Source organism: Capricornis sumatraensis, chromosome 1 (assembly GCF_032405125.1).
Source record: "Capricornis sumatraensis isolate serow.1 chromosome 1, serow.2, whole genome shotgun sequence".
Lineage (NCBI taxonomy): Eukaryota > Metazoa > Chordata > Mammalia > Artiodactyla > Bovidae > Capricornis > Capricornis sumatraensis.
In genome coordinates, this window is record NC_091069.1 from 185,894,567 (window position 1) to 186,038,745 (window position 144,179).

The 144,179-nt window shown below is 44.4% G+C and overlaps 3 protein-coding genes across 4 annotated transcripts; all 3 read left to right on the forward strand.

Annotated features, from left to right (window-relative positions):
• The first annotated feature begins 38,604 nt into the window (after nucleotides 1-38,604).
• Nucleotides 38,605-54,815, forward strand: BCL6 (BCL6 transcription repressor). Of its 2 annotated transcripts, none has more exons than XM_068965412.1 (10): nucleotides 38,605-38,656; nucleotides 41,192-41,230; nucleotides 42,036-42,206; nucleotides 43,774-43,995; nucleotides 45,596-46,567; nucleotides 47,111-47,295; nucleotides 48,585-48,752; nucleotides 49,831-49,961; nucleotides 50,082-50,219; nucleotides 53,638-54,815. In XM_068965412.1, the coding sequence occupies exons 3-10, from the start codon at nucleotides 42,046-42,048 to the stop codon at nucleotides 53,779-53,781; spliced, it is 2,121 nt and encodes a 706-aa protein (XP_068821513.1). In that variant the 5' UTR covers nucleotides 38,605-38,656; nucleotides 41,192-41,230; nucleotides 42,036-42,045; the 3' UTR covers nucleotides 53,782-54,815. The 2 variants fall into 2 exon arrangements, with proteins under 2 accessions (XP_068821513.1, XP_068821507.1); XM_068965406.1 differs by lacking the exon at nucleotides 38,605-38,656 and adding an exon at nucleotides 39,463-40,061.
• Nucleotides 54,816-72,999: 18,184 nt separating this feature from the next.
• RTP2 (receptor transporter protein 2) lies at nucleotides 73,000-76,623 on the forward strand. The gene is made up of 2 exons (XM_068982468.1): nucleotides 73,000-73,242; nucleotides 76,116-76,623. Exons 1-2 carry the CDS (start codon nucleotides 73,079-73,081, stop codon nucleotides 76,621-76,623), a joined length of 672 nt encoding a protein of 223 aa, XP_068838569.1. The 5' UTR covers nucleotides 73,000-73,078.
• A 22,608-nt stretch (nucleotides 76,624-99,231) lies between these two features.
• On the forward strand, nucleotides 99,232-100,421 carry SST (somatostatin). Its single transcript, XM_068986747.1, has 2 exons — nucleotides 99,232-99,369; nucleotides 100,209-100,421. The coding sequence occupies exons 1-2, from the start codon at nucleotides 99,232-99,234 to the stop codon at nucleotides 100,419-100,421; spliced, it is 351 nt and encodes a 116-aa protein (XP_068842848.1).
• Nucleotides 100,422-144,179: the final 43,758 nt, after the last annotated feature.

The window sequence follows — 144,179 nt, forward strand, 5'->3', positions numbered from 1 at the left end:
ATCCCAGGGACGGGGGAGCCTGATGGGCTGCCGTCTATGGGGTCGCAGAGTCGGACACGACTGAAGCGACTTAGCAGCAGCAGCAGCAGCAACAGAGAAGGTAGTGGCTATGGTAAAAATCCCAGACTTTGGTGCCAAGAGGACTAGGTCCCAAATCTTGACTCTGCCACACTGGCTATGTGGCTTCTGAGCCTCAGTTTATTCAAATGAAAAACAATCATAATAAAATCAACCTCACAAAATTGTTGGGAGGCTTAGAGCTAATAAGTTGTTTAAAGTGCTTGAAACAGAGTGTGTGTGCATGCTCACTCTCTAAGTTTTGTCCAACTCTTTGCAACTCCATGGACTGTAGCCCACCAGGCTTCTCTGACCATGGATTTCCCAGGCAAGAATACTGGCATATGTTGCCATTTCCTCCTCCAGGGCATCTTCCATACCCAGGGATTGAACCCACATCTCCTGCCTTGGCAGGTGAATTCCTTACCACTGAGCCACCTAGGAACATAGTAGATACACAAATAGCTAGCAGGTCTTATGATGAGGAGTATTTTGATATATTTGCATGCAGATACAAGTAGATGGTGTTCACAGTGTGTTTTGTTGTTGTTGTGTACTGATAATTTTCAAATGCATATTAGCCACTTCCTTGAGGTTGGCACAATGGGATCTGAGAGAAGTTGGCTCATTCTTATACTCCATAAAACTTTCTATAGCACCTGACCCAAAGCACACTAGAGACAGCATCACTCTATACGTACTCAGCACATCACCACTGATAATGAAGAGCAGCGCACTCTACTAGGAGTAGGGAGACCAGTGATTTAGTCCTGAGTCCATCTCAAAAAGGCTCTGTGATCTTGGGTCAGATGTCTCCTCTTTCTGGGCCTTTGTTTCTTAGTTTTAAGATAGAGAATTCAGATCAGATTTCTTTTGGGAATTTTCCAGTCCTAAAACTGGATTCAGCACCCAAATCTATAATTTTTCTTACCTAGGTATAGGTCCAAGAGGAAGAAAACCTGTGGAAATGACCAATCTGATGGGAGAGGTTAAATGTCCATTGGTGTCTGAAAAACTATGATATTGACCTGAATTTCATATGTTCTCTTGAAAGTCAAAGGTGATTAGATCAAGTTCTTCTCTGTGACCAATGAAGAGTTTTCACACAAGCTTTATCACAAATACCTAAGGCTGTCATTTGAATGTATATCACTAGCCCTGACACTGTGTACAGCAGCCAATATTTTTCTGTTCACTCTGCTGACTGAAGGCTTACATATGGGTTGGGATGTGGGGTATAGTCTGTGATCTTGGATCCTATTTGCATCCATTATGGTCACCAACTTACACACAGCCCCAAATATCTTTGGTGAGCACTATCTTGCTGTGATAAATCGCTTCCTATAATTGAGTCAATAAATAAGTCAAAGTTTAACACACCTAACTTCTAAATCTGATCAACCATAGAATGGGCCACGCTGGGAGGTAGAAAGTTCCCAGCCTGGAGATATCTAAGAAGAAGCCTGATGGACACTTTGCTAGGGGTATCACATAGAAGATCCAGGTATGGAGTGATCTCTGAAGTCCTTCTGAACTCAATGATTTTATGATTTGGGGGTTCTACCTAATATTATCAGGCTAATCCTGGAATGTGGGTAATGGTTTTATCTTTATATTAAAAAAAGAACAGGGCTGTTTAACCCTACTAAAGAAGAGAGGCCAATGTTTTACACTGGATAACTGAGTCTTTTAACACTAAAGACATCAATATTCCAGGTTTCTGAGCCATGAATTATAAATTTTGATTAAATATGAAAGGCAGCATTGTGCAAAAATAATTCAGTAGAGGAAACTGACATGCCCAAACCTGGACTTGGCGCACAAGAGTGGGCACGATCACCTAGCTGGTATTTGCTGTGATGCTCAACTATTACCTGCCAGCCCACTTCTCCCTGGATCTTCTGAGAATCCCAGGAGCCAGCTTGGTTTGTGCCCAGCTCTATGTCCATGGTTCAAAAAACTGTTCTCCTGTTTAATTAAGTCCTCCTTCCCTTGGCATGCTGCCTGCTCCAACTCAGAAGTTATAAGGTTGCACTTCCTTAAAATGTAGCATTTCCCAACCAAATCTGCATCAATCAACTGATTAGTATAACTACACATGCATTGCTCAAGGCACAACACTGGCTAGTGATCACTGGCTTTGTTTTCTACCAGGCTGTTCTTTCCTTGATCCAGCAGAGAACAGACAACTGGAGAAAAAAGATACACGCGAAGATGTAAAATGCAACTGGAGAAGACTGTGTCGAGTTGTCATAGCCATTGGAGGCAGCGTTTGCAGCATCTATCCTGAACTGGTAAGGTGGTTGAGTCTTGGTTTGCACTGTGGGGTGTGGAGAGTGACTCAGGAGTTAAAGAATGGCTTGGAAAAGGAGTCACTGAAGAGGTTTCCTGCCCTAACTCTCTCCTTGGGCTCTCTACATGGCTTGTGCCCCCCCTTTAAAATTTTCTGATTTGCATGCCTTACCTTGGGTTTGCATTGATTTGCTGGCTGGATGAAGGAGGTGTGCGGTCCAACACTGCCAAGGCTGGCCGCTTGGTCTGTGTGGATCAAGAGGGTTCTGAATCTTTATAGGACTCACCCTGGCCTCAGGCAGGATCCAAGACGAAGGGGAGAGGCCCATCCCTGGAAGGACTGTACCTGACAGGCCAGGTCCATGCTTGTTAACGCAAGGCAGGTGTTAAGGCTTGGCTTGCTCTGTTCTGTCTCGGGAATCACAAATGGGTGGTAACATCACTAGCTGGAGAGCAGGCAGGGCTCATGTTCCTGCTCCTGCCTGCTCCTGCCTGCTCCTGTCTGGAGCTGCTCTAACCTTCTCTGAAAAAAAGAAAAAAACTTTTTGGCTCAAAACTAAAATATAAGTCTCATTAGCTACCCTCCTTCCAAAGAATATAACCCAACCTCCCTGTTTCTCCTCTCTTCTAGTCCTTGTCTTCTGTCTTCTTTTCAGCTGTTTATGTTATATGCATTCGCAGCGGATTTAAACATTTAACATGGTCACCAGGGAAGCCCAAACATAAAGGTCTTGAATCTGTTGGGGAAAAAGGGGAAGTGATACTGGCTATGGGGTGAGGGTGACATCAAAGAGAAGCCGAGCTCTATTCCCTACAGTGTGGTTGGGATCTTTTATTCCAAGAAGAAAATTATACAACAGAGCTTTCTAGGAAAAAAAAAGAAAAAGTTGCTCCTTCTACATCCTTTTCTCAATCCCTTCAGAAACGCGTATATACATTTGATACTGGAGACCCATTTCATTTTGTGCAGAGGACTGAAGCTGTTGAAAACCAGAACTAAAACTATAATTAATGAAACGATAGTCTTCAAATAGTTTTAAACCTACTGTGTTGGTCCTCTGAACCACACACCAGAGTTTGAAGGGAGAAGTATGAATATTACCCCAGGTTTCTGAGAAAAGCAGGGCCCCAAAGTGAAATGACTATCTGGGGTCATACACCTGATGGACAGAAGCATCAAAACAGCATCACTTTGGGACTTCCCTGGTGGTCTAGTGGTCAAGACTGTGTGCTTCTAGTGTAGGGTGTGTGAGTTTGATCTCTGAATGAGGAACTAAGGTCCCACATGCTGCATCACATAGCCAAAAAAAATTACTTTTTTTACTTCAGGCTCAGTATGATTTTTTTACTACATCTCTCTGCCTCTCCCTACCCAATAATCTTTTAAGATTAAGTTTTTAGACTCTAGAGCTGAGTCCATGGAGTTACTTAAAAGGACTCAGAAGAAAAAAAAAAGGAGCTTTCTGAAGGTTATATTGTCATCCATCTTTCTCTGCTCAGTGTCTGGGAATCAAGGGAAGGAATTATTTTTTAAGACTGCTTTGAAAATTTGCTGGCCCACGATTACTTGACTAATGCCAATAACAAAATCCTGTATATCAAAACCATACTCTCTTCGGTTTTTCTCGGCTCATTACTTGTCTTAGCTGAGTGGCCAGCTATGGGCAAGTTTATGGGTAGAGAGGTTTTCTGGGAGCAATGACTGATTATGTGGCTTCTGTTGAGATTCAGGAGCAAATTTAGGCAGGTCCACTTGTGTTATCAGGGAGAGGGGCCTGATACAGAGCACACTTTCAGCTGGTTGGCCCAGGAGCTTTGTCTAGCAGAGGCTAGACTGATCATACCTGGATCACACCTGGATCACTCCTCTCACTGGGAGTTAATTAGAATTAACTCCCAGTTAATTGTTAATCAGAAGCTTTAATGCTTCTGTATCTGCCAGATGTGTGACCCTGGGTAAGGCATTTCACTGGAGCCCAGTGTCTTCTATGGTGGGCAATCTGGGATCTTGAAGAAAACTAACCAATTTAGGGTGGTTAACCATGGGAGAAAGTTTCCAGTTCCTACCAAGTAAGGCGAAGATTAAATGGCTCTTGCTCTCTTCCCTTTCAGTCACTATCAGCATCATTAAATCAATCATGGGTGGGACCTTGGAAAAGTCAAGGTATGGTGGCCAGTGCACTCAACTAGGAGCCTGTTTCTCTCCAGGCTCTGTATGTCTTAGACAAAGTGACCTGCCTTTATGGGTTTCAGTGTCCTCATCTTAAAGATAGGGATTGGACTACATAGCCTTTGACATTTCCAGTCCTGACATTCTTTGGCTCTATCTAGAAAATCAGATTCTGGTCCAGACCTGCTTCACAGAGAATGTTAAAAGATCCTCAAGCTTCTTGTGTTTGGTTTGCCTCTCTCTTCTCAGGGTTGCCAGGGTGACAGTGGACAGAAGAAGCAACATACTTCCCCACAGTAGTCAGAGGTCTTACTGTGATCACCCACCTCCCGACTTCCCTGGTCCTTCCATCTGCCAGTGACCTTGTGGGTGGGTGTGTATGTGGTCAGTCGCTTCAGTCTGGTCCGACTCTTTGCAACCCCAGGGACCATAGCCTAGCAGGCTCCTCTGTCCATGGGATTTGTCCAGAAAGAATACTGGAGGGGGTTGCTATGCCCTCCTCCAGGGGATCTTCCCAACCCAGGGATCAAACATGCATCTCCTCTGTCTCCTGAACCGCAGGTGGATTCTTTACTGCTGAGCCACTGGGGAAGCCTTCCCAGTGACCTTAGGCTTGGGTAAATGAAACACGCAGACATGACAGGCATCCCTTTATGCCGATGGCTCTTTCTTTAGAAAGGAGAAAGGGAGTCACAGGGAGGGTGAAGACAGTCAGTTCCTCAGGGGGACTAGGATCCAGCCCAGACACACTGACATCCCAGCTGAGTGCCTGTTTCGTGGCACTATCATGCTGGGTATTTTTCTTTTTAAAGCTCTCACTTGGACATGATAGTATCTTCTGTTCATGACTTTTAGAATCCTGAGGAAACACTTCTTAACTTAAATCAAGTTCAAGGAGTTATCTGGTCTGCATTTCTATTCTATGTCCATTCCAACTCCTTCTTCTTATCTCTTCTCCATCATTAGCACTATAATCATATGTGATTCCAATAATTTATCTTGTGGTTTTTTAGAGGAAAAAAAATGTTAGGTAAGAAAGAAGTGAACAACAAATAATTAACAATTAAATAATTTCTGATCTGAATACCTGTTCAGTGTACAAAATTAGAAAGCAAGTAAATGAAAGTAAGGTAAGACACTCATTTTCCCATTACTCAGAAATATTCACTATAACATTTCGATGAGTTTCCTTCCAGTGTTTCTTCTATACATACACATGCATACTCTCTATTTTTATCTTTTCATTGGTATTTCAAAGAGGTTTTTAGGACTTATCCTAATATACACCTTTGGTTTTCTATCAGTTGTGCAAGAGCTAATTCCTGTAATTCCATATCACTTTTCTTTCCTAGTTGAATCCAGATCGATACAGAGCATGTTATTGAAACTCCTAAACCCTGTCAGGTTTGGATTTTAGTATTGGCTTCCCCACCTGGACATATTTCAGAAATAAATTTTGAAGCATCAGATGATATGTTTCAAAAGAGCTCCAGGGTTGTTGTTTTTTTTTTCTAAAAGGTCAGCTATTGACTAATACAGTTAACATTTATTGAACATCTGCTATACATATCAGCCACTGTACCAAATGACTTACATATATTCTGTTGCTTAATCTTAACTCCCTGCAGGTAAATATACCATTGTTCCCATTTCACAGATGAGGAAACTGGGGCTTAGGGGAGTTCTATGGCCCAACATTGCATAGCTAACATAAGTAGCAGAGTCATAATTCAAGTCCAGGCAGTTTGGTGGTAGAATTCATACTCTGGACTCAAAGTTAAGTCACTCTCCAACACAGCAAGCTGGAGGGGAGTCACCTATGCATAGGAAGGCAGGGTCTGGGGCAGTCAGCCGTACAGTCGCATTGTCTAACCTTGTGAGACTGACCTGCTGGGAAGGGCAGCAGGTGTGCTGGGTGAGCACAAACACTGAGTCAGATGAACAAGGCCTCCATTCCTGCTCCTCCAGCTCTCCAGGCATGTGACCCCAGACATGTCACTTTCCAGTCTGAGCATCACAGCTCTCACCTGTAAGGGTGGGCAGTAGGATCCGTCTTAGAGGTGGCGGTAAGGATTAAGAATGATAATATGTAAAAGCTCCTGGCATGTTTTCAGGCATATAGTGAATGCTCTTAGAGCTTAGTTGAATCTGATTCTGATCAGAAAGTTTCAGGTTGAGACCTGATTTTTAATCTTGGATCCAACACACTTGGTATGTGATTTTAAACAAGATGCTGGGGACTTTCTAGGCCCAAGGACCTCATCTTTCGAGGAGGTCTTTAGACTAGATGATCTCTATGACCTTGTCTAGGATCCTGGGCCTACAACTGGTCTTAAGAGGAAGGAATGTGGCAGATGGTGTCTCTCCTTCTCAGATCAATATGAAACGAGGCCAGAGTCTAACAGTATGTTTCTCCTTAGCCCCTCTGACCAGTGGATGTTCTTGACTAGATCCAAGCTCTTGGAACTTTCTGAAGTGTCTGATGGAAATCTCAAATATTTCTTAGAAGAAAAGGGTGAAGCCTTTGATTGTCAGAATGCTGTTTCTTCTATTAGCCCTTCTAGGAAAAGAGAGGCCACAGCTTTATAGGTTTCCCAATGATGAAAGAAAAGAACTCTCTGACTCGCTCCAAAGAATACAGTTGGGAAATCATAGAACCAGATGATTTCTTCGGTCCCTTATGCTCTGTCATTTTGTGATTCAGCTATAAGTCAGCCAGCTGAGTTTTAACGGGAGGGCTCTTAGGTGCTGAGCATCATGGAATGTGGAGAAGTGATGTGGCTTTCACTCTAAAGATGCCTGAGTCTGCCTCCACCCAGGAACATAAAGATAGAGTTAAAAAAGGATAGACAAGTTTTGTCAAGATTCCACAGATAGGATATCAAGGTTTTCCCCTATCTCCCTGGCCATTACACATTCATCTTGGCTGGTGAACTTCTTCCAAACCTCTGACTGGAAAATGTCCTAAGGCACCTTTTCTTGTTTGTCCTCAGTTCCCTGAGGATCCTATTCAGTTTCACAGTTTTCATAAAATCTGAACAACAACAACTCCTAAATTTGTATTTTCCACTTTGATTTCGCTCTGGGACTCCAGACTCCAAAATCCAACTGCCTAGTCAGTCATTGACCTTTGCCTGTATATTTCGCTTCCCTGGCTGAATACCTCCAAGTTGGGGTTCCCTGTGTGCCCCTAGCTGTTTCAGATATACTTCACCTTCAGCCCTTCTTTATTTTTTTGGTAAATAACAGTTCCACTTGTAACAGTGGCTCAGGTCAAAATACTTAGAGCTGTGTTTGATTCCTATTTCTTCATGAGCTACAGCCAAACTACTACTGTTGGCTCTGCTTAAAAAAAAAAATAGAATTTGAACACTGCTCACCATTTCCTTCTTGAAGCCACCATCATCTTTCTCCAGAATTATTATAATGCTTCCTAAATAGTGTCTATACTCCCACCTTGCCCATCTCCACAGAGCCTCCAGAGGGATTCTTCAATGGCTTTCCATCTCATCCAGAGTCACAGAAAGTCCTTCCAGTGCCCAATGGGATGTGCGCAAATGTACTTCACTTTCCTCTCTGCCCTCCCCTCCCGCTCTCTGGCCTCTGCTCTGCTCCCATGACACCAGCCTCCATGCTGTTCCCCCAACACCACACACGTTGGCTCAGGGCCAAGGTCTGCGCCCTCTCCCTGCTGCTCTTACCCCATAACCAAATGGTCTGTTCCCTCATCTTTCAGCCTCCAGTCACCTGCTCAGAACATCTACACTAGCAGCCTGTCTCACTCTGCGTCTTTCTTCCTCACACACGCCCTATCCCTCTTCCCTGCTTTTTTCCCTTTTTGACTTTTATTATCATCCAAGCTAGTGTATGTATTCTGGAGAAGGAAATGGCAACCCTCTCCAGTGGTTTTGCCTGGAGAATCCCATGGACTGGGGAGTCTGGTGGGCTGCAAGTCCAAAGGGTCACAAAGAGTCAGACACAACTGAGCGACAAAACACACTACACAATGTACGTGTTTACCTTGAATGTATTATCTGTCTCTCCCTGCTATAAGACAGCAGAGCACAGTGTCCAGCGTTCAGTATACTTTAGATAATAGAGTGGGTGGCTGGCCACAGACTGCGTGGAGAAGCGTGGGTTTAAGTGACGCTCTGAACCACAGGGAGGACCTGAGTGAACGGAGCCTGAGAAAGGAGTGATTGGGAGAGGGGAACACTGGGCAAGGGCCAGATTCGGGCAGCGCCAGCCTAAGGAAACTGTTCTCTGTCAGTCTATTCCTTCCTGGTTTTATTTCTTCCAGAAGATCTATTGTCTATCCTTTAATTTGTTTTAATATTTTAAAAAATGTTTGGCTGCACTGGGTCTTCTCGTGGTACACAGGCTTTCTCTAATTGCCCCAAAGCATGTACAATCTTAGTTTCCCAACCAGGGATCGAACCTGCGTCCCCTGCATTGGAAGGCAGGTTCTTAAACACTGGACCACCAAGGAGGCCCGTATTGTCTGTCTTTTAGTATGCAGCAAAAATCCCATAACGGTTTGGTATAATAGAAAACTCACAGACAGAATTCAGAGTCATAGAAGACCTGTATCTAGAAGTGTGACCCTGGGCCAGCCACTTAACCTCTTTAAGCCTTGGCTTGCTCATCTGTCAAAGAAGTAAAGTATCATACCACTGGCTTGGGTTTTGATATGGTTGCTGTGAAGATGACATGTGGTGACGGATGTGCTTTCCACTCTGTAAGCAGGACGATTGGAGGGGATTAGCAGAATGCATGAGACTGTGCTGAAATAATCACTCAGACTCACATGTAGGTTATCTACCTCAGTGGCTAGGAAGGCAGGCAAGGGCTCCACACTGGTGATGAATTCAGAAGTCCTTCATCAAGGCTTTAAGATATGGGAGGGACACAGAAAAGGGGATTGGAAGATGTACCTTCCTGAAGACAAGGACAGTGCCCAAATGAGGTGCTATTTATCCCCTGGGCTACTGTTAAATGATAATTTCATTTGTTACCCTTGCTCAGGCCAAAAGACTTGGAGCCATGCTTGACCCCTGTTAGCCTTTATATACCAGGTTCTGGAAATTACTTTTCTATTTATCTTTACATACATTTGTGAGCTGGGTACTACTCCTCCTTTCTTTAGAGCTAAGAAAACCGAGACTCAGAGAAGTTAACTTGCCCAGGGTTACACAGGTATTTGGTGTCAGAGCCAGAAGAAACTAGCTTTGTTTAAAGAGCCTATGCTTCAATGGAGTATTACTCAGCCGTTAAAAAGAATACATTTGAATCAGTTCTGATGAGATGGATGAAACTGGAGCCAATTATATAGAGTGAAGTAAGCCAGAAAGAAAAACACCAATACAGTATACTAACACATATATATGGAATTTAGAAAGATGGCAATGACGACCCTGTAAGCAAGACAGCAAAAAAGACACAGATGTGTATAATAGACTTTTGGACTCAGAGGGAGAGGGAGAGGGTGGGATGATTTGGGAGAATGGCATTGTAACATGTACACTATCATGTAAGAATCGAATCGCCAGTCTATGCCCGACGCGGGATACAGCATGCTTGGGGCTGGTGCATGGTGATGACCCAGAGAGATGTTATAGGGAGGGAGGTGGGAGGGGGGTTCATGTTTGGGAACGCATGTACACCCGTGGTGGATTCATGTCAATGTATGGCAAAACCAATTAAAAAATAAATAAATAAATAAATAAATAATAAAAAATAAAAAAATAAAGAGCCTGTGCTTTTTCTACGGGCTGCCTTTTCAAAGACCTGCTGCTGCTGCTGCTGCTGCTAAGTCGCTTCAGTCGTGTCCGTATCTGTGCGACCCCAGAGATGGCAGCCCACCAGGCTCCCCCGTCCCTGGTATTCTTCAGGCAAGAACACTGGAGTGGGTTGCCATTTCCTTCTCCAATGGATGAAAGTGAAAGTGAATTTGCTCAGTCATGTCCGACTCTTACCGACTCCATGGACTGCAGCCTACCAGGCTCCTCCATCCATGGGATTTTCCAGGCAAGAGTACGGGAGTGGGGTGCCATTGCCTTCTCCGTTTCAGAGACCTAGATACAGCTAATTCAGCAACCAGCAGCGCTGCCTTAGTCTCCTGAATTTGGGCAAGTGAATAATATATGAGTTTAACATCGGGGGTCCAGGCAGATAATAGACTAAGCTGTTAAATGTAATTCAGAAAGTGAAAACGAAGGTCCATGAACCACCTGTGAATGTAAACCCTTCTCTAGGCCACTGCTTTGTGCTATGAATGTGATATGTGCGGCAGCAGTACATGGTAACAATTAAGAAGAGACCAGGATTTTGAGCTAATTTTTCAGTAAAGCATAGAGTAATATAGCTCATAGCAATGTCTTCTGGTCTAAGTATCAGAATTTTTTTTTAAGTGATAGTATAAGAAAAGACTTTAGAGATAGTTAACAATCCAGTCTAGATTTAACCCGTGATACTTCAAGCTAGGTAACATAAGGGATTTAATCAATGTCCACTGAATATATGCAGGCATCTCCATGCACATCTATGCCATGTATGTAATAGGTGTGATTTTGATAATTATCTATGTAAATTCATGTGGATGGATAATGGACATACAGATGGATGGATACTGGGGCCATAGGTCAGAGAAATGCAAAAAATAAAAGAAAAAAAATCTGTTTCAGTGTATAGGATGCTGTTAGAATTAATGTCTGCTTTACCAATGTATGCATCCAAAAGTATATTAAGCACCTACTGGGTGCTGGTGGAAGGAAGTGAGAGGCATGTCTCTTTGCTGGCCTCAGGTAACAGAAAGAAACATATGGAGATGATTTTAAAGAGGTTATTTTTACAGATAAGAACTACTTGAATTTGGAGGCTAAGGAGGACCATTCTCTGATTGGTGTGAAGCACCAATAAAGTGTTAGGGGTGAAAGAGGCCTGGGGCAGCCAGTGCACTTAGATATTTTAGACCATAAAACTGAGCTGCATAAAGCAGGGTTACGCAGTGATTCATAGACAGGCTTCTAAAAGATAAGAACAACCCCTTCTCTAGCCACCAGTGCTTTCTGAAGGTGCTATGGAAACCTTGAAAAATCGGTCAATGCAAGGAATCAGAAAACCTAGTGAGATGGTGTAAGGTCAAGACCATGGGCTTTGGTTTGAACTCAACCAGGCTTTGAACCACCCCCTCATCTGCTTACTAGCTCTTTGATCTCAGGGAGGCTATTTCCATTTGGAACCTCTGGGTCTGACTTATAAAATGAAGACCCCTGCCTATGTCTCCTGTCAGTATAAAATTAGATTATGTCCCAGGGGCTCTCTCCTCCCCACACCGCCTCCCCCAGCCTCTAACTCCCTCAGGCAAGTGCCTAACCTTTAGGCAAGGCACTTACTGCCTTCTCCCTCCTCATCTACTGCGTTCAGGTATTGGATCAGATGATTTCTAAGTTTCTCTTAAATGAGACTGAACTGTCTAGTACTTTCTACCAGATGGGATAGCTGGACAGGATATCAAAGAGTCTATTTTCTACACATTTATGTTAATGAGCCATTTACTGTGCTTTACCATATTTAGTCCTCCAAAGAATACCAGTGAAGTAGCAGTTGCTTTCCTCTTTCATAAATCAGCAAACCAAGGCCAGAGGCATCAGGAGAGACATCTTAGACCTCTGGTCTGGCATCCGGCTTGCTGGGAAGACTCTTTTGAAAGGCATGACAACAGCTTAAAAAAAACCAAACCCCTTCATTATATTGTTGGCCTTGAAAATCAAGTGAAAACTTGCAAGTTTCACTCTATCCATTACCCCCTCCATCCCTGCACCCCCTATTCACCCCTGCATTAAAAGCTCTAGCCATTTTATCTCTCCTTTTTTTCTGGTCTTTTCCCAATGTTGCCCTACGAGGTTGAGGTCATGACTCTCTTAGAGCCTTCATCAAATCTGGAAGGCAACAGGACTGAAGACAGTCTTTCCTCTTCGCTACCTGATTCTCCAGCTGAACATGCACAAACAAAGTTGGTGCTCAGGAATCCAGCCCTTGCTGCCTCAGGCCATGGGGCTAGCTGTGAAGTTTTACCAGCTCTTGCTTGATCGGCTTTCTTTGGCATTTGACATACTTGTCACCGGATCCACGGTACAGCCAGTCTTTTTCTCTAGCCACTAATTTATACTTCCCCAGAGGGCCTAGAGCTATGCCCTACACAGAGGGCACTCACTGAGCTGGAATGGTACCACCAGCCAGTGCAGACCCAGAGTATGTCAAGAATTTCAACAGTGGCACCGAATTCCTGGCCAGCCTTGAGGGTTTAGTCAGCCCCATTCCCAACCTTTCCCCTCAGAGATTCACAAGGCCCAGGTGTAACTAATTCTTAATAATACAATTAAAGTTTTGGAAACTGAGCCGGGTTTCATATTTAAATGTTGACTTTCACCACACAGGAAAGGTTGGCCAAATGCAAGGAGTGACTGGGAGATGTTGGCAAAGAGATGAATAGGATTTTTCCATTTTTAGAGACACTGCTTGGGCTCACACATGGGTAATACTCCAGCGTCAGGGGTTCCCAGGGGCCAAAGAGTAGACAAAACATGAACTCAAAACTCGACATGCTTGCAGGGAATCATTAGTAGCCTCAAAAAAACAAACAAGCCAAAAAAGACGTAGAGGCAGAGTTGAAATATTTCCTCTTTGAAAATGCAATAACACCTCCCTCTAAGGGGCATTGTGAAGATGAAATTAGAATATATACAGTAAGAGAACAAACTTATAGTTGCCAGGGGGAATGAATGGGGGGAAGAGACAGTTAAGGAGTTTGGGATCTACATGTGCCTGTGTGCATGCTCAGTCATGTCCAAGTCTTTGCAACCTTAAGGACTATAGCCTGCCAGGGTCCTCTCTCCATGGAATTTTCCAAGCAAGAATACTGGAGTAGGTTGCCATTTCCTCTTCCAAGGGATCGTCCCGACTCAAGAACTGAAGCCATATTTCCCTTGGCAGGTGGGTTCTTTACCACAGAGCCACCTGGGAAATCCCCTGCAATCTACATGTACACACTGCTATATTTTAAATGGATAACCAACAAGTTTCTGCGGTATAGTACAAGGAACTCTGCTCAATGTTATGTGGCAGCCTGGATGGGACAGGAGTTTGGGGAAGAATGGATACATGTATCTGTATGACTGAGCCCCTTTGCTATCCATCTGAAACTATCACAACCTTGTTAATCAGCTATGCATGCGTGCTCAGTTGCTAAGCCATGTCCAACTCTGCGACCCCATGTAATGCAGCCTGCCAGGCTCACCTGAACTTCAATATAAATTAAAAAAAATTTTTTTTGTAAAGAAAAGCCTAGCGTGGGGCCTGCTTAGAGATGGGAACATTGGATATATTTAGTTGCTTACACTACAACATGAGAAAGGGCACTGGTCTGAGGAGACAAGATTGGGTTTTGCCTCTCACTGTATATCTCACTAGCCCAGCTGGTGCCTTCCCGTCCTGACTCCCAATTTCCTCATCTTTCTAACTGGAATAATAATCACGTTATACTTCACAGGGTCACAAGGATAAGCATGTTAAAGACTGACTGAGAAAGTTCTTTGCAAACTAGACAGCTTTCTAGGCAAAAAAACGCATCATTAGGTGATACCTAATCTGTGTGCCTTTGTTTCAGCTCTCCTCTCTGTCTGAAATGCCCCCCTTCCCCACACCCCTTCTTCTGAACCTGGCTGTTGAAGTCCTCTCATTCAGAAGGCAGGAGAGCATGAGGTTTCCATCGCTAGCACTCAAATCCCTATCTCTGCTGTGTGTTAGCTATTTGACCATAGGGAAGTTACTTTCTGGGCTTCAGTTTCCTGTCTCTAAAGTGACGATAATAGCACCACCCAATTATGTAAGATCATTGTGAGGACTGAAGGCTTCCCTGGCAGTCTAGTGTTAAGATTTCACCTTCCAATGCAGGAGGTGTGGGTTTGATCCCTGGTCAAGGAGCTAAGATCTTGTATGACTTGTGGCCAAAAAATCAAAACATAAACAACAGAAGTATTATAACAAATCCAATAAAGACTTTTTTTAAATTGTCTACATTAACAAATCTTAAAAAAAAAAAAAAGATTGCTGTGAGGATTAAATACACTCACAAATGTAAAGTATTTTCACAAGTATGTGCTAAGTCCCACATATGTGTTAACTCTTACTATTTCAGAGATTTGTTATTTTGATATTTATTTCAAGGATATGTTCATTATTTTACATTACTTTATTACTATGTTCAAACTCCATCCCGCCAAGAAACATTCTTAGATCTCTTAACCAAGGACACTGGTTGTAGCTCAGAGATGGCCCTCAACATTGCTAGTGTCCAGTACGTCTCTCTCCTGCACTGGCCTAATAGCCCTGAGTGACAGAGGCTTTTCAACTCTGTACACACGGTTGATGCACACAATATTCATCTAATCGGATGGCAGGTATACAAATGTGTACAGATGAATAAGCCTAAAGATACTGGACAAAAGCTAATCACAACTATGACATGATACCTATATTTAAAGACTGAACATGGTTAGAACCTTTAGTACCATTACCTGACACATAGCATGTGCTCTGTAAATGTATTTCCTTGGAAGAATGGAAAGATAACTAAAGGTGCATTAAATCTGATGGAAGGTTTCAATTTATCAGGTTCTTCTGATTGAAAACACGTTTTAGATGAGTAAGTTACTTATTGCAGGTGTGAGAGTGAGATTAAGATACATAACAAGAAAAGTAAAAGTGGCTCCTGAACTTCAGGGACTCAAATTTGGGAAGAGGGATGGTCCAGTTCCTAAATAATTGCAGGGACCACAGGTGCAAAGCTGAGTAGGACAGAGCTACACAGGAATGTGGCTTTAGCAGCTTGGTACCCACTCTAAGGCATGGACCCTCTCAATAGCAAATTGCCAGATATGTTCCTTTGGGATGACTGTCTTTTTCATAAGTAGGGAGCCAGCAGAGACAGAGATATGACACCAGGAGCCAGACCTATAGAATTATGTCTCACCCAATATCTCAGTCTACATCGTTTTGACGTCAGATGTTGACTGCTGCTGCTGCTGCTGCTAAGTCGCTTCAGTCGTGTCTGACTCTGTGCGACCCCATAGACGGCAGCCCACCAGGCTCCCCCGTCCCTGGGATTCTCCAGGCAAGAACACTGGAGTGGGTTGCCATTTCCTTCTCCAATGCATGAAAGTGAAAAGTGAAAGTGAAGTCGCTCAGTTATGTCTGACTCTTCGAGACCCCATGGACTGCAGCCTACCAGGCTTCTCTGTCCATGGGATTTGCCAGGCAAGAGTACGGGAGAGGGTTGCCATTGCCTTCTCTGCGGATGTTGACAGAACATTGTAAAATGAGATAAGTGCTGCTCCAAAAATGAGACCCAGTCTCTTATTAATTCCATTTCCACTAATGGCTTCACTTTAGTTCCCAATTTCGCTACCAATTTAGAAATGAGTTTGGACTGGAGTATTTCTAAGACATGTTCCACCTTTACTATTTTTTATTCTATTTTTCAACATCTGGTCTGATATGAAAACCAATCTTTTCTCCTAGCTTCAAATTCTAGCTCTATTTTGATAGATCCCAAATTGAGACATCTCTTTTGAGATCAGGTCTTAAATATCCAACTGCTTACTTTGACATCTACTCCAGAGACATCTGAAATATACCACATTTGAAACAGAGTTCTTGATTTGCAGCAATTATCTCCCAGCAAGCTCCCCCTTCACAGTATTTGTAACTCAGTAAATAGAAACATATCCACCCAATTACTTAATCGGAACCTTGGGATTCATTCTTGATACCCTTCTCTGCTTTACCACCCACTCCTACTCTACCCAATCTTTCTTTCAATCCTGTCAAATCTACCCTCCAAGTATGTGTCAAACCTTCTCATACCTCCCCACCTACACTGCCACTTCTACAGTCCCAGCTACCTTCATCTCTCTCTGGGACTCTGACCAAAGCCTCTTCACGAATCTCCTTGTGTTTCTTCCTAATTCACCTTCCACACACGAGCTGGGCTGCTTTTCTTAAAATGAAAGTCATATCATGGCATCACCCTGCCTGAAAATATTAAATAACTTCTCACCACACTTAATCTCTAAATTTCTGACCATCATCTGCCAAGACCTACATAGCGCAGCTCCTGATTCTCCCTCCAAATCCACTGTCTCTGTGCCATACCGGCCGCTTTCAGCTCTCGAATGTGCCATGGTCTCCCTTTAGGACTGTTGATCTCTGTTCCCTCTTCCCAGTATACTTTCCTCCTCATTCTTGACCTGGCTAACCTATCCTCTTTTTTCAGATCTCAGCTTAAAGTTGACCTTATAGAGAGGCCTGTACATTAGGTAAGTTCCCTCCTTCTCCCATGCCAGAGCACCTTACCTATGCCTGTATTTCAGCTATCATAATTTATAATGTATACTCACCTGTGGATTTACTTGTATAATGATTGTCTCCTTGACTAGATAGACTACAAGCTTCTGTTACGGCAGGTCTGCAATTGTTCTTTGTGTGTGCAAAGTGTAGCCTAGTACTTAGCATAGGTGCTCACTTCATCACTTCTGTAGCTGTAAATTGATAAGACCTGAAAATATCAACACATATTTATTCCATGCTGAAAGAAGTCCAACCAAATGAATAATAAAATAAAAGAATACAGTTGAATATTTTCTGTTTCTCCATCTTCTCAGTTTCTAGTTCCTAGAATCTTACAGCACTCCTTCATTTTCTTCTGAGCCTTCCCAGCTTTCAATGTTGAAAAGGGAAGTATCTTTATGTTACTTTGCTTTCTCCCAGGGCCATCCCCCTCCCCGACCCCCCACCAACAACACACACATATTTAGCTTTGTGCAGGAATGCAACGTCACAGGTATGCTTGGGTTAGAGGTGTTGGGAATGGGAAGGGTAGAAAGGGAAAAAAACGAACCATATGGGGGAGGTGGCTGCCCTTGCACATCTTGGACATTGTCCCAGCGCTCCCACGTTGGAGGTTTTTTTTTTTTTTTTAATGCCATATACATCCAGTATTCTCTTCTTCCCACCTCTAGGAATCCAAAAATAAGTTAGCTGTTCATCATGGGTTTGGTGCTGGCAAAACTGGCAAATATGGGCAGACGACGTCTCAGTTCTAGGAACTTTCTCTTGCTACACGTCCTGGCCCTTTTGAAGATTTGTCATTTTATTTCCCCTGAGTCCACCTGGTATTTCGTTCCTTTTAGGTACCTATTGTCGTAGATTATAAGAAGTAGAGTCTAGACTTTTGAGTAGATTTTTTTAAAAAAATTCTAACAAAGGTCTGTTGCTTCATCTTACACATTGCCTTGTTTTGTTACTGGAGTGAAGCCCTTACCTTCTCTCCAGCACCCATGTTCATGTTTTGTTTCCTCCTCCTTATCAAGACCAGCTTGTTCCTAACTCTTTTTTATATTCACTGTCACATCCATGAAATCTGTTCTACATTTGTCGGGGAGGCAGAAGGGATAGAGAGATGCATGGATTCTCTTACAGGACAAAGCTGGTCCAAGGTTCTCTCTGTCATTTGCGTTGGGCCTTTGGTACAAAGTTATCCTACCTTCCTGTTTTAGTAACTCACCCATCAACTCAAGAACTTAACTTGTTGCTCCTAGAAAACAGCCCTGATGGATTTGTGCTTTGTTAATACCTTTTTCCAAGACTAAAGTTAGCTCAAAACAAAAGACTTATTCCATTTGGGTGCAAGGGAGGGGTAGGGAGGGGCCAAGGTAGAAAGAGGAGGAAGAGGAAGAAGGTACCGAAAAGGAGGATCTAATACTGGATTTCAGTTCCCATTACTGGGAAATGGGTCATTTCCAATTCTGCATTTCAAGAACATAAAGACTTTCTGATGATCTTTTTTATTTTCTATGGATGAGTATGAATCCTCTGCAGTAATTTATGTCTTCCTGTACTGAAAGAGTTAAATTATTTCAGGAAGTGAAATAACCATATTTAAGGATGGTTAAAAGTCAAGGCAGGACACTGCAAACACATTGTTCCCCAGATATAATCTGAATCACAAAATCGGTTATGGAATAACCTGATGGCTTCACTTCACTGTGATGATTCACTCGTTAGTTTGTCCATTCACTCAACAGTCAACAACTACTTTGAATTATGCATTATAATTTTCAAAGTACTTTCCCCTCCATGGTACTTGACTCTCACGGGAATCCTGTGATGTTGTCCCTGAACAGAAATTACCATTTTAGAGAACAAGAAACTGAGACTCAAAGAAGTTAGTCAGTTGTGGAACTTTAACTGGAACCCAGATCATCAGATTTCACATCAAATTCTCTTTCAGTTCTACCTACTTGAATTCAATCAACATTTCCTAAGTGAGTACCATGTGTTGGACATAAGTACAATTCAACAAAAGTGAGGTATTCTTGTCTTTGAGGAGCTTCTAGCCTATCAAAGGCAATGATCAAGCCCTGGGTGTGGAGTGGAGGTAAGTGTCTGGGTCCTTGGAGAATGCTAAGAGTCTGGGGTATAAAACTGTTACAGGAGACAAGACCAGGAAGAAGTTTGAGGGCCTAAAGTGCTTGGTTATTGATTTACCATCAGCATCGTCAAGTCTTCTCAATATATATTTCCAAATTATGACCTTTATTAATGTCATTATTAATCTTTTTCTGTCCCATTTTCTTTTGAGCATTCTGCCAGCATTTCAGTGCCAGTGCCACCAAAGGGTGAGCTGCAAGCTTCCGCTTCATGCGCCTTCCAACTAATTGAAGATTGTTGAAATTGTATCAGGAATTCTTAGGCCATTTTTATAACCAACTCGTCCTTGCCTGGCCATAGAAAGGAAATGGTTACGATTCCTGGCACATGGGTCCAACCATCAGGCAGGCTGGGCCTTGGCAACTAGTGTTCTATGCAAAATGGTCTGGGAGCAGGATTGGTACCTAGTTTTATCACTCGTTAGTGTATTACCCAAAGGTCCAGGATGCCCAGAGGGTTGGGGTAAACTTGGATTTAGTTGAGAAGGCATCAGGATCTATTAGGTGTTTAGATCCTGTTAGATATAGTATTGGGTTCTGGATTCCAGGGTGTGGACATTACTTGAGGCTGTGTGCTTTGGAATAGCATGAAGCTGTGTTCGTTGTAGAACCTGTCAGGCATGCAAAGATGTAAAAATCACAGTCCAGGCAAAGCTCTGGCCTGTAGGCTGAGCTGACCAGGTGTTGGGGGTGGTGAAGCTGCATGTGCTTCAGGCTCTTGTGGATTTCTCTGCTTTGGGTATTGGGTGCATTGCATAGTGTATCCACCATTGCTGGATGGTACATTGAGGCAGCTGAGTTATATTCTGTTCTCATCAATATTGAATGAAAAACTCAGAGGCTGAAGCTGCCCAAGGAGGCAGTCAGTGCCTGGCACTGGTTTGGAGTGGGAGGTAGACACAGCATCTGAGAAGAAGCCAGAGAGTTTTATTTGGCTCAGAATCAGGATACTGGGGCCCAGCCTGGCAAGGGGACTATCTTTTGCATGACCTAGGGCAGCTTTTGCACCATTCTTGGCCTTTGCTTTCTCAGTAGACTATGTGTCCCCTAGAGCCAACGTCCCCTGTTGTATTCATATTTATTTTCCCAGTATACAGTGAAAGTAGTGTCTATCCCACAAAAGGCTCCCAATGAACTGTGTGTTGTGTGAATGAGTGAATGAATGACCTTGAGTATGAGGAATTAGATCAGTGGTCTAAGAGAAGAGGGCTTAACAGAACCATGGTTCTTACCTCACCTCTTAGATCCTGCCATCTCCCCTCCATGCCCTTTTCTGAGAACCAGAGATTCAAACGATGGTAACCGCCCACCCCCTAGAAGTTCCTAACAACCCTGTGATTCTCTGAAGGGAAAAAAAAATTGATAGTTTATTTTTAAATTGTTTTCCTTAGAATTCACTAGTCAAACAGGTTATAAGAATTAAAAACAAATCTCCCATAGTCCCAGGAGGATCTCAAAGAAGGTCTCTTTACCAGGAGATCTCCTGGGTGGCCTCATAGAGACAGTAAAGCAACCGGGAAACCCTTTGACATTTGCAAATGCTGTGAAACACCAACAAACCAGATAAGCACACCAAGACCCAGGGGGCGGAGATAGATCAAAGATTTACAGGATCCATTCAACTCTTTATGGTCAATGTGCTCAGAAAAGTTTTGTTGGTGTGGAGACAAGTGTCTCCCAGAGTAAAAGGTCTTCTCCAGGACTGAGTGGGCAGTTCTCACTTTTGCTCTAGGCCTCAAAGATGTGGGAGGCTTCAACTTTAGATCAAACATTCAAAACTGTGAATTACAGGGCTAACTGCTTGCATTTAAAAGACTTCACTCAGGGCTTTTCATGGTCTTGAGTATGTGCTTATGAGATAGCTATCAAACTGATATATAAACATTATACAGTTTGGAAGACAAAAAATAAAGGAGAAAAAAGTATCCGTGATCCTACCTCCTTAAGAGAGAAGCAATGTAAATAGTTTTTTTGTTTTGGGTTTTTTTTTTGGTAATTGTGTACTTTTATTTATATCTAGTTTATTTTTTATGTATAGTATTTTTAAACAGAGTTATAAATACACTGGGCTTTCCGGGTGGTACTAGTGGTAAGGAAACTGCCTGCCAATGTAGAATACATAAGAGACTCAGATTCTACCTCTGGGTCAGAAAGATCCCCTTGGGGAGGGCATGGCAATCCACTCTTGCCTGGAGAATCCCATGGACAGAGGAGCCTGGAGAGCTACAGTCCACAGAGTCACAGAGTCAGACATGACCGAAGTGACTTAGCATGCACCCACACATAAATACACTACATATACATTCTACCTCTTTTCACTTTATCTGTTACCACAAGTATTTTCCAATCCTGTTTTTTAAAAATTAGTTGCATTTATATTTAACCATTCTGTGTTCAATCCCTTTCCTCCAACCCATCATAATGGGACATGTAGATTGTTCGACCATTTTGTTGCTAGATATAATGCTTGGATGCATATAATCATTCAAAGATTTCTTTTCCCCCCATATGTTGAATTGTGCCTTGAAGATAGATTCCTAGAAGTAGAATTACTGGGTCGAAGGGCATGACTACACTTATGATTCTTGAGACATGTGACCAAATAGATTGCTGAGAGTCATGCTACCCAAATTGGACTGTGATAGCATTTAGTCTCACCTCATTTCACCAAGAAGTATTTAAATAAAAGCCTCCATCGTGAGTATAGGTGTTGGTCCAGGGATCTTATAACCACGTGGCAGAGAGGTTGATGCAAGTGGGAAAAGGTGAGAAAACAGAGAAAGAAGGGACACTTAAAATGCAGTGCAGCATCGTAATTGGACACCACTGGTAACTGACAGTGAGAAATAAATGCGGCATTTCTGAAATAATGTATTAATATACTAATGCAATAGTAGTCCTCAGTTTACTAAAGAGAATACTGCAGCAAAAAAACTTTATTCAGGGTAGGTTGGTTGATGGGAATCAACTCTACCACTAATTTGCGGGGTGGTCTTGGCAAACCATTTCTCTCTCTGGATTTTTCTAGTTTAGGTAAGGGGGTCATAGTCAGAATGAAGACAAACGCAAGAGTTATGGGGTCCAGCCAGCATTCTTCTCTAGACCCACAGTTAACCTCGGATGAGATGCACAGATCTTCTGGAGTTGTACAATGAGATACCAGACATTCTGGAAGGTCCTGGAGCTCCCCCAACCTCAGTGGTGAATCCCTAAGTATTGTGTGTCCTGTATGGACTGAAGGCTAGATCTTTCAGGACCTTGTTTCCATGGAGGGTTTTCTGAAAGAACTGTAGACTAAGTGATTAAGGAGGTGGCTTGAGTCACCCACCACCATGACAACACTTGGTCTTTGGTGCTTCTCTGGTGTTCTGACAGCTCTGTGTCCAGATGGTGACATATAGAAATTAGCTAAATTGCTTTCAATTTAGTAAACTGAAGAATACATGCAGGTTCCCTCATTTTCCTGACTCTATTTGGGGGGCATGACTGAGTGAGAAGAAAATCTCCTAGATTTCAAGAGACCTAGCTCATTTTCGGAAGTTTCTCACATTGAAGGAAAAAAAAAAAAAGATATGCCTCCCAAATATTTTTTACCACTCCAGTACTCTTGCTTGGCAAATCCCATGGATGGAGGAGCCTGGTAGGCTGCAGTCCATGGGGTTGCTAAGAGTCGGACACGACTGACGGACTTCACTTTCACTTTTCTCTTTCATACACTGGAGAAGGAAATGGCAACCCACTCCAGTGTTCTTGCCTGGAGAATCCCAGGGACGGGGGAGCCTGGTGGGATGCCATCTCTGGGGTTGCACAGAGTCAGACACGACTGAAGCGACTTAGCAGCAGCAACAGCAACTCATTTTCGGAAGTTTCTCATATTGAAGAAAAAAAAAAGATATGCCTCTAAATATTTTTTAAACAGATATATTGAGAAGATAGAACAACCCTGTAACCATTTTCTCATTATCATTAACATTTTATATTACAATGGAACATTTGTAACAACTAGTGAAACAACACTGATGAAATATTATTAACTAAATTCTGTCAATTATTCAGATTTGTCTGGGTTTATCTTTTTCTATGACCCCACCAAGGACTCTACATTATATTGTCATCTTGTGTGAGGTTGCTCTTGGCTGTAGCAATTTCTCAGACTTCCCGCGATAGTTTTGGGGAATTCTGGTGATGTCTTTTGTAGGATGCCCTTCTGTAGAAATCTGTCTGATACCTTTCTCATAAATAGTCTGGGGTATGGAAGAAAGATCACAGAGTTAAAGAGCCATGTTCGGATTCCTCATATCAAAGGTACACACAGTCAACACGGTTTATAATTGCTGATGTTGCTCTTGATGAAGTGGCTGGAGTAGTGTTTGCTAGATTTCTCCATGCAAAATTATTGCCTCCCCCGTCCCTTCCTAAACTGTACTCTTTGGAAGGAAATCATTACCCATAGCTCACACTTCAGGAGTGAGCAGTTATATATCTATTCCCATCCTTGACAGCAGTGTATCTACACAAATTCTTTGGAATTCTTCTGCAAAAGAAATTTTTCTCTTTTGTTAATTTATTTAGTAATTTAGATCAGTGTAGATTCATGGATATTTCTTTTATACTTTGGGTTGTGATCCAATATTATTCGATTTCTTTTTCTTGCTCCCAATTTTCCAGCTTTGGCCATTGGGAGTTCTTCAGGTGGCTCCAGTCTCTTTGAAATACTCTATGGATGCAGTTTTTGTTTGTTTTTCAGCAATTCCTTATTTACAGTGCTATATAATGTTCCATTCTAATTTCATATATACTTCTTGCCCCAGTCCTAGCCTAGGACCAGCCATTTATCCAAGGCTGGTTCAAGAAATCAAGAAATGGCACCAGGTGGGCTCTTGGCTATTGTAGCATCATTGTTTCTAGGCCAAAAATACATTAAGTTTTACACTTTTAACACCAACGTACACACAGTTACAATGCAATCGCACTACTCATGAGGTAATTATAGGTTTATTAACAGTGATAAGTCACAGTACCATAGGAAACTTGAGGAATCCTATACGGCGTCCCTCACTGGGACCCACAGGCAGAACTTGGGAATGCCAGTCTGCTCCTTTCCATACTGCCATTGTACTGTTAAGACTGATGTAGAACCTCAGTGGCGATCATCTCAGGAGTCCAAAAGTGGGGACTTCTCTGAAAGTCACAGAAAATGTAAGGCTACAGAAAATGGCTCTTTGGCAGGTCTGCCCACCCCATATCCTCTTCTCATGATAACCTATGGAAAAACACAGTGGATTTAGAACCAGGACATCAAAGTTCTGGATCTGACTCAGCCTGATCCAGTGTGTGTGGCAAATACATTCTGTGTGGGCCTCAGTTTCCAATGATACAAAATCAGTCGTGTGGGATCAGACAATTGCTGAGGACAGAGGGCTTCCCTGGTAGCTCAGCTGGTAGAGAATCCATGGGCAATGCAGGAGACCCCGGTTCAATTCCTGCATCGGGAAGATCCACTGGAGAAGGGATAGGCTATGCATTCCAGTATTCTTTGGCTTCCCTGGTGGCTCAGCTGGTGAAGAATCTGCCTGGAATGCAGGAGACCTGGGCTCAATCCCTGGGTTGGGAAGATCCCCTGGAGAAGGGAAAGGCTACCCACTCCAGTACTCTGGCCTGCAGAATTCCACAGACTATATAATCCATAGGGTCACAAAGAGTCTAGACACCACTGAGTGACTCACTTTCACTTCCCAGTGCTAGCCTATTATAACTTTCAATAGTTTTTCATTGAGAGAATGGAACTGGCTCCATCTCTCCTTGTAAACAGGCATCAATATTCCAGAAGGTTTAAATGGAGGGATGGTGGTGGTGGGGAGGTTGCTGTTAATAAATAGGAGTTACTTTTATTTCCTGAAGATTCCAAGGTCCGTTAAAGGCCTTTTGCTTAAGACAATCAGACCTTTCTTTTTAAAGAATGGAGATCATAGAAGTATAGGAAATATTGGCAGAAAGGATCTCTATCATTGCCTTTGTTTTGGTAGAGGAAGGCTTTTTTTTTGTTTTTTGGTAAGGTCAAACTCCTCATCTGTTATTTCCTCTGACTTCAAATAATTATTTTTAATGCAGTGATGGCTGAGCTACCTCTCAGTTTCTTACCAGGAATTTCTATCTAGGTTTTTTTTTTTTTTCTTCTCCTTCTGTATGAATATTATGACATATTTTTTACATCCACATGGGACCCAGTGGCTTAGAGTGTGCATGGTTTACAAGTGTCAACTCCTTCCTGTCACTGACTAGGACCGATTCCAAAAACAAACAGAAGTGGTGGGGCAGGACAGAACTGTGGTGCAGAAAAGACACTTGGGAACTGTCACATCTGATTAGGAATGCAGGAGATCAAAGGTACAAGGTCTTAGAACTGGCACTTCCAGCTCTTAACATTTGAAATCTTCAATTGGCTTTTGGACCTATTCCGCATAATCTCAGACTTTGGTCTACAATTGGTTAAAAATTCATAGGGTGAGGATTCTGGGACTGCCTTCTTTACTTAGAAGTTTACATTTTAACTCTTTCTCCCACCTCAGGGACAGGTATATACTCAGCTTCTTTCCATTCCCCTCTCCATCTTAAAGTTACAGATATATACCTATTTAGACATAAAGATATTAAATTTAGAACTGATAGACATTCTGCAGACACTGGGGTTATACCTCCACACAGTTAAGGAGGCTGAGTCCTGACAAGTGGTTTTGTTCCACATCAGATAAGGAGTTCCTGGCAGAACTGTAATTAGAAACCAAGGTCTTCTGGCAGCAAGTCCAGTTTTGTTTTGTTTCTTCTCCTGCCTCACGCTGTGCCCCCGCAGAGTTACACAGTTTTTTGCGTGTGTCTCTGTATGTACATGTGTTACATAGACGTTGACATGGAGGAAACATGCATCGGGCATCTGTGGTCTGACCTCAGGGAACAGTTTAATGACTCGGATTTCAGGCAGCTCAAAGGGTGCTGCGGGTGGAGGCTGAAATAAACAAGAAAAGCCACTGTGGAGATGTGAATGGAAAAGTACCGAGTACTCCCTCCCTCCCCCTCTGCACATTCTTCTGCTCTCCAGCTCTCCCTGCTATCAAGCCGGCTTCAAATAGGCTTTGGCATGGTCAGGTGTGCAGAGGGCGGTGTGGAGAAGAAAGGAAAAAAAAAACAAAACAGGCAGGCACAACACGCAAATCAAGTTTCTCCACTTCTAGCCTTAGGTAGTAAAGACAGCTAAGTACTGCAGCCGGCAGCCAATGGCAGGGTGGGCCAGCCACCCTGAGTTTACAAACACTCCGGTGCCTTCCTCCCTCCAACCCCCTCCTGGTCCAGCTGTTGCTTTCCCTCATGCTAAGGTTTCAAAGGAAGTGAAAACCCTGTTATTCAAAACAGTGATTGAATGCAATAAACAAATGATTATGCACCCCTAATCACTTCTCTATTTTAAGCTCCCAATATTTATTTCCATTTTAAATTAGTGAGAAAAGTATGGAAAAAGTCAGTGTTTGGGGGGTAAACTCTGGACTAGGCTGAAAAGGTTTCTAAAGGAAAAAAAAAAGTCTCAGAATAATACAGGGTGAAAGCAGGCAGCATATGGATCAAAATTAAACGTTGACACTTCTTTTTCTGAAGGTAGTGACTGGAAATCATCTTTTTTAAAAAAAGTCTCAAAACTTTCTGCTCAATTTTTCTAAATCATACCAAGAAAATGCTTTTTTCTCTCCAAGGAAATATAAGGGGCTTGTTTACAATAGCTCTAAATGAAGGATTTGAAATAAAATGAATGGGTACATAAAATCTCCCATACCTATCAAAAGTAGCTGTTGAGTATCACAGTATAGGTGACAGGCACCACCAAGTCCAAATGACTGTCAAAACTCAATACTCATTGTGACTTGGAGTTGGTTCTGAGAACCAGTTTACAATTCACACAGAGCCCAAAGCAGCCCCGCTTTCCTCAATTCTGTCAGAAAACGAGACTCCCACCTCAAAGCCCAGGTAGTCAGATCTTCCTGATTCTCTAACACAGGACCATAGAACCACAAAGACCTGCTTTCAGTTGTGTCTCGGGGTCCCGCATGCCTCCAGTGATGGCCCTCCTGTCCTCTTGAAAGAAGGAAGCCTCGAGGAGTTGATTGATCTGCAAAGTTCCTTCCAGTCCTAAAATCTATAATTCTCTTATGTGACAGTTTCAAGATCTACCAAGGTGCCAGAAATTCCTGACAGGTGAAACCAACTTCCTCTTGGGAGTCCCCTTAGAAAGAGGACAAGACAGTGTTTACTCCAAGGATAGCTCCTTTACAGCTGTGACTGTATTGGGAAATTTGTGAGGGAACTGGATGCAAAATCTGTTCCTTTCCTTAAACAGATGTAATATTAAGACCAAGCTATTTTATTTTGCAACAAAGCTTATATTTATCCAGAACTTGTGATTAAGAACCTATTACCATGCCCAAACCACCAGGCAAACGGGCTAACTTGATCCTCTACTTTGAGTATTAATAGCCAGAAGCCATTAAATCATAGGACTGGTTTGATACATAACCCACCAAGTTCACAAGAATCACACATAAGACCCCAGACATGAAATCTCTCTTCAGGTCTTCTTATGGATGATTTGAAAGAATTTGAATATATTCAAGTCAATCCTTCCTTTAATCTTATCACTGCTGGGGTGAGGGAGGTTCACAGAGTGATGCCAACTGGTTACTAATGGGGAGAAATCAAGAAATGAGAGTAGGCAGGACATTATGGAAGAAATTCAATGGGTATAAAACATCTGATAAAGTTACTTTCCTAGTAATTGAGAAGAGATTGAGATGTGGGTGCACGATTTTTCCTCACCACTCATTTGGAAAAGAGAAGGGGACCTACAAAAATGTAAATCCTTACCTTTAAAATATTTTCAATAATTTTTTTTTCTTTTAACATCTCCTGGTTAATTTCTTTCAGTTTGGGGGGGGGGGTGGGTAGTATTAGAAATGTGGGACTCTGGCACTTGGCCCCAGAAAGGGTCTGAGGACCCTGGTGATGGGATTAATTAGCTATAAACCAGGCCTAGTAGGGTCTTCCTTTACAGACTTCTCGCAGAGAATTAGAAGGCTGAGGAACTAGAAGGGTGGATTCACTCCCAGCCCCCACTCTGGTTGGTTCTACTGCTAGAGAGCAGATTTCCCTTTGCTCTGCAGCGCCCCCACGGGGCTAAGATTGGAGTGGCAAAGAGAACGCGAGAGGGACAAGCAGTGTGTTTAAAGTGGTGGTGGGGAGGACCCACTGAGGCTGGATGGCAACTTTGACAAGAAAAGGGACCCCACATCACAAAAGTTATCACACTGCAGAATCAGTAGCAGGGGAGAACCACACAATTCACATTCCAAACCACACAGATACACCTGAGAACATACTAATAAAAAATACAAAAATTATCACCCATAGAAATACACAAAGACGATCGCTTCAGCAAAACCGGGTGTCATTTAGAATCCGGTGGGATTCCTTTAAAACTCTTTCGAACTCAGGAGGAAGGGGACAATTTAAAAAACAGTCTGCCTTCTGGCAAAATGAATCTGCACTTAATGATAACGTGTGTCGTCGGGGGTAAAATGTTCATTTCCACAAGGGTGACAGGATTAGGCCTGTGTATATTTTTCAAAAAACCTTCACAAGACAGGCTTTTCTGCAGAAGCTGCAGTAATCCATCTGTCAATAAGTATTAGAATATTCAGATTTCAAAGGGACAGACACACTTTAGGCATTTTTCCTAAGCTCCAGCCCTTGTGGAAAACAATCAACCCCTTTGGATCTCTCCTGGTTCTAAAAACTCCAACACGGCCTTTTCAAAAGGGGGGCTGCACTGACATTTTCAGCAACAGATCTGAACTTCTTACAGACTTCTGGGAAAGAGATCCCCAAATATCCCAGGAAATAGCCAGTAATCTCTCTGCTCACTTCTCCACTATAAACCCAAGTTTGGAGAGGTAGATTATTTGGGGAGATATCTTTATTGGAAATTAACATGTGCAGAAATTTTGTGGAACCTTTAAGAACTCCTCTGTAATTTAATGAGTCCGCCTGAAGGACTTTCATAGCCAAGGCTCAGAACAGCCTGACCTTTGAAAGCTGCTTCTGGTCCAAACATTTTGGGTTAATACTTGAGGAATCTGAAATATTATTTTCCCCTCACACCCTCTTTTAAGAGAGAGACATAAAAGAAACAAGAGTCTCCCTCATTCAGGGATGAGTAGGAGGGGAAAAAAACCCCAACCAACATTTAAATAGGGAAACTGGCAGTTCTGAATAAACAAACCAAGGCCCACAGTGAAATGATTCTGCACTGCATTTGCCTTTAAAAAGAAAGGAAGGAAGAAAGAAAGATTTCCCCCCTCTTCCTCCTCCTCCTAACTCAGCTCTAAAACTAAGAGGACTGTGCTGCGTGAACCGCGTTGTAGTTGTAGCACAGTCTGTTCTAAATCCACGCAGTATCTGTGATACTGGCACCGCAGGCCTTTAGAATTCCCTCCGGCTGGTCTCTTTAAACACAGACAGGAGAGATTTTTAACAACGACCTTGAAACGAGCTGGGAGAGAGCGGGGGGAACCAAGACCTAAAGAAAAAGCAGAACACAAACATGTATTTGGCTCACAGAATTTTGTAGAACACACGCGTACGCGTACACATACACACACGTTTCTTGCAGCAAGAATTTTCCTAAGAGTCAACAATAACAGAGTAAACCCACCACTTGCTGTCCTGGAAAGAAACAAACCAAAACAAATCCTTTGAACATGTCTTTCAAGCGCAGGAGAGCGTCCTCTCAGTAAAAGTCCAAGGGAAAAAGGAAAATTGAACACCCTTCCCCGCCCCCCTGAAAAAAGTGGGGGTCGGAATTGTTACATATGACAAAAAACTCAAGCTTCTTTCAACACTATCAGTATTAAAATAACACGTCTTCCTTAAGTCGTTTGAGACATTTCATAGGGGTAAAACAAAACAAAATCCAACCGATGCGGGATCTTACGATTTACGTAACATCACAAAGTTGCAAAAGGCAAAAATCAGAAGCAAAAATCCGAAAACCATCATAATACAACCACCCCAAATCCCAAACCACCACACCAAGGAAAAAAAAAAAAAATCCCCAACTGTCCCAAATAAAAATAAAGCAAATGAACCCACCGAAAACTGCTTGGCAAATATTTTTCTCGTGGTGCCTAATATTCTAGCTGGAAAGAGCTGTGGTGTTTATTTATTTATTTTTTTCTCTTACTCGCCCCGAAACCTACTATATATAACAGACTTTTCCCAAAGGTTCGAACCTCTCGCTTCCTTTTGTGTTTTGAGCTCTGAGGAGCTGAGTTTATGGGGAAGAGAGGAGAAATGAGCCCCAGACCCCGGGGAAGCAAAGCGCACTCCCCCTCTTATGTCACCGAATAGCAAATTAGTTCTCAGAATTCCAGAGGCCGAGCTTTGCTACAGCGAAGACGCCGACGTCACAGAGGGGCGCCCACGTGACGGTGGCGGAGCAGGCTGTACCACAGACCCGGGGCCGGGGAGGGAGAGCCACCGTCTGGCCCCTCGACCCTCGCGCCGAAACCTCCAAACCCGAGACGTTCAGCCTGTGAGGACCCCGAAATCTGCAGGACAGAGGGAAAATATTTTGGCTTGGAGGGCTTTTTATGGCCCGGAGGAGGCATAAGTCGTGGAGAGCTGACACCGAGTCCTCCCCTGCTACGTAGCAGTGGTAAAGTCCCCAGCTCAAATTCCGAGAATTGAGCTCTGTTGATTCTTAGAACTGGGGTTCTTAGAAGTGGTGATGCAAGAAGTTTCTAGGAAAGGCCGGACACCAGGTGATTATTGCTGTTGCTGCCGCCGCTGCTGCTGCCGCCGCCGCTGTTGCCGCTGGTGCCGCTGCCGCCGCCGCTGCTCATGATCATTATTTTACCTTTTAATTCTTTTTTTCTGCTCTTGCCAAATGCTTTGGCTCCAAGTTTCCTATGTGTATCTATTGATGTAAATGTATATATTTATTTATTGTAGCTGTCAGGTGTTAAAATAAATGCCGAAGATTAGTCCCACGTCTCTCCCACTCTAGGATGTAGATTTTTATATTTTTATTATTTTATTCTTGTTGTCTTTGAGTGAATTGGCCGGTTTGGGGAGGCTTTTGCCACCCTCCCTTGTGTTGTTTTGGTTTTTGAAGAGGAGGTGGAGGAGAGGAAGGAGGGGAATTAGGGGGCGGCCGGAGCAGAAAGGACGAGACAGTGCTTGGGGGGTGATTCGGGCAAGTCTGGGGGCTGTCTGGCCCCAGACGGCGGAGAGGACGCGCGCTCGCGCTCTCGCTCTTTCTGCTGCTGCTTGCGTACGGCTTGTGATCTCGCTGGATTCGTGCGGCTGTGTTTTTTTTTTTCCCTCTTTTCTCGCTTGCAAACTGCCTTCCTTGCTCCCTCGCTCCAGCCTCGCCTTCCTTCCTTCCCTCTCCTTTCCCTCGCCTCTCCTTCCTTCCCCTCTCACGTCCTTCTTGGTCACTCCGGGAGGCGAGGAGGGAGACTGCCCTTTCGCTCGCCCCGCTGGCTCCCTTCCACCGGCCTCGGTCCTCTAGATTCCCCACCTCCGAGCCGAGATTTTGGAGGAGAAATGCAAGCGAACTCCTCGTGGATATTTATTTTTTTCCCCTTCATAAACCCAGATGAAGTGTTCCTTTCTGAGCGTTTTGGTGTCCCCTTCCCCTGCGTTTTGGGGGAGGTTTAGCTTGCCTGGGGGCGGGGATGTTGAATAGTTTGGAAATCATTCTTTCTTGGTTGCAGTCTAGGGAGTCGGGAACCCCCGCGCGCTCCCTCTCCCGGTCCTGGGGAGAGAGGCTTGTGGCGGGATGGGGATTTGGGGGTGGGGGTGGGAAAGGGGTGCGCGTTTGCACCTGCGGTGGTGTTCAGAGTGCGGGGACTCCGGGAACCTTCGCAGAACGGCCCAGCCAAGCGGGAAGGTGGCGGGATTTCTGGCGGTCGTGGTGTTTGTATTTTGGGCGCTGCGTGACTCGGTGTTAGCTCCCAATGGCTGTTTCCCTGCTTTCCTAAATTTTTATTTTTCCCATGGTGCAAGCTTTGTGAAAACAAACAAAACAAAAACTGCGGGTCGGAGAGTAGCGGCGTCAGGCTTCAGATTCCCGAGGTCTTTGCACAGGGCGAGGGAAAAAACAAACAGCCCCAGCCCGCGTTCCTACGTGCAAGACCCGGGAGGAGAGAAGGGCACTTTGTGGCCCTGGCTGGGGGACCTGGCGCCGGAGGAGGGGGCGCGGGCGCGAACCGGAGATCTTTGTGAGTGATTTTGCAGAAATGGATTGCGAGGTTGGTTGGATTTGCAACCTGTAGCTCTCCTCTAGGGAGTAGGAATGGGGGAAGGCGGCGGCGGCGGCGGCGGCCGGGGGCGGGAGCCGGTAGGGAGTGGAAGCCTCGGAAATCGGCTGCGCTGGGGAGCCGCGGGAGCGAGGGGGCCACTCCGCTGCCGGATGTAGTGACCGTGGTAAATGTCTTGAGAACTGTAGATTGCGTTGCCGTTATGATGCCGTATTATTGGAACTCTGGCCAAATATGGAACTCGTGTTGCAATAATTGAGTTTTAAAAGCTATCCCATGGAAAACAAGTACACAATCCTACAAATTAAAAAAAAAAAAAAAGCTTGAAAAGGATCCTGTTTATGTTGTGCCCCTTCTCTAAATGTTTGTCTTGGTGGTGCGGGTCCTGACAGCTGAGCCGAAGGAATGGCCCCAAACTGGGCGCTCAAAGTCAAGAACTGTTACTGGGTCCCTGACCTCTTCTGTGAGCTCGCCATCCCCTCCAGGAAACTGATTTAATCCTTTCGGATTTTTTTGTTCAATCAGTTTATAGTTTCCAGGAGGAAAATCTTGTAATGCCCCCCCCCCCTTAAAGTAAAGTGAGTGTCAGTAGATGCATTTTTTTTTTTACTGTCAAAAAGGAAAAAAAAATGGGGCAGGAGAGAAAGAACCAGGGAAAGGGCTGTTTAGAAATACAGTTTGTGGCTCAGAGCGATGCCACTGGCTTCCTCTACAGAGACTGCCAGTTTCCCTTTTTCTTTGCAAGGTGTGTGTGGTTTTGATAAATAACTTAAGAAAAAAATTAAGAGGGGGGCCGGCAAGATCCGTCAGGAGACAGGTATCTATTTTGCTCGCTATTTACTACCAAGAGCCTTTGGCACTTGAACAGAACCTCGTAAATCTGCAGCCCAAGTTGAAGTTCATCTGGCCCTAGTCCACACGCTATTCCTGGAGGTAGCAAACATGAGCTCAAAGGAACGAGGTGAAATCACATTCTCGCTTTAAAATATATGCTTTTTTTTTTTTTAAAGGAGAAAAGATAATGTGTCTCTGGGGGAGGAGGAAATGGAAAGGGAGTACCAGGAGATGGGCATTCCCTGCCTAAAATGACTATAGTTGAGTGTTCAGGCCAAAATAGAAGGATGGGAAATAGTACCCCCCCTCTCCATTTATAAATAGAAGTTTCCAGTATCCTACTTGGAAGACTTTCCAATACTGCAGGCCCAAACATTGACTGATTTTAAGGGTCTGTTGATAGTGACGATAAGGCTATCTGTTTGTAAAAACCGAGCAACCTGAAGGAGAAAGCAGATAGAAGTGGGAATTCTCCAACTGGTTATTTCTGCTATGCTCAGTTTCTAAGAGTTCTACCCCCTTGCTTTCATGAAAAACAAATATCCCATTTTTATTCTGGGTTTGGGACAGGAATGGGACTCTAAACTCTGTCGTTAGCTGAGCCTTAAAGAGTTCCAGTTATTAGTTGAGTAAATGGTAGCCATGACTAGATGTCAAAATTCTTCCTTCCCTCTCTCCTTTGCTGGGTAGCCACACTCACAACCCACTTTGTTGTGAAAAATTAAGATTCAGAGGAGGTGGCGCGGCAGCGCCACCCCTCGGTGGATGAAACTATCTATTTGCAAAAGTCAAATATTTGAAAAATATTGTGAAATGACCTTACGAGGATTTTTTTTTTCTTTAGGAAGGAGAGATAAAGCTAGCTTTTAAAAATTTGATTTCTCAAAAGGAGGGAGAAAAACGGTTTTCGAGCTAGGATGGTGTCAAAATAGGCGAAGTAGTTCGAGTGTGTGTGTGTGTGTGTGTGTGTGTGTGTGTGTGTGTGAGATGGGGGGAGGGTTGCCTGGTTGGCTTTACGTAGGCGAGTTTTACAGGCGGAAGTAGCACCCCCCTCCCGCCCCTTGGACTTGACTTCTCTGGGCACCCGAATTCTGCTACCTGTCTGATATTGAGATTAGGAATGTTTTGGTGCAAAAAAAAAAAAAAAAAAAAATACTGACTGGAAGTCCTGTAGTTTTTGCTGGCGGTGGAGATGGTGTCTGTGGGGGGTTGGTTGGAGAGGGAGGGTTGTGGATTGCCAGGGGCAATGGCAAGCTGATCTGTAGCCGGTTTGGAGACCTCTGGGAGTTAAAGTAGTGTGGCGCGTGCCAGTTTCCTGCCCTGCGCAACAAGTGGGAAAGCTGCCGCAGTGATAGGAGCGAGAGTGCTGGGTTGTGGGAAAGCGGGCCGGTTTCTCCTCGTCCCGCTGGAAGCCAGAACGGCTCCTCCCTACCCTGCCCTCCTCCCACTCCGAGACCACAGCCCCACCGAAGACCCAACTCGTCCCCACTCCCCCATCCCCGATTTAGCCAAGCGCTATAAGACTGGGTGGGACCCTTCTTCTGCCCTTGGCCTCCAGGGTCCCTTTTCTCCGTGGGAATCAATTTGTATCCGACTTTTTTGGTGGTCGACAGGGTTTGGCAGGAACCTCTGCCAATACTGCCGAGTGCCATCCTGCTTTTTGAAGACAAGTGCATTCTTTCTTTCTGTTCCCAGTACATTTAGGGCTGGAAAAATCTACGTATAATACACGCACGCAGCTTCAGATATTGCGTTGTGGTTGGTAGAGGTGTGAGCATGGGGGAAAACGAATTACCTTCTGTAAATTAAAATGTTTTCCTGCTTTGCCCTATGGTGGCAATCCCCTCCCCCTAATACACCACAACAGCAAAAAGGTGGAGGGCAGTCGAGGGTAGAAGGCTGTGGTCGCGCGGCGGTTTTCGGACGGACTGAGTCCGCCACCTAGTGGTAGGTCTTGGCGGAGTTCCCCGCTTTGGGCATTCGACAGACCGAGTCACCTTCGGGTCCTCAAATATCTCAACCAGGTGCTAGGACTGATGGAGGGCACCCTCCAATGAGGATGACACCCGACCTCCAAAGTTTTGGTAAGGCGGAGGAAAATTAGAAGGCCTGCGGATGCTTACCCGAACCACGTCGCTCAGCCACGGGCAGATATCTGCATCTGGTTAGAGAACCAAAAAGCACCCCCATTTGAAAACACTGCCAGTCGCTGTGGCCTTTCCCGGGGCAAACTCTACAGTGGAGGGATACCACAAGGGCTCTAGGACATACAGCTCTTTACAGTGAGGAAACAGGCTTGATGTGAGGGTTAATGGGGAGTTAGTGACCTAACCGGAACCAGATTAAGCTTCTGAATTCCAGGTCAGTGACTTAAAGTCAAAGGCGAGTTTGTCTCCGCCCCTTCTAGGTAGCTGAGAAAAAGGAGCAGAAGTCAGAGGGAGCCATAATTTTAACCTCTTAGGTAACCATAATGGGAAAGGGTTCCTTGTCCATATTTCTCCGAGCAACTTGTTTACAAAGTATGGCCCAAGATTTTCAGTAACAGACTTTGAAAAGCCCACTGATGCGCTGAGGGGTGGGAGCATCAGAACTTGGGGAGGGGGTTGTGCGTGTGTTGGGGCGTGATTAAAGCCCCGTCCCTAAACTTGCAGAGATTGCACCTCACTGTGTCGGAGGCTCACATTTGGATCCTAAAATAGCTCTGACCACCCCACCCCCCACTTACAAACTTTGTTTAGTGGATTGGTGAGAAATCAGTTGTGTGCGTGGGTCCTATGGACAGGCAGAGTGTAATCCACAACAGCTTCTCAGTAAAGTTTTCTCGCTTGGAGTTAAAAACTTTAAGATGGCAAACGCGCGTCCGCGTGCTGGCGGCCCCTAGCGACCACTGGCACGCACACCCGCGGGAGAAGCCGTTGATTCCACCGCCCTGGTCTGCAGGAATCAAGTTCTGCCTCTCCCACTGCGGGAGCTGTTGCAGGCCGCGTTGCAGAAACGCGCCTCTGTTCGGGTTGGAAACGAATCTGGGGACGTGTTTGAAGAGCGGTCAAGTTTGACTCATCGTTTTCCAAGGACAGTTAGTGCCTTCCATCTTCATTAACGTGAATAAAGACCTTGGCTGACTTCTGTCCAGATCGGATTTTTAAAGGCATTGTTTGCTTGGGGAGATCATGCTTCTGCCCTCCCCCGCCAGCCTTTTTGCAAAGGCCGAGCCCGCTCCAGCCAGGATGGCCAAAATATCTTTGCTCGTGGTCTGTTGGCATTGACTGCCGGCCCTTTCTGGAAGGCAGTCGCGAGCTGGGCGCCTGGGGAGTGTCCCTTCTGCAGCTCCTCTTCAGATCTTGATGATAAAACACATCCCTCTATTTTATTGCATTTCCTAGAAGCTTGCAGGCTTGCAAGAGCGCTGTTGGCAGGAAGTGTGATAGAAATGAAAGTCAGGACATCATGTCCCTGAACACCTCCTCCGTCACCCAAAGCGACTGCAGTAGCCACCACGTTATCAAATTCACTTTCATCTACGGTGTCCAAACCCTCCCGCCCCCAGACAAAAGCGTGAGGGGGTGTTTCTCCCCCAGAACAAAAACAACTCGGCGGTTTGACCCTACCCCCACCCCGGTCCCAACCGCCAGACCCCGGAGACTAGACCCGGGCGGCTCCTTAGCTGAGACACTGCGGAGAAAGGGAGCGCTGCGGCCAGAGCCCTGATGCGGGCTCCACTGCGGCGGCTCCGGCCTTATTAAAATGCCTCGTCCCTGCCTCTAAAGAGTGCTTTGCACTTCCAGATTCTCCTCTGGATTTCTCAACGAGTTATTGGAGTTATTAGATTACCAATAATCCAAAACCCGACCGGGATAGAGAAGGGGGGGAGGGGGAAAGGCTTTCTCCAAATCCGGAGACTCAATCTAAACTAGGTCAATAGGAAGGAGGGGCGGGGCGACAAGGAGGAGTCGGTTTTAAGCCTTGATGGAGGGCTCTCTCTAGTGTCAGGCAGCGGTAAAACAGGATTAGGTTTGAGCTCCCGGAACCACGGGGACTCCTAATTTCCAATAAATGCATTTAATTTTAGCTTCCCTTCCTAGATTCTCACCCCATCCCGTATTAAATTGCAGCCTTCGCTTTCACCTTTATTCTACCCGGCGAAGGGATGAAAAAGTGGGATTTTATGAGGCCAAAGAGGCCCCGTCTTTACTGACCCCGCCCCCGCTGCTGAGGTGCTGCGCGGCGCAGTGTGACGCTACTCGCCAGTTTTAGGACTGCGCTGCGGCCTAAGAGGCTGCATCTTTCGCGTCCCCTACTCCCTACCACCGGGTCCCGCAGGTGCCTCTCGGAGTCCGATGCTGAGACCGATTAGGAGATGGCGCCCGGGGGTTCTAATTCCGAGGAAGGCCCGGGGAGGGCAAGGCAACCTCGGAGTGCGCCCATGAACGCGCTAGAGTTTGAGCCCAAGGCTTGTGCCAATCCCGACCTTTTTAATCTATGGTTTCACAGAAATCGGATTCGGAAATTTCGAAATGTAGCCAGGTTCGGCCTGGCAGCTTCTATTCTGGGCGGAAATTGAGCTGAGCTGGGTTCTCCTTCTTGCCAACGTAGGCGGAAGGGGCTTTTGGTTTAGTTTTCCTTCAGCTCGGCTGGGGCGCGCTGGATGGGACTCCAGCTCTAGGGACTCCATCTTTTTGACTTGGGGGCCCTCGACCGGCCAATCCCTTTCAAACGAGGGGACGGGGGCGGAGGGGCAAGCAAAGAGAAAGAGAGAAAAAGACACCAGGCAAACAAACGCCGTAATGGGGCAACTTGAAATCAAGCCTGGGATAGAACGCGAAATCCTGGCTTTCAGACTCGGCTGTGCTACTAACTTGCCTGACTTTCCCTGTTTAAAAAATTGTTGTGGGGGAAGGGTTGGACTAGGTGAACTCTAAATAGACTCCTGGACCTGGCGCGGACGAGGGATTTAGGGGAAAGTGCGCCGTATTCCCCGCGAGCCTCCCCGGGCGGCCCCCCCTCGCCGGGTGAATCCCCGGCGGCCCGAGCGGCGCAGGCAGCGATCCTGGCTGCCGTCGGGGCCGGCAGCTTCCTGGAAAGTTACTTCTCGTTGGAGTCGGCGATAGGCAGAGAGTGTTCTGTGAAATCCGCTGAGTTGAGATCGACTGTGTTCCGGGAATGAGAGGGCTGTGCCATTCCCCTCACTGCCCCCTGCCTTGACAGCGTAACAGGAAAAAAAAAAAAAAGGCACACATAATGTTAGCTACTGAGGTGCACTACAAGTTTTACTTGAATGTAACCAAATTCACGGCTATCGCCCGGGCTCCGCCGCGCCTGCGGGGGGCTTCGAGGTGGACGCGCTGCGGTGCAAGCAACACGCCCGGGGGTGGGCGGTCCCTAGCAGACAGGTACGGTGTGATGGGGGTGGGCCAATCTGCGGATCTGCGCCGGCTTGCCCGGCTGCAGTGTGCCCTTGTGTGTGAGCAAGAGAAGAGGGCCACCTCTGGAGGTGGGAGGAAAAGGATGGGATCTTTTCATATAGGCTGGCTTAGCCCTTCCCATCTCTTGTCTCTCTTTGCCTTTCTGTTGTCTTCTTTACCTTTGCCTTTTTTTTTTTTTTTAAAGGGGAATTCCCTCGTTTTTCATCAAGCCCTTTAAAGGATCTGCCTTCTCAAGGGCCTCGTTTACACAGGGAAAGCGCCAAAGGAGAGAAAGTGTATGGGGATGGAAAAGACCAGTCTAACTTTCACTTGGTGGTTACTGAGGCTGGGGCTGGGATGGTGTCGGGAAAGGTCTGGACTCTTGCAGATGTCAGTTTCTTCTTGACACCTCTGCTCTCTTGGTTGCTTCTGTGGAAGGAGTCTTGTGCTGACATTGGTGGGATGGCTGAAGCTAGTAGGCAGGGTTTCTAGCAGGCTTTGCTTGGAATTAGTTCTGAGATCCTGGGAAAGACTTATCTCATGCAGCCTCACTCTCCTCCCAGTAAATGGTGGCTATTATAAGGATCAGACACAAAAATGGATGAGAAGCAGCTGAGTGGTCTGTGAAACGCAAACCAAATGCTAGTGGTGCTCCCACACCTGCAGCATCTAGAGGGTGGCATCATTGCCCACACCCACCATGACTGACATACTCACTGGTTTGGGGGGTTCCTAAGATAAAGCTAGCTTGGAAAGGAGTGCACTTAATAAGGGGAGGGGCCTTAGTGTATGTGCATTATTTGGTCAAGCCAGGCGAGAGGTTTACAGTGGAAAGTGCCCAGCCAACAACCTGACTGACAGTGGACCCAGGGGGCTTGTTTAGTTTGTTTGTTTCATTCCACATCAGGAGTGAGTCATTGCCACTTGTCAAGGTGAAATGGCAAATCTCCACTTCCTGTGGTTCCTAGAGTCTGTGTGACTGGAAATCCACAAGCGAGAGGGTGGTTGAAGCTGGTTAAAGGAGAGCCTTAAGTATTCCAGTGTTGTTGAGGGATCTCTTCCATAGGGGAAGAGGAGAAGGTTTATAAACAAACCTCACATGTGTCTGCAGTATTCCTTTTCCAAGGAGACAATCATTGAACTTTGGTTAGGACCCATTCCATGTATCTCTCTTTGCCAATCCAAGTTCGGATGGGGAGAGGAGGAAATAGGTTCTTTTGTCTTTTTCTATCCTCTCTCTTCCCCCGTTTCCTTCCCCGCCTCCACTTACTCACATGCACACATTAACCTTGAAGCCTATGAGATTGAGTGACTGGCACTTGGGACCACAGAGAAATGTCAGAGTGTTTGGTTACAGACTCAAGGAAACCTCTCATTTTAGAGTGCTCATTTGGTAAGACTCAGCAGCCTGGAATGGGGGCAAAGTGTCTGTGTGGGGGAAGGAACTCAGAAATGAGATTCACCCACATCAGGGTGCTGTCTTGCATGTTCTACAGCACGTAGGCTGATTTGGAAAGGGGACAAGAATTTGAGCCAGAAGACCTAGGGCTGGGTCAATCACCATTTATGTGGCCCAGTATGACCTCCTTGGCCTCCGGCCCCTTTACCCAGAAAATAGCTCTGAAAAGCTACATTTTAAAAAAGACGAGTTGGGGGAGGGTTCAGATATTGTTTTGTTTCTGCAGCCCATGTGATCATAAGTGAGTCTTTCACCTAGACTTTAAATGATTTTGTTTTAGAGAAACCAATTTGGAGAGGGTCCGTATTTCTTGAGTGCTCGCTGGCCAGTTCTCAGCTAAACCACACAGTTAAATCTCTCACCAGCAGGGGGAGGCACAAACTTGGAAGTTTGTGGCACTATATCTGATCTTAGACCCAGGAGAGATGGGATTAGAAACTGAAAAAGAACAAGAGTAGATAAACCATCTCAGGTTGGATTCTGCAGATTCCTTATTTAGTCTTAAGTGCTTCAGACAGTCAGGAAATACTGCCTGGCTGTTTGTCCTGGGCAAGCCACTTGAACTCAATTTTGTCCTCTGTGAACAAAGGATAGAGATATTGACCTTGTTGGTCTTGTGGAATCATTCTAAGTTTGAAAGATAGTATTTTAGCAGGTTTTGAAAAGCATCCGGAGTTTTTAGGCCCCTAAGGATCATTTCATTAATATTGAAAGAATCACTTTTCTTATTTTTTTTCTTTCCCATAAACTCAATTACCTTTGGATGGCATACATTTTTTACTTTGAAAAAGGAATTAAATGTGTATATATGTATGTAATTAATGTATGAAATTGTATTCTGAGTACTCAAGGTAAAAACATTATTGTCGCGTAGCTTCGGGTGCCTGTTGTTTCTGTAAGAGCCGAGCTGGATAAAGTGTTTGCTCACTTGTGGTAAAACCGCACCAGCTGGCAGGCTGCAACTATCAGAGTAAAACTAAATATGTGTGTCCTAAAATAAGACTATAGTGGACAATCTTACATTCATTAAATCAATTTCTGCTTGGTTTTTCTCTTCCCTGCAGGTTTTAAGCAAAATTTTAGACTGTGAATCAAGGCACTGGGTAAGTAAATTGAATTATACGATTTACAGTTTTGTGGACAAACTGTTTCTTTTGAATTTGCCAGTGCATGTGTCTATGAACGGAGCCACTTTTCTTTAGATGAGAGAAAGGACAGCTGATTGCCTCTCCATCACACCCACCACCCGCCCCCCATTGCCCCTGCATTTGACTATCTTAACACTGTCATGTGATCTTACTTGTTGCTTCGTTCACAGTAATTTTGCTGCCTACTATGCACCAGCAGTTCTGACAGTTGCATTCTGACAATTCTGAAGGTTAGCAGGGGAGAGACAGATGGTGGCTAGGATGATGAGATGAGATACTGATGAGAATAGCTATGATTTTTGAGAATCTAGTGTGGACCAGGCACATATCTCTAAGTTTTACCACTGCAGAGGAATTAGTACTCCCCATTTGGGGAAACTGAAGCCCAGACATCGTAAAACAACCTGTTTCAAGTTATACAGCCTGTGAAAGGTATGGCCCACGTGCTAACCTTCAAAGCATGCTTTCTCTCCCCTGTCACTCACTCACTGCCTCTCAATGTTGGCGGCGTGTTTGGTATGTGGAAAAAACGTTCGACAAATACTCATTCCCTTCCTCTTTCCCCTATAGGGTTTTCTATTAACAAGTCAGGTAAAGATGATTATCTCCTAGTATAGACGTGAAGAGAAATGCCCAGAGGTGGGCCATGAATTGTTCAAAAGCAAACACAAGGGAGCAGGCTGAGCCACCTGCTCTCACACTCCTGGTAAGAAGGAAACAGGTTCTGGAGGACTAACAGGATTTTGACCTTTTCTTTCAGGTGAAGAAAAATGGCCTCACCGGCTGACAGCTGTATCCAGTTCACCCGCCACGCCAGTGATGTTCTTCTCAACCTTAATCGCCTCCGGAGCCGTGACATCTTGACTGATGTTGTCATAGTGGTGAGCCGGGAGCAGTTTAGAGCCCATAAGACGGTCCTCATGGCCTGCAGGTAAGGGGTCTGGAAGTAGAAGGCAGATGATGGATATAAGGGGAGCAAAGGTGCTGGCTGCCAGGGTGGAGGGTGGGGGCTTCTTGCAGTGTTTGGGGCCACATCTCACTTTTCTCTAGGTCCCCAGCACATGGCCTGGCAGAGTGGGTTCCCAGGCAGCAAATGAATGAATACATTTTTAGAAAAGAAAGCGTTTCCATTCTGTGGGAATAGAGGGAGAAGAAATCAGATGCTGTCTCCAGAAGAGATGTGTTTAGGGCAAACGGAATGACTTTAATTAACCAATGGGAAAAAAATGAAAAGTGAAAGTGAGTTTTTAAATATTTCTAGCAAGTTAACTTTGAGATCTTTCGCTCTTTTTTTCTGTGATTGTATTTATTTATACTATGATTATATTTCCGTGGGTGTTTCAGAGAATATCTAAGTTGGTGAAAGTGAGCTGGCTAATTCTTCATATTTGTCAAGTGTTTCAAATGTTCAGAGCAGTTTTACATTCCATAACTTCCCTGGATTTTCAAAGTGGCCTGTGTTATGGATGGCATGATTAGCTCTATGTTATAGATGATAAGATGAAGATGTTTATAGGTGAGCTGATGAGAGTCAGGAATCTTGATTGCAAGGAGAGGACATACAGAACATCTACAACAAGCGCCTTTAAAAAAAAATAGTGGAAAAGTTTATAGAGAGTTAAAATAATAGATGACGCTAACCAAATGCTTACTGTGTTCAGGCATCAGTTTGTCCCCTTTACATTTTCATTCTTGCCACAACTGTGTAAGGGAGACATTGTCATTCCTGCTTTGCAGATAAGGAAACCAAGGCACAGAGAAGTGAAGTCCCTTACCCAAAGTTTCATAGTTACTTACTAAAGTCTAGTAAGTCTAGCTCATTTCTGGCAACATGCTCAGGAAGAGTAGAATCCAGATGACAGTCCAGAATTCTGGCCTCTCCCTGCATGCTCTTTCCTGAACCTGACATCATGGTACCAGGAGGTATAGCTTGACACTGACTTGGCTCTCCTGGGAGTATTGACCTTTGATGGACTTTTAGAAAATCAGTAAACTATAGATATAGGTATCATTTTATTTGTTTGTCATCAATACCCAATTTGCTTCTAAAAAATGCAATAAGAGTTTTAGAATAAGGATAATGTGGTGGAGCAAGAAAGGAAATGCTTATTGCAAAGAAGTAAACTAAAAATAGTTACTGCAAATGAGTGCTAAATTTAACTCTGGTAATCTGTGCAATGAAGACCAAAAGGAATACAGGTTCTGTGACTTTGAGAAAATTACTTGACCTCTTTGATCTTAGTTCCCCCATTTGAAAACGGAAAGAAGGATAGAATCTATCTTATAAGGTTGTGAGAAACACAGGAGAGTAGACGTAAAGTGCTTAATGACTCTCTGGCATTGAGTAAACTCTCCATAAATGGCAGCTATTGTTAACTTGCATGGAAGGTCCAGAGCTAGGTCCAGGGAAAAGGGGCTTAGTGCCCCCTGCTAACCACAATTGATGACAGTTTCTGTAATTGATGTCTACTATAGTGAGACATTCCTTTGTTTTACAGTGGCCTGTTCTACAGCATCTTCACAGACCAGTTGAAATGCAACCTCAGTGTGATCAATCTGGATCCTGAGATCAACCCGGAGGGGTTCTGCATCCTCCTGGACTTCATGTACACATCTCGGCTCAATCTGCGGGAGGGCAACATCATGGCCGTGATGGCCACAGCTATGTACCTTCAGATGGAGCATGTTGTGGACACTTGCCGGAAGTTCATCAAGGCCAGGTGAGCTGCCACCCGGATGGAGGCCTTGGAGATGGAGGGGATCACAAAAGATCAGTGACCCTTGATAGTGCATGAATGTAGAAAAAATAATCCTCTGTGATACGCCACAGCCTACTTTCCATTGCTTTTGCACACTCCTGCTATTCAGATATGTCATGTGCATCCCCACTTCTTGCTTCCTTCCATTCACTTGATTGACCCTTTCCTCCCACCCATCCTGTTGACCGGGCATGCCCGGATGCCAGCTTCTTCATTGTGCAATAATCACTTTGCTCTTTCCGCAGCTTTTCAGTTGTTTCCCAGAGCCCTTTGTATTCCTGTTAGACTTTGCTTCTCTTTCACTATTTGCACGCGTGTTTTTGTTCTCCTTTAGGCTTCCATTGTAACTATTTACATACTTAGTTCCCCCACCGGATTGTGGGCTGCTATACTCATCTCTTATGTCACTCTGCTCCTAAACGAGAGAATGTTTACTGAATTACATTGGGTTCACTGGGTCTAACCCCTTACCTGGGATCTGGTGAGATAGGACAGTCACTGAAAGATGAGAAACCTGAGAGCCAAAAAAGTGAAGAGCTTTGCTAAGTGTAACAGACACTTAGGCCTTGACTTCTGTAGAATCGTTTGATTCAGCTTCTCTAGGGTGATCGTAGCCCTTCTCCAACAGAAAGGTTTCCAGCCTCTGTTTGAACATCTCCAGGAGCAAGGAACTCATTGTTCCCAGAACCACGCAGTTCTACCGTGGACAGTTTGAAAGTTGAAATCTGGCTCCTTTAACCTTCATTCCTTGGTTCTATCTCTGTTAACTGCAATCAGACAGAGCTGGCCCACTTTTCGCCCACGTAATGTCCCTTCAAGTACAGGCAGCTTGAACTCTTTGTCTCCTGTGGGTGATCATGGTGGCAAGATCATTTATAAGTGCTTTCCCTGGGTCCAGCCTTGTGCTGGGAGCCTTCAGTAACTAGCTCCAGGTCACGGAGCTGCTGAGTGGCACCACGGGGACTAGAAACCAGGTTCTGTTGCTGCAGAGCCAGGGCTTCCCACCCTGGCACCTGCTGCCTCTTCTCCAAAAGGAAACTTCCCTATGACTCCAGGCATCTCACAGGGTGAGTTCCTTCTTCACAAGCACCAGTTTGACAATGACCCTTCAAACATGTGACACCAGCATGCTATACTCATGCTATACTCATGCTAAACTTCATCCCTGATGCTCAGGTTTCACATGTGTAAAACGGAAACAATAATGCCTTCTCAACCTTCCTTGCAGGATTCTGTAGTGATGAAATGAGATAAGGGCTCCAAAAGCTTTCCATTTTATAATAGCAGAATAATTAGAGATTCACATGTATACAAACATATGGGACTTACACAAAATCACACCTGAACAGGCACTGATTCTGTGGCTAATTCACTTAGCTTCTCTGGGCTAGATTGCTAGACTTTTAGCAGAACTGCCTTGTAACTGCAAGTGTTTCCGTAGTCCAGGGCCACTTTGCCTATGTCTAGCTGACCCCCACGCCTGTGTGGGTTTCATAGGCCAGTGTCACTTGGAAGGTTCTGATTAGGAGGCCGGGGTCTTCTCTCTGTTTCCCTCCTGCAGTGAAGCAGAGATGGTTCCTGCCATCAAGCCTCCCCGTGAAGACTTCCTCAACAGCCGCATGCTGATGCCCCAGGACATCATGGCCTATCGGGGCCGGGAGGTGGTGGAGAACAGCCTGCCACTGAGGAATGCCCCTGGATGTGAGAGCAGAGCCTTTGCCCCCAGCTTGTACAATGGCCTGTCCACACCACCAGCCTCATACCCTGTGTATGGCCACCTTCCAGTCAGCAGCTTCCTTTTCTCTGATGAGGAGCTCCGGGATGCCCGAATGCCTATAGCCAACCCCTTCCCCAAGGATCGGGCCCTCCCCTGCGACAGTGCCAGGCCAGTGCCCAGTGAGTACAGTCGGCCAGCCATGGAGATCTCCCCCGGAGTGTGCCACAGCACCATCTACTCGCCCAAGGAGGCGGCTCCTGAGGAGGCGCGGAGTGACATGCACTACAGTGTGGCCGAGGGCCCCAAGCCTGCTGCACCCTCAGCCCGGAGTGCCCCGTACTTCCCCTGTGACAAGGCCGGCAAGGAGGAAGAGCGGCCCTCCTCGGAAGATGAGATTGCCCTGCATTTCGAACCCCCCAATGCACCCCTGAACAGGAAGGGTCTGGTTAGCCCACAAAGTCCCCAGAAGTCTGACTGCCAGCCCAACTCACCCACGGAGTCCTGTAGCAGCAAGAACGCCTGCATCCTCCAGACCTCTGGGTCCCCGCCGGCCAAGAGCCCCACTGACCCCAAAGCCTGCAACTGGAAGAAGTACAAGTTCATCGTGCTCAACAGTCTCAACCAGAACGCCAAACCGGAGGGGCCTGAGCAGGCAGAGCTGGGCCGCCTTTCCCCTCGAGCCTATGCTGCCCCGCCAGCCTGCCAGCCACCCATGGAGCCCGATACCCTTGATCTCCAGTCCCCAATTAAGCTCAGCACCAGTGCAGAAGACTCCACCATCCCACAGGCCAGCCGGCTCAACAACATCGTCAACAGGTGATTTCAGAGGCAGTCGGGACTTGGGGCCAGGGCTTACCTGAGCAGGGTTCTGGACTCACTTCTGATGGATGCAGAGGTTGTGTTCTCTTGTCTGACATGCTGAATGTACTGGAAGTGTGGGCTAAAGCCTATTGACTGAATTAGCCTAAGTAAGGAAGGTCCTTAAGCTTCAGTATATTTTCATAGTGAGAGAGAGAATTTCCCCTCCATGGTAGATGAGCAAGAATCCCAAGCTCTTGAGGTCTTGGTCTCAGTATGGCACGGGGCATCCTCCTGCTGTCTTGGACGGAGGATGGCCATGGACAGCAGCACCGAGGGGAGGGAACTGAGCCTGGGAGTGAGGTTTGGGCTCCATGTGACCCCCATCCGTGATCTTGGTATGTCCGCTGTTTGAAGGGAGGCTTGGGGATGAGTAACTCTGTGGTTCCTGATCTCAAGTGGCCTCTGGGCTGCCCTGAGCACAGGGAAGAGGGATGCATGGAGGCCAAGTGGAGACTCTGCCCTGCTCCATCTGCTGAGGCCCTTTCCTCCTGCCCACAGGTCCCTGACTGGCTCCCCCCGAAGCAGCAGCGAGAGCCACTCGCCGCTATACCTGCACCCCCCCAAGTGCACGTCCTGCGGCTCGCAGTCCCCGCAGCACGCAGAGATGTGCCTGCATGCCGCTGGCCCCACGTTCCCCGAGGAGCTGGGAGAGACCCAGTCTGAGTACTCAGATTCCAGCTGCGGTGAGTCCCTTCCCTGCCCTGGCCTCTGCTCCAGAGGTTTGTGTGTCTATTCACTGATTGGAAGGAGCCCCTCATTGGAAGTCCATTGGCATTTAACTCACCAGCCCAGATTCCCACTCTTGGAGACCTTATGTAGGGAATGAGACTGACCAAAGCAAGGGATGAAGAATCTGAGTTATTCTTGGGGAATAGAGAAGGATCACACAGCTCTCTCAGCTTCCTTCCAGCAAAACTAGCAATGGGGCTGGCTACCACTAGCTTCCAGAGCCTTCTCAGGCCTTCTGGACCCAAACTGATTGTATGCATACTAGTTCACCTTGCTAGACTGTACATTCTAGAAGGAGAAGCATCTGCCTTATTCATGCTTGTGTTTTCCACAGGGCCTACTGAGTCTAGCACGGAGTAGGCACTCAGTTAATATTAGCTGAATTTGATTCACCGAACAGATTGTTAATTGACATTTTTGGATAGTTTGTGATTGACACCCCCAGTTTTCCCCTCTTCCCCCAGCTCTGGCTCCAGTAGGGTAGCCCAGCAATACTTCTTTTAGGGGTAAAGTCACCATGATATGTCATTTCCAAATTGTTAAGACAAAAGAAAAAGATGAGTTCCTTACACTGAGAGGCTTGGCACAGGGCCATGGGCCAATAGTTGGGAGAGCAGGGAGGGACTGTCCCATCCTGGCTCCCTGGCTGTTCGCTCTACACTCCAGTTCTTTTTCTCTGGGCCTCTGTTTCTACTCCCACCATCATCTTTTGTCTCCCTATCTCAGAAGTGCTTGGGAGACATAAAGTCTAGATGGGCACAAGGGTGACCACAGTCATTGTTAATTCCTCCTTCGATGACCTCAAAGTATTTTTGACTCTGAGATTCGTATCTTACATTCCTGTGATGCTTGATGTTATACAACATGCTTCTGTGAGGTAGGCAGGACAGGGGTTTATTATCCTGATTTTGAAGATAGAGACACAGACAGAGGCTGTCTTACCTGAGGGCTTCTGTGCATGAATGTAAGCTGGTACAGGCCATGTGGGTACCTTGGGTGTGAGTTTCCCTTTTCTACCTTAATATTTGAATCTGTCTCCTTTCTCGGTTCCATGACTGAGACCCTAAACACTAAGAAAGAGGGAAATCTCACAGGCCCTTTGCTCTGGGCTCCCATGAACAATGGGCAGACGGGGCACTGGGGGCTCAGTTTGGCCCTGGGGGTGGCTCCAGAGGAGAGGCCGTGGAGCCCCACCTCCCTTTCTTGACGTGCTGACCCTGGTGTTCCCCTCACCCTCCGACAGAGAATGGGGCCTTCTTCTGCAATGAGTGTGACTGCCGCTTTTCTGAGGAGGCTTCCCTCAAGAGGCACACGCTGCAGACCCACAGTGATAAACCCTACAAGTGTGACCGCTGCCAGGCCTCCTTCCGCTACAAAGGCAACCTCGCCAGCCACAAGACCGTCCACACGGGTATGGCTCTGTAACCCATCCCCAAGCTCGCCAGGGTTCCCCGGGGCAGAACAGGGCAAGGATTCTAGGGAAAGCAGCGTGGGGCTTTGGGGCCTGGTAGGGTGAGGTAGGAAGCAGGGATTGTCCTGGCCTGAGTCTAGGCCTGGCCTGTCACGTCTCGGCTTAGTGACCCAGCCATTCTGTGTTCCCTTTGTCTTTCCTTTGAGATGCTCTGTGTTGCTTCACCTTCACTGGGGTCAGAAGTGTTCGTCTTACTATACAGGGGATGAACCTTGGCTGAGAGAGGCAGAGACAGGTTTGTTTTTATAAACCAGAAAAACACTAAAGCCTCTCCAGTCTCTCCAAGGGCTTGTTCCTTATCAGCTCACATTCCTTCACCAGGTAGCATCTCGTAACCTGATTGTTGTCCAAAGTTGCCTCTCTCCTGGAATTTTAAATGGGCCCATTATCCCAGAAACTTTCCATGAAGGAAGACGTGGCCCTTCTATTGGTTTCCTCTGTCTGAGCATCTACTCCAACTCAGGCCCCAGCTCTCTTGCAAATAGAATCCAGCTGTAGTTGCCGCAAGCAGAAAGGAAAAGCATGTTTTTTCTCAAAGACAGAAACTAGAGCAGCCTGAGTGTTACCTCTCTGAGGAATGGGTTGACTGAATCCGCCTTACCCAAGGGAAGAGCTAGCAGAGCCTTCCTGGGTCATCTCAACTCATCCCTCGGGCGCCAGAGAGGGAAACTGAGGCCCAGAGAAGGCAAGTAACATATCCACATCCTGAAGTTAGATCATCCTGATGATAAAGCTGGTTCCTGGGACCTCAGTTCCTCCCTGACCCATGCCTGACATTATCTCTCCTCCTCCATGTCACCACCTGCTTCTTGACCCCGGTCATGGGTGAGGTGTGCTGATGTGTGTGTGAGAGAGGGGTAGCAGGTAGGGGTGGCAGGTCCCTGACACCTCTCTCTGACCCCTTCCAAGGGAAGGAAAGCCGAAGTGGCACAAGGAAGGGCCAATTGCTTTGCAATCCAGGGCTCAGGGACTGTGGGAACTTTCTCTGATTATGGCTTTCCTATTCTCTCTGCAACAGGTGAGAAACCCTATCGTTGTAATATTTGCGGGGCCCAGTTCAACCGACCGGCCAACCTGAAAACCCACACCCGAATTCACTCTGGAGAGAAGCCCTACAAATGCGAAACGTGCGGAGCCAGATTTGTCCAGGTGAGCAGGGGGCATGGGCCAAGGACCCCCAACCCAGTGTGCTGATAAGAGGCTTCAGGGGGTCTGCAGCCCACCTCAACCAAGCCTCTCAGTTTGTTTGCTCTTCGTTCTTCCATGCAGGTGGCCCACCTCCGTGCCCATGTGCTCATCCACACTGGTGAGAAGCCCTATCCCTGTGAAATCTGTGGCACCCGATTCCGGCACCTTCAGACTCTGAAGAGCCACCTGCGAATCCACACAGGAGAGAAACCTTACCATGTACGTGAGCCTCTTGTGGCCACTGGCTGGCCTGGGAGGGGCGGGGAGGTGGAGGGCTGGGGCCACAGGACTGTTCGCTTCAATCTCAGGCATGCAGTGGGATGACCACTGAACTCTCATGGTCCTAAAACCAGATTTCAGTCTGATTTTCAAAGACAACCAGCTTGAGGTTGGCCTGAGTCTTAGTTTGTGATTGTTGTTGTGCAGTTGCTGAGTCATGTCCAGCTCTTTGTGACCCCATAGACTGAAGCATGCCAGGCTTCCCTGTTCTTCACTATATCCCAGAGTTAGCTCAAATTCACGTTCATTGAGTCAGTGACGCTATCTAACCTTAGCATCCTCTGACGCCCCCTTCTTTTGCTTTCAGTCTTTCCCAGCATCAGGGTCTTTTGCAGTGAGTAAGCTCTCCACACCAAACGGCCAAAGTATCGGAGCTTCAGCTTCAGCATCAGTCTTAGCTTGCTCATCTTTAAAGTTGAGGGTATTGGGCTAGGTAATCCAGGCCTTAAGAAAGAGGTCTGGACTATGGTTACATAGACATCAGAGTCATTCATTCCTTCTACAAACACTTACTGAGTGCTTCCAGCTGTCCCTAAACTGGGCTAGATGTCTACTTCAGACGAGCTAAAGTGTTTGAAAAGAAGCAGTCACAGACTAGGAGGGGAACCAGAGAAAGGTGGTGATAAAAGGGGGAAAAAACTAGAGAAAAGACAGCTGCAAATGACCAGAAGCAAGAGGCCATGATCGGGCCACTGGAATCAGTGTTCTAGAGTGGAGTCTTGACTAACTATGGCTTATGGGTTAATTTTTGAAATCCCACGAGCTAATAATGGTTTTTATACTTTTACATGGCTAAAAATATCAATAATATTTTATGACATGCAAATTATATAAAATTTAAATTTCAGCGTCCATAAAGAAGGTTTTGTTGGCACACAGCTAGGCTCACTTGTTGACGTATGTCTCTGGCTGTGTTCAGGCTACAGTGCAGAGCTGAGTAGTTATGTCAGAGCATGTCAGGCCCACCAAGTGTGAAATATTTACTGTCTGGCTCTTTACAGAAACAGCTTGCTGATCTCTGCTGTAAAGTGGAAAGATACTGGCCAGGGAGCTGAGATATCTGCATTCTTATTTGGACTTTGGCAATGACCCTTTTTAAAGCTGTGGGCAAACCCTGACCCTCTCACTGGGCCGTAGTCTTTCTCTATGAAATGGTGAGAATGAGGTAGATGAGCAGGTTTCCAACTGCTGTTTCAGTCACTGAGGTTCTGAAACCCTGCAGGGCAGGACTGGAATGATATAGCAGCCTGTTTCCCTTTCCAGTTTCCATTTAATTTGAAGAAAAGAATCCCATGTCCTACAAGTGTAGAAACTACTGTTATAGGTGAGGCTGGCTTTGCTGAATTTATGACATCTCTGTAGGTAGTGATGGACACAAGGCTGAATAAAGGAATGGTTAACCCATATCAAAATGTTAACCTGAGAAGGTGGTTATTTTCATTCACTTGTTTATCACTCCTTGAGTGAATATCTTCTCACCTGATTTTGTTCTTGGGCAAATTAATTATCTTCTCAGTACCTTAATTTCCTCATCTGAGCCTGATAATAGTGCTCACTTCACACAGTTATGTTAAATTAATGGATTCCCGGCAGTGTTCAGAACAGTGCTTGCCGCATAGTAAGAGTCCAGTACGTATTTGCTGTTATAATTATTTGCTGGACATTTAGATACACAGGATATCAGAGTTGAGTGACCTTCAGAGTGTACTGACTCAGTCCCTTGCAGGAAAGAAAGCCAAGGCTCAGAGAGAAATGCCATGCTCAGGGCACATGGCAGTGGGTCGCACAGGTATGAGGGGCCCTTGTCTCCCAAGACTGGGGCTCTTTATACTCACTGCACACCTGTTTTATTTTTTTCTAAGTTTATTTCCATTTTTGCTTTAAGACATATTCTCTATATGAATGTATTTTATTATAGTTTTATTAGAGAATAGTTTTAGATTTGTAGAAAAGTCGCAAAGATAGCACTGAGACACCATATGTACGTAATTTCCCGTTATTAAATCTTATAACTAGGGTACATTAACCACAACTAATGAATCCATACTGGGTATGTTATTATTAACTAGAATCCATACTTTATTTTTACTTTCTTAGTTTTTACTTGGGCTCCCCAGGTGGTGCTAGTGGTAAAGAATCCTCCTGCCAATGCAGGAAAGGCAAGTTCAGTCCCTGGGTCAGGAAGATCCCCTGGAGGAGGGCATGACAACCCACTCCAGTATTCTTGCCTGGAGAATCCCATGGACAGAGGAGCCTGGTGGACTAGGGTCACAAAGAGTCGGACACGACAGAAACAGCTTAGCAGCAGCAGCAGTTTTGGCCTAAAACATTTTTCTGTTTCAGGATTATATCAGGGTACCACATTACATTTAGTCATCCACTTTATTTTTAAAGAACTTTTCCACTAAAATTATTATCACCCATTCTTGGAATCAAAACAAGAAACAGCTTCACTTGCTAATGGCTTGTTAGCTGATCTGAGGTCTATGTGTGCAGATGTGCTCCGTCACTTCAGTTGTGTCCGACTGCTTGTGACCCTATGGACTGTAGTCTGCTAGGCTTCTCTGTCCTTGGGATTTTCCAGACAAGAAAATGAGTGGGTTGCCATGCCCACCTCCAGGGGATCTTCCTGACCCAGGAATTGAACCAAAGTCTCTTGTACTGGCACGTGGAATCTTTACCACTAGTGCCACCTGGGAAGCCCTCTAAGATACATACACTAAGTTAAAGGAATATAACTGCCTTTTAAAAGCATATCTGAGATTTCCAGAATTTTCATTTGCAAAATTCAGACTGTTCTAATCCATTTGTCCAAATATATTCAGATGTACTGCATAATTGCCTAAGAGGTATATTTACAGGTACTGGGAAGATTACAAAGTTTAGTGAGAAGTAGTCATCATTGTCAAAGCATTCTGCATCTGAGAAGGATGGTAATTTTTGGGATGCCAAGGCTTTTTGGCATTAAGTGGCAAGGCTGGAAATCTTACAGAGGTCAAAGGAAAGGGAACTATTTTCACCTTAGAAAGATTCAGGAAAACTTTAAAAATTAGAAGAGTTTGCATCTGAACTGCATTTTTGGTTTAGAGTTGAATTTGTTGAGTTAGAGCAGGGAAATGAATCTCAAGCAGGGGAAGAGCGTGACCAAGACTTTGGAAAGCAGGGAAGAGACATTTGCACAAAAAGTGTACTTGTCCCTTAGCAGAAGCCAGCATTTCTGGGGGCTCTCACCTGCCCACAGGAGGGAAGGGAAGAACTGCCCCATCCCTGGAAGGGAGAATCTCCTTCTCAAGGTCCTTGAGTAATGACACGTTTCCTGAGTGGATGACTTAACAGTTTGCCTCTGGTTCTCCTCCAGTGCGAGAAGTGTAACCTGCATTTCCGTCACAAAAGTCAGCTCCGTCTTCACTTGCGCCAGAAGCACGGCGCCATCACCAACACCAAGGTGCAATACCGCGTGTCCGCCACTGATCTGCCGCCGGAGCTCCCCAAAGCCTGCTGAAGCATGGAGTGTTGATGCTTTCCATTCGAGCCCCTTTTCGGAATCTACCCAAAGGATACTGTAACACTTTACAATGTTCATCCCGTGATGTAGTGCCTCTTTCATCCACTAGTGCAAATCCTAGCTGGCGGGGGCGGGGTGGGGGGAGGGGCGGGGGACGGGGCGCCAAGGCAGCTCCCCTTCCCCCACTGCCGTAAAACTTTAAGAAAATAATATTGCTTCTTCTCCTATGTGTACGGCGAACCATGTCAGCAAAAAGCAAAATCATTTTATATATCAAAGCGGGGGAAGTACGCAAAAGTTCTGACTTGACTTAGTCTGCAAAATGAGGAATGTATATGTTTTGTGGGATCAGATGTTTCTTTTGTATGTAAATGTGCATTCTTTTAAAAGAAGAGACGTCGGTATGTTATCAAAGAGAGGGCTTTAATTTTTTTAACCAAAGGTGAAGGAATATATGGCAGAGCTGTAAATATATAAATATATATATATAAAATAAATATATATAAACTTAAAAAAGATATATTAAAAATATAAAACTGCGTTAAAGGCTCGATTTTGTATCTGCAGGCAGACACGGATCTGAGAATCTTTATTGAGAAAGAGCACTTAAGAGACTATTTTAAGTATTGCATCTGTATAAGTAAGAAAATATTTTGTCTAAAATGCCTCAGTGTATTTGTATTTTTTTGCAAGTGAAGGTTTACAATTTACAAAGTGTGTATTAAACAAAAAGAACAAAAAAAGCTGCGGAAGGAAAAAACGTGTAGTTTTGTTCTAGTTATCGGTTTGTATATACCTGTACAACGTGTCCTACGGTGCCTTTTTTCATGGAAGTTTTCAACAGGGGACGACCGCGCCATCCCTTTTGGAAGTGTAGGCAGACACAGGGACTTGGAGTTGTCACTAACTAAGCTCTCTTTGGGAATGTTTGTCTCATCACATTCTGCGTCATGCTTGTGTTATAACTACTCCGGAGACAGGGTTTGGCTGTGTCTAAACTGCATTACCGCGTTGTAACATATAGCTGTACAAATACAAGAATAAAATGTTGAAAAGTCAAATCGGTTTGTTCTGGATTTTTTTCCTTGTGCTGGAGTCAGGACTTGAATGGGTCTGGTTCCCCAGCTCTTCACCTGGGTGGGCAGTGCTCATGGAGGGCAGGGAAAGACTGAGGCTGGGGTTTGCATCTGGTTGCTGGGCAGGGCCCACCTTCAGCTCTTGGCAGAAGGATGGACCGCAGATGCCAGATTCTGCTCATGTGGCGCCCAGGTTGGGGATCTTGAATGGACCTCTTGCCTCTTATCTCTGGCTGGTTCCCTCCTTTTTCTGTTTTTTTTTTTTTTTTTTTTTTTTTAACTGTCTGCATTCACTTTGTTTTTCACTCAGAGCTCTAGGCTGAACTTAAAATGAATGACCTCAGTTGTAGCCCTTCTGAGACCAATGTGTGGGTCCTTTCCTCCTCTGGGTCTTAGAGAGTTTGCTCATTCTGTGCAGTGAGAAGGCCTATCTTGCCTCCTGGCTTCATAAATAGTTTCTCTCTCCTGGGGTCCAGGGACAGTATGGGAAGCCTCAGCTTCGACTCTTGCCTTCCTCACCCTTGGTGCCCTTGGAGGATTTTTGCTGCCTGCTAGGTGATGGGTAGACATCTATAGACATCTATAGAAGCTTTATGAATCCCTATAGGCCAAGCCAAACCCCATTCCTGCAGAAGCGTCCTTTGCACCAAGAACTCTGGGGGGGAAGTCAGCCGCCTCTTCCTGACAACCATTACCCCTCTGAGTCCCTTTCCCACCCACCCCAAGGGAATCGGATTAACTAGATTGTTTACGATTCCATGATCCACCTGGCTTGCTTTGGCACCGGTTTTATTTTACCTCAACCCCCCTCAGGAACCAAGTTTGACTGACAGGAACTAAGAATGGTGAGGACAAGTGTGGTCATGGCCGCCTGCCCAGAGGAGAAAGTCCTCACCGCCCTGGCCCGTTCCTGGGTGGCGGTGGCGGTAGGGGGGCGGGGACGTGAGGCAGAGCCTTCCCTGGGCCCTCAGGCCACTGTCTGGATGGTGGTGGCCCTTGGCAGTGCCTCTGCAGCAGGCTCCACGCACGTGCTGGGAAGCCTGCGGGAGCTGACCCCCCAAGGCTCCTGAGAGAACCTCAGAAAGTCACATTGCCCCTCTGCCAGCCACATGGCCGGCCTTGCAGCTCAGGTTTCCTTTGAAGATGACTTTAAAGGACTCACCAGCTCAAGGCCTCCGCTCACCCTGCTCTTTGAAAGGGAGGAAAATGATCCCTCTGCTCCCATAGACACTTGGCAGAAGAACTTACAAAACAGACAGCTTCAGGAATGACAATTCACAGGCCCGAGGGAGGCTGGCCCCAGGGCTGCTTGGCTCCCCAGGGGCCTCCGAGTTTGTTTACACATCATTACTGTTTAATAGAGAGAGAGGAGGCTGGGGCAGACAGTATGGGTGGCATTCAAGTTCAAACAAAAGAGAAGATCAAAGAGTAACTGCAGCCAATTGACAATCAATAACAGGTAAAAGGCAAACGTCTCTAAACAGTTAAGCTGCGGCAGAGGGAATACAGAATTTTTATTACCAAAGCGTGACTGGAGCACAGCTTTTCACAAATGCATAACTTTTAAAACAGGGTGTCTGATGCTTTTCTCTCGGTTGTAAGGTTTTGAGAGGAAAAGTTTCTAAGGACCAGAGTAGTGGTTGAAGGGTGGACTTGGAGAGAGGGGTTGGTTAGAATCAGCTTAGGAGCTGGAAGGATGGAGGATGGTAAGGATCACCTCGTTGATCCAGGAAGGGACTGAGGTGAAGAAACTAGGCTACCGTCACCCAGGGCACGGGGGCAGAGGGTAGAGGGCAGGCTTCTGCCTCTGACCCCACCCGGAGGGAAAGAAGATCAGTAGAAACAAGAAAGCTGATGCAGGGACTTGTCCAGGGTCACACAGCCAAGATGTGGCCAACTAATCTGAGCTCTTACAACTGCTTGGTGCGAGTTCAATCACCTCTTTTTGGGGGGAAAAATGAGCTATTTCCTTTGAAATATGGGTTCATTTGCCTCTCTGTGTCACTCAGAGTAGTATATTTCTTAAATATGGTAATAACATCCGGCATTTGTGAGGCGCTTAGGATTTTCAAAGCACGTTGGTATTAGCAATCACATTCTATCTCATAACTACTCCTCAGAGTAGAGGTGTCGGGGGCGGGGAGTGGGGGGATACACACACCCACCTCAGAAACTCCAGAATAGCAGCAGTTCAAGTTACAGTGGAAAACCAGGGGCCATAATAACACATCAAACTGCACCTGCACACAGAATTCAAAAAAAAAAAAAAAAAAACTGCTTTGTCCCAGCCCCGATGGAGGAGTCAGACCTTGGGCAGCCACATCTCATACCACATGACCTACCTCCCTGATTTGTCTAAGGATGGACACAGGACCCCAGGGCAAAGTGCTGCCTGAGAGAGACAATGATGAGTTGGGCCACTAGAATCTTGTGTTCTGGGGATTTACAGTGACATTTGGAGACAACCAGCCAGTCCAGTGTTTCTCCAGTTTCAGTGATTTGTAATCCACTTTCATGATTCTGCTATCTCATCATACATTGAACATTTATGTACTGCTGCTGCTGCTGCTAAGTCGCGTCAGTCATGTCTGGCTCTGCAACCCCATAGACGGCAGCCCACCAGGCTCAGCCGTCCCCGGGATTCTCCAGGCAAGAGTACTGGAGTGGGTTGCCATTTCCTTCTCCAATGCATGAAAGTGAAAAGTGAAAGTGAAGTTGCTCAGTCATGTCCAACTCTTCGTGACCCCATGGACTGCAGCCTACCCAGCCTCCTCTATCCATGGGATTTTCCAGGTAAGAGTACTGGAGTGGGTTGCTATTGCCTTCTCTGACATTATGTACCAGTTTTCTTTAAATCAACTCACTTTCAAGATATAGTTCTTCCAACATAAATAAAAATAGAGAGTCATCATTCATAATAAAAATGTTCACTCTGTGCCTTCTAGAAACTATATGTTTTATCAGAGGTATGTTTGGAAAACACTAAGAGAATTGGGATACGGAAAGAAAAGGAAAGCGATGCAGAGAGAAGCTGATCCCCTGGGGAGAAGCTGGATGTCATTAATGGCACCACAATGAGATCCCTGGACAAGGATTTTAACTAGAATGCCCTGCCACCACCAGCTTGATTTCTAGAAGATTCCATCTCTTTTATAACCACTTCCTAATAAGGTCTCTGCCTCTTCTCCTATATCACCCATCACACTTGGCCTGGCTTGAGTGAGTCCCTGTTTCCTGGAACCAAAAGAGCACAGTTTACACATGTACCCAGGTTTGAGGTGTGTGCCATCAGAGAGACCATTCGGTGATTGGGTTCAGGGTTCTCAATAAGAGGCTAAGGAATGCTATAATCCCTCCCATATAAGACACAAAGCATGGTCTACCCAATGTACTGTAACCACATGGAAAGACCACGTTCCTCCAATCCCTCAAAGCAGTGGCAGGAGGCTTCTCAAAGGCACACAGCTGCCGAGACCTGGTGGATACTGGCAACACAGTCTCCAGGGTCAGGCACCTTCACTGAAGGAGGAAAGGCTTCAGCATCACTAAGGAAATGGCCTTCTAGAAAGGCAGGCGCTAAAGCAGGAGGGTCTTGGAGTCTAGGAAGAGCACTCAATGGGGTTTGGAACCCATAGAGAACTATCTTAACCCTAAGACTCTGGACAATGGAAACAGTGACAGACTTTATGAACTCCAAAATCACTGTGGAAAGTGACTGCAGCCATGAAATTAAAAGACACTTGCTCCTTGGAAGGAAAGTTACGACCAACCTAGATAGCATATTAAAAAGCAGAGACATTACTTTGCCAACAAAGGTCCATCTAGTCAAGGCTATGGTTTTTATAGTAGTCATGTATGGATGTGAGAGTTGGACTATAACGAAAACTGAGCACCAAAGAATTGATGCTTTTGAACTGTGGTATTAGAGCAGACTCTTGAGGGTCCCTTGGAGTGCAAGGAGATCCAACCAGTCCATCCTAAAGGAAATCAGTCGTGAATATTCATTGGAAGGACTGATGCTGAAGCTGAAACTCCAATAGTTTGGCCAGCTGATACAAAGAACTGACTCCTTGGAAAAGACTCTGCTGGTGGGAAAGATTGAAGGCAGGAGGAGAAGGGTTCGACAGAGGATGAGATGGCTGGATGGCATCACTGACTCAATGGATGCAAGAGTTTGAGTAAATTCCGGGAGTTGGCGATGGACAGGGAGGCCTGGCTTGCTGCAGTCCATGGGGTCACAAAGAGTTGGACATGACTGACTGAACTGAACTGAAGCCCCTGGAGTCTTGCCCCTTTGTTAAATGATTCTGACTCATGTAATCACAAGAAACTAACTTCTCTGTACCTCTAAGAGATGAGTTTCCTGGGTCCCTCCTCCTTTAGTTCTTGCAACAGGCAGGTTAATTAAATAACAAGCATGCTTAGAATCAGAATCACAAAATAGCATGCCTGTACGGGCCATAGCAATTAGGATCTTAGTCTGAAGAAAGAAGTAAAAATGTTAGTCACTCAGTTGTGTCTGACCCTTTGTGACCCCAAGGACTGTAGCCCACCAGGCTTCTCTGTATGTGGAATTTTCCAGGCAAGGACACGAGTTGGTTGCCATTCCTTTCTCCAGGGGATCTTTCCAACCTGGGAAATGAACCCAGGACTTCTGCATTGAAGGCAGATTCTTTACTGTCTGAGCCACCAGGGAAGCTTGAGATTCTGGGCTGTGTGCGTGCTAAGCCACTTCAGTCATGGCCAACTCTTTGAGACCCTATAGACTGAAGCCCTTGAGGCTCCTCTGTCCATGGGATTTCCCAGGCAAGAATACTGGAGTGGGTTGCCATGTCCTCCTCCAGGGGACCTTCCCAGGCCAGGGATTGAACCTGTGTCTCCTGCATTGACAAGTAGGTTCTTTACCACTATCACCACCTGAGAAGCCCAGATTTTAGTCTATGGGTGCCGAAACCAGGGGAAAGGCAACAAGCTTAAGGCCACAACAAGAATTTTTAACCAAGAGGTCTCCTGACACCCAGGTGGTTTATAACATGGTCCCAGCCTCCAGGGAGTGTGCAGTCACTTGGAAAGACAAAACGTGGAGAAACATGGAAGTAAAATCACAAAGAAACATGAGACATGCCATTGTGGCTAAAAACTGATGTTCCTGACTATCGGGAGGGGAGAGGGGTGTGGCTTTGAGGGTTCCAAAACGCAAGGAATGCAAGCCGCTCTTTAGGGCAGCACAGGGTAGCAGGCCTGTGGAGCTGGGGCTGGGTGGAAGCACTCCCGGGACTGGTGAAGTCCTCCTCTTTTCTGTGGGACTGCAGTGCCTCCTTCCGTCTGTGAAGATCTCTCCTCCTTGATGTCACTCATAGCAGCCATCTCTGGAGGTGGTTGGTTTGCTAGGGCTGCCTTAATAAAGCACCAAAAACTAAGTGGCTTGGACTCAGAAGTGGGTTGTCCCACAACTCTGAGATCGAGGAGTTGGCAGGCTTGCTTCCTTTTGAGCTCAGTGAAAAGAAAGCGAAAGTCAGTCGTGTCCTACTTTTTGCGACACTGTGGACTATACAGTCTATAGAATTCTCCAGGCCAGAACATCAGAGTGTGTAGCCGTTCTCTTCTCCAGGGGATCTTCCCAACTCAGGGACTCAACCCAGGTCTCCCGCATTGCAGGCAGATTCTTTACCAGCTGAGCCACCAGGGAAGCCAAAGAATACTGCAATGGGTAGCCTATCCCTTCTCCAGGGGATGTTCCTGACCCAGAAATCGAACCGGGGTCTCCTGCAGCTCAGTGAGGCAGGATCTTATACCAGTTCTCTCCTCTTGCTTCAGTTAGTGTGCTGGAAACCCTTGTGACTCCTCGGCTGTAGAAGCGTCACCTTGATCTGTCTCCATCTTCACCTGGCATTCTCCCCGTGTGTATGTGTATGTATCTGTGTATTTCCCTTTTTAATACAGACACCAATCACATGGGAGTAGCACCCACCATACAGGCTTCATCTCCACTAATTATATCTGCCAAGATCCTGTCTCCAAATCAGGTCACATTCTGAGGTACTGGGGGATTAGGATTTCAACATAAGAATGGGGGTGTATACTTCAGCCCATGGCCTCCCAAGTGGTGTTAGCAGTAAAGCACCCATCTGCCAATGCAGGAGATGCAAGAGACATGGGTTTAATCCCTGGGTTGGGAAGATCCTCTGGAGAAGGAAATGGCAACCCACTGCACTGTTCTTGCCTGGGAAGTCCCACAGACAGAAGAGCCTGGTGGGCTGCAGCGCATATGGGGTCTCAAGTGTCAGGCGGGACTTGAGCGCACACAGCACAGGGGCAGCGATTCAGCACATGACAGGAATTATCCGTGGGAGGGGGTGGTGAGATGCTCTCAGAAGCAGCACCCCCCGCACGTCTTCTTTACACCTTCTCTTTACTGTCTGAGGGGCACAGGGCTTTGCACCCTGGCCTCAGTCATGTCACAACAAAGCACTGCAGGGGGTGGGGAGGGGCGCTTACTTGACCTTTCCCAGACAAGAGGTCACTTGGTAGGAGTGGGCCAGTGCCTCTTCTCTTTCCCTTCTCACCACCTGTCCCTCTTTTCAACGGTGGCCGTAGGGGAGGGAGGGAAGTGTGTCTCATCTCCGAAGAGCACAAGGAAACAAGGTAACCGAGCTCAGCGAGTAAGGACACTTCCAGTATGCAGAGGGGAGAAAGCTCTAAGAGCCACGGGAATCTCTGCAGAGTAGGGATCTCTGAGAATATGTATACAGATCGTTACAGGTTTGATAAAAGTCCCCTAACAAGAACAGGAGACTATTATAGTTAGTGGTATTTTGACAAGCCCCGGAGAGTTTGCACTGACCCTGGTGGTGACCTAATCCAGACCTCTGCCTTAGTGAGCGTGTACTGCTGCCTGCTCCCTGCTGAGAGGTGAGACTCTCGACTCTCATCCAGCCCTTCACTGTACATAAAAGGATGCCAAGTGACACTAAGCAAAGATTCTAGGAGGACTCAGACACACCTTTCCCAACACCCAAACCAGTATTCTTTCCAGTAAAATCACTGCCATGATTTTCTATTTCTACCACCTGAGTGCAGCCACTAAATGATTGTCTTCTTCCTATGTCTCCCTGCATGGCATCACTTCTTCAGGGTGGCCTGAGAGCAGTGAAACGTGAGCCAAGATTTATAAAGAGGAGGAACTCAATTGGATTGAGGATTTTCACATATGGAGGATTTTCACATAGATGTCTAAGGATGAGATGGGCTTTGAGGTGGCTTCTGAGCTCACTTCTGAGGTGATGAAGCAGAAAATGCACAGTGAGGTGGCAGTAACTTTGACTTGCAGGGAGAGTTGAACTAAATCACTCTAAGATCCCATTCGAGCTTGAGATTTTTCTAATATCCCATCCCATTGAGAAACTGGTTCTGATCACGGAAAGAGTCAAGAGCATGGGTCTGTTTATGAATCTCAAAAGAGAAAAGAGCACGACCACGTGAGCCTGGGGCTATTTTGTGTAGAATGACAGCTTCTGTACCCCTGGACTGAGCTGCATTCCAGGGGTGGCCTGTGTCCCTCCTTTTTTCTTGGGGGTTCACACACAGCATTTGTTGAGAGTGGGACTACACCTCATCTCCCTCTGTTCCTACCTGGAGCTCCCTATCTTTTAGTCTCATGGAGAAATTCATCGTTTTCCCAACATACCACTCTTCAGTGTCCTTGTACATATCACAGCCTCTGCTTAGCATGTCTTTTTTTCTTTTTCTACTTTCCCTCGCCCTGGGAACTCTTCAAAGACCATACATTCATGAATTTTCTCAGCCTGGAAACCCGTGAACATCTATATAGTTTTCTTGAATGGCAGACTGAAAGAGTGAGTATGTGATTAAGGGTTCCAGTTAGTTTTATAGCTCTTCTGGCACCCAGATTACATGAGGCAGTTTTATTAGTGCAGTCTAGCAAATAGCCACAAGGTGGCAGGGTAGACCAAGCCGTGAAGGCCGCAGGTGCCACTGGTTCCAGAGAAAGACAGTGTAAATCAGTATCTCAGTGGCAAGTCTTGTTCATCTCTCTGTGACCTCATGGACTGTAGCCTGCCAGGCTCCTGTGTCCATGGAAATTTTCAGGCAGGAATACTGGAGTGGGTTGCCATTTCCTACTCCAGGGGAGCTTCCCAGAAATCAAGAGATCTTCCTAGAGACAACCGTGTCTCTTGGATCTCCTGCTTTGGCTGGTGGACTCTTTACCACTGTGCTACCTGGGAAGCCCCAAGATGTAAATGAGCCTGTGCAGCTTTTTTCTAATTGGCCTCCTATGCTTTGTGCTTCTTCCCTTTCTATGACCCTCCTTCCTTAGCAAAGTTATTCAACAGAATTGGCTGGTGGCCCATGGGATGTGACTCGAGGTCCTTTGGCCCTCAAATCGCTCCTTCAGAGACCTACTTGGGAGTGTAAATTTCCACTCAGGAAGTCATTCCTTTGAGTTTAGCTTTTGCAGTTCTCCTTGGAAAGGAGTTGGGGGGGGGGTCATAGGAGATGATACTAATAAGAATAACTTTAGAGATCACCAGGAGCTCTCATTTCCAAGAGCTCACTTAATCTTCAATGCCATCTTGCCAGTCAAGAAAGAATCCATTTGGCAGATGAAGAATTTGAGGCTCAGAAAGGAGAGCACATGAAGAGTAAGCGGTGGGCTGGGAGTGGAGACTTTGCCTTCCAGCTTGCGGTCGGTGGTTGCTCACTAGACAGTACCTTTGTGTGCTGGGTGATGAGGTAAAGATAAATTCTGCATCATCGTGCTATCTTCACATGCCCTAGTGCGTGACTTCTCTGACTGTACAACACAGGCTCAGAAAAGAGCTCAGGACCTCAGAACTAGAATTCCTTTCCATTTAAAATAAAACTTTTAAGGGAGAGGGAGAGGAAACGGAGAGGCATGGCATGGAACACGGCATGACACGGCAACAGCAGCTTCGTGTCAGAGTGTGGCCCTGAACCTCGGGGGCCTGGCGTCAGAGGTGGACTGGCTGCCTTACTGCTCCCTTTCTGTGCCGAGGGCCTGGGGAGGCGCCATGAACGGTGCTCTCCTAGTCACATTCAGTGACCCTGGGCAGGTGTGTGTGTGTGTGGGTGGGTGTGACATCAGCCAGTCCCTGCTGATGTGGACGTCACACAGTGCTATCTCCTGGGCAGGTGTGTGTGTGTGGGTGGGTGTGACATCAGCCAGTCCCTGCTGATGTGGACTTCACGCAGTGCTATCTCCTGGGCAGGTGTGTGTGTGTGTGTGTGTGTGTGGGTGTGGGTGGGTGTGACATCAGCCAGTCCCTGCTGATGTGGACGTCACACAGTGCTATCCCCTGGGCAGGTGTGTGTGTGTGTGTGGGTGTGGGTGTGGGTGTGGGTGTGACATCAGCCAGTCCCTGCTGATATGGACTTCATGCAGTGCCATCTCCTGGGCAGGTGTGTGTGTGTGTGTGTGTGTGTGACGGGGGGAGGAGGGGGCAGTGACATCAGCCAGTCCCTGTTGATGTGGACTTCACACAATGCTATTCCAGGCAAGCAGCTCTGGCCCTTACTCGAGCTCTTTGTTCTTGGTCAGGAAGCTTCTTCTGGTCTTCAGGCTCTGGCTCTAAATGAAAAGACAGTCTAGGATTGTCTCCCAAGCCAATAAGAAACCATGACTCTGGCTTTTCCAGCCTATGTACCTGGCAGATGGGAGACAGCAGTGGGTAATTTCTCTTGCTGAGGGCGTCCTGGGACTAGAATTCAGGCATCCAGACCCCAGAATTCTAATTGCTGGAGGCTGGCCCCTTCTCATCTGTTGTTCCCAGTGTTTTCTGCATCCAGGAGACCAACATTTTGGCTTTGGGGCTTCCCTGCTCAAGCCTTATGTTACTGTCACAGTTCAAGAGTGGCTTACAGAAACTCTACTTAACAGTTCCCATGGGGCTTAAAGTTCATACATAATTATAATTCGTAACTGCTAAGGCATAATCTTTCTTTTGAAAATAACTTATTGCTGTGTGTTTAATTTTGAAATTAATACAAGTGAAGCGCAGAAAAATTTGGAAAACAGTGATGACAATAATAATGATACTAAATAACATTTAATGAATATTCACAATGTTCTAGGATCATTAAATTTTTTTTTTTACTTTTAAATAATTACAGATTCACGGTAGAGAACTGTCTGCAATTTGGAAAACCTGGGTTTGATCCCTGGGTTGGGAAGATTCCCTGGAGAAGGGAATGGCTATCCACTCAGTATTCTTGCCTGGAGAACTCCATGGACAGAGGAGCCTGGTGGGCTACAGTCCATGGGGCCTCAGAGTCAGACATGACTGAGTGACTTTCACTTTCACTTCTAGGATCTTTAAACAAAAATTTAAAAAAATTTTTAAATAATTATAGATTCATAGGAAGTCACAAAAGTCGTACGCAGAGGTCCTGTGTGCCGTTCGTCCAGTTCCCCGGTGGTAAAGTATTGTAACTATAAAGGGTTAGTCTTGCAGTTGTGTTGTGACCACATGGACTGTAGCCCACCAGCCTCCTCTATCCATGGAATTCTCTGGGCAAGAATATTGGAGGGGGTAGCCATTCCCTTCTCCAGGGGATCTTTCTGACTCGGGGGCTGAATCTGGGTCTCCTGAATTGCAGGCCGATTCTTTACCGTCTGAGCCACCAGGCACAATATCAAAGTCAAGATGGTGATTCAGCTGGTGTAACCACAGATCTTACTCATATTTTGCCAATTTTACATGAACTGGGGCATGCGCACGTGTGTGTGTGTGTGTGTGTGTGGACAGCCCTGTGCAATTTTATCTCCTGTGTAGATTTATGGCCACCACAATCAAGACACACAACTATGCCATCACCGCAAAGCTCCTTCACGCCACCCCTTCAGTTATCCTTTCTCTCTTCAACCCTGATCCCCGACAACTACGAATCTGTTCTCCATCTGTATAAATTCATCATTTTCAGAATGTTTCAGAAACGGAACATACTAATAGCAATATAATAGAGTGAAATAATAATAATAAATACCATTGTGGAGCATTCACTATGTGCCAGGGGCATTCACGTGTGCTTTTAGTTTTGTATAAGTATGAACTCCCTGATCCTCCCAATACCGCTGCAAAGTCTCTATTACTATCCCCACTTTATGGACATGGAGACAGATAATCACCCAATTTTATGCTGCCAGTAACAGGCAGAACTGGAATTAAATACAGATATGGCTCTAGAATTTGAGGTTTTAACTATAATATTACACCATCTCTCAAATTATATTCAATACAAAATTTAAAAGCCTAAATATGGAAAAGTACAATGAAGAAAGGGCAACAGCAGCCTCAGAAAATGTCAAAGGTTTGATACCATTATAGACTGCATTCTCTCAGAATAATGCAATTAAGTTAACAATCAGTAACAAAATGAGAACTGGAAAAATCCCATTTATCTGAAAATTAAAAAAAAATCAACAAAACCCTAAAACAATTCATGGGTCAGAGAAAAAGAGAAGGAGCTTATTCTAGCAAGACGGCCACAGGTTCATGGATAGAATGTCACTGCAGCGAAGGTACGATTGTTTCAAGACCACAAAGGCAACTCTATGCTGCCTCAGACTGAATCTAGAAGGGCAGGGACTGTGTTTTGTTCATCCCGATAGCCTCAGAGCTTCACTCTGCATTGACAGGGAGTCAATCCATAACTGTCTATTTATGAATTAAAAAATAGATCTTATGGTGGACAATACCTATAGTCACTTGAATCCATAAGACAAAGCTGGAGGAAGCTACGCTACCAGAAGCAAAAGCGCACAGAAACACAGACAGAGGTTGGTAGGAACAGTGAAATTAAGGACTGGACATCTGTATTAAGGTTGGTGAGAGCACTTTGCTTCTCATGGTGCCTCTAGACATCAAATCTCATCAGTGACCAGAGCTGGGGAGGTGAGCACTTCTGACGTTTGGAAATAGAAGAATCAAAGTGATCGATCTGAGCTTATCACCAATTTGAGATAAGTATCCAGGTCTCTGTCTCACCATAGAATGGTTTATGCCAAGAGAAGACCCTTCACATTGCCGGAGACTATTTTTTTTTTCAGCTTTTGAGAGTCTGTTTTTACACAGAGGCAGTATCGTAATGACGTCACAAGGTACGGTGTGGGCAGCAGCACATGCGAGGCTCAAGGGGATGCTGCAGCTAAGGGGTTGATGGCGGAGCCAGATGGGGTGCCTGAATGCAGGCTTGGGAATAAGGCTCTGTGTTTCATAAGTCATTATATACCAAACTAGAAATATATCAGTGCTATACAACACTAAAGACCATTATACTCCCTTTTTAATTTAAACACATTCTATAGTCAAATAAAGTAAAATTTTTTACCAATAATAACTGGACAAAATAGTGAAGGGCAGGGAGAGGTAGGGAAAAGAGAGTGTAGAACTTTGGCTTATTCTTTAATATATTGTGTACTGCTTGACATTTTATAGTGAGTCTATTACTTTTAATAAATCTGGACCTAGGGACAAGCTTAAAGGATAAAATGGACATATTGGTAAGCCAGATTGTTTGGGTCCAAATCTTGGAACTGTCACTGATTAACCAAGTGCATGCGTGCAAGCTCAGTTGCTACTGTTGTGTCCCACTCTTTGTGAGCCTATGGAGTAAAGCCCACCAGGCTCCTCTGCCCATGGGATTCTCCAAGCAAGGATACTGGAGTGGGTTGCCATGTCCTCCTCCAGGGGATCTTCCTAACCTAGGGATCGAACCTGAGTCTCCTGTGTCTCCTGCATTCCAGACTCATTCTTTACAGCTGAGCCACTGGGGAAGCCCATTAATTAAGTGACTGCCAGTAAATAACTTAGACTTTTGATACTTCAGTTTCCTCACATGTAATATGGGGATAATAATTAGATTATCAACTTCATAAAATTCTTGTGTGTTTAAATTAATTAACATATGTGAAGTACTAAGAAAAACTCATGATGCAAAGTAAGCACTCTGTCACTATTAACTTTTACTATAATTAAGGCTAATCAGGATTTTCCTTCCAACTAGATTTTAAGGTGAAGAAATAATCTGCTTGTTTTCTTGTTTCATTGTTTCCTTAGATGTTTCCTGATGTCTCAAGAACTGGTTTGTGACTTCTGCTGTTTCTTACATCATATAAAGTCTCTTGGAAGAATGACTTGGACTCCCATATGGAAACTGAAGCTACCCATGAGTTTGGTGTACTCTGACCAGTTTACATCAATAGGTCCCTTGGACATTGAAGCCATTCTGGATTGAAGCTCAGAGTTCCCTCACCCTCTTGGACTTGACTTAATTGTGCAGAGAGCAATACAGATTAAATAATTATAATGCATTTTGCACCTTTGGCTACTTTATCATCACAGAATTTACTCTCCAGTATAAATTATTTTTCAAACTCTTTTTTTCCCATCCTTACTGGCATCAGTTCACATTAAAACTTTCCTGTCCTTCTATGCATGATGTGTGCTCAATCATGTCTGATTCTTTGCAACCCCCAAAACTGTAACCCGCCAGGCTCCTCTGTCCATGGGATTTCCCCAGCAAGAATACTGGAGTGAGTTGCCATTTCCTTTTTCAGGGGATCTTCCTGATCCAGGAATCGAATCCACGTCTCCTGAGACTCCTGCTTTGGCACGTGCATTTTTACCATTGAGCCACCTGGGAAGCTTTCCTGTCCTTCTAAATTATCTTCTGAAAACTAAATAGGGGACATTTCTCTCCTTCTGACATGGCCCACACTGTGTCTGTGGAGTGTGTTTCTTTCTAAATAAATCCACTTCTTACCTATCACTTTGTCTCTCACTGAGTTTTTTCTGTGATGAGACATCAAGAACCTGAGCTCCATAAAGTCCTGAGACCACACAGCCTAACACCACACAAAAACAAGCTCAGAATGGATTAAAGACCTGAATGTAAGGCCAAACACTGTAAAACTCTTAGAAGAAGACAGAGGCAGAGCACTCTGACATAAATCACAGTAAGACTTTTCAATCCACCTCCTAGAGTAATGAAAAAAAAAAAAAAAAAAACAACAAATGGGCCCTAATTAAAACCTTTCACACAGCAAAGGAAACCATTAACAAAATGAAAACACAACCCTCCAGAATAGGAGAAACTATTTGCAAATGAAGTAACTAACAAGGGATTAATCTCCAAAATATACAAACAGCTTATGCAGCTCAATAAAAAAAAAACAAGCCCAATCAGAAAACGTTCAAAAGATCTAAATAGACATGTCTCCAAAAATGAAAGATGATGGTTAAAAAGTACGACATCACTAATTATTAGGAAAATGCAAATCAGAACTATAATAAGGTATCACTGCACACCGATCAGAATGGCTGTCATCAAAAACTCTACAAACAATAAATGGTGCAGAGGGTGTGCAGAGAAGGGAACCCTCCTACACTGTTGGTGGGAATGTAAACTAATACTGTCACCATGGAGAACAATATAGAGGTTCCTTAAAAAACTAAAAATAGAGCTACAATATGATCCAGCAATCCCACTCCTAGGCATATATCTGAAGAAAGCCATAATTTGAAAAGATACATGCACATCAATGTTCTCTGCAGCACAATTTACAATAGCCAAGACATGGAAATAGTCTAGATGTCCATCGTGGCAGAGGAGTGAATAAAGAAGATGTGGTAATAAATACAATGAAATACTACTCAGCTTTAAAAAAGAATGAAATTTTGCCATTTGCAGCAACATGGATGGACCTAGAGACTGTCATACTGAGTGAAGTAAGTCAAACAGAGACAGAGAAGTATCATGGCATTGCTTATATCCAGAATCTAAAAAACGAAATTGAGTTACAGATGTAAAAAATAACCTTATGAACCCTGTAAGTCTCAATAGTTGGTTCAGATCAGTAATGGCAGTCTTTGGAAATGCTACTGAAAGAGATATTTCTTTCTAAACCTGTTGTCAACTTTATTAGTTATGTTATGTTGATAAGGAAGTATAAGTCTCCCCTCCAAAAAGATCCTGATGTTTCATGCTGCACAGTCTACATGTGAGACAGAAAATTTAAAAATGACCATTTTTCCCCCTCTGGAAGTTACAGTTGGAATAAAACTGAAGTCAAAGTGAATAAAAGAAAATAAACTTACAATTAACACTGGGTAAGGCAGGAGGGATAAGTTGGAAGATTGAGATTGACATATACATACTGCTGCTGCTGCTAAGTCACTTCAGTCATGTCCAACTCTGTGCGATCCCATAGACGGCAGCCCACCAGGCTGGGATTCTCCAGGCAAGAACACTGGAGTGGGTTGCCATTTCCTTCTCCAGTGCATGAAAGTGAAAAGTGCAAGTGAAGTCCCTCAGTCGTGTCCAACCCTCAGCGACCCCGTGGACTGCAGCCTTCCAGGCTCCTCCATCCACGGGATTTTCCAGGCAAGAGTACTGGAGTGGGGTGCCATTGCCTTCTCCCATGTACGTACTACTATGTATAAAATAGACAACTAGTAAGAATCCATGGCGTAGCACAGGGAACTCTACTCAATACTCTGTAATGGCCTAGATGGGAAAAGAATCTAAAAGAGTGGATATATGTAAATGTGTAACAGATTCACTTTGCTGTACACCTGAAACTAACATAACGTTGCAGATCAGCTCTACTCCAATAAACATTTAAAAAAAAATATGGCCGCCCTGCGGAGTGAAGCTGCCAGTGTGTGATGTGGCCACAGCTACATTAGTGAGCTCTTACGCTGTGGCTCCAGGAGCAACCCAGTGCTCTTTGCAGACAACTGAGTTTGTAACTGTGAGGTGTAATTTGGTTGTATCACAAGCATTTCTTCTTGAGAGAAAACAGGACTGTGGTACAGAAGGATGACTTATATTGATCTCTGCTTAGAGTGCTCCCACTCAAATTAAGTATCATTCTAGGCCTAAGGGGATTGCATCATTTGAGTAAAAGCAAGCAGGTAAACCCTGACAATCCTGCCCTCTATCTTTTTGTGTTTCCTTCATTGTCATTTGTTCTGAGAACAATGACACAGTATTTTCAAGAGAGTAACTCCTGGCACATGGCTCTGGGCTGGGTCATGGGCTCCTCAATTCATTCAGCGCCCAGGACTCCCGGGAACCCCCAGCCTGCCTGGCTGGTAACTGACTGCTAAGAGCACCTCCTTTGAGAAGCGAGCCGCCCAGTCCTGAGCCCAGGAATTTCCCTGGCCAAATCATTTCCATTTCTGGGCAGAAGCTGTTTTAATTCAGCATCGTGAGATTTCAGGTAAGAGATGAGGAGCTCAATGAGGAAATCAGATATTTAAAAATAAAGAGTAGCCCCCCGCCCCTTGCAAAAAAATAAAGGGTCCCTCTAGTGCTCTCAGTCAAGGTCTCTAAGTCACAGTTTTGTCGGTCTTCAGCACACAGCTGGTAGAGGACACATCCTCCTCTGAGAGGCGGTCCAGTGGTGTTTCCCATGACCTCACCTGAGGTGAGCAGCACTCAGGGCAGAGACCAAGTCTGGAGGTCAACACTGAAAGCTTTCTTTCCGGCTCCTCTTACTTCTGCATGCTCTTCCCTCTGTGATCCAATTTCCTGGTCGAAGGACAGAAAGATGACTACCCCCAGTGTACATGTGTGCTAAGTCGCTTCAGTTGTGTCTGACTCTTTGTGACCCACCAGGCTCCACCGTCCATGGGATTCTCCAGACAAGAATACTGGAGTGGGTTGCCATGCCCTCCTCCAAGGGATCCTCCTGACCCAGGGATCGAACCCGCATCTCTTATGTCTCCTGCATTGACAGGTGGGTTCTTTACCACTAGTTCCACCTGGGAAGCCCAGGCTACAGCTGGAAAAGCCCTTCTATCACAGCCTCCCCTGTGTGGGTGAGGAGACTGCGCTCCACTGTGGGAAATGACAGAATTCTAAGACCATGTAGACCTTGGGGCAGAGCTGGAGTCAGCTGCCAAGGCGCCTTATCTTTTCCCTGCTGAGGCTGCCTCTCTCCAGCGACTGCCTTCGTTTGGATCATGCAAATATGGGGCCAAGTTCCCTGCTAGTCTCAAAAGTACTTAAATTGGGCATCAGGGAGCTGTGGGTACCCTATTGCCTGCCTGTTTCAGCAGCAGCAGAGGCAGCAGTAGCCATCAGCACAGAACCAGCTTGCTCCCCCAGCAGCTGCCTGGGATTAGGAACTGAATACAAGCTCAACAAATCTATGAATTTCTGAATCTAAAATGTTATCACCATGCTTCTCACAGCATGTGAAGTTATATTCTGTCTCACCAACTGGTCTGTGAGCTCCCCAAGCAAGGGAACCACATGTCACTTCTTTCACAATGTGTCACTTCTCTTATGTGTCAGGAGTGCAACAGTACTGCAATAAAGACCCTGATGCTGAGAAAGACTGAGAGCAGGAGGAGAAGGGGGCAATCAGAGGGTTGGATCGCATCACCGATTCAATGGACATGAGTTTGAGCAAACTCTGGGAGACAGTTAAGGACAGGGAAGCCTGGCGTGCTGCAGTTCATGAGGTTACAGAGTCAGGCATGACTTAGTGACCGAACAACAATGAAATGAACATATGGGTTTGGGTTTGGTGGAGCTGAATCTGGCTCATGGATGAGCCACTTGGAGGTGTATAAACCTCAGCCTCCTGATCTGGGGGAAGCGAGGTGGGGGTGGGGGTAATCCTGGCCTTGGCCAGAGCATGAGTCAAGCAGCTAGTGCTTGGCACATGGTAAGTGATGGTTCCAGCATGTCAGGGGACGTGGGTGCCGTAGGCGCTGCATTTCCCAGTCCCTCATTTCTCCGTGGTCCCCTAGGGTGTCCCAGTCACCATAGTACATGAAGTGGAGAATGCCTGGAAGACCGGTAGGGGTGAAACACAGCCACCGAATCGTCCTTGCCTCCTGGAGCCCTGGGAAGCCTGGGTGAGTGTGGTCCGGGGCTCAGCCCCTACCCTGCTCACTGCCGTCGCATCACTGCCCAGCCCTGCATCCCCAGCCTAGCTCAGGGCCCTGGGACTCCCCTTTGGGACTTCCCTCTTCCCCAGCCCTGGCCTCAGCTGCCATGGCAACAGGTACCAGGGTGACGAAGGAGGTTGCTGGGTCCTGTTTCCTTCTGGTCCTGACAAGGAAGCTTTTCAGGCCTCAGAGATTGCACTGCTTTGCACCCACCTGGCTGTTCTGTGGTCTCGCTCAGGCTGAGCTCAAACTCCCAGCCCTTCCAACAGGACCATGTGTACCAGCCTGACCACTTGTGAGTGGAAGAAAGTCTTCTATGAGAAGATGGAGGTGGCCAAGCCAGCCGACAGCTGGGAGCTCATCATAGACCCCAACCTCAAGCCCAACGAGCTGGCCCCTGGCTGGAAGCAGTATCTGGAGCAGCATGCCTCAGGCAGGTAAGAGGTGGGGTGTGAAGGGCTGTGGGGAGCCCTGTGGCACAGCCCTGGGGGGCACTTTCCAAGAGGAGGCAGAGATGCGTGGAGCCTCATTCTAGGGTCAACTCAGGTTAGAGGTTAGAGGCCAGAGAAAGAACTGCCAGGTGGGTCGAACCAGCTTTGATTCTAATCCCAACTATACCACTAACTCCCTGAGTGCTCCTCCTAGTAAGCTGTATTCTGTCTCTAGGTTGTATTTTCCATAGTAAAGAGCTGTGATTCTTCAATGCTCCTGCAATCTCTGACATTTTAAATGTTTTCACATGTTCCTAATTTCTTAAAGATTGGTAGGAACAAAGCGGAGGAGGCCATGTGGTCCATTGGGGAAAGCCTTAGCTCTTTCTGGTCCTAGGTCTGTGCAGTCAACTCATTGAAATCAGATTTGAATACAAAAGCATTTATTGTTCACCTGCTAAGTTCTAGAAACTGGCTTTGGAGCTAACAGCTGTGAAATTGGGCAAATCCTTTCCCCTGTGTAGTTTCTGTTTTCATATTTGCAAAACCAGAGAGTGGGCCTGAGGTAATCAGTCAAATCTCTTCCAGCTCTTTTATCTATGGGTCTCTGACAAAAAGATCTTTGGGCAGGAGTTCAGTAGGTCCTCAGGGCACAGCATCACATATGGGATAGGCGCTCCATGTCTTTCATACAGCAAGGGGTCCTTGGGTCAAGAGGACACATCCATCTGAAGTCTACTTGCCTCTCTCTCTTCTAGATCACGGCTGGGGTTGGGGCCAACAGAATGCCCTGCCCAAACTGCCTCAAGCTCCTCTCCAGGGTTGATGTGGGATTCTTCCCTGGGTCCACTGAATTAAGGGCAGATGGTAACCCTAGGCTCCTAGGGTGGCTGTGTTCTGGGGGTGTAAACACAGAACCTGGACACACAGACTGGGGAGTTCACACATGCTTGCTTGCCTGTGGAGTTCCTTGTGGCGCTGGGGGTGAGACAGAAGGAGGCAGGCAGTGGGTGGGCAGCTTACACTTGTACTCCTTCCCCAAACCTGCAAATGTTAGCCTGAACCCGACTGTAGACAAAAGACAGAGAGGCAGGGATCGATGGGCTCATTTCAACTAAAACCCCCACAAGACACATCTGATGGGCACGTTATGGGCTGGGCCCTAGCTCTGTCTCTGACTAGCTGTGTGTGTGCAGAGGGCTCTCTTTCCATGAAATGAAAGGCTGACTGGATGATCCGAAGTTTCCCTCCTCCTGGACTTTGAGATATAAGACCTGAGGTCTGGCTTGAGGGAGGGGAAAGATCTCCAGATTGGCTTGATTTTAAAAGGTGCTGAAGGAGGAGACTGACAATGTGAAGCTCTGAGTTGGCAAGTGGGAGGGGTGGAAGGGCTGGAAACTCAGGTGCAGGGGCCCAGCAGGTTGGAGGCTGAGCCCCCCAGGCTCATGGCTCCTCTCGCCTCAGGGCTCAGCTGGTCTTACTCCTGGCTCCCAGCTGGCCTCAGGCGGGGCTGGAGAAGCATCACCCTTGTGCATATTCTGCACAGAGACTTACCCTTACCTATCAGTGTTGGGACTCAGTAACCCTGCTGCCCCGCAGCTCTGGCCTAGCACAGGGAGGCAGGATGGAGGCGGACACTCCCTGCCGGCTCAGGCCAATGAGGACGCTCTGGCCTGCCAACCCTGCCTCAGGCTGCACTGGATCCTGTGATGGGCCTGTGCTGTCTGTGGGCCCTAGGGTTTGGGGCCATGCTTGGCTTCATCTCCATTCCACAGCCTGGGCTGCGTGGTGCTTGGCATCACAGTAGGTGCTGTGCAGGACCTGTTGGACTGAACTGAGTTCTTCATCAGAGGCCCTTCAGGGCTATTTACAGGGGTCTTGGAGAGGGTCAACAGTGAGGGCAGATGCAGCTCAGTGGACCCAGGACTGCCATACAACCTCAGGAACAGGGCCCTGGAAGAGCTCTATCTCGGGGGGGAAAGAATTGCCATTGGTGGTAATGAGTTCTCTGTCACTGAAGGTGTGCAAGCACTGGGGAGAGCTGAGATGAAGCCTAAGCCATATGAGTCCCAGGCCACTTCCCTTGTACTTCCTGAGGCCAAAACCCAAAGGGGCCTGGTTAGACAAAGCAGCCAGTGTATCTATAAATGTGGTGTGTATATGTGTGTGAAGGGCCTGTGTGTACATAAATGTGCATGTGTGTATATGTGTGTGGAGGGGTATGCAAACCAGGATACACCTTCCCAACCTCTGCTGCAGCCCTGGATTGGGATCTAAGGATGATCTGTCAAGGGACAGGCGAGAGCCCTTTGTGAAGGTGCAAGGACCAAACTCCATAGTCTTCTGCCTGCTGGCCCATCTCACCCATCTGCCTGCCCGTCCTGTGAATTCTCTGTGTTCTGTGTTTGACACAGCTAGAGGCAAATCTTTGCCCCAGAGCAGACAGGATGCATGAGTGAGATGTGTGGTCATCCTCTTTATCAGAGTCATGAGAGGTCTGAGCAGGAGGATTCTTATTGGACACAATTACCCTGCATTTCACAGATGAGAAGTAAGGCCCAGACTGGCAGGAGTGACGCTGGACAGCATCCAGACCCATGTCAGGCTAAGGGAGGGTACACGGGAGGTAGGCTGGAGAGCAATGCTGGAGGCCACATGGCTCCGGTGTCTGGCTTATGAGGATGCTGTCCTAGGCCCAGGGGAGTTCTCCAAGAGGAGGCTGAGACTTCGGCTCAGGCACTAATGTGCCCAGGGGGCAGTAAACACTCCACCTTGACTTCCAGGCACAGGCACCCAGGACCCTTCCTTTCCATGCTCCTCCAGGAGGGCTGTCTGGAAGGGAGGCCCACCTTGTCCATCCCTGTCTCTCTTCCCCGCAGGTTCCACTGCACCTGGTGCTGGCACACCTGGCAGTCAGCCAACGTGGTCATCCTCTTCCACATGTACCTGGACCGCGCCCAGCGGGCGGGCTCCGTGCGCATGCGCGTCTTCAAGCAGCTGTGCTATGAGTGCGGCACGGCGCGGCTGGACGAGTCGAGCATGCTGGAGGAGAACATCGAGAACCTGGTGGACAACCTCATCACCAGCCTGCGCGAGCAGTGCTACGACGAGGACGGCGGCCAGTACCGCATCCACGTGGCCAGCCGCCCGGATAGCGGGCCGCACCGCAGCGAGTTCTGCGAGGCCTGCCAGGAGGGCATCGTGCACTGGAAGCCCAGCGAGAAGCTGCTGGAGGAGGAGGCGACCTTCTCCGGTGCCTCCAAGTCACGGGCCCAGGAGGGATCCGGCTACAACTTCTTCTCCCTTCGCTGGTGCCTCTTTGGGGCCTCCCTCTGTCTGCTTATTGTATATCTGCAGTTCTCCTTCCGAAGATCGAGCTTCTTTTAGTGCAGCGGGTTGAGGGTGCAGGAGGGCTCGTGGGGGTGCAGTTCTGATCCTGCTTCTGCTACAGATTCAGTTTATGAACCTGGACAGCCCAGTTACCTCTCTGGACCTCAGCTTATTACCCTGCAGAATGAAAGTTGCTCCAGGAGGTATTTAATAATCCTTCCATTAAAACTCGCAGTGATGGGGGCATGGGGAGAAGGGTCTAAGGTGGATTTAGAACTCTCCAGGTCTGGTGTTAGTACTTATCTCACAGTGGGCAGACCCCCCCCCCCCCACCTCCATCTTTACCTCTTCTTCTGCTTCATTTTCATATCCTATATCCCCTTAGGACCCCCTTAGGTCCAGTCTTGTCCCTGCCTGATTCTCAAGTTTATCTTCAGTTGCTTCTGAGCATCCCACCATGGCTCCCTTTGGGGCGGACTGCGGCTGCACCCGAGGCATCTTCAGTCAATATTCAATGTGTCTTCACTCTGTCCCTCTCCTGGAGAGCCAGCTCCCACCATTCTGAAAGGCACCATTTATTTATTTTTTTTAACTCTGATGCTAGAGCCTGCTTGGCTGGAATTATTTAGAACTGCACTATCCAATACTATTAGTCATTAGCCATACGTGGCTAAGTTTAAATTAATTAAAATAAAATGAAAAATTCAGTTCCTCAGTTGTACCAGGCATCTATCAAGGACTTAGTGGCTAGTGGTACTGTGCAGATATAGAACGTGTTCACAGAAGCTTCTACTGAATAGTACTTGTCTAGAATTTGAAATTCCCATGTCAGTGTATGTGGTCTCATAAAATAAGAGGTGGGTACAGGAAGTATCTGCAGTCTGAGGCCTTCTGGGGACAGGGACAGATTGTGGGGTACAGATACACAAATAAATATGTATCCTCTGTGCTCTGTCAGTTGACTGGAATTCTTGAATCCCAGTGCTACCTAAATTTATTTCCTGGGAAGGAGGCCTTGTAAACATTCACCGCAAGTGATGGCTGTGTGTGTGTGTGTGTGTGTGTGTGTGTGTTGGTTTGGGGCTGGGAGAGTGTATTCCTGTGCTCTGTGGAAGTATGTGAGCTGTGGCACCCCTGTTTACATGTGATGCAGTATGATGTGTGATATTGCCATCCTGTATGGAAATACCTTGTAGAAGATTCTATAGCTGTTCTAAATGCCGGGGATGCTCAGGGAAAGGGCAGGTGAGGCAGACCTGGGGATGTGACTCCTCCAGGTGACAGTGGAGCTGTATACGTCCGTTTAGGGCAGGCAATGACCAGGGGGACACATGAACAGTGGAAACAGTGCCTGTCTGCCAGCCACTCCCCCTTGCCCAGTCCACGAGATTGCCCGCTGAGAGAGAACACATTTGCTGTATCTGTTCTCTCAGGCATAGCTGTGACTTGGATGATTTGACTGGGTAATTTGATTCATGATCTGGTATCAGATAACCCTGTGCTTATTATTATCTGGAATAGGAAAAGAAACTCTCCCATTCAATACTCTGAGTTGTTTCGTGACATTCACACCTTTCTATAGCTCACCTTTAGAGCTTCTGCCCCAAGTGGGGCCTGCAAACTGAAGATGGAGGTTCAAGGTGGTGTGTTTGTGTGGATGTGATTCCAGAGATGGGCTGCTGTGGACGCTGTTGTCACCTGTACACTTACGTGCAGGCTGGCTTTACCCTTCTCTGGCTTTGGCAGAGGGCTTCTGGTGGCTTGTCCAGATTCCTCCGTGGACCTGCAGGAGCAGAGAGCTAGGCTGTCTGGGAAAATCTCCATTTCTTCGACTGGGTGCAGGAGAGGCACAGGAAAAGTTCAGGCTGGTGCATTTGCCAACTAGCGGGCATATGGGGGTGCATTCACCTCTTCCAGTCACAGAGGAGGCCCACCTGGGCCTGGGCCTCTGCAGAGCATGCGCCTCAGGGGTGTTGCTCAACCGCAGACACGAGGTGGCTTCTGGGAAGATGAACATGGCAGTCCAGGAATCATGAGGTTTCCTGAGGTCTCCAACTGTTCCCAGCTTGATAAAGCAGCACCAGCAGCATCTATTACTGAAACTGTGGTATGTGAGTTTAGGGCTAGACTGCTGAGATTGCGTCAAGGGGAGAGTCAGGCCTCAGGTGGATCAACAAAGGTGGAGCCTCTGAGGTGGGCCTGGAGGTTGAAGAGCCACTAAAAATGGAAGGGGGTGAGGGGACTAGAGCAGGTGGAATGAGACGAGATCTGGGGAAAATTCGAGGAGATGAGCATCTTCTCCTTTAGCAATCCCTTCTTTTCAGTTTTATAAGTGCACCTGTAGCTTCTTCATATTTAACTCAAATGAAACTTCCCAGACGTCACATCCCCTCTAACTACTATCCGGTATTTAAAAAAATTCCCTCAAAGACGTGTTTCTCAAAGAGTAGATTATATTTATCTTTATTTCTTATATTCTCCTTAATTCTTCGGTGTCTCATTCCCATGTCCTTAGAACTGTCCCCCTGCACCCCATTGCCAAACCATCTCTGCCCCACTGCTGCCTTTTGCTCTCCCTCCTTGAAGGTTCCAGGTCAGCATTTGCTCCTTAGTCTCCTATTTCTGTTTCCTCTCTGCTGCTACGGCATTCTTTCTCTCAGGATGCTTTACCTTCCCTGGGATTCTCTCGCTCTGCTGATGTTCTGTTATATACACCCCCCGTGACTTAGGTTTTCAGTATATATGAGCTTCTGGTTCTTACTGATTCTCTAACTGTTTCTACCGTACTCCAGATCTCCAGATCAATTGACCTTTCCACCAGGAGCATGACCAAAGCTGATCTCGTCATTCTGCCATCCAAACTCGCTCCTCCTATTTTAGAAATCTGGTATTTTATCTCCTGACCTCTTGTACCACCCTTCCCCACCCTGCACGAATTGGTCACCATGCCCTGTCGGTTGCTCTTCCCCAGCACCTCCAGGGTTGATCTCTCCTTTCTTCCTGTTCACTGCTACCTGAACTCATCATTTGTACGCCTCGGCTCTGTAGTCTCCTTCATTATCATCATGGCTGGAGCCTCCCCCACCGCCCATAGCCCACCCGCCACACTACCACTATCCCGGGGTCATTTTCTAATAATCTACATGGTTGAGTCACTCCCTTGCTTACACTCTTTCCTGCTAATGGATGAAACTCTCATTAGCCAGCCACACCTCATTTCCAGATACTAATAATGCATACCATTTATTGAGGAGGACTCAAGAAACACTTGCTGTTCTAGTCATTTACTGTGTGCGAGGCGCTGTGCTAAGCCGCGGGAGGTGCCAGGATCTCACCGCTTGGAGCTGCCTCTGCCACTGCACTTTGCATATTGCCTCCATTTGCATGTGTGCCTGTCCCCCACTGTCACTTGTTTTTCATCCCCAGGACCTGACACAAAGTCACTGCTTAATCAGAATGGTCGACTGACTAAATCCTTGTCTTGTTGCTGCAATATTCTCTACCACACCTTTGTTCCCACCGAGAGCAATTCTGTGCATTCCACGTATTGTGATACCCCAGCTGGAAGTGAAGGGAATGCAGACTTCATGTCAGCTAGTATTTCTAATCTCCCCTTAGTAACAGCCTGTGAAATAGGCACTATGATTATCCACACTTCCAGGGGGAAAACAGGCTTAGTGAGATCTCCAGTTTGTGAGCTGGTTAGTTTGTTACAGGACCCAGGATTCCAAGAAATAAAGAACTAAATAAGCCCGTTTGGGCTCAATATATTATGTTTATTACATATATTGAGACTCAGCTCAGATCCTGGACAAAGACCACAGCACTTTGCCAGAGGGCAGAGGCACCCACGAACATTCGGATGACAGCTGGACCTGAAGGTGGGTGGAGAGGGGGTGGGGTGGGGAGTCAGAGTCTGAGTTCTAAAACCTGGAAGCAGAAATGTCTGAAAAACGTGCAAAAATTGCCTGCTAGTGTGGCTGACAAGAGGTTTAGGAGAGCACTTTCTCAGATACTTGGTGTGAAATTAACCCTGTGGGCACGGACTTTTGTCCCTGTGATGTGGAGTGGATATTTGTTCCTCATCGCTCATGAAGCCCATGTGGCCTGTCAAAAGAGGCTGTCTTCTTATTCTTGTTTTCTTAATTCTTTTATACCCTGTAACAGCGTCTGTGTTATAGGTGTTTCAAGAAGTCAGTGCACTATAACCCCTGTGTGTCTCTTTGTACTATTTTCACACCACTAAGTCAGTATATCTGGCTTTCGTTAATTACTGGTTGGCAGTTGCTTGCAGAGTATCTGATGAAGAGGACAGTGAGGTGTGGAAAAAAATTTGTGCTAAGACTCAGGATCTCTAGGCACTAGTCTAACAGCACAGTGGAATGAGTCAATGCAGACCCATTACCAACCCAGGAAAAACTGCATGGAGTGTATCCTATGGTTATACATCTGTTATCCTTCCATTTTCATCCATAAGTCAACATCTGTCTGCTCTGGTCTGTTTCACTCCTGGTAGTCCTAAGTTCTCGGGTCACAAAGATAATTAGACATAGTCGCTAACTTGGAGGGCTCACAACATGTGCCAGTCAATGCTAGGAAAGGGACAATTTTAGTTATACCTGGGGGTAAGGAGTTAGGGATGGTTTCTTAGACCAGTCATGCAGGGGTATATTTTGTAGAAGTGGTCAGGGAGTCAAGGGTGGGTCTCAGAGGGAGCTAAGGGCATCCCATGCTGAGTCACCAAAAACACCACCCATGGACTTCCCTGGTTATTCAGTGGTTGAGAATCCACCTGCCAATGCAGGGGACGCAAGTCCAATCCAGCTCCAGGAAGATTCCACATGCCGTTGGGCAGCTAAGCCCATGCATCCCAACTACAAAGCCTGAACTCTAGAGCCTGTGAGCCACAGCTACTGAAGCCTGGTGCAGAGCCCATGCTCCCTAACAGGAGAAGCCGCCTCGGTGAGAAGCCTGCACGCTGCAGCTGGAGAGGAGCCTCCACTCGCCGCAGCTAGAGAAAAGCCCGAGCAAAGCAACAAAGACCCAGCGCAGCCAAAAATAAGTGAATAAATTAGAAAAATAAAAAGGGAGACCTACAGACAGAGCTTGGAGAAGGCAATGGCACCCCACTCCAGTACTCTTGCCTGGAAAATCCCCTGGATGGAGGAGCCTGGTAGGCTGCAGTCCATGGGGTCGCTAAGAGTCCGACACGACTGAGCGACTTCACTTTCACTTTTCACTTTCATGCATTGGAGAAGGAAATGGCCCCCACTCCAGTGTTCTTGCCTGGAGAATCCCAGGGATGGGGGAGCCTGGTGGGTTGCCGTCTCTGGGGTCGCACAGAGTTGGACACGACTGAAGTGACTTAGCAGCAGCAGCAGCAGAAAGAGAGCTTATTTTACTCTCAGAAAGAATAAGCAACCAGCTACCAGAAGAGGGCAGGATGGAGGCCAAGAGGAATCTAGGCACACTGCCAGAAAGAGGCAGAAAAGCAAGGAGGGTTGGAGTTGGGTAAAGACAGCTCTTTTGGCTCAAGTAAGGAGTGAGAGCAAGGAGCATGAAAGACATTTTATTATTATTTTTAGAACTTGTCTTTAAAAACAAATATAAAAAAATAGTGCTGAATCCTACCCTTGTGTCTTCTAGAAACATTTGAATGCCTACATATTTTATCGTGGGTGCCTCTATGTATTAAAGTAGCATTCAGTTTTCCTCCTCGTTCTGATCTTTCTCCATCCATGTTTTCCTCTCATTCAAGGAGCTAGAATAGCCTCATTTCTTTTCTTTAGATACAGCAATAAATGATCTCTTCAGGTGCACTGTAGGTAATGAGAATCTGGGCTGCAAGTCACAAAAGTAACAACTTTGCTCAAACAACACAGAAACCTTTGTTTATTCAATGCTGAAAATAAAGTCAAGTAACTAATTTAATAATCAGTGAAAGTAGCAGTTTGTTTCTGGTCCTAATTGTTCATGTTTTTTTAATTCAGTTGAGAACAATTGGAGTACAGCTGGTTTTCCATTTTGCTTTTTTATTCCTTCCTGTTTGTTTCTATGTTGAAGGTGAACTACCTTCTTATGATTTAAATATGCATATATCCACATTCTTTATATACATTTAGTAGATTCATTAAATAAGAATAAATGTCCCTGATGAAATAAAATATATAAAACTTTGGATTATGTATGCATATGTGTGTGTTCATATATCAAAGTGTTTACATAAAAGATAAGAACGAGAAAAACACCCCTGGGAGCTGGCCTGGCATTCACAGATGGCCCCAGTACTCTCCTGTTGAGCATAACTCCACAGAGCAGCAGTTTCAGACTAGAGTACTCTGGTATGATGCTTGATCAAGGCAAGCATAAGGGGACTTCCCTGATGGTCCAGTGGCTAAGACTTCATGCTTCCAGTGCAGGGGGCCTGGGTTCAATCCCTGGTCAGAAAACTAGATCTTGCACGCCACAACTAAGAGCCTGAACATGCCAATGAAGATTCTGTGTGCTACAACTAAGACTCAGCATAGTCAAATAAATTAAAACAGCAACAAAAAAGAAGACCAGTCTGTAGTCTCATTTGAATATGAATAAGAGCACAAGCATGGTCTAAAACACAAAAATGACTTAACAACCTCCTATTCTGGCCAATATGATATTGGCTGCTATCTTACCAATCACAACTTCAGCCTTGTTCCTGTCTGTCTTCTCACTGTCTAGATAGGAACCATCAAGATATCTAATGATAAAATTTTCTCCACTTTCTGCCAACATCTAAACCAGAGCAAAGTCTTTTACATGGTCCTCCCCCTACCTGACACCAGCCCCAATGCTAGAGTGTGTGCTTTGTAAACCGTCTTGCTGAGATGCTGCATGGTTGCCAAGGGCATTCTCACTCTTTGCAATGAGCCAAAGAATTCAACTTTATTCAGTGACACATGTGTTTCTGATGGTCTTTTGGCTGAGGAACATCAGCAAAGAGATGATATATTACTTCTTTATCCATGGGGTACGCAGATATCTCAGTGAACTTAAAAAAATAAGACAAAACTGTGCAGAAAAAGATTTTTTCCTGTAAGAAACTTAACTGAGAAAATTAAACAGCTCAGTTCAGTCAGTCCAGTCGCTCAGTGGTGTCCGACTTTTTGTGACCCCATGGACTGCAGCACACCAGGCCTCCCTGTCCATCACCAACTCCCGGAGCTTACTCAAACTCATGTCCATTGAGTCAGTGATGCTGTTGAACAGTCTCATCCTCTGTCATCCCGTTCTCCTCCTGCCTTCAATCTTTCCCAGCATCAGGGTCTTTTCAGATGAGTTAGCTCGTCGCATCAGGTGGCCAAAGTATTGGAGTTTCAGCTTCAGCATCAATCCTTCCAATGAACATTCAGACCGATCTTTAGAATGAACTGGTTGGATCTCCTTGCACTCCAAGAGACTCTCAAGAGACTTCTCCAACAACACATTTCAAAAGCATCAATTCTTTGACACTCAGCTTTCTTTATAGTCCAACTCTCACATCCATACATGACTACTGGAAAAACCATAGCTTTGACTAGATGGACCTTCGTTGGCAAAGTAATGTCTCTGCTTTTCAATATGCTGTCTAGGTTGGTCACAGTTTTTCTTCCAAGGAGTAAGCATCTTTCAATTTCAGGGCTGCAGTCACCATCTGCAGTGATTTTGAAGCCCCCAAAACTAAAGTCTGCCACTGTTTCCACTGTTTCCCCATCTATTTGCCATGAAGTGATGGGACCGGATGCCATGATCTTCGTTTTCTGAATGTTGAGTTTTAAGCCAATTTTTTCACTCTCCTCTTTCATTTTCATCAAGAGGCTCTTTAGTTCTTCTTCACTTTCTGCCATAAGGGTGGTGTCATCTACATATCTGAGGTTATTGATATTTCTCCCAGCAATCTTGATTCCAGCTTGTGCTTCATCGCGTCCAACATTTCTCATGATGTACCCTACATATAAATTAAATGAGCAGGGTGACAATATTCAGCCTTGACGTACTCCTTTCCTGATTTGGAACTAGTCTGTTGTTCCATGTCCAGTTCTAACTGTTGCCTCTTGATCTGTATACAGATTTCTGAGGAGGCAGGTCAGGCGGTCTGGTATGCCCATCTCTTGAAGAATTTTCCACAGTTTGTTGTGATCCACACTGTCAAAGGCTTTGGCACAGACAATAAACAAAAGTAGATGTATTTCTAGAACTCTCTGCTTTTTCGATGATCCAACAGATATTGATCTCTGTTTCCTCTGCCTTTTCTAAATCCAACTTGAATATCTGGAAGTTCACGGTTCACGTATTGTTGGAGCCTGGCTTGGAGAATTTTGAGCATTACTTTACTTGCATGTGAGATGAGTGCAATTGTGCAGTAGTTGGAACATTCTTTAGCATTGCCTTTCTTGGAGATTGGGATGAAAACTGACCTTTTCCAGTCCTGTGGCCACTGCTGAGTTTTCCAAATTTTCTGGCATATTGAGCACAGCACTTCCACAGCATCATCTTTTAGGATTTGAAATAGCTTAACTGGAATTCCATCCCCTCCACTAGCTTTGTTTGTAGTTACACTTCCTAAGGCCCACTTGACTTCCCATTCCAGGATGTCTGGCTCTAGGTAGTGATCAAACCATCATGATTATCTGGGTCTTGAAGATCTTTTTTATATAGCTTTTCTGTGTATTTTTGCTATCTCTTGTTAATATCTTCTGCTTCTATTAGGTCCATAACATTTCTGTCCTTTATTGAGCCTATCTTTGCATGAAATGTTCCCTTGGTATCTCTAATTTTCTTGAAGAGATCTCTAATCTTTCCAATTCTGTTGTTTTCCTCTATTTCTTTGCAGTGCTCACTGAGGAAGGCTTTCTTATCTCTCCTTGCTATTCTTTGGAACTCTGCATTCAAATGGGTATATCTTTCTTTTTCTCCTTTGCCTTTTGTCTCTCTTCTTTTCACAGCTGTTTGTAAGGCCTCCTCAGCAACTATTTTGCACATCTTTTTCTTGGGGATGATCTTGATTTCTGCCTCCTGTACAATGTCATGAACCTCTGCCCATAGTTCTTCAGGCACTCTATCAGATCTAATCCCTTGAATCTATTTGTCACTTCCACTGTATAAACATAAGCAATTTGATTTAGGTCTTACCTGAGTGGTCTAGTGGTTTTCCCTACTTTCTTCAATTTAAGTCTGAATTTTGCAATAACGAGTTCATGATTTGAGCCACAGTCAGCTCCTGGTCTTGTTTTTGCTGACTGTATAGAGCTTCTCCATCTTTGGCTGCAAAGAATATAATCAATTTGATTTCGGTGTTGGCCATCTGGTGATGTCCATGTGTTGTTGGAAGAGGGTGTTTGCTATGATCAGTGTGTTCTCTTGGCAAAACTCTATTAGCCTTTGCCCTGCTTCATTCTATACTCCAAGGCCAAATTTGCCTGTTACTCCAGGTGTTTCTTGACTTCCTACTTTTGCATTCCAGTCCCCTATAATGAAAAGGACATCCTTTTTGGGTGTTAGTTCTAAAAGGTCTTGTAGGTCTTCACAGATCTGTTCAACTTCAGCTTCAGCATTACTGGTTGGGGCATAGACTTGGATTGCTGTGATACTGAATGGTTTGCCTTAGAAATGAACAGAGCTAATTCTGTCGTTTTTGAGATTGCATCCAAGTACTGCATTTTGGACTCTTTTGTTGACTATGATGGCTACTCCATTTCTTCTAAGGGATTCTTGCTCACAGTAGTAGACATAATGGTCATCTGAGTAAAATTCACCCACTCCAGCCCATTTTAGTTCACTGATTCCTAGAATGACATTGTTCAATCTAGCCATCTCCTGTTTGACCAGTTCCATTTTGCCTTGATTCATGGGCCTAGCATTCCAGGTTCCTATGCAATATTGCTCTTTACAGCATTGGACTTTACTTCCATCAGTAGTCACATCCACAACTGGGTGTTGTTTTTGCTTTGGCTTTGTCTCCTCATTCTTTCTTGTTATTTCTCCACTGATCTCCAGTAGCATATTGGGCACCTACCAACCTGAGGAATTCATCTTTCAGGGTCCTATCTTTTCCCCTTTTCATACTGTTCATGAGGTTCTCAAGGCAAGGATACTCAAGTGGTTTGCCATTCCCTTCTCCAGTGGACCACATAAAATTTAAGAATTTGGAAACTGAAAAAGGCTGTTTCTAAGTCTTAGAATAAAAATGAAATAGAATATACTTGTATTTTAGTTAGAAAGCAAAACTACAAAAAGTATTTGTAGTTTAGGGAGAAAAGCATCACATATAAAATTATTTATTTTATCACTTCTTAATTCTTTTTTTGGCATTTAAAAGATTTCTTATTTGGGGGATAGTTGCTTTGCAGGGGCTTCCTTTGTGGCTCAACAATAACGAATCCACCTGCCAATGCAGGAGATGAAGGTTCAGTTCTTGGGTCAGGAAAATCCTCTGGAGGAGGAAATGGCAACCCACCCCAGTACTGTTGCCTAGGAAATCCCATAGACAGAGGAACTCGGTGGGATACAGTCCATGGGATTGCAAAAGAGTCAGACATGACTTAGTGACTAAACAAGAACAACAGCAATTGCTTTACAACGTTGTGTTAGTTTCTGCTGTACAACATGAATCAGCTATAAGTCACACATATCCCCTCCTTTTGAGCCTCCCTCCCACTTCTTAATTCTTCAAAAACTTATTTTACAGTACTGTTCAACTTTTAAAAATCATTTTCCCCTAGAAAGTTATACAGCAAATGTCTATTCTTCTGAGTATATTTATGTTTTTAGGAAATATTAGTTCATTTTCATCCACATTCTTATATCTATTTCAAGAAAGGCTCATAAGCTCTTATTTCTTTTGGTTGGTGGGGAAGAGTTTCACATACCTTCTTTCCTGTCAATTTGGATTTCCAGTTTTGTTAGAATAGTCTAGTATTCTATAACTAAATTAATAAAATAGTTTATAGCTCCTACATTTTCTTTCATGAATTATGTTAGACAAATGCATTATGTTTCATAATATTAACTGAAGAATCTACTCTTGAATATATGCAGAGTACATTATGAGAAACGCTGGGCTGGATGAAGCACAAGCTGGAATCAAGAGTTCTGGAAGAAATGTCAATAACCTCAGATATGCAGATGACACCACCCTTATGGCAGAAAGTGAAGTAAAGAGCCTCTTGATGAAAGTGAAAGAGGAGAGTGAAAAAGTTGGCTTAAAGCTCAACATTCAGAAAATGAAGATCATGGCATCCGGTCCCATCTTTTCATGGCAAATAGTTGGGGAAACAGTGGAAACAGTGGCTGACTTTAGTTTTGGGGGCTCCAAAATCACTGCAGATGGTGACTGCAGCCATGAAATAAAAAGATGCTTACTCCTTGGAAAAAAAGTCATGACCAACCTAGACAGCATATTCAAAAGCAGAGACATTACTTTGCCAACAAAAGTCCATCTAGTCAAGGCTATCATTTTTTCAGTAGTCATGTACGCATGTGAGAGTTGGACTGTGAAGAAAGCTGAGCAATGAAGAATTGATGTTTTTGAACTGTGGTGTTGGAGAAGTCTCTTGAGAGTCCTTTGGACTGCAAGGAGATCCAACCAGTCCATCCTAAAGGATATCATTCTTGGGTGTTCATTGGAAGGACTGATATTGAAGCTGAAACTCCAATACTTTGGCCACCTGATGTGAAGCGCTGACTCATCTGAAAAGACCCTGATGCTGGAAGAAATATCAGGGAAAGATTGCGGGCAGGAGGGGAAGGGGACGACAGAGGATGGGTGGTTGGATGGCATCATTGACTCAATGGACATGAGTTTGAGTAAGCTCCGGGAGTTGGTGATGGACAGGGAGGCCTGGCTTGCTGCAGTCCATGGGGTTGCAAAGAGTCAGACACTACAGAGCGATTGAACTGAACTCTTAAATATTATAGATTTACTCCTCCTCACCATCTTTATTCTAGCCCACTGTACTTCTGAATTCTTTATTCTGATTTATTCTCTTCCTTCCTTTTGTTTGTGAGTAATATTTTCAGGGAGAGAAAGAGTATGTGATTGATCTTGTACTGCTGTTATCCCCCCTAAATATATAGATCAAGTTTTAATTTTTATTGTCACAATCTTTTATCTTTTTTTCACTCAAAACTTGGTATGTATTTTTTCAGTGTCTTCTGGAATTTACTGAGATAGGAAAAAAACCCATTATCAACCTTGTTTTCCTTCCTTTTACATTGTCTAAGGTAATATAAAAAATTGATGCAATAGCCTTACAAATCTTGTAGAGACCTGTAAGTTAGAGAGATTTTGCTCTGTCTATTTTATTGTTTCCTGTAGTAACTTTGTCCATAGGAGAGAGAGAGGCATTTACTCTGATTCTTTGAACTGTTTTCGTGTGTCTCCCCATGTATCAGCCTGAAGCCAAACCTCATTCTCTCCCTATTTCACATTTATTTATGTCAGTGAGGAATCTGGAATGTTTTGAAGGTTTGCAAAATAGAGGCATGGGTTGAGTTCACCATCTTGAACCTCAAGTTACTACTTTCTAAGTTGCATTTAAAAAGTCTGCTCTTGTAAACTACTTTGAATATTCATCAGAACAAGATTGTCGTTGTTTAGTATGGAAGTTGTGTCCGACTCCTTTGTGACCTCGTGGACTGTAGCCTGGCAGGCTCCTCTGTCTGTGGGATACTGGATTGGGTTGACATTTCCTTCTCTAGGAGGTCTTCCCATTCCAGGGATTGAACCTGTGTCTGCATTGGAAGGCGGATTCTGTACACTTAGCCAACAGCGAATCCTCTTAGAACAAGATAGTTAGAAATAAATAACTGATATAGATTTAGATGAATATTAAGTGATCTTTAAATCACTATGTTTTAATAATAAGTATACTCTTTGGATTTGGGGCCCACACAGATAATCCAGGATGTTCTCATCTTGACATCAGCAAATTTATTTATATCAACAAAGACCTCCCCCCACCAAATAAAGTCACAGTCACAGGGTATGGGGTTAAGACGTGGACATATTTTCGGGGAGCCATAGTTCAACCCACCAGTTAGTAAACACTGCTGCTTCTTTAAAAGCAGGGATATAAGTTGCTTAACAAGTGTAGGCCCCTGGCTTTAAAACAGCAATTAGACCCTCTAAAACTATAGAAAGCAGAGGAGAGGAGAAGTGAACACCAGCACCTCAGTGGCAGGGCCTGTGGCTTGTGCCCCACTAGGGTCTCACAGTAGAGGGGAGATGCAGCCTGGGAATTCCAAGTCCAGGCAGAGGGCAGGCAGGTGGGCCATGGCCCAAGGCAGAGCCTTTCAAACTGGTTTATGACTCAGTAGCGGGTCACATAGTTAATTTAATGGGTCATAACTTGCATTAAAGAAAAAAAGAATTAGGAAAGAATAGAAAATACCAGGGTGAATTGTAAAGGTTAAGTACTGTTTTGAGAAACTTGTGCTCAGGTATGTACACGCACTGCACCGTAATGTAAAATGCATTTCTTATGTAAGATGCAGTCAAAAGTTGGAAAGAGATGGTGTAAGAGATGCCAAGTTGGCACTTAACAGCATCATGGGGAGAGCAGTGGACACAAGAATCATGTGTCCTTGGTTCTGGGCACAACGTTGCCAGCAACCTGGGGACAAGGGAACTCTGTCCAAACACAGCAGCAACGGCGTGAACAGGAGGGAATTTTCAATGCCAGTGAGACCTCCTTGAAGGCACCTTGCAAACGGAGTGAGATTTCACTGCTATGAAGATTCAAAAAGTGATAAGGCCTGAGACCATCTGTAAACTGACATCGATTATGAGTGTAGGTTCATGAGATTGGAGGACATTCAGGATATATGTTAAGAAGACGGTTTGTATTAGAAACTGCAGTTTTCAAACTTTGCTTCCCCCTTAAACTTTCTGTTTCTATGAAACTTTGTTGCAGAATGCTGTTCAATGAAATAAAATTCCTGCCCCATGCCCTCTCCCGATACTTCTGGAGTCCCTGTGCCTGTGTATGGGGAGTCTAATTGCTGCTGCTGCTGCTAAGTCGCTTCAGTCATGTCCGACTCTGTGCGACCCCATAGATGGCAGCCCACCAGGCTCCCCCGTCCCTGAGATTCTCCAGGCAAGAACTGGAGTGGGTTGCCATTTCCTTCTCCACTGTGTGAAAGTGAAGTTGCTCAGTCGCGTCCGACTCTTAACGACCCCATGGACTACAGCCCATCAGGCTCCTCCATCCATGGGATTTTCCAGGCAAGAGTACTGGAGTGGGGTGCCACTGCCTTCTCCAATTAGGTGTACCTAATTTGGGAGGCCTACAGGATTAGCATGAGTTATAAAGGGTCTGAAGTTCCCTCTAGTGCTAATTGTTTGATTCTTGGTCTTAGACAATAATCTGAATAATTTATAAGATTGCAACCTCTTTTCAAAGCCAAACAATGAGTTTTGGTCATCTGAATCAGTAGCACAGTGTCTAGCACAGAGTGTTCACTAATAAAATGTTTAAACTAAGAGATTCTTGTCTGAGTACTTCTTTACGATCCTAGCACCAAGCAGAGTGTTCTCTGAATCGTGGGTGCTTTAAAAAGTTAGTGAAGGAAGTAAATGAAGGAATGAACATAAAATTTTAGATAAGGTTGCCTTCTACCAGTTGAGCCAGCAGAGGGCAGGCGAGCTCAGTTTAACAACAGCTTCCTGTACCAAAGCTGAAGCCACACTCCTCCATGGCCTTGAGGAGCAGGTTGGATCATATCATGAGATTAGGAAAGGATGGAGACACAAGGCATGAAGGCCCAATACATTAATCCGCAACGCTTCTTCTCTAGGATAATACTCCTGACAGGAAATGAGGCTTTGCTTCAGGCTGTCGGGGAGCTACATAGATAACAAGACAGGAACTGCCAGTGCAGCACGATTTTGGCTGCTTGGATGGAAGGGATTCAAAAAACTTCACAGAAAAAACACAGAACTAAGAGAATCAGAGGATCTGACTCTAACAGTAGTTTTGTGGTTTTGCGAGAGACCTTCCCTTTCTCTTGACTTCAGTTTTCCAGTGTGTGAACACTGGGGAGGCACTAGATGCTTCTGAAGTCCTGGTCTGTGAATGGGTCCACTTCTGGCTGCAGTCCTGCCGTTGCCCTCAATTCTTGGGGCTGTGTCAGAAAAGTCGATGAAATAGATGCTTTGTTCCTGATGGACTCAAGCCAAGCCCATCGTGCTTGTGTGTCCCCCAGGTCAAAGGTGGAGAAGAGGAGAAAGAAAGAAGAGGACAGAATGAGATGAGAGGGGAGCCGTGGTGGGCAGTGGTTGGTGGCTTCATCATTTTCTCCATCATTCTGGTTGCAGACCACAATTCAGCTCTTAAAAGATATAGGCGTAGGAGTCAGAATTTTGCAGTTGAGTCCTAGGCATCTATCTGTGCTTTTAAAATGTTTTCCAGGCAATCCTGGTATGAAGGCAGGGTTAAGATCCACTAGTCTAGATGGATACTCATAGCTTGAGTGGGGGAGATTGGACTAGTCTATAGGAATGCTCTCAGCCCATGGGGGCATTTCTGTGTTCACATACCCCTGCCATGCCATTTCAAGATGGGGATGGGGGTTATCTCAACATCACACTGAAGAGGAACTTCACCATCTATTGTATACTGTTTCAGGGACAGGACAACTGGTTTCTGGTCTCCCTTTTCTCAGACCCAGCTTTTTAAGACATATCCTCCCCTCATGACTACACTGGGAATGCTCATGGATGATCTGAAATTTAGCACCTGCGCAGAAGTCATAGATTAGCAAGAGGGATGCCTCTGGGCACACTGCTGCTGCTACTGCTGCTAAGTCACTTCAGTCATGTCCGACTCTTAGCGACCCCATGGACTGCAGCCCACCAGGCTCCTCCGTCCATGGCATTTTCCAGGCAGGAGTACTGGAGTAGGGTGCCATTGCCTTGTCCGACTGGGGACCCTAGGGACTCACAAAGAGAAAGGAATCTGGGAGCATAATTAGGGGCAATGTATGCTTTCTCTCTCTCTCTCAAAGTGAGAGGAAATGTTGGGGTGACGGAAAGGGCTCCGCCTCAGCCCAGCTATGCATTGACTATGTAACCTGAGGCCTCCATGCCCTTGCTTGGTTGATATTAACACCCAATCAAACATTAAACAATAAGCAGAGGTGAGTCAGCTGTGCTACTCTCTTCTGTTGTGTGCTGGGCACTTATTTCCTCTGTGATTAGTGGCTGAGTCCTCTCTAAGCCTTCCAGTGAAGTCCTATATCTTTCCAATGAGTATATTAGCACATTCATATGACAACTTCCAGAGAAGGCAATGGCACCCCACTCCAGTACTCTTGCCTGGAAAATCCCATGGATGGAGGAGCCTGGTAGGCTGCAGTCCATGGGGTCGCTAAGGATCGGACACGACTGAGCGACTTCCCTTTCACTTTTCATTTGCATGCATTGGAGAAGGAAATGGCAACCCACTCCAGTGTTCTTGCCTGAAGAATCCCGGGGACAGGGGAGCCTGGTGGGCTGCCGTCTATGGGGTTGCACAGAGTCGGACATGACTGAAGCAACTTAGCTGCAGCAGTAGCAGCAGCATGACAACTTCAGTTAGTTCTAAGTAGATAGGAAAAGTTACATTGAACAGCAATTAAGGGGTTTTCTTTGCTGAAGCTCAGAGATGACTAAGAAATCAATGGATATCTGTTCCTGAAAATATTAGCTACCTAGGGTTGGGGGTCAAGTGAGATAGTCTTCAGTTACCTGAGGTTCACTTGAAGTTCGTTCTAGCTACAGAAGTCACAGAGACCTCACATATAAGAAGAAGAAATCTGTCTCCCACTCAATCAACATTTTTCAGCAACTACTCTGTGCTTCACATTTTTATGGTCTCTGAGGAAAATGCAAATATGAGCAAAACCAGATTTCTGCCCCTGGTGGAACTCTAGGCTCGCGGATGAGACATACAGACTCTCAGGGAACAGAAATACAATGATCTAGCATGGTCTCTACTAAGGAGAGGCACAAAAGATACACCCTTGGGTGCAGGAAGGGGCCCTATTGATGCTAAGTGAAACATTCTTGTCTTAAAACAAGCCACATGATGTTAATAGTCAGAGATGGATCCAAGGTATTCCAAGTGCTGGAGGAGCATGCACACAGTAATGGATGCAGGCGACAGCAGGGTGTGTACAGGGAAGAGCAGGTAGCTGGGGGCAACGGGAAGGTTGGGAGTTGAGACAAGCAGGGAGACTGACCGGAACCGTTAGGGTCTGAGCAACCATGACTGCTAGGCTGATGTGTTTGCATTTGAACTAACTGGCACTGGGGAATCACTGAGGGCTTCTGACCTGGAAAGTGATGAGATGGAGACCAGATAGGAAAGTACTACAGGAGAACAGACCTGAGCTGTCACCACTCACCCACCCCTGGGTGAAATTATTTTCACCCCGGGTGAAAATATTTACCCCTGGGCTTCAATTAGTGACCCCTTCACTCTTCTTGTCTAATGCAATCACTTTAGGCAAGACGGCGAAAGAGTTAGTTGCTCAGTCATGTCAGAGTCTTTGCAACCCCCTGGACTGTAACCTGCCAAATTCCTCTCCAGGCAAGATACTGGAGTGGGTAGTCATTCCCTTCTCCAGGGAATCTTCCTGACCCAGGGATCAAACCCAGGTTTCCTGCATTACAATTTCTTTACCTTACGAGCTACCAAGGATGCTCCTTGTGGAAGTTCGTGAAAGCCAACTTGGCAGAAAAATTTGGCTCTTTTACCACCAGCAATTTCAGGGGCATGAGCTGGGACTCTTCCAACTGAAATCTAGCTTTACAGAAGTTCTTAGAGAATCACAAGTTCTCATTTTCATGGCCCATGGTGGTGGGATTGGTCTAGAAGGAAAGGTCCTTAGAGTATTCTCACCCAAGCACATTTGCCCTTGGGCAAAAGGAGTCTCTGTGCTCCCTATAGCCTGCCTGTATCCCCAGCAACACTTCCACTTTACAAGATGGATCACGCACTCCAAGTTGATCTCCCAGCTTTACTTAAGTCAAAGCTGTCCTTTAGGCAGCTCTAAGCAAGAAAATAATTCAACATATAAATTCACATTAAAGTGTTAATAACTGTGAAGTTTTAAGGTGCTATATCTTCAAGGAAAAGTGCATGAGAGAAGAGACAATTTTCTTAGAGTCTGATGCTCATAGACTAATTCTAATAGATGGATTTCAGCACCAGTCTGTTGAATTTCTTGAGAGATCTTTCTGGACTGTCAGATAGGTGTCCCCAGAGGAAGGCCTGACTGTCTAGCCAGGTCAGAGCATCAGTGAGAACACTCCAGCTTTCAGAGGTCGACTTATTGAATATCTCCCCTTGGCGCTGGCTGACGGCCTCCCTCTGGGCAGCAAGAACAAAAACAGGACTTTATTTTTTCATCGTGTTTTATGGATAACTAAGCACTGTCACTTACACTGTCTGACCTGGATCTCAAATCATGTTTTAGCAAAAGCAGGGATTATCAGGCCCGTTTTAAGCAAGAGAAAATTGAAGACTTAAGTCTAAGACCTCAGACATCCAGGCCAGGACTTTTCCACTATTCCATCTTGCTTCTCCCCACCACCTGTAATTCTCACTCTCTTTTGACAGAAATAAAATGGTTTTTCACTTATAAAATGCCCAAGAGGAGATTTTGTCAGAAATCCATTTCCTGTACTCCTAGGAATTTGTGGAACTTGAAAACATTTTAGGGAATGTCTAGATCACTTGTTACCAATTGTTCTCATTTCCTTAACTTGATATCCAAACAAGCCGTCACATGTCTTGTCAACTCTACTTCAAAATAAACTTCAAACCTAACCAGTGCTCAGCTCCTTCATAGCTGTCACTCTCACCCATAAACCATCTTCTCTTGCCTGAACGAGTTTGGGAAGTAAGGTCCCCCACACAAGCACAAACCGTCTTCCCTTCTGTGGAAAGAAGCCCTGGGAGTTGGCTACAGAAGGTTCACATTGCAGGTATGAAATGACTTTATGCCAGGACAACTGGCTTGGGTATTTAAGGGAGAATGTGCCCCTTCCACCTTGGCCCTTCTTTTCTCTTAAATGATTCTTAGACTCCTAAGTCATCTCCCCGACTCTGCTGTTCTATAGTTAATTCTTTACTTCAGCAGGAGGAATTACTTAAAAAAAATTCAAATTAGGTCAATCCCTTACTCAAAATCCTCCAGTGGTTTTCTTACCATGATCTTCAAGGCTCTACGTGATCTGACCCCTGTTTGTCTTGTTTTAATTCTAGTCAATTGGAACAAATATTAATTAATTGATGAGTTTGCTGTTTGTTTCTCTCACTAGGACTTTGTCTATATAGTTCACTACTATAGTATCATACAACCTCTCAAGCAGAGCAGATTCTTGGCACTTATTTGTAGAAAGAATTGGAGTGAATCAATTTTCCAGGTGGAGAAACTGAGGTGCAGGTGGGAAGGGGCAGGTCAGTAGCAGAAGCAAGATGCAAAAGCTAATTTTCCTTCTTATAGGCAGTGAAATGCCCACTGCATCTGGCTTCCCCCCTCATACTACATGAACAACAGCTACTTTTCCAATGTGAAGTTCTCAACTTGAGTAAGAGACAGCATGTTACAGTATGCTCTAGTTTACCTCTTACTTTTCTCTGACTCAAGCTTGTTGATGATCAGGACTGGAAAGACTCACAAAGATTACCTAGCAGCCCTTCTGTTTGCAGATGAGGAGACTAAGGCCCAGAGAAAAAGCCCACAGCTGAACATCAGCAGAACTGGAACCCAGGTCTCTGGACTTCAAGCACAATTACTCTCTGCCTCCTTGCACTGCTTAATATTGAACATCTGAGTGCTCACGGATTTTATTGTCTCTTATTAAAATGAGTTTTGCTTCTCATATTGACAGGTAGTCTCCCCCTAATGTACATTTCACAGGGAAGTGAGAAATCAGATCCTGGTTGGAGAGTAGCACATGACAGAGGCCTGGATGCTTCCCTCAAGGTAGTTACATCCTGGCTGCGAACTGCTCAGCCAACTGACTCTGGCATTTCTGAGTCAGGGGACAAGGGAATTTGTTAGAACCATTCAACAGCCTCCCTCGACTTTGCCACTTCCTGCCTCTGTGCCTGTTTGTGAGGCCCTTGTGCTCTCAGGGACTCAGTTTTCTCCTCTGTGAGATGGGGCTAGCATGCCTTGACACACTGGGTGAGAAAGTACTTTGTGAACAACAGAAGGCTGAATAAGGATGAGAGGAATCATTTCTGATGATCAAGGAAGTGGGGTCCTCAGTACAAACACAAAGAGCCTCCCCCTCCCAGCCTTTGGAACTTGGGAGTGAGGCCTTTGGGAATTTGGCTGCAAAGAGCTTAGGTTGGGGAAGTTTCAAGTCTCTTTGTGCTAAATTAAGGTTTATGCAAAATTTGGTCATGAGTCGGGTGCTTAAGAAAGAATTTGCATCTCCTTTTGTCTTGGTTCTTCTTTCTTAAGTGGCTTCTAGACTCCTAATAACTTAAGGATTATAAAACTAATCAAACCAAAAAGCCCAGAAGTCATCTTATCCACAGACTCAGCACTTCAGCAAGGATATGAGAAAAGTGACTTACTGATCTGAAGTGAGTACTTAAATTGCTAAAGATCATGAACATTTTTTATGAAAAAGTGCTAAGGAAAGAGGAAAAATTGTAAGAGGACCTTAAGAGAGGAAGAGATTAGAGTAATGTCTGAGTCTTTGAGACTCCATGGACTGCAGCACGCCAGGCTTCCCCATCTTTCACTCTCTCCTGGAGTTTGCTCAAGCTCATGTCCATTGAGTCAGTGATGCTAACCAATGATTTCATCCTCTGTGGCCCCCTTTTCCTGTTGCCTTCAATCTTTCCCAGCATCAGGGTCTTTTCCAGTGAGTCAGCTCTTTGAATCAGGTAGCCAAAGTATTGGAGCTTCAGCTTCAGTATCAGTCCTTCCAATAAATATTCAGGGTTGTAAGCAGGCCAGAAACTGTATTCAAAAGCTTATCTCCTTTTGTGAGTGACTTTAATGCCTCATTTGTGCATAGCCTTGTCTGGACTCACCAAACCCTGGAAGCTTTGGCACTCCTTCTCTTAGCTTGCAGACACAAAAGGAAAAGCTGACAACTAATCAAGCCATTCAGTCCACCTCCCAGTCCCTTCTGCCTCTTAACGCGGTCTTGGTCTAGTATAGAGAATACATATGTGATGCCTGGCTGGAGACAGGGTTAGTCATGTTGTCTGCTTCACTTGGTTTCTGGAGATACAGTAATTTTTTTCAGCTTTTATGAGCTTGGAGCTTATAAACTATAAGTCCCAGAAGAGCCTGCAGGGTTCATCTGGCCCTTCCCTGATAAGGAATTATTTCATGGAGAGAGAGAAAAAAAAAAAAAAAAAGGAAAAAAGCTGCCAGAACTCTGATCAGGATAGCAGACATCTAACCAGACCACAGCTAGAATTAGACCAGCATTTCTCAAACTTCCTTTTTATTTGTGAGAGAAGTGGGAGAGTACTGTCAATGCTGTTTTGCACAGAAACATACAATAACATCACGTACGTTCAGGGGGTTCCTGGACTTCTGTATGTCCAGACTGGGAGTCCCTGACCTAGAACTGCGACTACTAGTCAGGAACTTATTAGGAAACTCAGAGTTGAGTGAAAAGAACCCTGGCCTTGAAGTGTGGAGGACTGGTCCTGACCCCAGCTGTGCACCATGTGAGTCAGAGAATTTCATTGCCCATTTCTAGGCTCAATGACTCAAACTCTGGGGTTTAGTAGATGGGTTCTGAGATTTCTTTCTAGTTCCAAGTTTCAAGGACAAAAATCAAGTCAATTTTTCTTTTTTTCCTTTAGCATTATTTTCAGGGGAGGGTAATGGTGGAAAGGCAGGTAGACTAAAAGTGTTTCAGCCGCTGAGAAAGAGGGATGGTGGGTGAACTTAAGGCACTTTCTTCTCCATTATAAGAAGTGAAGTTCTTTCAGAGCCCCATGACTTCTTATCTATAAGGCTTTTCACAGAGATAATGGAGAAAGATGATTCAATCTTTCTAAAATCCACATTCCATTTTCAAATCTGTTCTTAGAGGAGTGCTCTGACATTCATTGTCACAAGGAGTGCTCGTGACAGTCTCCACTTGTTACACTCTCATACTTGTGCATTTGCTTCTCCTGAAATGTTTGAGTGTGATGATGGATAGAGTTGTCTGGTATATTTATGGGCATGCAGCTAGGTGTGCTGGCGCATTTGCTTCTGCAGAGGCTGAGTGTTTGAGTGTGTGTAATTGAATGTGCACTTGTATGAGTGAAACTATGGAATGCGTATGTGCATAGCACTGAGTGAATATAAAAAATTGTGTAGATGGAGCGACATGTGGAATCGCGTGGGCCTGTGCGTGTACAGGATTTATTTTTTTTTAATAAGCTACTTTTGATTGTGCAGCCTCCTCTCACTTCTGTGATTGATTTCACGAGGGTAATGGTGCGTAAAAGGGCTGGTGAGATCTGGGGGCGCCTCCTCGTCTGACGTCAGAGAGAGAGTTTAAAAAGGGGGAGACGGAGGAGAGCACACAAGCTGCCTTAGGAGAGGCAAGGTTCGAGCCGTCGCTGCTGCCTGCGATCAGCTCCTAGAGTTTGACCAACCGCACTCTAGCTCGGCTTCGCCGCCGCCGCCGAGATGCTGTCCTGCCGCCTCCAGTGCGCGCTGGCCGCGCTCTCCATCGTCCTGGCTCTTGGCGGTGTCACCGGCGCGCCCTCGGATCCCCGACTCCGTCAGTTTCTGCAGAAATCCCTGGCTGCTGCCGCTGGCAAACAGGTAAGGAGACTCCCTCGACGTCTTCTTTCCCCTCACCCGAATCCCCTAACCTTCCCTCGCCTTGCCCCTGCTCCCTTGGGTGAATTTGAGGTGCTCCCAGAGTGCCGGTGCGTTTTGGGGTCCCTTAGCCACCAAAGCTCTCGGGAAAACTTTCAAAGTCCAGAATACCTTTTTACCTTTTTTTTTTCTTTCCCGACCAGCGCAGTAGGTCACAGTTCAGGTGAGTTCTTTGGGATTCAAGACAATTCCAAGACCTTGGTTAATTGATCTCGAAGCGATAATGGCATCTCGCCCGGGTACTGACCGCGGGAGGTGCTGACCCAGGTGCTGAAAGCGCGGACCTCTGAAGCGGCGAGGCAGTACCTCCCTCCCATGCAGCGGGACTAGGGGCTAAAGGGCACTGTACAGCCAGAACACGACATGTTTACGGTTGTGAAAGGTCTCATTCCCTAAAGGGTGGCTTAGTAAAAACGGTAAGAACAATTCTAGTTTGTAGCTCATGGTATGGACACTGAGTTAAACTATTGGCTTATGTTTCACCTTTGCAAAACTAACGATCTATTTCCTTCTTTGTGTGTGTTTTAAACCTACAGAAGCAGAAAACTTGCAGAACCATTTGAGTTTTTAAAGCTTCTTTGTGTAACTTGGTGGCTATAGCAAAAGCCCTTGTTTTTTTTACATCCTTAACTGATTTTAAGTGTCACAAAAAGTCCACAGCTGGGAAAATTGGGGTTTGGTTGTGGTTAAACCTGTATTTCAAGCCAAGCTCTTCTGGTTTTTCTTCTCCACTATCCTCATTTTCATCCTCTTTCCTTCTGTCTTCCTTCCACCTCATACAGGAACTGGCCAAGTACTTCTTGGCAGAGCTGCTGTCTGAACCCAACCAGACAGAGAACGATGCCCTGGAGCCTGAAGATTTGTCCCAGGCTGCTGAGCAGGATGAAATGAGGCTGGAGCTGCAGAGATCTGCTAATTCAAACCCGGCCATGGCACCCCGAGAACGCAAAGCTGGCTGCAAGAATTTCTTCTGGAAGACTTTCACATCCTGTTAACTTTATTAATGATTGTTGCCCATATAAAACCTCTGATTCCTCTTCTCCAAACCCCATCTCACCTCTCTAACCCCTCCAATCCTCAATAAGACCCTCGTATTGGAAATTGAAGATTGTAAATACAAAATAAAATTATGGTGAAATTATGAAAAATAAGATTTTGGTTTCTTATTGACTTAAATATTTCTGTTCAATGATATATGACTTAATTGTGATTTCAGTCAAGTTATTTAATATACATGCTCCAAATCTCACAGATATAGTGTTTAAAATTCCCTGTGGTAATAAAGATTATGTTTTGGTTGGTAACTCTGATAATTTGGGTTATTTTAAACATAAATGATTTCAAATAATTTTATGAATTCTAATTTTAATTATTGGAAGGGGCTACCACAAACATGTATTAAATTTTAAATACACTTAAAATTATATGTAGAAATGAGAATTAGTATTAATGGATAGGCAGGCTGAAATATCCAACTAACCATCAGGCTGATATGTAAAATAAATAATATATTAAAATTGAAAGGGAAAAATCACTTAGAAGTTGGAGGAAAGAAGCTGGTTTAAATAGCTAAAATAAAGTTCTGAGCTTTTAAAATGTATTTATAATTTGTGAACATTTATCCAGAGAAAAAACATTGCTTTAAAATCTTCTTTGACAACCCTCTTTGTAACTGAACAAGGTTAAATGGATGCTTCTCTTTTAAAAGTAAGCTCCTAATTTTTTCCTCAAGGGAAATATTAGTTTAATTATAAGATTCCAACATGAGAGCTATGGGTTACAAGAAACACATGTGCTGGGACACCTCAGTGACTGTTACACTCTTAAAGGTATTGAAGCACAATATCATAATCACAGAGTAAGAGGAGAGATCTCAGATCTTCTTTTGATTTTATCAAAGTGAGTCAAATAAAAATGCAAATCATAATAACAAATATTCCATGTACGCTAGCTATTATTATCAGCACTATAATAACAAACTAAGCAGGGCTTCCCAGGTGGCATAATAGTAAAGAATCTGCCTGCCAGTGCAGGAAATGCAGGTTTGATCTCTGGGTTGGGAAGATCCCCTGGAGAAGGAAATGATAACCCACTCCAGTATTCTCAGTTGGGAAATCCTATGGGCAGGGGAGCCTGGTGGCCTACAGTTCATGAGGTCACAAGTATTCGGACACGACTGAGCAACTGAGCACGCAACATACTAAGTGGTATTGCTCAAGACAGATAAAAACATTGCTAATTTAACTCACAGAGACCTTAAAAAGATGTCCCTTTGAGGATGTGTGTTTTAACTATCAACTGTATTTCAAAAATAACTGCTAAAATAAGAAACTAAATATAAACAAAGTGTGATAGTTGCTCAGTCGTGTCCGACTCTTTGCAACCCATGGACTGTAGTTTGCCTGGCTCCTCTATCCATGGAATTTTCTTGGCAAGAATGCTGGAGTGGATAGCCATTCCCATCTCCAGGGGATCTTCCTGACCTAGGGACTGAACCTGGGTCTCTTGCATTTCAGGCAGATTATTTACCGAAGCTCAACAAACTCATAAAATCAATATAAATCTCTGGAGCACAGACTTACTAGTGGAAGCATATAAACATCTAAGAGGAATTTCTTATTATACAGACAATATTTATGTTAGAAAATACACATTTTTAATGTATTAATGAACATGACTTAGTGGAAGTTAATTCTTAAACAGCTGATCAAACAAGAGAAATATAAGCCACTTTATTAGTCTCTGTGAAAATAGAACATCCTTTCATGTACTGGTGCACCTTTTATTTACAAGACCTTGAGGAGCAAATTAAGGTGTGCACTTAGGGGGGATCTGTCTGTGTGAAATACATTATGTATGTTTGGTTACCAACCAACTCAGTTCAGTTCAGTTCAGTTGCTCAGTCATGTCCGACTCTTTGTGACCCTATGGACTGCAGCATGCTAGGTTTCCCTGTCCATCACCAGCTCCCAGAGCTTACTCAAACTCATGACCATCATGTTGGTGATGCCATCCAACCATCTCACCCTTTGTTGTCCCCTTCTCCTCCCACCTTCAACCATTCCCAGCATCAGGGTCTTTTTCAGTGAGTCAGTTCTTCACATCAGGTGGCCAAAGTATTGGCGTTCCAGCTTCAACATCAGTCCTTCCAATGAATATTCGGGACTGATTTCCTTTAGGATTGATTGGATCTCCTTGCAGTCCAAGAGATTCTCAGGAATCTTCTCCAATACCACAGTTCAAAAGCATCAATTCTTTGGCGCTCTGCTTTCTTTATAGTCCAACTCTCACATCCATACATGACTACTGGAAAAACCATAGCTTTGACTAGATGGACCTTTGTCAGTAATGTCTCTGCTTTTTAATATGCTATCTAGGTTGGTCATAACTTTTCTTCTAAGGAGCAAGTGTCTTTTAATTTCATGGCTGCAGTCACCATCTGCAGTGATTTTGGTGTTTCCCAAATCACTGTTTCCACTGTTTTCCCATCCTTTTGCCATGAAGTGATGGGACCAGATGCCATGATCTTCGTTTTCTGAATGTTGAGCTTTAAGCCAAATTTTTCACTCTCCTCTTTCACTGTCATCAAAAGCCTCTTTAGTTCTTCACTTTCTGCCATAAGGGTGGTGTCATCTGCATATCTGAGTTATTGATATTTCTCCCAGCAATCTTGATTCCAGCTTGTGCTTCATCCAGGATGGCATTTCATATGTACTCTGCATATAAGTTAAACAATCAGGGTGACAACATACAGCTTTGACGTACTCCTTTCCCGATTTGGAACCAGTCTGTTGTTCCATGTCCAGTTCTAACTGTTGCTTCTTGACCTGTATACAGATTTCTCAGGAGGCAGGTCAGGCGGTCTGGTATTCCCATCTCTAAGAATTTTCCAGTTTGTTGTGATCCACACAGTCAAAGGGTTTGGCATAGTCAATAAAACAGAAGTAGATGTTTTTCTCAAACTCTCTTCCTTTTCCAAAGATCCAATAGATGTTGGCAATTTGATCTCTGTTTCCTCTGCCTTTTCTAAATCCAGCTTGAACATCTGGAAGTTCATGGTTCACAACTCAGTAGAGTGATATAATCACATTACTATGATTAAAGCCCAGAAGAGAACACAACTTAATTGTTTTCTGAGCAGTGCATAGATTCTATGAGTGCCAGGAGACTTTAAGTTTTCAGTATCATCTTTTGTTATCTGTTCCCAAAGTAGTATGGAAATAATTGGCAATAATTATATAGCTATGTGCCCACATATCTATAGTTATTCTTTATTTAAAGATTAAATTGAGTGAACATTTAATCAGTGTTAGGTGTCTTTCAGCCTCAGTTTTGTCACCTCCAAAAGCAGAAGGTCGTAGGTACTTCCCTGGTGTTCCAATGGTTGAGAATCCATCTTGCAGTGTGGGAGGCATGGATTTGATCCCTGGCTTGGGAACCAGGATCCCATATTCCCTGAAACAACTGGGCCAGTGTGCTGCAGCTAGAGAGTCCATGCATTGCAATGAAAGATCTCACATGCCACAATGAAGACCCCACATGCCACTGCCAAACAAATAAATAAATTCTGTTTTTTTTTTTAAGTAGGACATCATACTGGCAAAGGTACTCATATCCCTTCCAGATGTGCCTGCCTTTTTGTGCTTTGATATTGACAAAAGAGTTAAGGGAGTACTGATTTTTGATCACTTTAATCAAGATATGGAGCATAGTTTGTTTGTTTAATATATAGAAGGCTTCACATTTTACTTCCCATTTAGTTCATTTGTGTTCCTCTTAAGTTTTATTCACTGGAAGAGTCTAATATTCTAGCTTGCTTATCATTTAACCACAACGAATCTTTCAGATTATATTTTTCTTCCTTTTAACACAACCACAGGCTTCAGCAGTCCTAAACTATCTACTATTTCTTTTAATGGGAGACCTTGGGCAAGGTGCTCTTGTTTTCTGGGCCTCAAGTTTCCCCATTTGAAAAAAGGAATACTAATAAAACCAGTCCTGTAGAGTCATGAGGATTCAGCAAGACCGGGTGTGGATAGTTCTTAACATGTAGCAAACGCTTGGTAAGTTAGATGTCACAATTGGTGTTATTTTTATCACATGTGCTGTGTTTTCTAGCCTCTCTTCCTTTGCTTTTGCTATTTCCTGTCATTTTTGCAGGCTTGACTCTAAAGCTAGCCTTTACGACTTGTTTTATATGCTTCTTGTTCCATAAAAGTCTTGCTTTGAGCCCTCAATTGGGATATTTCCCTTCTCTATTAATTTGCATCTCTTCCAAGGTACTTACTTATCACTTTAACCCATTGGTTATATTAATAGTTGCATGACTATATGTTAGAAAGCATTTGTGTATGACCATCCAATGACTAAATATATGTCAGATACATATGTAAGGTGAAATCAGCGCCTCAGGCATTGCACATAGCAGGTTCTCAGTGTTCATTGAAGAATGAATGAATGATCCAGGAGCTTATCTCCTGCGAAACAAAACTCTATTACTAGGCAATGAAGGTTTTTCTCAAGAATGGCACAGGAAAATGGCATTAGTGGTTACTCTATATGATGCTGGTGTGACTCCAGAAAGACACAGCACATGGTTATAATTATAATAACCACTGAAGTATGTGACTAGCAGACACTCATTTTACACACTGAAATTAGTCCAGTTTTCCTTAACCATTTTACAGAGTTCCTCAAATAGGGTCTGCTTAACTGTCTACCAGCTATGGCCTCACAGTTATAGAGAATCAGATTCATTAGCACTTTTATAACATTCACTTATTTTAAGATCATGCAAATTCACGCTTGGTCTTACAGGACCAGTTTTTTGGTCTTGGCTCAAACTATTCTCCAATATAGAGATAATTCTGTTTTATGATGACATAAAAATATACCTTTAATTCTGAATAGTAGACATAAAAAGAGCCCCAAGATCATCTGTTTCTCAGCACTCATTTTACTGGAGGCTGACATATGGAGACACTGCCCAGGATACGCAGTGTTGATGTAGAGTCTGAACAAAGTCAAAGTTTTCCCTCTCATACCTCAGGGTTATTTTGATGATTTCCCTACACTGTCCCTCAAGGAATCTGACCTTCTAGATAATTGTAGTGTTCCATTAGTGAATGTTGATTTTGTCCCTGGAACTTCTTCACCTTCCCCCAAACAACTCGTCTGCATCTGAGAAAAAATAAGACAGTCGATACAAAATAGCTTCCCGTAGTTATAGAAAAAATGTTAGGAGAAATGGAAAAGATGCGGATGAAGAAAAAGGAGATTCAAGGGAGACGATCTTTGGCTAAATTAGACCCAAGAAACAAAGACAGATCCAAGAAGCAAAGGGCTTAGACTAAGTCCTTCCCCAGCAGGTGGTGGATGGACTCATAGCCAGGAGACAGGGCTGTGCCTGGAAAGGTGGTCTTCAAAGACATTATGATACATGTCTGTGGGACCCAGGAGGAGACACCTCAGTGACTTCCTCTGCTTCTGCAGTAAGTGAGAATGAGTGCCTTAATTCCAGGTGTTCAGTTCTTGTTACCTAGAATGTGCCTCAGGGTCAAGGACTTGCTGGACACTGGGAAAAAAGCTTGTATGGTATACTTTCAGGGAACCGAGCCTAAGAGGTAAGACATATTCCTTAAAAATGAGCAAATGCTAGAATGGAGGTTTGTCTAGACTGTTGGGCTTCTCTGGTGGCTCAGACAGTAAAGAATCTGCCTGCGATGTAGGAGATCCAAATTCGATGCCTAGGTCCGGATGATCCCCCTGGAGAAGGAAATGGCAACCCACTGCAGTATTCTTGCCTGGAGAATCCCGTGGACTGAGGAGCATGCCCCGAGGAGCATGCAGTCCATGGGGCTGCAAAGAGCTGGACGCGCCTGAGCATGCACAAACCATCTAGAGAGTTAGGGGTAAAAAGAGGCGCCAGTAGCGTTCTCGGTTTTTTCTCTATAAATTATTCTCCTCATTAGTTTTAAATTATGGTTTGAAAGTCAAAGTGATTTTACCCTTGGTGGAATGAATAAATTATAGGTATATAATGATATAATACACACTTTTGCAATATAATCTAGGTTAGCTTGAAAAATGTTTATATTCCTCTTTTAAATATGACTAGCCTGAGGGAAAGAGAGATTATATAGCTCACCCAAGATGTCAGTAACTGATGAGTGATGGAGCTGGAAATAGGTGTCTGATTTCTAATCCAGGGCACTTCCCAGAGTATTTGAGGGAAAAGAGGTGAATTAAAGGGAACCTATAACTTGCTGGGCAAATTAAGAGCAGATCAACTTCAGATCATCTTAATTTGCCCTTCTGTACGTACACAAATGGGCATTACTACTTCATTATTGTCAGAGGAAAAACGGATTTAGGCTCTGGGATTGGGGTTTCATTCTGTTACTTCATTACGAGCACTATTTCCAAGGAACTCCCTGCAATCTGTTTTTCCGCATGTTCCATATCATAGTCTTGGTTTTGCTAAAGGAATAAATAAACAAACAAATAAAATTAATAGCTCTAGGCTTTAAAGCACATCTTTTTTCCCACTCAGTCTCACACACACAAATTTTAGTACTGCCTGGGCTGTGGGCATTTTTTGCTTGAAGTAATTACACATCCATCAGTCCTTCTTTAATTTACAGGTCATGACATCTGCCTCACTTAACCCTGGGTAGTGATTGTATATTCTTTCCTCTGGCCTGGCAGGTATATCCTGTGAAAAGCTGGCCTGAAGCTGGGATGTAGAGACCAGAAAATTTTCATTGAGACTTATAAATGAGACAAGCTGTTACTAAGTAGCCTTTTATACCACTGAAGCTGATACATCCCTCAAGGTCTCAGATAAATATTCTAGGTCATGTGGGTGGCCACCTTATTCCTATTAGCTTCACATGTCTCTGGAATATGGCCCATTAAGATGGTGAAATTGTTATCTAGAGATTAAATAGTTCATTAAAATTAATAATATTTCAAGAAATTCAAGCTTTTAAAATAAGGTTCAAATAGTTAAGAAAGATAATGTGTTCCCAGTTAATGGCTGTTTAATTCTATCTTTCCTGTATAAAAAATGTGTAAAAGTACATTTTCATTTCCAATGCTACATTAAGGTCAAATGGCACACTCTATGAAAAAAACATTAAGCTACCCTAGAATTGCTATCCACTGGTAAGGATTTATTTGACTACAAAAGGCATATTATGAGACTCAAGATTTATGAATTTAACTAGGACTTCCTTCCTAGATCTTTCTTCTTCATTTTTCTGTCTACAATCTCCCCAAACACAAGGATGAAAGGTGATGATTTTACCAAACTAACCACCAACGTCTTCATCATCCTCATTTTTATTTGTTATTATACATGTGTTAGCATGATGGACTCATAAGTAAGCACTGAAGTTCTATAGACTTCAAGAAACCTTCTGGAATCTCCTGGCTGTCATGCTGTTTTTCTCGTATGATTTATGAGAACACTTACTCATGGGTCTCCTACTGTAGATAGTGTCAATGGACAGATTTCTGGTGGTGTTGCTGCTGCGTTCTTCTTGCTCCTCTTCTTAGTTCTTCTCTGACACTGATTCTTCGCTTGGATAGCAGCACCCCGAGTTCCTTTTTGTAATCCACCTTCTGTGCATGCTCAGCCATGTGGAAATGGGAATGACTCCACTTCTAGTCTAGGATGGAGACTAGAATGGATTAAGCCATTCACAATATATCATCCCCTGGTCATAGCAATGGGTTGATGACTTGGGCACATGACCAATCACAGTGAAACTTAAGACTGTTTTGGGGGTCATCTGGGATAAGAGATTCTGATGCATACTACATTTTGAGAATCATTGTTATGTGACAATAAAGGAAAAAATATGAAGCTTGGGTGGTAACAGGAAAGTCACCATGGTGAGTAAGATGTTTAATTTTCAATTTTTTATATTTTATACCAAAATATTTCTGAAATAAATTCACAGATAAAGTGGAAGTCTCTTGATCTCATCATCAGGTATGTTCTTATTCCTCTCTCTTCAGTTAGAGCCAAGCACTCTTATGAATTTAATGTGTATTCTTCCTATCCATGATTTTATACTTTCACTATATATGCATGTGTATGCTCAGTTGCTCAGTCATGTCCAACTCTTTGGGGCCCCATGGACTATAGCCCACCAGCCTCCTCTGTTCATGGGGTTATCCAGGCAAGAATACTAGAGTGGGCTGCAATTTCCATGATCATAAATAATGCATTATATAGATTTGTACTGTAACAGTCTTTATACATTGTAGCTTAGTTCTAACCTTTAGTTACAATTTTTAATATGTTTCAGTCATTTTAATTTTTGCATAATATTTCATTATACAAATATATCCAAATTATTTATGTGTTTGTCTATTGATAAACATTTGATTTTTTCAAATTTGTTTGGGAGAGAAGCTGTTGATGTCTTTAGAAATTCCTCAGTACTATGAGACTGAATGATTTGTCTTTACCAAAGAAAAAATCTAAAATCAAAATAATTCTGCTGGTCTCATACTCCCTTTCTGTCAGACAAAAGAGTTCCTTCCATGTTTCCAGGTAACTTTTGCACTGTAGCTTGCTACACTTGAAAATCCATATAATTAAGCCCAACTACTTATTGCCTCTCTGTCTTTATTCATCTCATCAAGATTTGGCCTCACTAAAACTGCTTCTTTGGAAATGGTCTGTAAAGAGAATACTCTGAATCTCAGCAAGTATTTCTAAATTCCCTTTATCCCAGTTAGCATAAGTTCCCATCATGTGGTTCTAAGGGAGACTGGGAGCTGAACCAATCAGACACTAGTTTGAAAAACTGAAACATGCTATTTCAACCTCTATCCGGAAGGAGCTGAATCAAGACTAACCTGGAGGCTGAGTAATATTTCATTGTATATATATACCACCTTTTCTTTATCCCATACTGCATAGCACAGTGGAGAAGGAAATGGCACCCCACTCCAGTACCCTTGCCTGGAAAGTCCCCTGGATGGAGGAGCCTGGTAGGCTGCAGTCCATGGGGTCGCGAAGAATCGGACATGACCAAGTGACTTCACTTTCACTTTTCACTTTCATGCATTGGAGAAGGAAATGGCAACCCACTCCAGTGTTTTTGCCTGGAGAATCCCAGGGATGGGGGAGCCTGGTGGGCTGCCGTCTATGGGGCTGCACAGAGTCGGACACGACTGAAGTGACTTAGCAGCAGCAGCAGCATGGCACAGGGAACTCTTCTTAAGGCACTGTGGTGACCTGAATGAGAAGGAATTTCAAAAAGGGAGTATGGATGATTCATTTTGCTGTACAGTGGAAACTAACACAACATTGTAAAGCAACTATACTCTAATAAAATTAATTTTTAAAAAATCCAAAAAAATAAAAGAAAGACAATCAGAAAAAAAAAAAAAAAAAGACTAACCTGGGGATTAACTGGCAAAGGCTTTATCTGCCTGAGTGGATCAAATCACAAAGAAAATCAGTTGTTCACTTGGGCCAGGCCAGGGGCCATTATGGCCTAAAGCTGTTTAACCTGCTATAAGCCTCTTTAGGAATCTGGTAAATTTGTATTTGGTGAATATCATTACTGTAACCGTTCTGTCCAGGTCCCCTAATCAGACGTTCGCCAATACCCTTCTGATCCAGGCCTGAGCAACATATGGTTGGACCTAAGAGAAAGAATCATAGTATTTCCTGGCTATATGCTAACCCATGGCTCAGAATTGAACCTGTCCTTGATACTGTGTTCTAATCCCCCATTCGATTCCTATATTTGCTCTACCATATCCTTATCCAGGTATCTGTCACCCAGACTTAAATTTCTCTAGTGGTGGAGGACTCATTCCCTCCTGAGGTACTTTGCATTTAGACAAAGTTTAATCACTCCTTCAGGGGAAGTCCTCCAAATATTTGCAGAGAGCACCCATGCTTTGGCCCCTGACTGCCCCTACATGTTCTCCTCTTCCTCCTAGCCATCCCCAGTTCTATTATCTTGCAAATGACACATATTTCAATTCTTTCACCCATTTCTGCATGCCTTTGAGTACATGTTCTATCTTTTGTTTTTGTCTCCTGAGAATTAAAAAAAAAAAAAAGATATTCTAAAGTTTCAAGAAAGAAAGATTTCTAAGAAAAGGGTTATATCTACCAACTTCTTTTTTGGTGGACTCTGCCTAATGGTACCTTGGCTATATTGATTACATGTTAGTTGGAAGCTAATTTGTGCTGGCTTTTTTATTTCATTACTGTCACCAAACCATGGGAAAATATTTTCTCAAATACTGAGAACTCCTTTTTTTATATAGATGACAAAGGTGAGAATTAGGTAGGAAAAGTATTATATTCAGTGTTACATTCAGGTTAAAACTTAGCTCTCATTATTTTTTTAACCAGTGCTTCTTATATCATCTTCCCCAAGACACTTATAGGTATCAACTGGACATAAGTTGCTGTTGTTGCGACTCCATGGAGCACGCCAGGCTCCTGTCCTCCACTGTCTCCTGGAGTTGGTTCAAATTCAAGTCCATTGAGTTGGTGGTGCCATCTAACCATCACATAAGTTAATGGTAGAATTTAAGACAATTTGGTGCTTGGGGAGGTAGAGTTAGGAAGTGGTGCTTAGGAAGGTTGTGTGGTCAGTTTCTGCTAACCTAAGACACAATGAATGCAGAGTTCCAAAGAATAGCAAGAAGAGATGAGGAAGCCTTCTTCAGCAATCAGTGCAAAGAAACAGAGGAAAACAACAGGATGGAAAAGACTAGAGATCTCTTCAAGAAAATTAGAGATACCAAGGGAACATTTCATGCAAAGATGGGCTCGACAAAGGACAGAAATGGTATGGACCTAACAGAAGCAGAAGATATTAAGAAGAGGTGGCAAGAATACACAGAAGAACTGTACAAAAAAGATCTTCACGACCTGGATAATCACGATGGTGTGATCACTCATCTAGAGCCAGACATCCTGGAATGTGAAGTCAAGTGGGCCTTAGAAAGCATCACTATGAACAAAGCTAGTGGAGGTGATGGAATTCCAGTTGAGCTCTTTCAAATCCTGAAAGATGATGCTGTGAAAGTACTGCACTCAATATGTCAGCAAATTTGGAAAACTCAGCAGTGGCCACAGGACAGGAAAAGGTCAGTTTTCATTCCAATCCCAAAGAAAAGCAATGCCAAAGAATGCTCAGACTACCGCACAATTGGACTCATCTCACATGCTAGTAAAGTCATGCTCAAAATTCTCCAAGCCAGGCTTCAGCAATATGTGAACTGTGAACTTCCAGATGTTCAAGCTGGTTTTAGAAAAGGCAGAGGAAACAGAGATCAGATCGCCAACATCCGCTGGATCATGGAAAAAGCAAGAGAGTTCCAGAAAAACATCTATTCCTGCTTTATTGACTATGCCAAAGCCTTTGACTGTGTGGATCACAATAAACTGTGGAAAATTCTGAGAGATGGGAATACCAGACCACCTAACCTGCCTCTTGAGAAATCTGTATGCAGGTCAGGAAGCAACAGTTAGAACTGGACATGGAACAACAGACTGGTTCCAAATAGGAAAAGGAGTACGTCAAGGCTATATATTGTCACCCTGCTTATTTAACTTATATGCAGAGTACATCATGAGAAACGCTGGACTGGAAGAAGCACAAGCTGGAATCAAGATTGCCAGGAGAAATATCAATAACCTCAGATATGCAGATGACACCACCTTTACTGCAGAAAGTGAAGAAGAACTAAAAAGCCTCTTGATGAAAGTGAAAGTGGAGAGTGAAACAGTTGGCTTAAAGCTCAACATTCAGAAAACTAAGATCATGGCATCCAGTCCCATCACTTCATGGGAAATAGATTGGGAAACAGTGGAAACAGTGTCAGACTTTATTTTTTGGGCTCCAAAATCACTGCAGATGGTGACTGCAGCCATGAAAGTAAAAGACTCTTACTTATTGGAAAAAAAGTTATGACCAACCTAGATAGCATATTCAAAAGCAGAGACATTACTTTGCCGACTAAGGTCCATCTAGCCAAGGCTATGGTTTTTCCTGTGGTCATGTATGGATGTGAGAGTTGGACTGTGAAGAAGGCTGAGTGCCGAAGAATTGATGCTTTTGAACTGTGGTGTTGGAGAAGACTCTTGAGAGTCCCTTGGACTGCAAGGAGATCCAACCAGTCCATTCTGAAGGAGATCAGCCCTGGGATTTCTTTGGAGGGAATGATGCTGAAGCTGAAACTCCAGTACTTTGGCCACCTCATGAGAAGAGTTGACTCATTGGAAAAGACTCTGATGCTGGGAGGGATTGTGGGCAGGAGGAGAAGGGGACGACAGAGAATGAGATGGCTGGATGGCATCACGGACTCGATGGACATGAGTCTGAGTGAACTCCGGGAGTTGGTTATGGACAGGGAGGCCTGACATGCTGCGATTCGTGGAGTTGCAAAGAGACAGACACGACTGAGTGATTGAACTGAACTGAACTGAAGACACAATGAGTAGAACTGGGTAACTGGATTTCCCAATTTTAGCTGGGCTTAGTTTTAAAACCAGAGCAGTGTCATACAGTCTTCAAGAGGGACTAGTGAATAACATTTTCTTTCTATTTAGTTACACGAAATACTGTTGAGTGCTGAGGCACCAACCAGATGCTATGAGTATTCAGACACTCAGACCTTGACTTTGAGGAGCCCAATACAGGGTGGAAGGTTGACAAGCTCAAGGGTGAGTGTAGGAAATTCTATGGGTAAGGTGTGAAGCAGTTGTTGCCTGAGAGCAGCCCAGAGAAAAAACGTTCCCATGCAGGGAAACTGGAAGAGCTGAGCTTTTACAGTTGGTGGAAAGCTGATGTGTGTGACTGTTACTCCATACTGAGGGGACAAAGGCAAAAATACAGAGTGGGCAAATGCAGGGAGCATTTCAAGAATGCTGAATCCTTTTTTTTTAGACATTAGAAGATTACTTATTTATTTGGCTGAGTGGGGTCTTAGTTATGGCACATGGGATCTTTCACTGTGGCACAGAGACTGCACTCTCTGGTTGCAGTGTGAGGGTTTAGTTGTTCCACTCTGAGGCAGGTGGGATCTTAGTTCCCCCACCAGGAATTGAACATGCATCCCTACCTTGTAAGGTAGATTCTTAACTGCTGGACCACCAGAGAAGTCCCAAGAATGATGGATCAGCTTTGAGGTGTATTACTCTGATCTAGATTTTCCTTGGCCCTCAAGCAACAGTTTGAGCTGTTGCTTGTTCATAGTTGATGCAGAGAGTCAAGTCTTTCCCTGAGATGGATGGGGGAAGAATGAATCTCTTTTGAGATGGGGTGTGAATATTTTTCATTGTCTTTCAGAAACTAAAATGTATTTGCAGGAGTCAAAACAAAGAGGCTTTGCTATACTCTGCAGCCCCAGAACAAAAACAAAATGTTAAAATAGGTGGTCAAAATATTTTTTGACCATTCAACCTCAAAGTGACTTTAAATAAAAGATGGAGAGCCATTTTGAAGGTTGATCGATTATCATATAGCCTTCTGTTTCTCTAAATTGGTAGCAACTTCAGTATCTGGTTTTCCTCTTGTGTTTGTCTTAATTTTTATGGAAAGCTTATAACTTGATAATATCAATAATACATTTATATTCACGACAAAGAATTAATCAGAATTTTAGGACAGAGGGAATCATCTAGTGATTAGAGAATAAGACCTTTGCTTTATACATGAAGATTATTGCTTTCTTTAAAAAATTCCATCTAATGATGTGTTGCCTTTAATAGTTTTCTGAGCACTTCTATAAGTATCAATTCATTCACTCAAGATAAATGTACTGAGTGTCTCCTATGTGTGAAGCTCTCCTCTAGTGCTGGAACAGTAATTATGGCCTCATCTCTGCCCTGAAGGAGCTCACAGTCTTCTGGGAAAATCTGTCCTGTAAGCAAAGTCATGATTAAGTATGATAGCAAATACAGTTGCAGTTCACAGGCAGGAGTAAGTGAATGTGTCTGCAGAGGAGGCCGTGCTTGAGCTAGGTCCTGAGGATGAAGATGAAGAGCGTTGAAGATAATTCAGTCAGAGGAAAAGCAGATACTAAGCACATTGACTTGTGACTCAGACTCATTTGTAGGCAATATAAGAAACCCATTTCATACTTGCTTGAATATGAGTAGGAATGCATGATTGGGAACCATGGGCATGCCATAGACCCCAAGGGCAAGGTAATGTCAGGCCACATAACGGGGCTGAACAAGAACAGAAAAGGAATTCCCAGAACCAGAGGTATCTAGTTTATAGCTCTCAGTGCACATTTTCGGTACTTAACTCGGCTTGGGTCCAGAATCTGCTCCAGCCCTACCAGTAAAACAGGATTGGGAAGGTCAGGTAGTACAAGCATGGTGTTCAAAGCTCTCCACTCTGAGTGACAGCTTCAAAGGAGGGAGCCTGAAAGCTGAAAGGAGAATCCAAAGGTTATCTGCTATGAGTAGATAGCAGTAGTTGTCTGCTATAAGTAGATGTTTTTCCTAAGAATTGAGAATGGTGGCAGTGCCAAAGGGTGAGGTGGTAGTGGCGGTAGTGATGGTGTGTGTGTGTGTGTGTGTGTTACCACATGCATGTTAATGGAGGTAAGGTAATAAATGAAATTGGAGGGTTAGCATGAAGGACATTGTGAAAGAGTTTTACTTTTGTTTTTCAGATAATTAGGGACTTTTAAATACACTGAGAGTAAAATGATCAGAACTGTGTTTTGGGTAGTTAACTAAGATGGTGATGTGGAAAATAAACTGGAAAGGAATAAACCAGAAAAAGAGAAGATAGGTTAAGGGTAGTGGAAATAGTCTAGGTAAGAGACAAATAGAGCCTTAACTAAACGAAGGTGGGTAAAATGGGATGAAATGGAAAAAAAGACTTCAGGAGAAAGACATAATCCAATATTATAACATATACAATGTGGCTGGGCATTTAGGTGGAGACTCTTGGTTTCTCCTTTTTTTTTACTGAAATATAGTTGATTTACAATGTTTTAGGTGTACAGAAAAATGATTCATAATATATATATAATATGTATATTCTTTTTCCAGATTCTTTTCCATTATAGGTTATTACAAGATGTTGGATATAGTTTTCTGTGCTATACAGTAGGTCCCTGTCCTTTTGTTTCCACTTTCTAAATGTAAGCAACAGAGCAGCATGGAGGGCCATTCTCCAAGACAACAGAGGAAGAGAAGGCTTAGGTGTAGGGCTAGTATGTTGGCTCTAGGTACTGAGGACCGCCAAAGGGGGATGGTGAAGGGAGACGGTACAGGAGTGAGGTCTGGGCTGAAGATGAGATTTGGGAATCATGGTTCACGGATGGTAATTGAAGCTGAGGGGTGAAATTTTCCAGGAGTAGAATGCAGAGTCAATGGAGAAATGGAGGGAAGATGGAACCCCGAGGGGAGCCCCTAGTGGGAGGCAGTAGAAGAGAATAACATCAGAGAGGAGGCTGAGTGGACTGGAACAGAAAGGAAAGGGGTGCTGGCAGCAAAGGACGCAGAAATTTGAAAAATGGGAAAGTTGTTAATCATCGTCCTGTGCTGTAGGTCAGGTAGATATTATTTCTGTTCACGGGGAGAAAATGGAAATTTGGAGACTTAAATGACTCATTCAATAATATAGGATTGATTAGTGTCAAAGGTGACTAGAACTGGGGTGTTTTGACTCTCAGCCCTAGGATCTTGCAACTCCAGAACATGACCACAGTGTCTGGGAAAAGAAATGCTGGAGCACCACCCAGCTCTCCTGGGGAGAAAAGATGGCAGTTGGGGAAGTGATGGAATGGAGGAAGAGGTCCTGTGGTTGCTGCCTTGTTGCATCCTTCAGAGACCAGTTCAGAGCAGGTGGGCGGCCTGGTGCAAGCACCAGCCTGGAGGCCAGCTTGGTCTTTAACTGAAGCAGTGATTTCAGCCAGGCTGGACCTCAGTTTCCTTCCCTATAGAATTCGAGAAACATTAAAATGTAGTCTCCCACCTCTAATTCTATGAGTCACTTTTTATGATACAGCTTATTGGGTTTTTCCTCATTACAGAGAGAACATATCCTCATAAACTTTCAATTCTGTTTCTAAGTATGAGGGTGAGAGGGCTATGGGAGGCACTGAGAAAGAACCACAGACATTTATCTCTATAGACAGAGATAATTCAGAATTTTACCAGTTTCTATAAAACCCTGGCTGAATATAATGGGGGATACAGAAGAGTTAGGTGAAGAGGCAGAGACTGATGGAGTGTGAAGATTGAAATCAAATCTAGAATGATAACAGTAAAAAACAACAACAACAACAACAACAACAAAAAACAGAACTTAAAACCACACTAATTAAAAATAGCTGAAGCCCCAGAGATGCATTTAAAGACAATCACACTGGATTGCTCATATTAAGAACAATAAAGAAATGGCAATGCCAATTCACTTCGTATTTGGAGTGCCTTTAAAAAAATAGTAATAAACTGATATTAGAAAAAAGCTTTTCCTCTTGAAAATTCTCCCCCATTTCAGAAAGGGAAAAAAAAAACAAAACAGGAAACTCTCACATCATTTTCCTTGAGTCTTTGCATGCTGAAAGGAAAGTAGAATGAAATTAAATTCTCTTTAAATGTTTTCCTTCCAGGCTGTAAAGCTGCTGGCATCATTTATCCCAGCCCTGCCACTTATATAATCTGGGTGCCACGGGAGCTCTTGCAAGTCATTAAATAAAAAGAAGACATCAAATAATAGGAAAAGAAGGCAATTAAAATGCTGGACCCAATAAGATAGTCAGAAGACTTGATTTAAATACAAGTCCAAGATGCAGAATATTGGACATTCAGGAGTGAGGGGATTCAACTGGGAAAGATAAAGGGAGTTAAAAGAATGCCTTTAGAAGTAGAAAGGGGGCCATGGCTCATTGATGTCCAGGCCATCTTTCTTTGTATAGAGTAAGAATGGACAAGTCAACCCATGAACTCTGGTATTTCTGAGGCTCCCTGAAGCTTGGAAGGGAACTGGATATTGGGCAGGGAGAATACAGAGGGTATAGACCTCTAAGGTGCAGATTCACTGGGATGGGATCTGTTACCTACGAGGAAGACATCTTAGTCTGGGAGCTAAGTCTTAGAGGTTTGCCTTCCTTTGTTTCTGTTCTGTCTGTCTCTGGGAATGAGCCCTGGGGTCTTGTGACTAAGACTTTCTACTGGAAGTTGCACTAATTCAGACAAATGGCTCTGCAGGCTCCAAGATCCCAGATTGAGGCCTTTCCAGCCCAGATAGGGTCTGAAGTTACCCTGGGAAGCACAGGATTCCCAGACACATTTTCCAGAGGGTCATCTTCATGGCCCCAGCACTGAGGTAGTACACACTTATTTCAGAATCTCACGAAGCCTCTGGAACCGCTTGTCACTCTGGTATCTGCCCTTGGTTGTTCCTGAGACATTGGCTCAAAACTGGGTGCAGGAGTGGAGGGTCCGGCATGTGTTACACCAAGCTTGTTCTTTCCCATTTCCCACTCTTTCCAGGGCAGGGGCTGAAATTGTCAGTGGACTTAGGATGGGCTTGAAAATCTAGCCAGTCTTCCAGGAAGGTCATAAACCCTTATAAAATGAAGGTGAGAGGTCCTAGTGCACAGACCTTCAGGGTACCACAGAGAGGGTAACAGGTAGGAAGGCAGAGGTCCCCTAGTGTCAGGAGGAAATAATCTGCAAGTGGCAGACTCTTTTTTTCTCCCCTCTGTTGATGAAACCAGTTCTGCCTAAGACTAACCTTTTTCTCTTTTCTCAAACCTTGGGCTGATAATGGCTCAACAAACCAGTATTCATGTCAATTGTTTTATGGCCAGGGATGACACACCTTGTGCCATCCTATCTCAGAAATGCACACTGTGGGAGAGGGGCCTGGTGAAACTCCTTCAGCCTTGAGTGTTTCTCTTATCTGATTAGGAGCTCACCGACAGACATAAAATGCCTTGCTAAAAACTAGCAAGGGACACTTTTTCTGTTTCCTTCTGATGTCTATGTCAGAAGCTTTCCCTCTATCAGTTATACGTTAATAGAACTTTGCTACACAAAAGGCTCTAAGTAGTGAAGCCTTATCTCTGACCTCAGATCAAAAACTTCTCTTCTGGAGGTCATCAATCCCAGAGTAACACACGGCTCACAGCAGCAACTTTTACCACCACCTGCTTGAGGTCATGGGTCAAGGAATGTGTTTGTCTGCCAACAGGCCATTCTGGGTCTCCATCTGAGTCTTACTCCTACTGGAATAACCTTTGGAGATGTTATAAGAGATTGTGTCTGCAAACTTCCTGACCTTGAGTCACACTGCTGAGCCCTCAGGTTAATTTTACTCTGGGAGGTGTCAGATTCACCACTTTTTCTTGCTTCCTTGGATCCTCCACCCACTTCCACATCTGACAAAGTCAAGGGCACTTGTGGTAGGTTGAATGAGGCCTCCTAAAGAGACCCACATCCTAACCCTTGGAATCTGTGAATGTTACCTCATATGGCAAAAGGGACTTTGCAGACGTGATTAAGGATCTTGAGATTGAAAGGTTATCCTGAATAGTCTGAGTGGACCCTAAATGTATTCACAAGCATCCTTATATAAGAGAGAGGCAGAGAATGATTTGAGACAGAATAAGGTAAGGAGCTAAGTAAGACACGGAGATGCTGGAGAAAGGAGGTTTAGCTAAAGAATGCAGCTCTAGAAACTGGAAAAGGCCGGGACCCAGATTCTCCCCTAGACCTTCTGAAAGGAGCACTCGCTTTCTAAGGTCTGGGCTCTGACCCAGTGAAACTGATCTTGGACTTCTCACCTCCAGAACTGTAAGAGAATAAATGCATGTTGTTTTAAAATTCTGAGTTTGTGATAATTTGGAACAGCAGATCTAGGAACAGGATAGACAGAAAAAAAATTCTTTTTAGCCCTGGGAGTTAGGCATGCAGCTTTGATTGTCTCAGTTTTTGTTCTATCATAACTTATGGCAGGCACACAGTTCCTCTTTGCTTAAATACAGGCTAACATATTCCCTGACACCCATACCAGCTTGATTCGGGATGAATTTCATTGTAATAATGTCCTGGTTCTTTTCATTAGCTTCAATGATAGTGTTAAAGAGGAAGGCCTGTCATGAACCCTTCTCTTCTTCCTGCCCATGGCTCCGATTCTCTGAGCTCACATGGGCTGTTAGTTCCTTTGGCTGTCTGTATCTTCTCCTGGGAGGACCAGAGTTCTGCAGGTCAGGAAGGGTAGATTCTACCTTAAACTTTAAAAAATGGGTTCCAAGGATTCTTAAGTCATTAAGCATATCTTGTCAACAAGGGGAGAAAGTGGACACTGAAGGGAAGAACACTGTCTGGACAGGGAAAAAACCTTCAACCTGAGCACTTCCTGTAATTTGGTAGAAATTCTAGCCTCTAGGCATTCTGGAAGGCTCTGGCTTATTGTCTCTCATTTCAAGTGGGCAGACTGGCCCAAAGTTGGAATGAGGGATGCCTGCCTGAAACTTGATGTCTTGGCATTTGAAAGACATCCTAGATCTTGGAACTTTCCAGAGCTAGTCCTTTTTATGAGGCAACCCTGAGTGCAGAGTTTCTGAATTCTATGAGGCTGGTGGTCATGGAAGATAGACATCATGGTTGGTAGTGTTGACTTAGAGCATCTCTAGGATAACCAGGCAGACTTAGAGCAGCTCTAAGATAAGTCAGTTGTCATCTTTATTATCCTGACTAATAAGATGTATCCTTCAATTTTTTGAAGTGTTCAACTCTAAGCTAAACTCTCTTCCTCCCTTTCCTTCTCTCCTTGCCTCCCTTGTTCCTTTTCTTTTTCTCTCTCATAGTTCTTGCAGCATTGGAAACCTGGAGAAGATAAAATAGAAGAACGTGTTGGGTGGAGGGTCTTAGGTCCCATTGCTTATGCACAGATCTTGAAACTGAGGTCAAAGCTCAGTTAGTTACAGAATCAACTGTTCAGACTTTAGAATAGAATAATCTTTCTTTTGTACTATGTGGTGACCCACTGCAGATATTACCACCGAAGAGACTTGTATTTTGTCATCAAAATGACCTTTTGTGCTCCAAGAATTTGCTGGTATGGAAATCACTGGCTGGTCTAGTTTGCTCTCATTCAGCTCAAAGCATAACCACCCACCCTTTGGTTCTCTTTGCTCTAGCACCGCATGGGTGGCAGAACAAGATATCTCATTGAATCTAGGGTGGGCTGCTGTCCATAGAGTCGCACAGAGTCAGACACGACTGACACGACTTAGCATGCATGCATGCTAGGGTAATCAGTAAGGAATTAATGTTTCCTGAGTCTGAGAGGCCCTTTGCCTCCGTTACTTGGGTAAATTTGAGAGTCCTGAGAGGTTTCATTGCTGCTTATTTTTCTATTTGAGAACCCACACGACTGGGTTAGAAGAGCTCTGGACTTCACACAATGACAATAGCACTCACATTCAACCCTTCCAACACGGGGAAATAAGTGTTACTGTTGTCCCTACTCTACAGGGAGGCTTAGGAGGAGGCGACAGAGCCAGCCTGGACCCCTGCTGTGGTTCTCACATTAGATAAGCGTCATAACCCCTGGGGATCTCCTCCTGTTAGACCTGGGTGGGTCTAGGAGTGAGAGCCAATACAGGCAACTTTTTGGACAGTCTTGTTGGATACGATCTGCAGGATATCAACTCAACTGGCATAATTATTAAATAAATACTGAAAAGTAAAATGTTAGGTGGAGAACAGATTGCAAGCCAGTTGGATACATTGGACTTGGCATAGAAATCCATGTCAGCTCTTCAAGGGTCATGAATATAGGTGTAAGTGCCTAGGTCTGGGGCCAGGCAAAGGTCAATAGACAGAAAGCCCACTTTTGAAGTCCATCCTGGCATTCACTGGTTGAATTCAGTATTACTTGGTGACAGGGAGATCCAATATGATTATCATATGGTGTGGGAGTTGGAGGGCTGACCCAGTAAGGGAATAAACCCAGAGACATTTTGGAAGAAAAAAAAATGACAGTATTTAATGAGTAATTAGACATAAGACCTAAAAGACAGTAATGAGTCAAGAGTGACTCTGCAATTTCTCATTGAAAAAAGTGAATACATACAGATTTATTTTACATCTCAAAACAGTACTAAGACAAGGAGTCTGCAGGAACCAAGTAGGGCATAGCTCAAGGATTTGAGGAGAATGTCAGAAAATACTGTTCTCAGGAATGGAATTTAACAGAAATGTATGACATCCATCAAGTATGGAAGGCTTCCAGGAAATAATTCACTTGGAGATGACTTCTGAATGTTGTTAGTGAAACTATAGCTCCCCCCCCCCCCACCAAGATATTCAAAGATACCAATTTCAGATGTAATTAATTAGTACAAGATGTGTGTTAATTCTGAGGCTTCCAACTGATCTTGTCTATCAGGAAAATGTATTTAGGTGTGCCCTGACTGATATAAGGTGAAAGGTGTTTTTTTGACTTGTTAGAGCAAATGATAAGGGAAAACCAGAGAAAGAAAACTACCTAATGATTATAGACCTTCCTGTGAGAGAGGATCTGTACTTCAGATTGAGCAGCAGGAGCATCTAGTAACAGGCCAGGGATAATTTATATTTGATAAAATATTTAAAAAGAGAGTATAATTTCCTCCACTTTGATTTTTATACTACTAAGCAAATATCATTTTCATTCTTAGGTATCCTGATCCTGGAAATGGGGTTCCCTGGATAAAATAATGTTAATAATTATTAAAATTAGTGTCAGTTTGGGTTCTTAGATATTGTGAATTTGGGTAGCTTGAGTCAGTCCCTACCGCTAGGTGAACTCATCCAATTCAATTCAGGCTTAAATTTATTCTATTATTACTAGTGTTTCAGCTTCCTACTGCTATGATAACAAATTAGCACAATGCATTGGCTAAAAGGTAGTGCTAGTGGTATAGAATCCACCTGCCAATGGAGGAGATGCAAAAGATGCCTGATCTGCCCTGGGTTGGGAAGATCCCCTGGAGTGGGAAGTGGGAGCCCACTCCAGTATTCTTGTTTGGATAGAGAAGCCTGGCAAGCTGCAGTCCCCTGGGTCACAAAAGAGTTGGACAAGACTGAGCACACATGGGCCTTTTATTCTATTGGCTAAAAGTAACATAAATTTATTATTTTATAGTTCTGAAAGTCAGAAGCCTGAAGTCAGTCTCATGGCGTCAATAGGGCTGTGTTCCCTCTAGAAGTTTTAGGGGAGAATCCATTTCCTTGACTTTTTTCAGGTTTAGAAACTTGCCACATTCCTTGGTTCATGACCCCATGTCACTTCAACTTCCTCTTCCATTGTCACATCTCCTTGACCTTCATGCCTTTCTCTTACAGGGACCCTCATCTTTGGGTCCCTCTGGATAATCTCCTCAATACAAGATCCTTAACACAATCACATCAGGAAAGTCCCCTTTGCCACATCAGGTAACACATTCATAGGTTCAGTAATTAGGACATACATTTATTTGAGGAGAGCTGTTATTCTGCCAACCACAACTACTATTTCACATTTTACACAAAAGACTAAGGGCCAATCTTCAGTTGTATAGTGTTCTTAACCAAGTTGTAGGTATACATTACATAGTCTGGCTCGCTGAGATGGAAATTCACTGAGCAGATGGAGTATGATCTTAAGATGGGTCCCCGGAAATTCATTGTTCATGGCCAAATAGGAACCATGAATATACCTAAGACTGCACCCACAGAAGGGTAAGCAGAATGGTGACATGTTTTGAATATTTGTCACATGATGAGCACTTGAATGATGTTGACTTCCAGCCTTTGGATCCATTCAAGCCAAGGCTGAACTATTACTTGATAAGGACATTAAAAGGAGGTTTAAATGATGGCAGGACTCAATGACCTTTGTGATTCTTCTAATCTTGAACATCTATTGGCTTATTAAATTAATTGGATGAGGAAGTTCCATTTTGTTCAGGAACCACTGTTCCTTAGTAGTCTTTACCCAATGTATATTTATAATGAGTCAAATAAAGCTCCCAAATTCACCAAACAAGAAGTAAAAGTCCCAGAGGACAAAATGGACTTCAGGCCCACAGCTTCCATTAAAGTTAATGAAAAGTTAATCATGTCAGTTGAAGTGACATAGAAGAATCTTAAGAAACTTGGGCCACAGAAGGGCTCCAAATGGTATTGGCTGAATGCTAATTCAAATAACTCAACTACATGGAGTGGGGAGGATGAAGGACAGTGAGAAATTGTGTTAATGCTTTGCAAAACACTTCAATTCTAGCTGCAGCAACATTGCCTCTTAGCTTGAAGTGTTTGTCCCGATAAAGCACTTCATTAGAAAAGAGTGGTTTGAGCTCCTTAATAACTTCACCATCAAGTAATGAAGGCCCTGGAAAAGGTGGCCTTGCCATTAAATTGTTCTCATCCTGTCTGCAGAAATGCCTGGCCTCTGACCTCAATCTCTTCCTTTGCTTTTTGTACTTTTAACCCTTTACTAATATTTTCTCTTTGGGGTGAGTTCTTGTCATTTTCTTACTTGAATAATTTCTGCTTGTGTCTAAATGAAGGAGCACCAGGGGTTGGAAATGTGTGTGAGCAGGAAGTTGGTGGAGGGAGGGTTGGTTCAGAGAGGGAAGTACCCTGGCTTTTGGCAAAGTCTTAGACTCCGAGAATGCCAAAGCTGGAAGGGTTTTTGGAGATTACCTACCCCCAATCTCTTATTTTATAGCTGAGGCAAATGGGCCCAGAGAAGGACAGGGAATCACCCACGGTATCATCAGGACTAGTGAAAGACGAATGGGGGGAGACTTCATGCCCTTTTGCTCTGTTTGGCTTGTTCTTTCTACTGATGACATACTCCATCTTCTGGTGGTACCCCATGGCTTCCCCACCCCTCTTGGTCTTGGGCAGTACTTCCTGGCACCATTCATCATTGTAAACTTAAGAAGAGCCATTCTTACACCCACTACATGTGTGCGCTCAGTCGCTCGGGGATGAACCAAGAAATGTGACGTCTCAAAATGCTGAAAAAAGTCAAGGAAATGGATTTTCCCTGAGAGCTTCTACAAGGAACACAGCCCTGTTGATACCATGCGACTGACTTCAGGCCTTTAACTTTAATAACGTAAGATAATAAATTTGTGTTACTTTTGGCCAACAGAATAGAAGGTCCATGTGTGCCTAGTCATGTCTGGCACTTTGTGACCCCATGGACTATAACCTACCAGGCTCCTCTGTTCATGGGATTTTTTAAGCAAGAGTACTGCAATGACTTGCCATTTCCTACTCCAGGGCATCTTCCCGACGCAGGGATCAAACCCGAGTCTCTTGCGTTGGCAGATGGATTCTCTACCATTGAGCTATCTGAGAAGCCCATTCCCCAACTTTCACCCCTCAAACTGACTTCTCTCTCCCTACTTGATGTGAAAGTTAATTGACTAGCACTTTACGTTACTTCTCTTGGTGGGAACCATTCACTCTTCCCTTCTTCTGTGCACATGCTTCCCTCCACATAGCATGTCCTCTCACTCTGGAAAGCATCCCTTGTTTTCCCTGTTGGAAAGTGTTCTCATTCCCTCTGAATCTTTATAGCTTTTATTTTGTTTCTCTGTAAGGTTCTTACTGTTTATGAAATTGTATTTACTATTTGTGCAAAAGTCTTAATGCACATGGTTGATGACTTTCCCGAGGACAAGGCCTGAATCTGAGTCACCTTTATATTTCCCATAATGAGATTTGGCACACAGAGAAAACAATGATCATAGTAACCAGCAAATACCAACAAAACACTTATGTCAGAAGCTGTTTAAGCCATTTTACATTTATTCAATCATTCAGCCTGACAACAACTACATTGAGGTCATTTTTTAAATCTCTACGGATGAGGAAACTGAGGTATAGGAGGTTTAGGTATATTGTTTGAGGTTTCCCAGTAGTAATCTACTTACTAGTTAATCCCAGAATCAGAACCAGGGAATCTAGTGCCAGAGGCCAATCCTTAACTGCTACACAAAATAGCCTACATGTGTTTGTTGAAATATCTATTCACCTATATCTACATCTATGCTTGCATCTGTGTCTGTCTTTCTATCTACTTATAGCTATACCTGCATAGACATCTATAACTATAAAGGTGTTGGAGATTGGGACTGATATGTGTATATATATATATTACTATATATAAAATAGATAACGAATAACCTGTTGTATATATGTGTATGTATGTATATATATGTATGTACGTATGTCTATAGCACAGGGAACTCTATTCAATACTCTGTAATGACCTGCACAGGAGAAGAATCTAAGAAAATTAGTGGATATATGTATGTGTATAACTGATCCACCTTACTATGCACCTGAAACTAATACAGCATTGTAAATCAATTATACTCCAATAAAAGCATTAGAAAATATATAACTGTAAAGGTGTTAAGAAATGATATTCACTCAGATGACCACCCATTTAGTCACTTAAAGCTTGCGTTTTTATTATGAACCAAAGCAGTGAGTGTTGTGGTTGTTGAGGCATCAGAGCAGGCTGAGAAAGAATAGTGCAGGGCCAGAAGCACAGTCTTTCTCTTCAAATCATCTTAACTAAGATATTAACATACCCCTTTAGCTGCTCCTGAATTTTCTATTTACCTTGGGAGAATCAAGAACAAATACTAAAAGGTGCAGGTACATGTAGGCTGTAACCAAGCTGTGTTTTCAGATGAATAAATATTGACATTATCTTGTTTTCCTGTCACCCCATCAAGATAGGTTCTGGGAGCTTTAATAATTAATCAAATTAGGACCTAAAAAAATCATTTCTCTTTTAGGAAGTTTGTTTCTGTTAGCTATCAATTAACACTGATGACTTCAGCTCTCCTCTCAGCATGGTTCACAAAATGGGAAATGGAAAAGCGCCACAGTATGTTAATGGAGACGTAATACACATCACCTAATGAAGCATGAAGGCCTTGTTTATTCTGAACGCCGTAATTATTTAAGAGCTTTTAAGTCCAATGTCAAACTTTGACTCTCGCCTACCTCTTTCTCACAACTGGAGTGATGCACTTAAGGTTTTATCTCAACTCAGTGCAGGTAATCTGAAAATAAACAGCTAATTAAACGTTTCTATTTGCCTAATTCTTTCATTACCATGAAAAGCTTTTGCCAGTCTGGGCTCTGTCACTGAGAGATGCTTCTCAGCAACATTCAGAGCTGTGATTTACTGAGGGCCTACTATGTACAGGACCTCGCAGGACGTGTCCTGCATCTTTTACCCTGTGCATTCTCCCCATCATCCCATGCGCCGCAGATGCGTCCTAGCTGTGTCTGAGGACGCATGTGTGTGTGCATGTGAGCTCAGTCACTTCATGTGTGTCCATCTCTGCAACCCCAAGGACTGCAGCCAGCCAGGCTCCTCTGTCCATGGGATTCTCTAGGCAGCACTGGAGTGGGTTGCCCTACCTTCCTTCAGGGATCTTCCCAATCCAAAGATCAAAGTCACATCTTCTGTGTCTCCCACACTGCAGATGGATTCTTTACCACTGACTCACTGGGGAAGCCCCTGAGGACACACAGGAATCAGCAACAGGATCTATTGCCTTTTGAGCCAGCAAAGCAGAGTGTCTATATGTGTGGGTCTGAGTTGGACTCTCTGGTTTCAAATCCTGGCTGTGTGACCTTGGGCAAGTTACTGAACCTCTCTGTGACTCGTTTATCATGTATAAAATGAAGGTGATGACAAACATGAACCTCACCCACAGGCTTATTGCTTGGACCAGCTGATATGCCTGTGCCAGGCACTGTGCCAGGCACATTCAGAACTATGCCAGGCACACGTAAGGGTTCTGGAAATGTTAGCTATTGTTATGACTTACCTCTTTGTACTGCAGTATGTGGTCTCTGAAAAATGTTAACACACAGTGTATGTGGAAGAAGTTGAGGCCAAACACTGGTGGAGAAGAAAGATCAGCGAGCCAGGAATGGGGATTTTATCGTCTGTCTGTGTCTGCACTTACCTTGCTGGCTGGTTGGCGTGTGTGTGCTTAGTTGCTAAGAGGTGCCTGACTCTTTGCGACCCCATGGACTGTAGTCTGCTGGAGTACTCTGTCCATGGGATTCCATGGACTGTAGCCCACCAGTCTCCTCTGTGGGATTTCCCAGGCAAGAATACTGGAGTGGGTTGCCATTTGGTTCTCCAGGGGATCTTCCCGACCCAGGGATTGAACCCACGTTTTCTGCCTTGGCAGGCAGGTTTTTACCACTGAACCACCAGGGAAGCCCATTCCCTGGCTGGCATCTGTGAGCATATGTGTTCTCTCTGTGGACTTTAGAGCCCTCATCTGTATAAGGAGGTGGGCCGGCTATTGCTCCAGCTTGAAAGATTACAAGCCATGTCAGCATGACAGAGGGAGTTGAAAGTTGCTGGTGCATGGTATCCTGGCGGCAGGGAGTGAGTGCAGGACGTGCTCATGTGTGCTCTAGAAGGTGACAGTCAAATAAAACTTGTCCCTGTCCTCAAAGAACTTGTGACCTAGTGGAGGATCCAGGCATATAGAATACCTCCTAGACAGGCACCAGGAGCTAAGCAAGCAGGAGAGGCAGAGTCATTTGAGGTCAGCAGGAGGGTTTCCTGCACTAAGTCATACTGGGGCCTCAGAAGATCTCTACCTGAGAGATCCTGACAGGTAGAGAGTAAGTGTGTGCCAGGGGAAGATGATATAAAGGCACAGAGTAGGTGACAAACAGGACGTGCACATTTGAGAAATGGTGTGTTGCACAGTGTGGTTCAAAACCAGGGACTATCTAGAAAAAATGTCATCTAGTGCAAAAGATTTGGCTTTGGTTTGAATCTCAGCTTTACCTTAATGATCATGAGATTCATAGACAGGCCACTTGCCTTTCTCAAACTCATTTTCCACATAAGAAAGTAGGAATCAGAGTCCTACCCAATTCACACTTATAAGGATTGATATATGCAGGCCTGTGAAACACTGAGAACAGTGCCTGGCCCATATTAAGGGTGTGTTTATCACCAGGAGACAAAAATAAAGATAGATTGGGACAAATCTGTGCAGGACTTGGTCTATTCAAGTGAGAAATATGGATTTTACTCTGTAAGTGATAGGGAGCCACAGGTCTTTCATGAGCAGGCCATTGACATGAGCTCTGCTCAGAGGCAGGGAAGGGGTCCCTCAAAGCTGCCTGGATGGGCAGACATAAGGGCTCACTGGTGGGGTGAGCAGCACCTTCAGTTACATGGCACTTTCCCACTGCGAGACGGAGAAGAAAGGCATCATTTTCATTTCACATATGAGCAAATGAAGCCTTAGAGACTCCAAATAATTTGCCTAAATTTGAACAATCTATTAATGACAGAAATGGGATTGTAATCCAAGTATTTCTGGTCCAGAGCTCTGTGCTCCAATGGGATATGGGATAAGCTCGGGGAGCAGGGAAAGATCCCATATCAAAGAAGGAGTTTTTGGCCTTTGTTAGCACCTAAAAGGAGCTACTCCCAAGCATTTAATCTTTGTCAAAATGCAAATACATGCAGGATGTGGAGGAAGGATCACTTTAGCCATACATCAGAGTACATGGAGGAAAGAGCCTGAAACCTCTGCCGGTCATCAGGTATGAAGTGGCCGGTGGGCAAGCAGGCGTGGAGAGAAAGTCAACTGTGTGTGGTTTGCTTGGAGTCCCCTGCGCTCTGCAGGATTCTCACCTTCATGTTGTCATCAGGACAGTGAGTTTTTTCTGTTCAGGATCTTTGATTCGGTGTTCCTCCTGTCCTCCTCAGGAAGGACGTTGGCAGACCGCACCCTAGTGGGTTAAAAAAGTCTTTCACAGCCTGTGCTGGCTGCCCAAGGGAAGGGCTGAGGTCTCCGCAAGTGAGACACAGAACATCCCTGGAGGCAGATTCCTTCTGCTTCCCTGACTTCTAGCCCAGACTCTCTGAGTGCTCTGAAGGTCCCGACACTCACAGGCTCAAACACCGTCAAGCCCCTGGCCAGGGATCCAGGCAGTGAGAACAGAGAGGTAGACTGTCTTTCGGTTCCTTGAAGCCTGTTGGGACAATGAGATTCCACCGGGTGATGTTTCCGTCTTGTAAACAAGTGCTCTGGATACATCCCCGAGTTGAAGAGGTTTACACAGCACCTCCTGACGGGCCCTCTGGGTCTCTCCATACTGTAAGCACAAATTCACAGGGCTTTACTCAGCTGCGGGGAGAGGAATGTGATGACTTTTTGGAAAATATTTTATTGTGCCTTGAATTGTATAATTTTTGTCATTTTTTTTTCCCATCTGAAACTTAGAGGTGACTGCTAGAATTTGGGGCTGGCTGTCAGGGTCCGAAGTAAATTCTGAGATTTATTTGTTGCTGCTGCCTGTCCTTCCTGCACCCTCGGGGTCACTTCTCATCCTCTCAAGCACAACTGGTGATTCTTCATTGTTCCCAAGGCCTCAAGCCCCTTCACTTTGTGGCCTCGATCTTTCTCCTGCTGCATCTCATATTCTTGTCCCCAGTGTGCCTTAAGCTTCATATATGTACGCTCAGTCTCCTTTCCACAGCCCATCAGCCTTGTCTACCTCTTTGCCTTTCTCTCACCTCCTCTGCCTGGTAAGCCCTTTGGCAATGTTGGCTACCTATGAAAATCTCCCTCACCAAAGACTGCATCCTCCTTGAAGTTTCTCAGATCACTCTCCAATTAAAATGATGCTCCATGCTCTCAGAGCCAGTACTTTGCACTCAGGCTATTGGCTTTAAAAAAAATTCACTTATTTTATCATTCATTTTTTTTTCCCCAAAGCTACTATATTTAGAGCTCTGTGTTGGCCCTTGTGGGCTTCCCTGGTAGCTTGGATGGTAAAGTGTCTGCCTACAATGCGGGAGACCTGGTTCGATCCCTGGGTCGGGAAGATCTCCTGTGGTGATGAATATTAAAGAGAGGCAGGCAAAATGTCAAGAGAGAAGAGTGTGATGATAGAGTAGCTAATTGCACAAAGGGTCATACTTTCCTTCAGCAGATGGTATATTTGCGAGAGGTAGAGTAGTATAAAGAAAAAGGGCTTGGTCATTGTTCAAAGAAATCTGGATATTATTCACACCAACTAGCTGTGGAACTGAACATCAGGTTCTTCTTCTATAAGTGAGGGTAATAATATCTCCCGGGAAGTATGTTGTGGGATTGAATTGAACAGTAAATACAATGTGCTTAGCTCACGGCATGAACTCAAGTAACCAACCTTCATGCCTAACTTTGCTAAATGGTAAATGTTCGAGTGATCAGAATTTAGTCTACAGAAAAATATCAAATGCTGTCTGTGAATCTGAAATTAAGATGATAAAAATCCACTCACAATGAGAATACAGGCAAGAAAAGTATCATGTCGACAATGAATTTTTCAGGGGATAGTCTTGATCATTGTTATTTGCTCCTGTCTAAAAGATGTTAACCAACCAGTATTTACTAGCCTATACTGTGACTAAGCTGGGCCCAAATAAAAACAAATACATAAAGTTGAAATAGTCTGAAAGGAAGAAATATTGACCAAGAAAAGCATGTTCTGGGGATAGAAGGGAATTGGATTTTTAAGATGAAAAAACAAGGTGAGTATGGATTGGTAGGAAATTATTAAAGAAAAGAGTAAATAAACCTTTAAGATGAAAAATATAAAAAACTTAAGCCAAACAGAGAAAGACAAATACTGCTTGGTATCAATTTTATGTGGAATAAAAAAAAAAATCAAACTCGGAGACGCATTAAATAGAAAGAAAGTGGTTGCTGGTGCTGCAGGTTGGTGAAAAGGTACAAACTTTCAGTTATACGATGAATAAGATTTGAGGATCTAATGTCAAACAGTTAATAGCATTGTACTGTATAATTGAATATTGCTAAGAAAATAGAGCTTAAATGCTCTCACCGAAATGGATGTGCTAAATAACTAGACGGTGGGAATTCTTTCACAATGTGTAAGCATATCAAATCACCGGGATATACACTTTAAATGTCTTACCATTTTGTCAATTATACCTCAATAAAGTTGAAAAAGTACAACAAAACTCTTCACCTTAGTTCCTTTGATCATCAACATTTAAAGGATAGTACTTAAGGGGAAGAGGCCCAACGCAAGGTGGCAACCGCTTTCTTTGCCCCGTAAGTGCGGGAAGTTTTATCCTAGCTTATTTCTGCTCTAGAGTCTATTACCTCCAAATGTAATTTACTGTTTCCTCTCTCTTGTGGGACTGTGAGATCCTTGGGGGCAAAGGACAAGATTTTATTTCTTTTTAAAAAAAATTTTTATTGGAGTGCAGTTGTTTTATAATGTTGTGTTAGTTTCTGATGTATAACAAAATGAATTAGCTATACGTATACCTACATCCCCTCTTTTTAAGATTTCTTTCCCATTTAGGTCATCACAGAATACCAAGTAGAGTTCCCTCCGCTATACAGTAGGATCTCATTAGCTATCTGTTTTATACATAGTATTGGATATATGTCAATCCCAGTCTTCCAATTCATCCCACCCCCCTTTCTCCCCTGGGTGTCCATACGTTTGTTCTCTATGTCTGTGTCTCTATTCTGCTTTGCAAGTAGGTTCATCTGTACCATTTTTCTAGATTCTACATTTATGCATTTATATAAATGAAATCCCATATATAGAATTTCATTTCTGTCTGCTGTCCCGGGTCTTGCCCTGAGTCAATGCCTATAAATGACAGTGAGAGACATTGAGGGGACTGATAGGAGGAGGAAAAAAAGGGGAGAGAAGATAGAGAGAGCGAGATGATTAAATTAGGTAAAGTGTGGGAGAAACAAGACAATTTCCTCTCCCTTCTTCATTTTGGAACTTCATCTGAAGTTAGCTTAAGTTGTTAACTTTGAACAGAATTTGCAGACCCTTGCAGAGAAATAACCTCAGTGGTTCTCAAACATGAATGAGTAGAAAAGCCCCTTTGAGCCCAGGAATTTGCATTTATATAAGTCCCCCACCCAATCCAATCCTGGAGCAGGGAGTCCCAGAACTGCACTTTAAGAAACATTGTGTTGGACTGTGAGACTCCTTAGAGCAGCGGCAGCATGAAGCACTATTAAATTACTCTCGTGGGCACAACTATGGAAGAGAAGGGACAACTTATTCCATATTTGGACATTTAATGGCCAAAATGCACTGATAGTCAACAAGAAAGGGTAGAAATTTGCAACAAGGGGTCTGGCTTCCTAGTCAAATATATATGTATAATAAATGCATGCTAACTTATTCAAAACAGAATAAAGAAGAAATACTCATTACAATAAAAAAGAAAAAGAAATGCTGCATTACTTCCAGCAGCATGGCCTACCATTCATGCACTCAAAGAATGTGTATTGAGGCCTGTTATGTGCCTAGTGCTGTGTTAGAGGCTTTGGGGGAGATTATAACTGACAGTAGAACAGTGCGGAGTTCTAAGATAACTTCAGTTCAGTTCAGTCGCTCAGTCGTGTCCAACTCTTTGCAACTGCATGGACTGCAGCACACCTAAGATAACTCAGGGCAGGCAAAAGCCCTTCTTACTCATGAGAAACGAGCCCCAGAGAAGCACTATTCTCCCTCCATGTCAGAACCTTTCTGACATAAATAAATAAAATGAGTGAGTATGTGAACATAAAATACACATCAAGAATCTGCTTTACTGTCTTCTCATTCTGGTCGTTTCCTTTTGAGGAAAGAAGAGGAACCAGCCAGGGGGCTTTTCACTGTTACTCACAGAAAGTGCCTTGACTGTGTTTTTCATTATGCTGCATATTCTATTACTCTTTACCACGCCACCACTTAGGAAGCCCTGCCCTCTGGGTCGATCACTTCAAGTATGAGACTGTTGGGCTTCCCTGGTGGTAAAGAACCTGCCTGCCAATGCAGGAGACATAAGAGATGCCGGTTTGATTCCTGGGTCAGGAAGATCCCCTGGAGGAGGGCATGGCAACCCACTCCAGTATTCTTGCCTGGGAAATCTCATGGACAAAGGAGGCTGGAGGGTTACAGTCCATGGGGTTGCAAAGAGCTAGACACAACTGAGTGACTGATGCTTTCATTTTCACTTTATGAGACTTATCAATCTTCCCTGCACTGATAATTTAGTCTTAAGAGCAAAGATCTGAGGCCCAGGTTCTGGCTCCAACACCCTGGCTCTAGCACTAAGATCACACTAGCTGTGTGATCTTAAATAGGTCACATAATCTCCAAGACAAGGTCTTTTCATCTGTAAAATGGCAGTAAAAATGGTACCTGCCTAATAGGATTTGATTAGTGAATTCACGTAGAATATTAAATATAGAATCTGATATGTGTTCAACAAGTCTTCGTGTTGGTTTTTGCTGCTGCTATTATTGTGTCACTCTCTACATCCTTTCAAATAATGAGTCCCTTATGGAAGTCTCCCCTTGTGTGTGACGCCTCTCCCAGGGCCTTATTCTCTAGAGGAATATTCCTTGCTTCCTTTCAACACATTTGCACTGACATGTACTTGGTACCCAGCAAGTTGTCAGGTGCTATGGAGTTCACTGTTTTTAGGAAGCTCACAGTCTGATGGTGGAGATAGGCACCTACACTACAGACCATGGCTCACAGCAGGATAAAGGCAGTCTAAGAAAAGGAATCAGGGTGGTGTTGTGAGGGGATAGGAAAGCTTGAGTGGGTCAGGGAAGTGTCCACAGCAGAGGTGGCATGTGCACTGGAGCAGGATGTCAGAACTGAGAACAAGAGAGAAGCAGGCGAAGGACATTTCATGCCTAGGATTTAGGAGTTGGATCTTTAAGACAGAGACCATGGGAGGTTTGTAAGAAGGGCCATAGGAGATTAAGACTGCTTTCAGACAAGAATGCCAGCAGCATTGAGGGATGGGGTGAAGTGTGCTTCTGTTCTCTGTACTATCTTACCTTTATCGATCGCAAGTGTCACAAAAGCAGCGAGAGGTGAAAGAACATGGCATCTTTGGGAAATGACTCAGAGTCTACTGCACTGTCAAGGTCAGGCTGTGTGAAAAGAGGTGAGAGGAGATGAGGCTGGAGGGCTAGGCTGGGACTCAGAGACGGCTGGGCTAGGAAGTCCACCTCCTTCTGAAAACAGGGGAGGCTATTGGCAGTGTGAGAGGGAATGTCCTATGACCACCCTGGAATGGTACGTTCAACACACACATAGACGTTTGGACAGATCTATCAACAGGCTGAGATTTTTAGAAAATCTATTTCAGAATCAAGAGGTTTAGGCCAGAATGCAGAAGGTTTCAAATCCATGTTGAGCCTTGGCAGTCCATTGGTTAAGACTTCAGGCTTCCCATGCAAGGGCCAGGGGTTCAGTTCCTGATTGGAGAACTAAGATCCCACATGCCATGTGGCCACAAAGAATGAAAAAAAGGAATCAAATCCATGTTGAAAAATTTGCACATTTTCCTGAAGAATGAAAAGTTTCATAAGGACCATGACAAGTACTATTGTGGCTGACTTGGTGCCCCACTCAGATGCCTTTGCAACTCATGCATGAGTCGCAGCTTCTGTGTGTTGGTCATAATACTCACAGCTGTGTCACACCAAGAAGGGGAGTCTTTCCAGGGACAGACCTCAGCACATGACTAGTTGGCACAGAGTACAGAAGGCTAGTTAGTTCCCTTGTTTTGGGATTGGAAATTAACTCTGTGGGTGATTTGTACTTCTGTGGGATTGGATATTCTGAGTTTTTCCCCTGCCCTGCTCTGCTTTCCTTACTCTCTTTACCCAGAGAGCCCTTCCTCCAATTAATCACTGGAACAAGAACCCCAGCCTCAGGCTCAGCTTCTAGGGAGATTGACCTCAGTAAGTTATATGCTAACCTGCCTTGAAAAAGTGAAAGTGGCCCATCGTGTCTGACTCTTTGCAATCCCATGTTCTGTAGTCCTTCAGGTTCCTCTGTCCATGGGGATTCTCCAGGCAAGAATACTGGAGTGGCTTACCATTCACTTCTCCAGGGATCTTCCTGACCTAGGGATCAAACCCAGGTAGCCTGCATTGTAAGCAGATTCTTTACTGTCTGAGCCACCAGGGAAGCCTGCTAACCTGTCTTAGGAGGTATTAACTCCCATAGCAGAGTTTAGGCAAATCGAAGAAAGAGATTAAAAACTGCACTTTCTTTAAATTTTAGTAGGAGTTTATAACAATGACTTATCCATCAGCACTGGCTATCCTGATCTGCCAATTTTTGTCTCTTCCATCAGTCTGTCATTTGTTTTATCATAGGCAGCACCTTTCACAATGCCTGCAAAGAGCTAAGAAGCAAAATTTTCCTGGCTATCTCTGGTCGGTACTGCTAAGCTTTTAAACATTTTTTCTGAGAAGTAAAGCAACAGAAGTAAGTCATCTTGTACTCATTGAGAATCTGAGTCTAATTATGTACACACATGCACACCCACCAACACCCAACCTTCGTCAGTCTAACATTCTAGCACAGTGCTGATAAATATTTGTGTTTAATGGCACTTAGGGGAAGCATTTTGATTTCTAAACATTGGTTGGTGAGTAATAATGTTGCCAAGAGCACAGCAAGAATTTTGCAATCTTGACTATTCCTAGGTTTGTGATGACATACAATTATTCCAAAGTGCAGAAAGAAGTAGAGAGGAAATTCTTTAAAGAGCTTGTCACCAGGGTATCATTTCCTTAGGAATAGGGGTGGGAGAACCAACTGAATTACAGGGAAGTACAGCTTCGCATTTTAACAACCATTATTCTTGCCTTTACATAAACATGTGAGCCTTCTGAAGCACTCAGTTTCTGCACTGGAGCAAAAGGAGCAATTGTGGGCTTTGCCCCAGTTCACCTCTGCCAGGGTTTTGTTTCGTTTTTTTTTTTTTCTTAAAGAACATCTACTTTGTATAGATCAGGAGATGGATTCTTAGTTGCTCTGTGAATCTGAACAAGTTGCCAGCCTGCAAAAGGGGGCAGATGTGTGAACTGGGATGAGTGTAGGAGGCTGGAGAGGTCAGTACACCAGGTTCTGTTGGCTGTGTCACTTTGGATGAAAGAGTTCCCATCCCAGGGTCTCAATGTTCATAGATCTAAAATGAGAATTATTGTATGTCTGTGGCAGGGTTGCGGTGAGGATAACTGAGGTGACCCTTGTACACCTTCACAGAAAGAGCACTTGATTCATGTAGACTCTTCTCCAAGGGCCAGGTTCTGAGTCAAGCTCTCCAACTCCATGTTTCTTGGAGTCATAGAGCATCTAGGAAAGCCTGCAGTGTAGCTGAAGGGTCCTGGCTGGGGACATTGTGAGCTGTGGTCCCCTCTCTCTGCCACTCCTGTGCTATGGCTATTTGAGAGATATGGTGCCTTCTGTGAAGTGTCCTTCATAGCTTCTTTCACCTTCTGTGTGTCTCGCCTTCAACACCTCTGCCTTTGGAACCCTTGTTTGTCCCTGAGCATTGGTGGCATTTTTCCAGCTATGTTTTCAGATGCATATGTCTTAACTCCCAAACCAGCGTATAAACTTCCTGAGCTTAGGGACTAGCCATATTAATCTCTGTAGCCATGTCCCAACCTCAAGTTCACACAACAAGCCCAACATTCAGTGAATGACAACTGGGTACTGATGGATTGATGGGCTTGGACCACTTTCTGTAAATTAGACTGTTGACTTAGAATATGAGTTACTCAGTGATTTTATTTACTTTAAACAGTTATTTCCTGTGGGCCTGTTGTATGCAAGGCCCAGTTCTAAGCCCAAGGAAAACAGTGTAAAAATAATAGATTAGACAAGATCCCTGTTCTTACTGGGGCTTCCCAGGTGACACAATCAATGGCATTACTACATGTAAAATGAGGATAATGGTAGCCCTTTGTGACAGGGCTGTTGACCGCATCAATGGCATCCATAAGTTGATTCTGGGCAAATGGGAATGACTACTTATTGTCACTGCTACCGTTCAGCAACTGGAAACTTTCAGAGGAGAGAACAGCACTGATCCCCTCCATCTTCATACCCAGAGAGTGACTCTGGTGAAGGTTTCAGGACAACAGCTTTAGACCAGATAACAGTCTGGACACCACTGCCCAGATGTGACACAGGAGTCAGCAGAGTAATCAATAGTAGCTGCTTTTGTGAACTGAGCATTCACTGTGTGCCATGTGCTGTGATGGATACCAGACTTGCCTTTTCATATCATTCTGTCAACAGCTTGTGGGGCAGGTGAGGACACTGAGGTTCAGAGCAACTGGTCCCCGGTGGAGCTAAAACTATTAGATGTCATTAAGGGGGCTCTGAAGGGCTCTGGTCCACTCCAGTCCTCTTGCCTGGAAAATCTCGTGGATGGAGGAGCCTGGTAGGCTGCAGTCTATGGGGTAGCTAAGGGTCGGACATAACTGAGTGACTTCACTTTCACTTTTCACTTCCATGCATTGGAGAAGGAAATGGCAACCCACTCCAGTGTTCTTGCCTGGAGAATCCCAGGGATGGGGAGACTGGTGGGATGCCATCTATGGGGTCGCACAGAGTCGGACACGACCGAAGCGACTAAGCTGCAGCAGAAGGGCTCGGATACCATGGTCCTTTATGTCTCAGCACAGAGGAGAATTCAGCGAGAGTAAAGTGATAGGTAAGAAGTGACTTATTACAATAGGACGTGTTTGAGGTTTGCAAGCTGGTGGGTGAGAAATGCTGTGCCTAAGAGCTTAGTGGACTACAGTTTTAGAATCAGAGGAAAAGTGGGGAAAGCGAGAAGAACTTCTTTGTCTTTCTTGAGTAGACATCATGTTTCCATCATCAGTTCCTCCTCCAGGTTGTGCAGGGTTTTGTTTTTTTTTTGTCTCTATCTGGTCAAGCTAGGTTCACAAATTATTGGTTTTTATGTGTGTACAGAGCACACATAAAACTAATTTATTGAGCTCACTGAGGAGTATGTAGGTCACATACCATCACTGTTTTACTGTTTGGGGATATGTCTTATGCTTCCACTTCTTTGTGCTAAAGAAGCCTGCTAGGTTATGTGGTTAAGCAAACCTGCTTTCTTGAGTAATCATTAACTTACAGGGGTTTCTCATAATTTTTCTACTTATAATCCCCTAGTGGGATAATCTATTTAATCATCTACTTTGTACTTATACTGTACCCCTATAAGGATCTGACCACAAAGCCCATGCTCTTGAGGCAAGTCAAATACTTGCGGAATTAGAGAGTCTTACCTCTGACCACCTCGCTGGAGACAACCAGTCTGAGGACGTCAGTCATAGTGCCTACCCTCTGGGTATGGGAGTACTAGATGGAAACTAGAGTTAGGTGAAGAGCGTGAGGGAAAGACTGTTTGGAAGGTGTGGAGTCAGTAAAGGGAAAAGTGTCCATCTCTCTTTCTCTGCACACATACCTCCTGCCTATACACACACACACACACACACACATACACACATACCGTATCAGTGACACACAGCATATCACTTAGGGCCATTAAGCCTGGATTAAGTACTTGATCTTTAACCAACTGAAGTGTGACCTTGGGCCAGTCATGTACCTCTGAGTTCTGTCTTCTATAAAATGTAGAGTCAGATGTTTCCCAGCCTCCTCACAGTCAGTGTGAGGCTCATATCTCACAAATAATGTACATGAGTGTTCTGTGTAAGCAGTAGAGCAGTGCAAATGATATCTGATGTTTTTAAATCATTTTATAACCCACACTACCAAGATTTTGGATTATCTCCCTCCCATGAGACTTCCCTCCCTTCCCAGGAAGGCATAATCATCCTCTTACCACTGGTTCTATCTCTTGGGATGCTGGTTTGGAGCCCTGGAAGGACAAATTGCATTAATTTAGCGCCAAAAATATTTGAGTGGATCAATTTCCTGAGTGTTGTCAAGTGTCAAATGCGTGGACAATGAATTTTAGTGGAGAGTAATGGCCCACTTCTATCAAGAGGCAACGAGGTAGGGGTGGGAGAGCCGCCAGCCTCCATGAGCTGCTCTGCAGTTCACAGGCAGGGAGACATCCATCAAAAAGAGAAGAGATAGTGGAAAGCCTTAGTCGCCACTCTTTTCTTTGTTGGAACAGAGCAATCGCTGTGTTGACCTTATTCTAGCCAGCTGTTCAGGTTGTTGACTTGGCAATTATTTTATCCCTCTCTTTGTTTGCTCTCACCTTAATGGGGTGATTAGGGCAGCAGGCATTCATCAAATGCCCTAGGTACCTAGGAACTCAGCCTCCCTGAAGGACTGCTGAGGCGACATGCAAGAGGGGCCTAACGCAGGGGTGAGGGTGTGGGGCTGAGTGATAAAGATCTTAGTGCTTCTTCCTGGAGAGGTTCATGCATGACTGCGTCTGTTGCTGTCATGTTTCTCTGGAGAACACACCACAAGGCAGCATGAGGAGAGCCAGGTCTGCCACCCAAGCCACTTGGGCTGACTCATTGGCCTCTCAGCCTCCTTCACCTCATCCACAGAATAGCGATGATGACGATGTCTACTGCTCAACGCTGTGTGCTGTGCTGTGCTTATCGCAAATACACCTGTTTATTCCTTGAGTCCTTCAACATGTGTTAACTGAGCAACTGCTTTGTGTCAGAGAGCATGCTGGGACTTGGGACTATAGCAGAATGGTGAAGATGCTGGTCCCCAGGGAGCTCACATTATACATATGTATATAAATGTACGGTAAGTCAGTTGGTGAAGAGTGCCATGGAGGAAAGACATATGACGGAAGTGCCAGGTGGAGTGGAGGCACCTATGTCGCCAGGAAAGATGAGGTTAAAAAGGCCTGACACAGGTAAGGAGCAAGTCAAGCAAAGCGCTGCGGAAACAGTGTTCCCGGTAGAGGAAACTGCAAGTGCCAAGTGAGATAGTGTTTGCAAATATTTTATCAATAGTAAAGGATTGTCTCCACATGCGCTGTTATAGCTCGTAAATCCAGTTAGTCTGATAGCAGAGACAGAACTCTTCCCCAAGTGTGTTCCTGCCTCAGTGTTGTGCAGACCTCTCTGGAGGCTCATCACAAGTCTCAGCACCTCAGCAGTTCCTGGAACTCCTTGGAGAAAGACAAGGGGTCTCCCTGTGGTTTGGATCTGTATATCATTGTTTCTATCACTAACCATTTCTGAGCCCATGTCTAAAAGAGCTATAGGCAATTAACAAGTCAATAAGTTTTTCAAAAGTCAGATCACTTTTGCATTTCTCAAAGAAAAAGGAAGAAAAAAAAACTAGTTACTGGCTCTTTACTTTTCACTTTTCATCTGGTTGTGGTGGAATGGCAAAGTGTGCCCCCTTGGTAGAAAATGTACGTTTCTACTGACATTTAGAAATGGCTCTGAGAGCTTTGGAGAAAAGGTTCCCTAGATGTGCAAGAACTTTCAATTATTCTGCTTGGAAAAATCATATTTTAGAGATGCTTTTTGGTGTCAAGAGGCCTCAGCTGAGGCAGGTGGGAGAGTTAATGAGCAGAATTGATAATGACAGGTAGGAAAATTGGCTGCCAGTCAGGAAATGGCAGGAATGTCAGCAGGGAGAGGAGGGAGGATGGATTAGAGATGAGAAATAAAGATGGGCTGCAGTTGGGAAAATACTCCAGCTACTGACATCAGACAGTGCCTGCTCGAGACTAGGGGACAGAGCTCAGAGACACATCATCCTTTAGAACTTGAGAGACCACAGGGACTTTCTGATTTTATCATTTTTATGTTAGTTCTTAGTTTACAACCTTAAATGAATTTAGGGCTAGTAAAGAGTGTCAGCCAACATGGTTAAGCCTGGCATTCTCTTCTGAGCCCCGAGCTGAATTGATAATTCCCAGCTCGTTTCCTTTCAGCCTTTCTGTGGTTAGTAGCAAAGATAAGCCTGTCCTCCAGCCTTGTGCTAGTGAGCTAGAAAAAACCTCTGGCCCAATAGTTACATCATACACGGGAGAATGCTCATTGCCATGAGAACAGAAATGACTTTGCCCAGGACTTTCAGGAACTTGGTGGAAAAGTCAGGACTATGGCTCACGTTAGGGGATTTTTCTATCATTTATAGTGCTCAAGAAGCCTACCCCATGTTCAGTACTTGTGATTTGTTGAATGGCCAGTTCATCAATATTTCACCCAGGAAACTTATAGAGACATATTTGCCCTCTGGCTAGTAGTCAATTGACAGCTATACCTACACCTAGGAAAACTGGATTCTGAAATCATTGGAGAAGCATGTCAATCAAAGTTGGTTGGATGGGTGAGGTTGGAAGACATGGGTTCACATCCTGACTGATCACATCCTGGCTCTGGGGCTTGGGATAAGATGTAGAATCATGGACACATGGGGCCAGAAAGGAGATTAATGGATATCCAAGCCAATTCTTCTTCCTTTAATAGACCCCTGTATCATACCTCTGAGAGGTCCTCTGGTCCTCTGATGGGGCAGGGTGTTGGAAAGTTCATTCTTACACCAATCCAAACTCATCAGTTCAGTTCAGTTCAGTCGCTCAGTCGTGTCCAACTCTTTGCGACCCCATGAATTGCAGCATGCCAGGCCTCCCTGTCCATCACCAACTCCTGGAGTTCACTCAAACTCAAGTCCATCAGGTCGGTGATGCCATCCAGCCATCTCATCCTCTGTCGTCCCCTTCTCCTCCTGCCCTCAATCTCAGCAAACTTATAAGTTTCCCAGCATCAGAGTCTTTTCCAATGAGTCAACTCTTCGCATGAGGTAGCCAAAGTACTGGAGTTTCAGCTTTAGCATTAGTCCTTCCAAAGAACGCCCAGGATTGATCTCCTTTAGAATGGACTGGTTGGATGTCCTTGCAGACCATGGGACTCTCATGAGTCTTCTCCAACACCACAATTCAAAAGCATCAATTGTTCAGTGCTCAGCTTTCTTCATAGGCCAACTCTCACATCCATACCTGACTACTGGAAAAACCATAGCCTTGACTAGATGGACCTTTGTTGGCAAAGTAATGTCTCTGCTTTTCAATATGCTATCTAGGTTGGTCATAACTTTCCTTCCAAGGAGTAAGCGTCTTTTAATTTCATGGCTGCAATCACCATCTGCAGTGATTTTGGAGCTCAAAAAAATAAAGTCTGACACTGTTTCCACTGTTTCCCCATCTATTTCCCATGAAGTGATGGGACCAGATGCCATGATCTTAGTTTTCTGAATATTGAGCTTTAAGCCAACTTTTCCACTCCCCTCTTTCACTTTCATCAAGAGGCTTTTTACTTCCTCTTCACTTTCTGCCATAAGGGTGGTGTCATCTGCATATCTGAGGTTATTGATATTTCTCCCGGCAATCTTGATTCCAGCTTGTGCTTCTTCCAGCCCAGCGTTCCTCATGATGTACTCTGCATAGAAGTTAAATAAGCAGGGTGACAATATACAGCCTTGACATACTCCTTTCCCTATTTGGAACCAGTCTGTCGTTCCATGTCCAGTTCTAACGGTTGCTTCCTGAATTGTATATAGGTTTCTCAAGAGGCAGATCAGGTGGTCTGGTATTCCCATCTCTTTCAGAATTTTCCTGTGGCTCAGATCATGAACTCCTATTGCCAAGTTCAGACTTAAATTGAAGAAAGTAGGGAAAACCACTAGACCATTCAGGTATGACCTAAATCAAATCCCTTATGATTATACAGTGAAAGTGAGAAATAGATTTAAGGGATTAGATCTGATAGATAGAGTGCCTGATGAACTATGGACGGAGGTTTGTGACATTGTACAGGAGATAGGAATCAAGACCATCCCCATGGAAAGGAAATGCAAAACAGCAAAATGGCTGTCTGAAGCCTTACAAATAGCTGTGAAAAGAAGAGAAATGAAAAGCAAAGAAGAAAAGGAAAGATATAAGCATCTGAATGCAGAGTTCCAAAGAATAGCAAGAAGAGATAAGAAAGTCTTCTTCAGCGATCAGTACAAAGAAATAATAGAGGAAAACAACTGAATGGGAAAGACTGGAGATCTCTCCAAGAAAATTAGAGATGCCAAGGGAACATTTCATGCAAAGATGGGCTTGATAAAGGGCAGAAATTGTATGGACCTAACAGAAGCAGAAGATATTAAGAAGAGTTGACAAGAATACACAGAAGAACTATACAAAAAAGATCTTCACAACCCAGATAATCACGATGGTGTGATCACTCACCTAGAGCCAGACATCCTGGAGTGTGAAGTCAAGTGGGCCTTGGAAAGCATCGCTACGAACAAAGCTAGTGGAGGTGATGGAATTCCAGTTGAGCTATTTCAACTGCTGAAAGATGATGCTGTGAAAGTACTGCACTCAATATGCCAGCAAATTTGGAAAACTCAGCAGTGGCCACAGGACTGGAAAAGGTCAGTTTTCATTCCAGTCCCAAAGAAAGGCAATGCCAAAGAATGCTCAAACTACCACACAATTGCACTCATCTCACACGCTAGTAAAGTCATGCTCAAAATTCTCCAAGCCAGGCTTCAGCAATATGTGAATTGTGAACTTCCAGATGTTCAAGCTGGTTTTAGAAAAGGCAGAGGAGCCAGAGATCAAATTGCCAACAGGCACTGGATCATCGAAAAAGCAAGAGAGTTCCATAAAAACATCTACTTCTGCTTTATTGATTATGCCAAAGCCTTTGACTGTGTGGATCACAGTAAACTGTGGAAAATCCAAACTCATAAACTCCTCTTAAAAAATTCCTCCAATATTATTGATACTTCTCTAAACCTCAGTTTTCTCTTATTAGAAAACTGGAGATGGTTACCAGACTGCTCTGCCTCCCTAATGGGGTATCAGTAAGGTTATATAAAAAAATACAATTAAACAATATGAAAAGCAGTA

Excerpts from the sequence above, each read along its gene's own strand:
- BCL6 (XM_068965412.1), top strand. The coding sequence starts at position 42,046 with ATGGCCTCACCGGCTGACAGCTGTATCCAGTTCACCCGCCACGCCAGT. Across the intron at positions 46,568-47,110 it reads CTCAACAACATCGTCAACAG|GTCCCTGACTGGCTCCCCCC; the intron begins GTGATTTCAGAG and ends TCCTGCCCACAG. Across the intron at positions 49,962-50,081 it reads GCGGAGCCAGATTTGTCCAG|GTGGCCCACCTCCGTGCCCA; the intron begins GTGAGCAGGGGG and ends TCTTCCATGCAG.
- RTP2 (XM_068982468.1), top strand. The coding sequence starts at position 73,079 with ATGTGTACCAGCCTGACCACTTGTGAGTGGAAGAAAGTCTTCTATGAG. Across the intron at positions 73,243-76,115 it reads GAGCAGCATGCCTCAGGCAG|GTTCCACTGCACCTGGTGCT; the intron begins GTAAGAGGTGGG and ends TCTTCCCCGCAG.
- SST (XM_068986747.1), top strand. The coding sequence starts at position 99,232 with ATGCTGTCCTGCCGCCTCCAGTGCGCGCTGGCCGCGCTCTCCATCGTC. Across the intron at positions 99,370-100,208 it reads CTGCTGCCGCTGGCAAACAG|GAACTGGCCAAGTACTTCTT; the intron begins GTAAGGAGACTC and ends CACCTCATACAG.